The sequence below is a fragment of the Pinus tabuliformis genome, chromosome J, assembly GCF_031772625.1.
Source record: "Pinus tabuliformis cultivar Carrire ecotype Pingquan chromosome J, CPIR1, whole genome shotgun sequence".
In the NCBI taxonomy this organism is placed as follows: domain Eukaryota; kingdom Viridiplantae; phylum Streptophyta; class Pinopsida; order Pinales; family Pinaceae; genus Pinus; species Pinus tabuliformis.
This window is the reverse complement of record NC_142295.1, coordinates 251,528,322-251,664,871: the sequence shown is the minus strand read 5'-3', so window position 1 is coordinate 251,664,871 and position 136,550 is coordinate 251,528,322. Positions and strand designations below refer to the sequence as shown.

The 136,550-nt window shown below is 38.5% G+C and overlaps 1 protein-coding gene across 1 annotated transcript; it reads left to right on the top strand.

Annotated features, from left to right (window-relative positions):
• Positions 1–15,453: 15,453 nt before the first annotated feature.
• Positions 15,454–106,507, top strand: LOC149226718 (valine--tRNA ligase, mitochondrial 1-like). Its single transcript, XM_089380280.1, has 12 exons — positions 15,454–15,914; positions 31,192–31,291; positions 31,437–31,739; positions 31,970–32,140; positions 42,198–42,388; positions 42,513–42,915; positions 58,766–59,017; positions 59,109–59,618; positions 59,784–59,887; positions 60,003–60,102; positions 105,928–106,073; positions 106,155–106,507. Exons 1-12 carry the CDS (start codon positions 15,454–15,456, stop codon positions 106,321–106,323), a joined length of 2,910 nt encoding a protein of 969 aa, XP_089236406.1. The 3' UTR covers positions 106,324–106,507.
• The last annotated feature ends 30,043 nt before the right edge of the window (positions 106,508–136,550 follow it).

The window sequence follows — 136,550 nt, the reverse complement described above, 5'->3', positions numbered from 1 at the left end:
TATGGAAGCGGGGATGTGAAAGCATCATTTCCCAAAAATCTAGGAAGCAAGGCGTCTCGGAAGTGTCTACTATATATATGTATTTTATATTTATATTAAAAAAATTGTACATAAAAATTAATTATCCCTGTAATTATTAGTTAAATTAAGGCAAGGAGATCATGCCCATTCACCAAGAGGCACCCGAGGCAGTATTTAAGCCAGGGGCCTCCCATAATTGTATCATCATCTTATTCATTAATAATATATACACATCATTTTCTGTTAAATGTTGGGTTTCTCTACTGCATGTGGTATAAGAGTTGTTGATTCTCCTTCAAATTCTCCATTAGTCCCTTTTTCATTCTGCCTCCTTCACTCATTCGACCCCCCCTTCAAGTCCAACACAGACAGTCATGCCGTGTCACTTAATCTGTTGTGCCCCCCGCACTCATCTTCCACAGTCGTGCTCCATCGCCCTCAACGTCCGCCGCCCATCTCTGCGTTTGTGTCCCACGCCGCCTATAGCCCCCGCACTCAACTTCCACTGTTATGCTCCACTGCACTCGACAAAAGTATGAAATATCGAAAACCCCAATGAATTAGAAATATAATATTTACAAATCTACAATAATATTTAGATCAAGCAGATCTACAGATTTAAACAAATTTTGCACAAATTTAGAAATAAATTTGAAATTTTAAAGAGGCACAAGCCTAAGAACAACCTTGCAAATAAAATATTTTATAAGATAACTTAAGAAATAAAAAAACAGTGGGCTCTTTAGATTATGTAAACTGAGAGTCAGTTGGTCCAGCTGAGGACTTCCCTAAATACTCAAATCCTGAATGATAACTTCTACACACTTAGATCTGCTTGTTCGATTAATATAAATTCAAAAAATGGTCATAAAATTATCAAGAAATAGATATACTTGCTACTATCAAATCAAAATGATATTTAAAAAACCCAGAGATCTGTGTAAGATACCTGTACACAGATTAATTCTCAAAGGCTATTAACCAAAAAATGCAAATAAAAACAACAGAGTATTAAGAACAATATTACCACATAAATTTGAACGAGGAACACCATGGTCTAAAACCCCAAAGTCTTTGCGTTTTATTAACCAGAAAAAGTTACAAGAGCTTTCTTGGAGCAAGTACACGATTCAGAAATCAGATCCAAATAATAGAGAGAGGCCTCTAATTTATAGAAAAATTCTCCGACAGCTAGATTGCTTGATCCTTGCGAAAACAATCTCAACTGTTGATGAAGATCAAATGATCTTTTAATCATTACCATTGAAATAAAGTTACATTTTGAGGAAATTCGAATTTCACTTTTTAATTAACTCAAAAATGATTATTTTGAGTTAATTGCCGCACAAAGTTGACTTTGAATTAACTACTATGGCACAAGGGTTCAAAATATCTTGAAATTTTCAATATTCCCTTGGTCGGGGCCTCCAAAAATTAAAAACTTTAAAACCCACGAATTTTAAATGTTGGAGAATTTAAATTTTCCTAGGACCTAAATTGATTAAATTTCTGCCTTTAGCATTTTAATTTATTTTACCTAGAAATTTTAATTAATTGAATCATGAGGGGATTATTAATTTTTTCAACCCTCTAGTATTTAGCCATGGTGTCTAACTACGAGGAACCATGCATTAAATAATTATTACATGAAATATTACATTTCTAATCCAAGAAGGGGGAACACCCGTTCGTTATAGACTCTCAACATTTACCTATTTTTGTGACACAAAATATGATCTAGTAGACTAAGTGACTTGTAATAAAATAATCTAACCAAATAGTTAGAATTATTCCCAAATCACTTTTACAGAGACTCGATAAATAACACTAAGACTCATTTAAAATCCTGATGACAAAATCTACCCTAGGTTTGGGGTGAGACTGGAGGGAAAAACTTTGCCGATCATCCGTGTTTAGAAACACACATGAATCAGTGAGACTAAAAACCTCCTAGGATAGAAATCATCATTAGAAAAATAGTTTTACCTACGTTGTTACATACATTTGTCTTACTAGGATCATTTACATTACAAAATGTAGAATGGGTTTACAAAACTCCAATGTACATATAACTGACAATGATGAATCTGTGGATCATATGAGTGCTCGGACATGATGGAAATCCATATGCGAAAAATTGTACATCTATGGGGTAGTTGACATGTAGTGGTCAACAATGAGCGATAGAGATGCCAAATTTAAGGGTATTTTTGGAAGGAATTTTTCAAACATATAGCAACTTACCTCAACATGAGTTCAACTTACCATCCTCAAACAGATGACCAAACAGAGGTTGTCAATAAATGTTTAGAAGCTTACTTACGTTGTTACGCCATAGACAAACAAAATAAGTGTGTTCAATGGTTACATCTCGCTGAATGGTGGTACAATTCAACTTACCACACACATGTCAACAAAAATGACTCCATTTCAAGCTCTGTACGGTTATGAACCTCCGAAATGGAAGGAATTTGCTATCATCGAGATGAAGCTTCCAGCTATTAAAAACCAGTTAGAGGAAACCCAAAAAATCGTCCAAACTCTAAAAGAAAATCTAAATAATGCAAGGAATCGTATGAAGTAGCAAGCTGATCGAAATAGAACCGAGAGAGAATTTGAAGTTGGAGAATGGGTCTTTGTTAAACTCCAACCTTATAAGTAGTTGTCCTTAAAACAAAAAGGAAAAATCAAATTGGCACCAAAGTTTTATGGATTGTACCAGATCAACAAAAAGATCAGCCAAGTAGCATACAATTTAAGCCTTCTCGATAAAAGTCGTGTTTGCAACATTTTCCATGTATCCTGCCTTAAAAAATCACTTGGTCAACATCAATCAGCGCAAACAACACTTCCGACTTTAGATGACGAAGGAAGGGTTATTCTAGAACCAGAAGGTATCATCTCCATTAGGGAAAAGAAACTGCGATCACGAGTAATCAAAGAATACCTGATCAAGTGGAAGGACTTACCGGAAGAAGAAGCTTCTTAGGAGACATAAGTGTTTCGTCAATAACACCCATCATTACGTATGCTTTGAGGACAAAACATCTTTTCACCAAGCATTATTAGTTAAATTAAGGCAAAGGGCATGATCTTTGATCATGCCCATTCACCAAGAGGCACCCGAGGCAGTATTTAAGCCAGGGGCCTCCCACAATTGTATCATCATCTTATTCATTAATAATATATACATATCATTTTATGTTAAATGCAGGGTTTCTCTGCTGTAAAAAACATCCCAAATACGAAATTAGTTGTAGAAGACATGGAAACATGCATATTTTTACATAAATCAAGATAGATATGACATCCATGATTCCATTGTACCTCAATGATTAATTATTCGAGCATCAACCATCTAGATTCTAGCAATTACAAACATACACAAGTTTTTAAGAGTATTATAAAACATAAAACATTTAGAAGATAAAAATTAAATCATCAAACATTCAAATAACTTTTCTAACAAGTGAGCAACTGTCAACATTAGTCATGTCCAAAATTCAAATAATAATGTTTACAAAATAGGCCACTTGGCCACCACCAAGACTCAAGTACACATTGAACTAGGAAGAGTAAGACAAAAAAGTTCAAATTCACAACAAGCCTACAAGCCTAATCTATGAAAAAATTAGTAATTTGTGAATATATCTACTAATCTCTCCTCCTTCCACCATGAACAATACGTGGCGATGGGCCTCCACGTGGTGGCAATGAAGAAGATGGTGGCTGTGGAAGTTGTGGCACTGAAACTGATGAAGATGAAGCCCCTGTTGTTGGTGTTGAAGCATGGAACCTGGGAACCAAGGGACTAGATGGGGGTGGCATCTCAACTCGATCATCATCATCCTGGATAAGAGCATCCTCTAATTGCTCTAATCGCAACACTTCATCCTCCAAATTGGGTTCCTCTGGATTTTTGTCCCAAACCTTAAGGTCTTTATTAGTCTTTGCATCATCATAGTAATGGGACAACAATCACAAGTTGTAGTGAACATAAACCACGCTCTTTGCTTGGTCTAAATTAACCTATTCCTTTTAACACCGTGGATGAAAGAATAAAAGCTCCAACACCTCTCTGCAGAAGAAGTGTTTACCACCTGTGATAGCACCCACAATGCCAAAGTCTGTAGAAGTGGAGTAGCACCTCCATGCATGTTCCACCACTCAAGAGAAGAAAAAGTCTATCGATCTCTAATTGCATGCATGCTTCGAAATGGACCAATGCTAAGCGTATAGTTGCTCAACTGTTTTCGTACCATGGCAGCCTCTCATCAAGGACTAATTTATCCAATGCTCTCGTATAAGCCTCTAGAATCTCTGGATCTAGGTGTGCTTTTCTCTTGCTCCCCCCCCATGTGCTAGTGTTGAAGGCCATGATGGATGATAATATTTAGGTGTTAGAACATATGCTAAGGCATGCAATGGAATGCTTAGCATATCCCATCATTTTTCCACCTCTGAACAACTATAATTGTACAAGGTGATATCTATAGGCTCAACAATGTCTTTAATCTACCCCAACATGCTATCTGTTTGCTCATACACCTCCCCAATTATTGGCCGATCTAAATATGCAAAGTTGATCATGTAATAAAGTTGTTTGGTGAATTACAAAACATATTTAATCTGTGACCAAAAGAACATGACAAGAATAGTGTCCTTGGCTACATTAGCACCGTCTCTATCAGTGTTAATTTCCTCCCATGACTCAAAGGTCACCATATTAGTTAAAGCCTGCCTCACCTTCGCTAGCCGCCTAAAGGTGATGTAATAACTTGCAAATCTTGTTTTTGCAAGTTTAAGCAACTGCAACTTGGAGTAAGTGCCATAAAAGTATTTTACCCTTGTATGCCTTTACCCTTGTATGCCTTCTGATAAATTTAACGAGTTGTTTCCCTCTCTTGTAAAGCTCATTAGTCCATCCACATTCTTTATGCTTCACAATATCATGCATCAAAAGGTTCAATGTGTGCACCAAGCACTTAGTCCAAACAATGTGTGGATGAGTATGCTCAATAACTTTTCCTGCTGCCTTACAATTTGTTGCATTATCAGTGATCACTTAAACCACATTATTAGGACCAGCTTCTTTGATTGATTGCAATAGGAGATCTGCAATGTTTTGGGAAGTTGCATTGACAGAAGAGGAGTCATGACATGTAATAAATATTGCACCACTAGCAGAAACACCAAGAACATTTATCAAATGTTGGTTTCTAATATTTGTCCACCCATCTGATACAATGGATACCCCACAATCCACTCACTCATTTGTAAAACGTGTCAAAGTTCTTTGAACCTTTGCTTTTTCTCTTTCTAATAACACTGTTCTAGCTTTCTCATAGTTGGGGATCTTGTATCCTTTTGGGGCCTCATTGATGGCCTTAACCATATCATGCCAATAGGGAGAGGGAAACACATTGAATGGTACACCGCAAACACAAAGAAATTGGACTATTTTTCCATCCACATCATCCCTCCCAACAACATTAAGGAAATCCCCTATTCTTCTACCTCCAAAGGTTGCAGAATTACCATGAGGAGATGAGCTACCAAATCTAGAGGTTGCACTTGATTCAGATTGAGTTTCTTGTTTCTTGCTTTTTTGTTGTGAAACCTCCTCTATTTGGATGTATTTTCTTCTTTGTTCAGTTGAAATATTTGGGCGAATTTGTATCCCACAAGACCCTTTTTCTCATCACTTTCCATCACCCCACAAAGATGCCTCCTCATATGGGTGTATGAACCACTATATGGTTTTCCTCCATGACAACCATGAGGGCACAAAAACTTGTAGCTTCCACCACCTTTTCCTCCTTCAAGTTTGGTCACATAGTTCCACAAGGGTGTCAATGCAACTTTCCCCTCTATTGTTTCAATGTTCTCTTCAGGTTCATCCCCTTCCTCCGCATCATACATTGGGTCACTTATATGGGGACCACTATCCTCTTGTTCTTCTTCCCTTCTATTCCTACTACCCCCTTGCCATCATGAAAACCAAAAGTGGAATGATGCATAGAAGCCAAAAGAACACCATCTTGGAATATGAATATAGGTGGTGGACAACTTGCAATTAAATGAGTAAGAAAAAAAATGGGAAAGAGTAGGAGAGGGAGGAGAAAGAATACAAAAAACAATGACAGAAAAATGAAGGAGTTTGGGGTTTGCACTTATTATCTCTTTAGAACCCTTCTTTACTCCTCCAAGCTCCTCCTCCTTCATTGCTCCTAGCTCCTCCTCCTTCACTCCTCCAAGCTCTCCTCAAGTCTCTCTTCTCCTCTTTTCTCCAAGCTCTCCATAAATACAAGAGTGAGGAAATGAGAGGAGAAATAGAGTTTTATTCCCTTCATTCTTTTCCCTAATCTAAGTTAAACCCACCCCTAACCACAATTAAAAAAACAAGAAGAGTTTTGTGGGTTTTGTAGGCGGCCCACAAAAGCAGTCAGGATTTGCTTAGAGTCGGCCCCGATCCTCGCGGCGAATCCACCAAGTGATCTGGTCCTGGAACCATGTCTCAGGCGTACGGAAATGCGTACTGGGCTGGATAGTTCCCACAGACCAGGAATCATTTTTTCCGGCCCGATCCGTGTTTTCGAATTTCCGAGACGCAGTTCTAGGGTGGGATCACGCATGGATCCGTACATTTCACGAATCCAAGTTTTGATCCGGGGGGGGGGTTGCTCTTTGTCCAACACTAGTTATTATTATTTATATTTATATTTTATTCATAACATTGCCTTCCTCTTCAAAAAGCTTTGTCCTCAAAGCTTACTGATGAAAAGGCTTGATCTCTTTTTTTGTTTTGAATGTCTTTTCGTCTCGAAATTGTCATCTTCATTGATGCAAGATGATATGATCCTTTGAGTGATAAATAAAATTGCCGCACTGAGGAGGGATCTGACTATCCTAAATTAATCTTCTGTGAAACTTGGCAGTTACTTGACAACTGGGACAATTTGTTATTGTTAGTTTAGATTGTGTCGACATCATCATTCTTCATATCAGGAGTTTGTTGTTTCTGTTTTGAGTGATACAAATACGCAGACTAATTGAGATGTCTACTCTTGTGGTTCAAATGTCGATAAAGAGTACTGGTGATTTGATTTTCTCTTATCACGTGTTTGGCAATTTCCTAATTTACTCTAGGTGTCGATGTTGAGTTGGTTACAGAAACGTCACTTGGAATTTCCATCATTTGAACTACAACATCTGAATATGTTTTTCCTTCAACTGGTTTATCCTCTTTTTGAGTTGTGGTATTGACTGGATTGGTATTCGTTCCCTTATCTTCAGTTTGGATAGTTACATTTGACGACTTTGATACATCTTTCGTTTTTTCAATGATTGCTTATCATTTTTTAGTTTCTTAATTTGAGTGAGTAATTTCTCGCTATGGTCCTTAAGGCGAGTAATTTCTTCGTTTTTGTCAGTGGCGATTTTGTCAACTTCCCTTTGCATATTTTCAATTTTGTATCGCATTTTACTTTCTTGAAGAATTACTTTTGATATTTCTTGCATATCTTTTGGCATCACTGAATCTGGCTTCAAAGTAATATCCTGTAGCGTTATTTTTTTTCTTTTTGCGGGAGAATGTCAAAAACTTCTTTTTCGTATTTAGGATAAAGGACCCTAGAGTTTCCATCCAGGGTGAGTCCAAAACAATGTCACTATCGCCAAAAAATAAAGTTTTCATGGTGAATTGCGAGATAAAGGTATAATCCCAAATCCTTAGTTGTAGATTGCTTATGTCGTATGATGTGTTGTTATTATTTATATTTACATTATTTATATCTATATTTTATTCATAACAATTACTTATTAAACATAGTCCACGGTGAAGAGCATAAATGCTACCCATTTTTCGTCGCTGTCATTATCAATGACCATGTGTTCCCGTGGTTAAGCTCTTCTTGTCATTCTTCCTTTTTAGTTTGATTCAAATATGTTTAGTTTCTGTTTGATATAGGTCTCATAATCAGCGGTTTCTTTTGTCCCTATTTGGGATATCATGTATGTCGCAGTGTGGAAAAAGTCTACAAAAAATCGGGATTAGATCCTAAAATTGCGATTTTTTCAACAAAATGATTTAATCCTCCGATTTTTTGTAGACTTTTTCAAAAACAAAAAAATCGTGATTTATTCGTTATATGCTCGATTTTATTGGGAGTCGACCGAAAAAGTCGGCCATCTCTGCTGAATGTGGGATATGACAGTGGTGTTTCAGGGCTATCATATAGTGATTTGATAAGCAAAATTACTATGAGTTGCCACTACTGTTAAAGTTGTTATACAATGAATTTGACGAGGCAAATTTGCTGTGAGGAGGTTGAACAATAAGGGTTTTGGACAACTAGTATTCAGTGTCTTGGAAGGGCCAAAGCATTGTGAGTCGATGATATACTTTGATGCTGATTGTACTGTGATTTGGTGGTCAAATCCACTTGAGAAGTAGATCTGGTTAGGGCCGAGTATATTGTGTATTTTGGAGTCTCAAATACTCAGTGAGCAATTGATGGCAAATGAAGCAAAGGATCTGCCAGGTGTCAAGGACAAAAAATGCAGAAAGGTTTGATCTAGATGGGCTACTTCAACAAGTAAGCTATATGTTTGTTCTTGTCTATTTCTCATTGGTTAGATTGCAAATCTGATGTTGCAGACTACAAGCCCTAATGGACCGTGGATACTCTAGATGTTAAAAAAAAATGAATATTTTTGTGTTTGCCGACTTTTTGCCGACTTTTTCAAAAAACTCCTGACTTTAACGAGTTTTTCAACCTTTGGACCCTTGCTGATTTAATCTCGACTTCGACTTTTTCCACATTGGTATGTCGTAACTTGTCAATCCACAAAATGACAAATTGTGAATACATAATGGTTTTTGCAACATTTTCTAACGTGTAGGTGAGTGTAATAATCCCACATTAACAACAATTTTGAGACAAGGGCAGTTTTCATATACACACCAAAAGCTTTGCCAATCCATAAGCTGGCTTTGGGGTGAAAGTATTTTGGTTGTTGTGATAGCGCCTTCGCTTTCTTTGGTATTAACATCACTTGGAGATGCTTGTGTTCTTTGTTGGTCCTCTTCCTTGTAGTGGTCCTCAGCACTATGCCAGTTAAACCTCACATAACAGCCAAGTACGAATTTATTATGAATATAGGTTATATAAAAATAATGTAAATATAAATAATAATGATAATGATAATAAATATTAATTAAATAATGATTAGTATAGAAGAGGACCGTCTCGAAGGACATGACCATTCATGAAAGAGTACCTGCCTAGGTATATAATCTGGAAGAGACAATAATTTTTTTACTTCTTACCTTTTTATACAAAAGTAATATGTATACAAGCCACATACGAATTCAAATCAACAACCATCACTCATAAGTGATTACTCATAAACTATTTCCAAAATTTTATTCCATAAACCATTAGATGGACCCTTCCCAATACCCACAACAAGAGTGCCGGAGAGCTCTTGGCTCATCTCCAAAACTATACATTCAAGTGATCCCAATGCTCTTTGATATCATGGCAAGCCATTTCATTGTCTATTTATATTCATTCATTAATATGTAGTTCCAATTACTAAAACTTAACTTTTGAGGTTATTGAAACCAATTACTTGTCATTAATAAATAAGCAACAGAACTCAAGCATACCCATGAAAGCAACAGCTTCACAAATCTAGAAGAGGAATCTAACATTCTGAAGTGTCAAGAAAACAATCCATCTGCTACTATGATGTATCGCGATCTTAATGCAACATCAAGTTCACCAAGAGATTCCATATCTTAACCATCTTACACATTCAGTATTTCAAACTGATTTCATTACATAAACACATTCAAGTAATTCAAAACAATGCCATGAGAACACTCAGATAAGAAGTATACAAATCCTTCTTTTATTCATACAATCCTTTGTCTATATCAAGAAGCATTTCCAGCTTGAGATTAAACTTCAGCTCTACCTTTTATTTCAAAACATAGCCAAACAAGATGAATTTAGGATCTTTACCTAAAACCATATCTGTTTGTAACAAGAAACATGCTCTTTATTTCATGCCAACAAGGCTAAAATATAAAGGAAAGTCTCACATTGAGTATGGTAGTGAAGAGCATATATAATGGTTATACAAAGGGGAATCAACAATGGAAGCTTATAAAAATATCTGTCTATTAATTCTAGTTCATACATAACTTTGGACACTTGGCAAATAGGCTCAGAACATCAAGCTTTTGGGAGACAACTTTTGTCAAACACTTGGTCTGCAAGTCTTTATGAAAACATGTTGCATGCATGGTGTTACTCCTCATATTGTATTAAGCTCCACTTTGTGAATTTCATCATATTGATGGTAATTTGTTGCTGGTTCCTTTATTCTAATTGTAATGAACAGGGTTTGTATACTCAACGGAATATTTAAAATATCTGGAATTTGGTATATCCATTATAGGATAAGAATATTTATATGAGAATGTTGAATGTACAAGAGATAATGATATGTGATGTTTACAAATGGGGGCCTGCTTATATACTAGGTAAAGTGCCTCTTCACGAATAGTCATGTCCTTTAGGAGATGTCTTTTCAATATGCTAATTATTTATTAATTATTAATTATTATTATGTTCATAACATTGCCTTTCCCTTTACAAAAGATTTGCCCTCAAAGCTTATTGATGGCAATGCTTGATATCTTTTTATGTTTCGTAATGTCTTCTTGTCTTACTCAATTCTTAGGACTGACATCTTTGATGATACAAGACAATATGAACTTTTAAGTGTGGTACAAAATTGTCATACTATGAAATGATCTAACCATCTTAAATTAATCCTCTATGGAATCTTGCGATGAGTGGAGACTCGGGATGAATTGTTATCATAAGATTGGATTATGATAACATCAATATTCTTGAGAACATAAGTCCCTTGTTCCTGGTCTGAGTGATATGGATATGCGAACTAGTTGAGATGTTTGCTTTTATGATTTGGGTGTTGATAAGGAGTTCTTGTAATTTGATTTCCCCTTAACCGTTTGTGGTGATTTCTTAATTTACTTGAGGTATCTGATTTCCTTCACGTTCAAAAGTCGCTTGGTTAATTCATTAGATCTTCACTTGAAATTTCCGTTGTTTGAAGTTTGCATTGCAACATTTAAGTATGTCTTCCCTTCAATTTGATTGGGATCTTTCTGAATCATGATACTATCTGAATCAATGTTTGTTCCTGTAAACGAGAAATTTCTTTGTTTTTATTGGAGTTGACCTCTTCAATTTTTTTTTTTCCTTCTTTGATATTGTTTTTTTATTCTCTTGAAGCATCAGTTTCGAAATATCTTTAAAATCCTTTGATGAAGGTATTATTGATTATGACTTCATTGTCATGTCTTGGAATTTTTTCATCTTCTCCTTATAGAGAAACATCAATTTTTTTTCTCCTTGTTTAACATGAACATAGATTGAGAATTATGTCAATCTCTTTGTTAAACATCGTTATGATGGTAAATTGAGATATACATTCATAATGATCAACTGTTACTTGTAAATCATTAATTTCATACTCTTTCTTAACAAAGGTATCTTCTCTTTCACCTATATTTGGCTCTGGAATTGATCGCTGATTCGCCAAATTAATATCGATGTAATTTTCTTTGTTGCTTGCACTGGTAATGATATTAATCTCTTTCCCTTGAATACTCCCTTTGAATGTGAATAATCTATGATCTGTGATTGGAAGATTGTTATATAAAAATCTTCCTTTGTTTCCAAATTATAATCCATTTTTTTCTTCTTCAGTGATTGACTCCATTTTGCGTTTGCTGCGATGTTTCAGGGGCTCCACAAGGGACAACAACAATCTATTTTTTTACCCTTTATATATATGTATATATATTTATTATTTATTTTTTAATATATATATATATTTAATCATAATCATTTTTCTTTATAAATTTTATTATTATTATTATTTTTTAATTTTCTTTTTTTTCCTATATATATACATATGTATTTAATATATATAGATATATATAATATAATTATATTTTAACTTTTAACCCAAAGGCTTGACAACAAAATGGGAAACCTCCAAACAAACTTTTTGTGGCTAAAGACCTCAATCGCAATGACAACAAACTTGATGAGGGGTTGATGGCCAAAGGTCGGGATTGAAGAACGAGGCTTTGATACTAATGTAACAAACATGGTTCGTATACTCAACAGAATATTTAGAATATCTGGAATATAGGAATATCCAATGTAGGATAAGATATTTATATAAGAATGTTGAATTCACAAGAGGTATGTTATATGATGTTTACAAATGAGGGCCATACTTATATACCAGGCTATGTGCTCCTTCACAAATAGTCATGTCTTTTAGGACATGTCTCTTCAATTTGCTAATTTTTATTTTATTTTTTAAACAAAATAGGTTGGGGTTTTCTCTATTAATTCAAACTGGTTTGAAAGCCAAAACCTTTTACATTTGCTACAAAATCATCATCCATTTTCCAAAAATGACCAAAAAAGTTTGGAGTGTTTTACCTTCTGTTTGCATACTGCTAATTTGATTTGGCAGAGCTTATATTGCCTCCAAAAGACTCCCAAACCATAAACATACTTACATAACCTAGTTTAAAACTAAAAAGGACCGTCCTTCAATTTTCACCCCAGGGGAAACACTAACTTTAGGACAGTCAATTCTTAGCTAGGAGGAAGGAGAAGCCAAATCCACAGAAGCTTACAAAGCTATCGATGCCCGATGGACCGGAGTTGCACTTTGTTGCTATTGAGAAATGGCAACAAGAAATTCCAGTTTAATTTGTCCTTGAATTAAACTGAGAATTAAAATCGAATTCTATTCTCATAGCAACTTGTAAATAGTTAATTAAGTTTAATTAACTTAATTAGCAGAGGAATTTTGAGTTGGAAGTCTTTTTCTAGTCATGTATATGTTCTCCCTAAGTTTCAGAGGTCCAGTATGAGTTTAAATTGAGTTGGAAATTAGATCACTTAGTTTACTGAGTTAAGTTCAGTTAAATTAGTTCCAAACTGTTTGTGGAACTAATAGAGAGTTAACAGTCAGTTGGTGCACTAGTGCATCCACAAGTTTCACTTTAGTTAACTGAAGATTCCCTCATCAGAAACTCATGCATGTCGATTCTGAGAGAGACCTAGTTGAGACTAGAGTGCAGGGATAGTGTACTATCAGTGGTATTATTTACTAGAGTGTAAATATCATGCATGCATCAGAGATTGATCCTATGTTTGGATTGCGCAGATTTGGAAGCATGAATTCCCTTTAAGTACACGCTATTCATCCTAGGAATTACGCAAGAGATTAGGAGCTTGGCAGACAGTGGAAATTGGCTAAGTGTTGGCTAAGAGCGGGCTTGTGAGGCAGAGAGTTGATATACTTGTGTGGAATTGTTCTTGTGAGAACAAGCTTTGTATCTTCACTCATATTTCTAATATATGCAGTACAAATAGCAAGGTTTTGACCAGTGGCTTTCCCCAGATACATCTTGTGTTATGTGCCATTGATTTATCTTCTTGTTCATATTGTTTTTCATTGATCTATTGGCTTCCGTTGATTGAAAGTAGCAGTAGATTCTTGTCATGTTCTTTAGTACATTGCATGAGTTTGTGAATCTACATGAAAATCTACAGTTGCACAAGGACCTTTGTGAACAATTCCTTTTCCACACTACTTGTCCCTCCTTCAAACAAAGATACCAGTTTGTCAAGCTTAAGACTCAAGGAATCATATGCCACTTGAATTCTATCTATCTTATTCTGCAACATGCCTATTTTCTGATGCAAGAGAACAAATTGGGCTTGTTATTCAACCTTTCCCATCTCCCCTTGCCTGGTTAATAGGGTTATGATGTACTCCATCAAAGCCATCAGATAGTCCAACTGCTGATTAATTTCATCCTTATCTGCACTGACTGGACGCTCCATTTGGTTATTCACACCGTAAACTACCCTCTTTGTAGAACTTTTGGGCAAACAAACACAGATTCCTGATGAAACAGGAATGCACTAGCCCTCCTTATAATCTTGCAGGCCTGCCACCACCAGGTTGTCACTTCTTGCAACTTCTTTAATGCAACCATCATACTCATACATTCTCTGACTCCAACACTTAGCCATAAAATTAATGCCTTTGCAACTTAAATCCTTCGCCATTAAAACCGAGATCCGCGAGTGTGTTTGCTGCACCTCAAAAATAAGGATACTAATTCCTTGCCCCCACCCGGATTTGTTAAATGGGAAATTTGTGTTGATGAAAACATTGATGTCTTCCCCTTGCATCTCTTCTTGTTTGGGCACTTTGTACATAATGACCATACTTATGGCATGTAAAGTACTTAACTTTTCTCATGTCTTTCCTTTTTTGTCCCTGTGAAGATGCTCCTCTACCCTACTTCTGCTTGGCTTTTCCCTTACCCTTCTTTGCTTGCCCAACAATAGAAAAATTCTCCTCACCTCTACCTCTAAATTTTGCACTAGATTTTTTATTCTCCCAAATCTCCTTTTGGGTGAAGTTGTCCAACAGCTTGGTCCAATCAGGAAGCTTGTCTCTAGTAAGGATACTTGTTACAAAGCTAACCCATTACTTGGTACAACCACTTAGGGCTATCTTAATGTTATGAATTAAAAATTCATAAACTAAACTTATATATATATATAATAACAAATAAAACATAAATAATTAATTAATAAATTATTAAGTAAATTAAGTTAATAACACTTTAATTAATATTGAAGAGACATTGGTTCCAAAGGACATGTCTTTTTTTTGGCATGGCCAGTCAACTCCTATATAAGGAGAACCACCATAGCCATGTATTCATCCAATTCATTCAATTAATAAAATATTACAATTGATTATGTTTAATAGCAATGTCTATGAGCACTAATAGTGTGAGCGACCAGGTTCTTGTAACAGTGGTATCGCCATCTCCATCATTAGTTCGCGTTCGAGGTTCACCACCTTCCATTAACCGTTCCACTACTGAGCCACTTGCATTCCCCCAACCACCAAGACTTCCGCTGACACCTGTGTCCAGCCACGTCCACTTTCTGTTAACTGTCCACCCTCGTGTCGGATGTTCTGCACAGTATCGTGGTATCCCAACCCTTCTCCGACCGTCTCACCCTTGAATAATTCCGTTTTAGCCGCTGATTGGTTCCGTCCCTTCCCTGTTGGCCAGTGGTCACATGCTTGCTGCCCTTCGAGATGTAAAGGCGTGCTGTCGGGATATTCCATTTATAAGTTGACTTACGATTTTGTCAATTGGGTCATACGATTTAATATATATATATATATTAATTTAAATAAATAAATTTATATAATTATTTTAAAAAATTAAAATTAAAAATTGGGTCTACTAGGAAGAAAAAGAACAAAATGGGGAGTAACAATGACGATGTAAAAAAAATCCAAGAAGAACTCAATAAGATAAATAAGTGCCTTGATAATGTCGAGAAGACAATTAGTAAACAAGACAAAATGGTTGATGATATCACAGAATTAAAAAGCATGATGAGCCAGTTTATGGGAAAGGACAATCCACCCTTAGCCACACAAAGTCCCAAAACTCCGGAAGACGGAAATTCTCCAAATCATGATTTCCTGATACACGAGAAGTTGCGAATACCGCAACTACACTTCGAAGGAAGTCAGTACTATATGAAGTTCCCCGAAAGAGACCACCTTAAAATTAAAAGAGAATTACCAAAATACGATGGTAAGGACCATAAAGGTACCGTTGTATGGGTAAATAAGATGGACACCATTTTTGGAGCAAATCCACCAATAGGTGAACAAGAGAAGGTCATGACCGCATCCAACTACCTAGAAGCAGAAGCGTATGATTGGTTCCTGTGGTGGTCTACTAAATGTGCAACTCGCTTGTTCAATTGGCAAAATTTTAAAAATGCCCTGCTAAAAAGGTTTCATGATGAAGAAGAGGATGATGTATACGAGAGATTCATTCACCTCAAACAAAAAGGATCGATGAGTGAATACACCCACGAATGGGAAGTATTAGCGGTAAGGCAAAGGGGATTCTTAGATGAAGAGCTATTAAAAATGTATTGTTGTGGCCTTAAGGATTACATTCAGGAAGAATTAAAATTATATAAACCCCAAACCATTGAAGAGGCCAGACATGCAACCATAATTATTGAACGGAAATATAAACTCCATAAAGCACCATATGCCAGTAATGAAAAATCAAACAACTACTCCAAGGGGAAGTCAAGTAAACCATCTTCAGAGAGCATTGGTAAGTATGTTCCACCACCAATGCACAATGGAGGAAAACAACAATCTAGTGTTGAAAGGAAAAGGGATGGCAAGTGCTGCAAATGCAGAGATAAGTATTCCCTAGGGCACAAATGCACGACGCAAAAACTTTACAACTGCGAAGCCGAACAAGAAGAAGAATCTTCAGAAGATAGCTCTGACGAAGAAAACAATGAAGAAAATGACAACCCTAATCCAGATTTAGAAGAAGATATGTTGCGAATTTCTCTGGCAGCCATCACAGGGATAGCTCAGCCATAGACACTAAAGCTTAAAGGCCATATCAAGAAACAAAACATTATCGTTCTAATAGACTTAGGAAGTACGCACAACTTTGTAGATGTCAATGTTGCAAAAAGACTGAACATTTTTGCTTACCCTGTAGCAGATTTAAAAGTTATGGTGGCAAATGGAAAACAAATAGATGGAGTAGGAAAGTGCCATAAAGTCAAAATGCAACTGAACAAATATGAAATGGAGTCCAACTTTTATATAGTCTCCCTAGGAGGAGTAGATGTCGTTTTAGGAATGCAATGGTTGCAAACACTAGGCACGTATTTGACAAATCACCAAAAGCAGTTCATTAAATTCAAAACAGATGGAAGTATAAGTTGTTTGGGTTCCAAACTCCACCTACTCAAGTCATCTCTGCTCAACAGATGAAAAAACTTATTCGCAAAGGAGCCCCCACATTTGTTGCACAATGTTAGCAGTTGGAGTTATTATCAATAGAAGGGATTCACCAACCATTAGAAATTTCATCCCTAATCCAGAAGTATGAGAAGGTTTTTCAAGATCTGCCAATGAAATTACCCCCTGAAAGGAAAATTGAACACATCATTGAAGTCAAACCAGACTCGACACCAGTAAATGTAAAACCGTATTGTTACCCCCATCATCATAAAACAGAAATAGAACGATTGATACAAGACCTGTTAAAACATGGAATCATTACGAAAAGTAGAAGTCCATACGCTGCACCCATAGTATTGGTCAGAAAGAAAGATGGATCCTTCCGATTGTGTATAGATTACAGAGGACTAAACAAAATTACTATTAAACATAAGTTTTCAATCCCATTCATTGACGAGATGCTAGATGAGCTCCATGGCGCAAAATATTTCTCAAAATTAGATTTGAGATCAGGTTACTACCAAATTCGGGTAAGATTAGAGGACGTCGAAAAGACAACATTCAGAACTCACGAGGGGCACTATGAGTTTAAAGTTATGCCATTTGGATTAACAAATGCGCTAGCCACCATGAATGAACTTTTTCCACCCATACTTGCGGAAATTTGTATTGGTTTTTTTCAATGATGTTCTCGTTTACAGTAAGACATGGAAGGAGCACCTCAAGCATTTGGAGGAAGTACTATCTGTATTAGAAAAGAATCAATTCTATGCTAAGTTATCAAAATGTACCTTTGGGCAAAAAGAAGTTGAATACCTAGGACATGTTATATCCAGGGAGGGAGTCAAAGTGGACCCCAACAAAATCAAAGCAATCAAAGAATGGCCAAAACCCAAGAACGTATCCAAGCTAAGAGGATTTCTAGGTCTAACTGGGTATTACAGAAGATTTATAAAAAACTATGCACACTTGACACACCCCTGACCAACTTGTTAAAAAAGAACACTTTTCAGTGGAATAACCAAGTAGATGAATGCTTCGAGAATCTAAAAGAAGTAATGTCAACCACACTGGTACTAGCAACGCCAGACTTCTCCAAACCGTTTGTAGTAGAATGTGATGCTTCAGGATTCAGAATTGGGGCCATATTAATGCAAGACAACCACCCTATAACATTCGAGAGAAAGAAACTTAACAAACGGGAGAGTTTGAAATCAACTTACCAAAAGGAGATGCTTGCCATCATACATGCCTTAACGAAATGGCGACAGTACTTGCTTGGAAGTAAATTCTCAATCTGAACCGACCACAATAGTCTCCAATTCCTACTTCAACAAAAGACATTGTCAACAAAACAACAAAAGTGGATGGAGAAGCTATCAGCTTTCGACCTAGAAATATTGCACAAGAAAGGGAAGGAAAATGTTGTAGCTGATGCACTCTCACGTAAGGATGATGACAACACAACATGCGCTGCCATGGTAGTCGTTCCTGAATGGTTAGACAAAATACGAGCTGAATATGCCAAGGATGAGGATTGTGATTCTATGATTGAAAATATCAATCAATATACCAATTTTGAATGGAAGAATGACATAATATGGTACAAAGGTAGAATTTACCTAACACCAACATCCAAATTTAAGATGAAAATTCTAAAAGAATCTCACAGTTCTCCTGCAGTCGGACATGTAGGATTCTTCAAAACTTACTACAACATTCGACAATCATTCTATTGGAAGGGTATGAGCAAGGAAATCCAAAAATATGTTGCGGAATGTGATGTTTGTCAAAGGAATAAGAGTGAAAATATCCCAACCCTTGGTTTACTACACCCACTACACATTCCAAATCAGAAATGGGAGGAGATTTCGATGGACTTCATTGAAGGACTACTTGTATCTGACGGTAAGGACAAGATATTTGTCGTAGTCAACAGACTCACTAAATATGCCCATTTTATGGCTATCAAAAAAATTGACACAACTAAGCAAATTGCGGATATGTTTTGTAAAAATGTATACAAACTACATGGGTTTTCCAAGGTCATAGTAAGTGATAGAGACACAAAGTTTAAAGGCAATTTTTGGAAGGATTTCTACCACCAAGCAGGAATATCGCTCAACATGAGTTCGGCTTATCACCCCTAGACAGATGGTCAAACTGAAGTCGTAAATAAATGCTTGGAAACATATCTTTGTTGCTTCGTCACCGACAAACAAAACAAATGGACCTAGTGACTACACTTGGCAGAATGGTGGTATAATACCACCTACCATACTTCAACTAAAATGACGCCTTTCGAGGCCTTATATGGTTATGAGCCGCCCAGGTGGAAGGACTTTGCACTACTCGATTCTAAGGTTCCAACAATAAAAGACCACTTAGAAGAAAGCCAAAAAGTCATTAACTTATTAAAAGAAAATCTAACCGTGGCACGTAATAGAATGAAACAACAAGCCGACCAACGTCGCACTGAAAGAGAGTTCGAAGAAGGAGATTGGGTCTTTGTTAGGCTCCAACCTTATAAGCAATTGTCATTAAAACAACAAGGGAAAAATAAGTTGTCACCTAAATATTATGTCCCATGTCAAATAATCAAAAAAATAAGTAGCGTGGCTTATGGACTGAAGTTACCAAACAATTTTCGAAACAATAACACCTTCCCTATGTCAAGTCTAAAAAAAGTACTAGGGCAAAATCAAATAGCTCAAATAGAGATACCGGAGACCGATGAAGGTATACTCGCTACCAGAGAGAAGGTATTGCAGTCCAAGACAATTAAGGAATATCTCATCAAATGGAAGAAACTACCGGAGGAAGACTCATCTTGGGAGTCAGAACATTTTCTTCAACAACACCCAACCTTACCTATGCTTTGAGGACAAAGCATGTTTAAGGAAGAGGCAATGTTATGAATTAAAAATTCATAAACTATATATATATAACATAAATTATTAAGTAAATTAAGTTAATAACACTTAATTAATATTGAAGAGACATTGGTTCCAAAGGACATGTCTTTTTATTTTGGCATGGCCAGTCAACTCCTATATAAGGAGAACTGCCATAGCCATGTATTCATCCAATTTATTCAATTAATAAGATATTATAACTGATTTTGTTTAATAGCAATGTCTATGAGCACTGATAGAGTGAGCGACCAGGTTCCTATAACACTTAACAAGTTGCATATCATCCACAACTTCCCCAACAACTGATAGTTCATTACAAACCTGCTGAATTCTTGTGAAGAATGAGGCTATAGTTTAGCACCATCTTTTTGTTTTGGTTGTCACTTTGGTGTAACTTTATTAAGGCTGTCAACATTTGATGAGTTGCTTGGTTCCTTGTGATGTGAGGGATTATGTGATCCTTCACAGTATCTGATATGATTTCTCTAGCCTTCATATCTTTCATATTTTGTTCAGTTGCTTGTTTAGGAGCCGAAGGAACTTGGATCTCTTTATTAACAAATTCCCATAGGCTATTGCCCATCAAAACTAGTGTGATCCTCTACTTCCATGGACTGAAGTTTGCAACCCCTTCCAACTTGTCTTCAAATCTCAGAGTTGATGATGCCATCTTTACCATATCAATTTCAGCCACAAAACCTTTGATAGAAAAATTCTGCTGTAAAAAAGGTGTTGATGTTGAAACCATTGTCCACAGTCCAATGACAAGAGAAGGAATTTATTTCATACCTTAGATCAATTGAAGGAAGTCTGGTCTTGGACAGGTTGTCACTGTACTCAATTTCAAGGTCTGCTTAAAGTATCTTCAACAAGTATCAAAATGTCCACCAATCTGGGCTTTAACCTTCTACAGAACTGATATTGAGGTATGCTACATAGACAACTTCAAGGTCTATTTCAAAGTGATGTCTTTGACTTGCCTTAACAAGTAAATTAATTTGCCACAAAGTGTTCTTCAGACAAGCTTGAAACAATTCAAGGAATGATCTCAAGATTATCTTCAAAATGTAGCTTTAGATTTGCCTCAGAAGAAGGGCTGAGATGGCTTCAGACTTGTCCTAGGTACAGTCCCTTAATAACTCGGTTTGATGTTTTAAAATTTAAACTGTTGTCCAATAAGCTTTCGAGATAGCCTTAAGAATAACCAAAACTATGCCTCAGGAAGTGCGAGAAAGTCACAGAACATAGTCTTCAGGATTCGGGTCTGTCTTAGGTTTGGTTCAACCTCAGAGATATTCGGACCTACAACAAAAGGGCTGCCTCAGAAAGATTCTGACCAGTGCAACAGAGCGTCAGAAAAATTCGGACCAGAGCTTCATAAAGATGCGGACCAGGCAATAAAGCCGCAGAAAGATTTGGACCAAAGCCTCAGAAAGATTCGAACCAGTGCAACAGAGCCTCAGAGAGATTCAGACTAGTGCAGCAGAGCCTTAGACCAGGCCGAATTTATGCCTTAGTAAAGTATCAAAACTGATCCTTGTTTACTCCTTAAACAGTCTTCAAATGGAAGCACAAAATTCTGCCAGCAGTGCCTCAAACAAGGATTAGAACAGGCTGAAGAAATCTTACCAAATGTAAAGTGGAATCTGCTTCAAAATATAACCGATACTCCAAGCTTCAGATACCTCGGCCTACTTCAGATATGCTTTTTAGGGTTCAGCTGCAGAAAAGAAGATCTTGTGACTCATTCGATGTCTGTTTAGATGCCATGACCACCATATTTGTACATCTTTGGAGGGGGCCCAATATTGGGACCAACCTGTACCAGAAATACAAACTTTCATCAAAAGGCACGACCTTTTGTAGGAGCTGACTTCAGAAATTTTGCGGTGAGGCAGACATGAAAGAGGAGGCTTAGAACATTCTAAAAAATCAGATTTTTGACTTTCGTAGATTCTCCTTTCAAGGCTTGACTTTGATAATGGATATAGGACAATTTGAATTTCAATTTGACCTCCTTCCAGGGGCAGAAATAAAATATTAAAGACATGAATATAATGGGGCATGATCTGGTGCAAAACACATCCATTTGGGGCATCAAATTTCAACTTTAAATATCTCTTCAACCAGGAGCATGCCCAAGGCGTGCCACCTATTAAACTAAATGGTTTGACGAGGGCTAATAATCTAAAAGGTCCTTGCATCCACATTCACTGATTTGTGCACGCAAATCACCAAACAAACGCTGGCCCATTCACCCTTTGACATCAATGACAAATTCTTCCAACAACTCTTACTCTGGTACCGTGTTATTTTTCAAGTTCCAGTTTCAGATTTAATGTCTCATGCTGTTATTTTACCCAATAAATGAATTTTTTTGCAGTACATAAAATCTGAAAACTACAAACAAAAAATTCTTTGGCACTTTAACTTAACAATTTGCAGCGGAATGTAAAAAGAAAAATTACTCAGAAAAATTACGACAATTATTTTAACCCTCCAATCTCTCTTCATTAAATTTTCTCAGAGAAATTATGGGCTCCCTTACCAAGGAAAATGGCCCTTTGAAAATATACGTAAAATATAGCTAATGGAATTTGGCAAAATTGGCCCCAAGAAATTTGTCCTGCACTTTGCTGACTGTCTTTGACAAGTTTGGCCCTCCCGAAGTTGCTTGGTCCCTCCACTAGTGTGGTCAAAACCGTCTCGGCCTCCCCACACTTACGGGACCACTCCACAAACTCAGCCTCTCAAATCTCGTGGCACATCTCGGCCTCATCCTCAAGTGAGTCTCGGCCCTCCTCTTGTGCACTCCACCAACAAAATTGTGCTCTCTCGAAATCCTAGCTGCACACTTCTCTGATTTTTTAAGCCTGTGAATTGTTGAAATTTGGTACCGGAGGACAGGTGGTTCCCTTAGGCTTTGATCTTTGGCCTAGGGAAAAGTGTCCAAAAGAATTTAATTTTTCTCCTAAAGTGATTTTATAATTTTATAAAGTTAAATCTAATTTAAAAGTGACTTTAAGTGATAAAGTTACTAAGTCTAATTTTAAAGTGACTTTTATAAAGTCAATGAAAAATTAGAAAGGAAAAATGACTTTGGAAATAAATGACTAAGTGGGTCTTTATTAAAGTGGGGTGAATTAAAAAATAAAAAGTGAGATTTAAATGAGCATTTAATCTCAGCCTTAGATTTCAATCTATTTCAGCCATTGGATTTAGGTATCACCCAAAAGTCACTTGGATCACCCAAAAGTCACTTGGGGTTAGATTAAAGGAGGAAAAGAAGGAAAAGGTCATTCATTCTTTCATGAGCAGATTGAGAAAAGGAGAGCAAGAGAGCAAGGGAGATTTCTGGACAGTGACCTGCGGAGTTTCAGCAGAGCGGAGTTTCAGTAGCGGAGTTTCAGCAAGTCTGTGCAGCGGAGTTTCAGCAGGGCGGAGTTTCAGCAAGGCTGAGTTTCAGCAAGTCTATACAACGGAGTTTCACCAGGGCGGAGTTTCAGCAAGACGAAGTTTCAACAAGGCTGAGTTTCAGTAAGGCTGAGATAAGTTGTAAAAGTTTGCTTGCTGATTTTTGCTAAATATTTCTCTTACTGTAAAAAGGCATTTTCCAGAAATAAAGAAGAGCTCTCAAACTGGTTTTCCCAAGAGTTGTAGGGGGTTTTTCCAGGGTCACATTGACCAAAAATCTCAGTGTTTAAATGTGTTTTAATGGCTGTTTATTACTGCTGATTTTTATCTCTGCAATTTCCAACATTCTGTAAAATTTCCAGAATTTGTGTTTTCAGCGAATTTTTTTTCCAGCTTGTTAAATGTATGGTTATGGGAAAGGGCATTTAACTATATGGAAGAAATAATGAAAAACTTAAAACCGGGGTGGGAAATGAGAAATTTCTACATGGTATCAGAGGTTGAGTGCTGAAGGACAGTTTGGGACAACAAAAGGAAAAATTATAGTTGCTGATTTTTCACTCAGAAAATTCCAGCAAGCTGATTTTTTCCATAAACAGCAATTTTATCTTTACTACAGCAGTGCTATTTTTCAATTTTAGGACAACAGGATGTCATTGGGATTGAGGGTGGAGGATAGGCTGGATGGGCATACAAATGACAACGTTTGGAAGGAGAGAATGCAGAGTATCTTTGAGGAGGCAGAAGTTTGGGATATCATGATGCATACCACACAGAACCCTGTTGTTGTGCCTACTGATGCTACTCAGTTGACAACTTATAATAAAAAGAACAACAAGGTAAGAGGCTGATTCTAAACGGAATCAAAGACCATTGCATTCCTCATGTGAGAGGAAAGAGCAATGCCCATGAGATGTGGACAGCATTGTCCAATTTCTACCAGAGTACCAATGAGAATCGGAAGATGGTCCTGAAGGAGAAGCTGAAGAACATTAAGATGGGTAATGATAGTGCAGCTGGATATCTCAGAAAGATTACTAATGTGAGAGATGAGTTGGCAGCGATTGGAGAGGCCATTCCACCCACTGAGTTGGTGCGGATTGCAGTGAATGGCCTCCCCCGTTCATGGTTGAACTTTGCTGATGGGGTTTGTGCACGTGAGACCCTTCCCACATGGGAGAGGTTTTGGGATGATTGCATTCAGACAGAGATCAGGAAAGGTCAGCTTGGGGCAGCCAAGCCAGTTGAGCAGGATGATGATGTAGCACTGGTGGCAGGAGGCAAGAAAGGCAAAGGGAAGAAGCAGGCTTCCACAAGTAGTGGTGGGGTCAAAGGCAAAGGTAAAGGTAAACAGGGGAATACACAAAAGGACTATTCCAAGGTGAAGTGTTAGAATTGTCAAAAGATGGGACACTATGCAGTTGTGTGTCCGAAGAAGAAGAAGAAGAAGGGGAAGAACCAGGACGTGGCAACTTCAGCAGAGATTGAGGACTTTGTTGGTCGTTTTGACCGGGAGTTTGCGTTCACTACATGTGAGTCCTCTAGTGCAGGATCACCTGTCACACAGGTTCAGAGGGAGCATGATTTTCCCTCGATTAGCGGAGCATCTTCAGGTATCTGGTATGTGGACAGTGGGGCTTCACGTCACATGACAGGAGTTCGTGAGTACTTCTCAGAGCTTTCAGAGAGTGGCACTGATATAAAGGTAGTACTTGGTGATGACAGAGTTGTTAGAGCAGTCGGGGTGGGGACACTGACATTTCAGAGGGAGTCCAAACCTCCCTTGAAAGTGTCAGATGTTCTTTATGTGCTAGGGATGAGGAAGAACCTCATATCCGTCTCAGCTTTGGAGGACAGAGGATATGAGGTACTGTTCAGGGGAGGACAGGTGTTGATGTATCCCAGGGGCACTCCAGCTGATTCAGCTAGAGTGATAGGTGTACGCCATGCAAAGGTGTACAAGTTTGCATTCCAGCCCCTTTTGGCATTGAGCAGTAGTACCGACAGCAGAGCTAGCAGTTCTGAGCTGTGTGAGATTTGGCACTGCAGGATGGGACATATGTATCATGGAGCCTTGAGAACATTGCGGGAGATCACTACAGGTGTGCCAGATTTCAATACTAATCACTTTGATACTTGCAGAGGTTGTGCGATGGGCAAGTTTGCCAAATCCCCTTTTCCCAGCAGTGACAGCAGAGCGACTGGGATACTTGATTTGATTCATTCCGATGTGAGCGGTCGAATGTCTCATGTTTCCTTGAGTGGATATGAGTACTATGTTTTATTCATTGATGATCACTCCAGGAGGACCTGGATTTATTTTTTGAAGACCAAGAGTGAGGTCTTCAAGCGGTTTCAGGAGTTCAGAGCTCTTGTGGAGACACAGACAGGTCGAAAGATCAAGTCCCTGAGGTCGGACAATGGAGGAGAGTACACCCTTGGAGAGTTTGTTGACTATTGTGCGGAGGCAGGCATTAGGAGGGAGTTCACTGTTCCATACAACCCTCAGCAGAACGGGGTTGCAGAGAGGAAGAACAAATCCATCATAGGGGCTGCCAAAGCCATGTTACATGATCAGGGGTTGCCATTGTTCTTGTGGGCAGAGGCCTGCAACACAGCTGTTTACTTGCAGAACAGGAGTCCGCATCGTGCCTTGGGGCACATGATTCCGGAGGAGGCTTTCTCTGGGAAGAATCCTGATATTGGTCATCTTCATATATTTGGATGCATTACATACTCCTATATACCCAAGGAGAAGAGGACCAAACTAGAGCTCACCGCAGAGAAGGGTATCTTTGTGGGCTACAGTGAGACCTCAAAGGCCTTTCGGATTTACATTCCTGCAGAAAGGAGAGTTGTTGTCAGACGGGATGTGAAGTTCGAGGAGGACAGGGCCTTTAGGAGGTCACAAGAGTTAGAGTATCTGGATCAGCCAGACCCTCAGCAGCAGTTGAGTCAGTTGCAGGGATCCAGTGGGCAGGGATCAGGAGGATTAGGAGGTACATCTATGAGGATGTCAGGTTCGTCAGTGAGCAGTGGCTCACCGAGCCAGAGGGGTGGTGCTTCGGGCAGCATGCAGAGCAGTTCACTAGGGAGTCCACTGATGGACAGTTCACACGGTACTTCAGCTTCTACAGGTTCAGGTGCAGGCAGGAGGACAACAGACAGACAGTCACGAGTTCAGGCTCCTGATTATGATGAGGAGGAGTTTCATTCTCCGGTGGGAGAAGTGCGCTCAGGGAAGAGGAAGCCCAAGTGGCTTCAGGACACCTTGAGAGATGCCTCATCTGTTACTGAGCCGAAGAGGCCGGTCAGAGAGAGTAGACCACCTGAGAGGTTTTGTAGCTATATGGCGACGGTTACCAGCATCCTTGACTCTGAGCCTTCTAGCTATGAGGAGGCAACTAGCCAGCAGGTCTGGAGAGAGGCCATGCAAGAGGAGTATTTTTCTATCATGAAGAATGATGTTTGGGAGGTGGTGCCGAGGCCTGAGGGCAAATCCGTGGTTACTTCCAGATGGCTTTACAAGGTAAAGCATGCTGCAGATGGCAGCATTGAGAAATTCAAAGCAAGGTTTGTGGCTAGAGGGTTCTCCCAAGTAGAGGGAGTTGATTATGAGGAGACCTTCGCTCCCATGGCTCGATATACTTCGATCTGCTCCATTATATCGATAGCAGCAGAGATGGGTTGGAAGATCCACCAGATGGATGTGAAGACTGCATTTATCAATGGCTTCATACAGGAGGAGGTGTACATTGAGCAGCCACATGGCTTTGAGGTGCATGGGAAGGAGTCCCATGTGTGCAGACTGAAGAAGGCCCTTTATGACCTGAAGCAAGCTCCCAGAGCTTGGTACTCCAGGATAGATACATATTTGCAGGGGATGGGTTTCACAAAGAGTGAGGCAGATCCGAACCTTTATTTTATTGTGATTGGTGAGGAGCCTCTAATTTTGGTGCTGTATGTGGATGACTTGGTCATTACAAGTGCAGAGAGACTCATAGAGCACTGTAAGAGAGATCTTGCGACGAAGTTTGAGATGAAGGACATCGGCTTGATGCATTACTTTTTGGGCTTGGAGGTGTGGCAGGAGGAGGGGCATTTCTTCCTGGGGTAGGGGAAGTATATTGTGGACATCCTTAGCATATTCCACATGGAGGATTGTAGACCCATGTCGACACCGATGATCACCAACTGGAAGAAGCTTCATGCTTCGGATTCCGAGTTGGTGGATCCCACATTGTACAGGCAACTGATTGGTTCCTTGATGTATTTGGTCAACACTAGACCAGATATCTATTTTGCAGTCAACACGATGAGTCAGTTTATGTGTGAGCCTAGGAAGGTTCACTGGGTGGCTGCAAAACACATTTTGCGGTACTTGCAGGGGACAGTGGATTATGGTCTGGACTACAGGCAGGGAGATGGAGTGAGATTGGCAGGATACACTGATTCTGATTGGGCAGGTTGTGCTTCTGATAGGAAGAGCACTTCAGGGTGCTGTTGTGGGTTGGGTTCAACAGTAGTGTCATGGTTTAGCCGGAAGCAGCAGTCAGTAGCACTGAGTTCAACGGAAGCAGAGTATATGGCAGCCAATCTAGCTAGTTGTGAGGCTATCTGGCTTCGCAAGATGTTGTTTGGCTTATTTGGTCAGCGGTTGAGACCTTCAGTGATTTACTGTGATAATCAGGGTTGCATTAAACTCACGGAGAATCCAGTATCTCATGACAGGTCAAAGCATATCGAGATCAGATATCATTTCATCAGAGTTTATGTTCAGAAGGGAGCTATGAAGCTTGAGTATATTTCCACTGATGAGCAGGTTGTAGATATTCTTACCAAAACCTTACCACGGGGAAAGCATGTCTATTTCAGAGACAAGATGGGTGTGGTGAGGAACACCTTCCTCGGTAAGAGGGAGTGTTGAAATTTGGTACCGGAGGACAGGTGGTTCCCTTAGGCTTTGATCTTTGGTCTAGGGAAAAGTGTCCAAAAGAATTTAATTTTTCTCCTAAAGTGACTTTATAATTTTATAAAGTTAAATCTAATTTAAAAGTGACTTTAAGTGATAAAGTTACTAAGTCTAATTTTAAAGTGACTTTTATAAAGTCAATGAAAAATTAGAAAGGAAAAGTGACTTTGGAAATAAATGACTAAGTGGGTCTTTATTAAAGTGGGGTGAATTAAAAAATAAAAAGTGAGATTTAAATGAGCATTTAATCTCAGCCTTAGATCTCAATCTATTTCAGCCATTGGATTTAGGGATCACCCAAAAGTCACTTGGATCACCCAAAAGTCACTTGGGGTTAGATTAAAGGAGGAAAAGGAGGAAAAGGTCATTCATTCTTTCATGAGCAGATTGAGAGAAGGAGAGCAAGAGAGCAAGGGAGATTTCTGGACAGTGAGCTGCGGAGTTTCAGCAGAGCGGAGTTTCAACAGAGCGGAGTTTTAGCGGCGGAGTTTCAGCAGAGCGGAGTTTCAGCAGCGGAGTTTCAGCAGGGCAGAGTTTCAGCAAGTTTGTACAACGGAGTTTCAGCAGGGCGGAGTTTCAGCAAGGCTGAGTTCCAGCAAGTCTATACAACGGAGTTTTAGCAGGGCGGAGTTTCAGCAAGGCGGAGTTTTAGCAAGGCTGAGTTTCAGCAAGGCTGAGATAAGTTGTAAAAGTTTGCTTGCTGATTTTTGCTGAATATTTCTCTTACTGTAAAAAGGCATTTTCCATAAATAAAGAAGAGCTCTCAAACTGGTTTTCCCCAAGAGTTGTAGGGGGTTTTTCCAGGGTCACATTGACCAAAAATTTCAGTGCTTAAACGTGTTTTAATGGCTGTTTATTACTGCTGATTTTTATTTCTGCAATTTCCAGCATTTTGTAAAATTTCCAGAATTTGTGTTTTCAACAAATTTATTTTTCCAGCTTGTTAAATGTATGGTTATGGGAAAGGGCATTTAACTATATGGGAGAAATAAGGAGAAACTGAAAAACCGGGGTGGGAAATGAGAAATTTCTACATGAATCTCTCACTCATCAAATCTGTTGCACTATGACTCATGCAAATTCTTCAAAAAATCTATCTTTGCATTTCTCTTGTTGTGTCTTCATCCTTCCCCTTAGGCTGCTTTTGTAATTCTCCATAGGCCAAATCCCTAATCTCCAAAGTGATTGAGGGCTAGAATTAAATCCTAGCTTTCTTTGATCAACAATGGAGATTAGATATGAGTCACTTAAATAATTAATTATTTATCCTTAGAAAAAACATTAGCCCAACGTCTACATTAATCAAATAATTAATCAATGCACTTGTCATAACTTCTAATTTATAACTTAGGAAGGAAACCATATTAGTTGCTCTTGTTGAGCAACCACCGAAAGGAGACTTCTTCTCCTGCATGCAAAGACACCAGCCTATGCAGAAGACCTTTTGAAGCTATAAAAATCAACATGTTGTGGGTAAGGCTTGAATCATGGTGGAGGCATCATTAACACCTCACTGTCACCAATTGAGAGCGACCCATCATTGATTAAAAGGATAGCATCATTCTTATTAACATTATCGAGTTCTCTAGAGCCATCCTGCTTTTTATGCTGTTGGGATATATCAGTGGTTGTAAATATTGCCCTGTTAGTTCATCCTTGTGCTCAAGTCAGAGTTCTACTGTCCGAAGATCAGCTGACCCAATCAAAAAAATAAAATAAAATATGGCATTAAAATGAACATGATCTGGATGAGTTTTAAAGTTGGACTCAGTATGGGTACAGTTTCAGGCACCTTGAAGGAAAATGTGGAAATCAAATATTATGGGTAGAGTTTCAGGTCCAATCTCAGCTTTTAAACGGAAAGATTTATGGTGTATTGGATGATGATTGTGAAAAAACTTAAAGAGTTCATACTTTATTGTTGATATGATCTCAACCCTCGAAAGACGATGTGAAGCTCTTGAACAGCTTAAACTCTAACAAGAGAGCTTGAACAATACATTTGTTTTGGTGCATTTCACAAGATGGAAGTGCCCTTCCACTTTTGAAGAAATACATAGCCTGCCAACCCAGTTCTCGAAAGTAATTTAAATAATTTGCATTAGAGGACACTGTTGCTTGATATTTTGTGGGAACCAAGTATCACTTGTAGCCAATTGGACAGTATTTTTACGAGTTATTAATATATATTTGATAATGTTGTGAGGAGTTTGCTATAATAATATCTAGTAAATGAAATATATAAAAAAGTAAATGATAGAAGTTATAAAATTGGGTAGTTTACTAAATTGAATGACAAACAGTATTTAAGGTTTGTTGAGAACATATTGTTCATCTAGAAAATTGTAACGTGTTGATCTCACTGAAGGGCATGGAAGGCCTTTGGTGGATTTGGTTGCACCCGTTAGCAGGTTTAGCCTTCTTTTTTGCTAAGAATTGTACCCATGGAATGCTTTGCTCATGGTACAGAATACATTGTTTGTCTACTTTGATGACGGGGTCTGCTAGATCAATTTACTCATCTTATTTTTATTCTGCATGTTATCTAGAACATGTTAGTATCTTTTAAATTCCTGATTTCCATGCAAAATTTTTATGATGCCCTCAGGATTCAAGCTGCAATTTTTTTGGCCGTATGGCACATTGTTTGCTGTATATTCCAGATTTGATGGTTAACTTAATGTTCATCTTGAATAACTCACAAACAATATTCAATACATACTGAGGGAATTAGTTCTTAGCAATGTTTCCTTTTGTGCTCAAGCTTGTTGATTGTTTTTCTTGTATTGCACATCTTCCTTATAGAGGTGGCTCCAGAAATTATGATGTGTTTTGTTAGGTATTCCCTCGTTGATGCACCAATAGCTCAGTCACTAGCTGTTATTTTGGTTCTTCTTTTGTCAGTTGCAATAACTTATACGGTCTGATAGAATTTTCATTTCTCAGGGATCATCGACTTGTGAATTGGGATTGTATTCTAAGAACGGCCATTTCAGATATTGAAGTATGGCGACTTAAAAATACCTTTTTGTGCTATTGTAATTTTTTCTTTTCTTTTCTCATGTAGTTTCTAGGAATATTTCAAACCATCATGCGAGTTATCTTTACACCATTTTAGCTATTTGACATTCTTTTTTCATGTTGTGCAGGTAGACTATATTGATATCAAAGGGCGAACACTACTAAAAGTGCCTGGGTATAAATCCCCAGTGGAATTTGGTGTTCTAACATCTTTTGCTTATCCTTTAGATGAGGATTTGGGGGAGATTGTTGTGGCAACAACAAGGCCTGAAACAATGTTAGGGGACACTGCAATTGCAGTTCACCCTGCAGATCAGAGGTATATGCATTTGCACAATAAATTTGCCATTCACCCTTTCAACAGAAGAAAACTTCCTATCATCTGTGATGCAGAGCTTGTTGATCCAAACTTTGGAACTGGTGCTGTTAAGGTAATGAAATATGATTGATTTTCTTACTAAATTGGATGGTCACACCTCGAGGGAAAATTCCTGTCTGTCTTCCTGTGGGATTTTTCTTTTTTTCCAGTAGTTGCTTGAGGCATAAATTTGATTTCTCCAATGAAAATTTCCGTGTTAGTTTTTGTTCTGTTTAGATGGGCAAGGGCATGCAATTGAGAGGCTGAATTATAACTTTATATTGCCTTCGATATCTTTTGCAGATTACTCCAGCTCATGATCCAAATGATTTTCTTGTGGGGAAGCGCCACAATTTAGAATTCATTAATATATTTAGCGATGACGGTATGATCAATAGCAATGGGGGGAAGGAATTTGAAGGATTGAAGCGCTTTGATGCTCGTGTTACTGTGATTGAAGCTTTGAAAAGCAAGGTCAGTTTCATAATTCCTTGTCAGAATAAATGTATAGATTGCAAATTATAAAGCCACTGTAGCCCTCTCATTTGCAATTTCACTATCATATGTTAATAATTGAGTGCATACATTGAAAATGATGTACAAGTATTGCTGCTCTAATTTCTTTAGCATATCAGAAAAATGAGATAAACTAGCTACTAGAGGCATCTGTGAAATTATTTATGGACTGCAGGGTTTATTTTATTTTATTTTACTTTTATCTGGGTTAATCTTCTTATCTTAGACAGTCACTTTGCATGAATCTGGCTGTATGGTTTTCCGAGTTCGACTCTTTTCATTCACTCTAAATTCATGCACCATATAACTTACATGAAGCTCACTAAATTTTTTCTCATAGTATGAATAGTTTTTTGTTGATAGGCACTACTGTCCTAATGACTTGGACATTGGAAATGGATTTGCAGATGTTCTTTTGATGAGGATGTTCAGGAATGTGCTTAAAAGTAGAAAATGCATATCTAAAAAAGGAAACCCCTGTTTTGTGTTGTGTATATATACTTCAGGAAATATCCACAATTACTGCCAATGATGGTCAAAGTTCAGAACGTCCGTCGTCTTCCTTAACTTCTTTGTTTCTTGTATGCTTATGTTCCAATCATGACCTCTAGTTGTTTCAACTTTATCATACTTAGCACTCCCATTGAACTATTTGTTGGACATCAAGGAAATGGATTTGCGGATGTTGTTTTGATGAAGATGTTTAAGAATGTGCTTGAAAATAGAAAATACACGTCTAAAAAAGAAAACACCTGTTTTTACATGGTGTGTATATACTTCAGGAAAGACCCACATTATTTCCACCAATGATGGTCAAATTTTAGAATGTCTTATCTTCTTTGTTTCTTGTGTGCTAATGTTCCAATCATGACCTGTAGTTGTTTCAGCTTTTATCCTACTTAGCACTCCAGTTCATTGGACATTAATAAAATCATATTATCTTATCTTTATGCAAAAGGTTTTATAATGAAAGGTGATCTTGTTAATGATTGATTTGTTTTTAGAGTAATTTTGTTCCAACATATTTCAGAAGAAAATGTAAGCGGTACTGATACTGTAATGAACAAAGTTCGTATACACAGCGGAATAATCCAGAAGAACTGAAATATGTAAGTATCCATCGTAGGACAAGTAGTAATTGACAAATTGTATATAAGAATTGTTGAATGTATAAAAGATGTGTGAAATGATTACAATGAGGGCACACTTCTATACCAAGGCAGGTGCCCTTTCATAAATGGTGATGTCTCTAAGACATGCCTCTTCATTACTAACTAACTAACTATTAGTTAATTAATTATTAATTATTATTATTATATTTTATATTTGCATTTATTATTTTTATATGAATTATATTCATAACATTGTCCTTTTCTTCAAAAAGCTTTGTCCTCAAAGCTTACTAATGAAAACCCTTGATCTCTTTTTCAGGTCGTCGCGAAACTGTCATCTTCGTTGTTGCAAGACGATACGATCCTTGGAGCGATAAATAAAATTGTCGAATCGAAAATGGATTTGACCATCCTAGATTAATGATTAATCCTCTGTGAAATCTTCGAGTCACTGAAAATTTGCAATGAATTGTTACCATCGGACTGGATTTTGCAAACTAAAGTATTCTTTGGAACATAAATATGTTGTTTTTGTTCCAAGTGATACTGGTATGTAGATTGATTGGAAAGTCCGCTCTTGTGATTCAGATGTCAACAAGGAGTTCTTCTGGTTGGACTTTCCCTTATCATGTTAGTGGCAGTTCCCTGATTTCCTTCAGGTGTTGTTGTTGTTGAGTTGGCATCATCATTTGGAATGTCCATCATTTGCATTGCAACTTCTGAATATGTTTTAACTTCTTTTGGTTTCTCATCCTCTTAAGTTGTGATATTAATTGGATCGATATTTATTCCTTTATCTTCAACTTGGACTGAAACGACTGGAGACTTCAATGCTTCTTCTTGAAGTTGTTCAAACTTGATATTTAGTGACTTTTTGTCACTTTTTAGTTTCTTTATTTGCGTAAGAAGGGCTTGGTTATGATTCTTTAAGCATAGAAGCTCTTCGTTTTGTGAATCGTTGAATTTATCTTTGGTATCCTTCTCTTTATCTTTTATACTTTTGATTTGTTCTAATAATTTTTAATTAAGGTTCTTTAAGTGTAAATTTTCCTCCTCTTTTCTTGATGTTTGTTGAGTTTCTTTTCAGGAATATCCTTTTTTTGTTCTAACTAGTGTTTCTTAGCTTTACATTTTCTTGCTTGTGTAAGTAGATTCTGATTATGCTCCTTCAAACATGAATTCTCTTTATTTTTGTTGGATATGACTTCTTCAAGCTCTTTCTGCTTCGTTGTTACTGTTTCTGGATTCTCTTGAAACATTAGTTTTGAAATATCCTTAAGATATTTTACTGAAGGCATTATTAGTTTTGATTTCGTTGTCATGTCTTGGAACGTGACCATCTTCTTCTTGTAAGGGAATATCAATATTTTTTTTTTTTTGGTGTTTAGAATGAACGTATCTAATTCCTTGAACCAAGGTTGACCGAGAATTATGTCAACCTTTTTGCCAAGCATAGTTACGACATGGAATTGAGATATGTACTCATAATGATCAGTTGTCACTTGTAAATCATTAATTTCATATTTTTTTTCCGCTAAAAAGGCATTCTCGTTCGCCTAACCACGTGTGCTAACCAAAACTGTCACAACAACGAAGTCAAACATTATTACAACAGTGTTTTTGGAGGGATGTTGGGTCAAAAATGTTGACTAGACTTGGATCAGTTTGATGGGCAACTTGAGGAGGCCTTAGGAGTTGTTTGGAGGAGCCCACGTGGATTGTTGGGAGGCCTACCAAGCAACCAAGGTGACAACAGGCACATCAGATTGGAAGGCAAGAGGACAATAGCAAGAAGTGTTGCAGATGTTCCCTTGGTTGATGAGTTGATGGTGTCCTAGGAGAGGACAGGTTGTTGATGGCAGATGCCCAGGTTTGTGCAATAGCTCCTCTATTGCAAAACAAAGGGCAGATTGGTGGAGTCTGTGGGTAGCCATGTGTAAGGGTCTCGTAAGTGTGGGGATGCCCTAACTAGGTGTAGATGCTACAATGTGGACTTGGTCTCTCGTGGACTATTGGAGGGCAGCGTGAGAGAAGACCAAGTGTGGATGAGATTGGGCACTTATGGTCTGCTGGAGGACAGCGTGATAGTGTCCAAGTTGGAGCCCCATGAGCAACACGTTGATGGACAAAGTTAGTTGCGAGAGAAGTAGTTGTTGAGCTCAAGGTTTGGCGAACTAGAGGAGTAGTTGTGGAGTTCGAGACTTGTGTGTGGAGAAGGACATCTACAGTAGAAGATGGCATTCCTCCTAGCCTGTGTTCATTGTGGGAGATGGACATCTTGCAGTAATAGGTGGTAGCCCTTCGTGCCCTATGTTGGTCTTACATCGGTGCAGCACAGGAAGACCGTAGTGGGCGGAAGTCCTTGAGTAGCTGAGGAGCAACATTGGGTAGATTGAGAGTTGTTCACAAGTGGAGCTGTGAACAACTCGATAGGAGTCTCGATGTGTTGTGGCCTTGATGGACGAAGGCACAACTAGAGAGCAGATTGGACAACCAAGATTCAGTGGCCAGATGGACTTGGAGCATTGATAGAGGCAGGAGCTGCATATCGGTAGTCAGAGGACAGGCAGGTACAAGGTACGATTGAGAGGAGCTGAGAGAGCATGCGACAGCCAAATGGTCAGAGTATCTTGTTGAGGGTAGATTGGTCGTCGATGCACTGGCACCAAGCCCCAGTTTTGTATCTTGTACTAGTGGATGTATGAGGGCCATTATCCTTGGTACGGGCGCCCTAGACTATTGTATTATATGTTGTTTAATATAATGAAGTTGGGTTGAAAACTGTAAAAAGTTGTCTATATTCTGTGCATGTGATTTACTGCTATTTATATTCCGTTGTATAAAGTAGTATCATTTAGATTCTTGGTTTGGTAGTGTCAGAGATTTTAAGATTCTATCCTAGACCCAAGGTCGTGGAAATTTAACAGTACATCCATCAAATGGTAGGTGGTATGTGAAATAGTGATGGGATGGAGTGGGGCATTAGGAGAAGGCTCCAAGCCACATGCCACAACACAAGGGTGTCTCAAATAAGAGAAGCCCACACTTGGGTATATGAATGTAGGAGGGAGCAATCGTGGTTCATGAGTTACCCTGACCATTGTTTTTCCACCCTTCTTCATATGCCTTTTGCCTTTTATAGATTTTTCTTTTGTAACTGCTCGGGGATCCAGGGGATGAGAGCATGATATGTAAGATATAACAATGAATACCCCCTTAAGGTGGGGCAGTTCATCGCCCACCAAGGATTGGGACAATCATGGGTTCCTTAATGATGTAAGGGGCCCATATGAGGTTCCTTAGGAACCAGGGTGATGATCTTGAAGCTAGGGGTAGAGCTCATGTTTGGTTTTTGCTCACGTGCTAAATTTGTATGTCCTAACCATCTTTTGCATATTATGGTACATTTCTTGTTAAATGCACAATAGATAAAAATATATGTACATTTCCAAGTGGACACTTCATAGTGGCATGCCTTTTCATAATGTCCTTCAGAACGTACTAATGTCTCCAAGTTCAAGAAGAAGGTTAACCAAGGACCCTATTGGGTGGTTTCAGCCTCTAAGGGGGTGATATGCCCATGGTACATCCATCAAATGGCAAGTGGTATGTGAAATAACGATGGAATGGGGTGGGGCATTAGGAGAAGGTTCCAAGCCACATGCCACGGTACAAGTGTATCTCAAATAAGAGAAGCGAACACTTGGGTATATGAATGTAGGAGGGAGCAATCGTGGTACATGAGTTACTCCGGCCATTGTTTTTCCACCTTTCTTCATATGTCTTTTTCCTTTTATAGATTTTTCTTTTGTGACTGCTCGGGGCTCCAGGGGATGAGAGCATGATATGTAAGATATAACAGTGAATACCCCCCTAATAGGGGGAGCAATCGTCGTACATGAGTTACTCCAGCCATTGTTTTTCCACCTTTCTTCATATGCCTTTTTCCTTTTATAGATTTTTCTTTTGTAACTGCTTGGGGCTCCAAGGGATGAGAGCATGATATGTGAGATATTACAGTGAATACCCCCCTAAAGGTGGGGCAGTTCATCGCCCACCAGGGGTTGGGACAATCATGGGTTCCTTAATGATGTAAGGAGTCCATATGAGGGGCCCTAGGAACCAAGGTGATGATCATGATGCTAGGGGTAGAGCTCATGTTTGGTTGTTAAGCTTTTTTGTCTTGGGGGTTGGCTGGTCTAGCCGAAGACTTCCCCTCACGCCAAGATTTGAATCCCTGAAGTCTCTACACACTTAAGATCAAGTTATTAGATCAATAGGGGCTAGATAAACACCATAACCCTCAAGATCTAGAGATACCTGCTAGATCAATCAAGTTAGAATGCTTTTCTAAACCCAGTAACTAATGCAAAATACCTGTGCAAATATTTATTCCAATCAAATGGATAAAGAAATAATAACTTATAAAATATTATTCAATAAAGAATTACGAACATGATCCAAAATATTACCACAAGAAGCAGAAGAGGAACACCACCATGTATAAACCCCAAAGTCTTTTGCTTTATGGACCAAAAAAAAATATTACAACCAGTAGAGCTTGACTCAGGGATTTTTTTACAGGATTTTTCCTGTATTGAGAAGCAAATGGCTTCTAATTTATAGATAAATCCTCCAAATGGAAAATAACGACTAGTTGGCTTGATCTTCGTCAAAATAATCTTAACCGTTGATAAATGTTTGGTCATATTTTAATCTCCACCGTTGAAAATCTTTATTTTTGAGAAATTTTCGAATTTTTCATTTAACCCATCTTCTATTAGTTCAAAAATAATTATTTTGGGCTAATTTTCTCAAAAAAGTTGACTTTGACTTAACCACCAAAGCCTAAGGGTCCAATTTTTCTTGAAATTTCAAATATTCCCTTGGTGTAAGACCCCAAAAATTAATTTCTTTAAAACCCACGAGTTTTTCCTCTTGGATAGTTTAATCTCTCTAGGATTTTAATTTTGGCTTTAATTAATTAAATTTTTGGCTTAGGATTTTAATTTATTTTTGCTAGAAAATTTAATTAATAGACATTTGAGGGGATTAATAATTTTGACATGGTGTCTAAATATGAGGGACCATGCACTAACATTTTTTTTACATAAGATAATTACATTTCAACCTTCAAAGGGGGAACACCTGTTTGTTATAGACCCTCAATTTATTACCCAATTCTGCGACTCAATATGATCTAGTAGACCAAGTGATTTGTAATAAAATAATTTAGTCAATTAGCTTAAATTATTCCCAAATCACTTTTACAAAAAACTCGACTAAAACACTAGGACTCACCTAAGATCTTGACAATAAATTCCACCATAGCTTTGGGGTGAGGCTGGACGGAAAATTTTTGTCGATCATCTGTGTTTAGAAACAAAAATGAATTAGTGAGACGAAAAACCTCCTAGGATGAAACACATTGCCAAAATAGTAGGGTTACCTAGGTTGTTACATACACACATGGTCCTACTAGCATCATTTACATTATACTTGCAGAATTGGGGTTTACAACTCTGATAAAATGATGAATGATGATGATGAATCCTGGATATCTGATTGCTCGAACATGATGGAATTCCTTTGCAAAAATATGTACTGCTATAGGGTAGGTGACACGGAGTGGTCAACAGTGACCAAAATCAACACATGGTTATGAACACCAAAATTCAAGTAAAGCAAAGCTTCAATTGTTACCTGCCAGGTAAATCTACTCAGCAACACCACCTCATCCCAACAATACTATTTTTCTTTGATATTCCACATAACTCACATGTGTCTGCTCTGGCCACAATTCCTTTGTGTGCATCATCTGACTGCCTTGGTCATATCTGTCTGCCCTATGTGTGCTTTCCTAGTCACGGTCCTGCAGTGCCATGACCCTGCCAATGAATTTTCTGCCTCTCCTCACGTTTTCAGTTATATCAGCCAGTGTTCATGTTTTCTAGAGACATCAAATAACCTCCTTTTCGACTCCTGTGCCACCCACAAAATGTCACCAGAATTTTTCTCTTATGTTACATTCCAAAACATTAGAAACTGCAATCTCTAAACTAACCAGACTTTCAGCTGAAACTGTCACACCACTCCAGACTTTTTATTGTACTGATGCATACTGAGGGATTAAAACTGGCATATCTCTGCTCAAAATTTTATTTCTGAACTGCTGCCTCAGTTTCTGTGGCTCAACAATAGAACTTATTCAACCTATTCTGCCTGGGAAATGCCACCACTGGACTACTTGTGAGTTTCTGCCTACATGTGTAGTCTAGCCTCCCTATACAGAATGCTGCGATATGATAATCTGCAGGGGGAGCCACCACTCAGATCCACACCTACAATTTTCTATTAGCTGTTTTGATGTCCCAAACTGTCAACTGCAACTGCAGGTATTTTTCTGCTGTTCTTATTTATCTGCAAAACGTTGACTGCAGATAAATGACATAACATGCATTTCTGTATATTGATCTGCCGTATCATCTATATCGTAGAAATTTTGTTGAATTAGCATTGTTTCACCATGGCACATGCTAATTTCTTTAAAAATTGCTGAGACTCTGAAAGACGATGAATGCACCTCATTATCTAAGTGCTGCTGTCTGATAAATCATAAATGACACAATGTGCATTTCCATATATTCATTTTCTGCTTGCTGTCAGATTTGAGTTTTTTGCCAGTTGGAACCAATGTCTACCTGTCCACACAGCTACACATTCGTTGATTTGAAGAACAGTGTCCGATGAATATATCTGATTGGAGGCCTTATGTCTGTTGGTTACTCAGAGTACCTGTCTATCTGTGGGATTCTGATTACCAGCCACCTAGCTACCTTCCTGCTCAGATTTATAGCCTCTGCCATCTACACTTGTTTCTCCTGGTGCCACCCAAGGTCAGAGTTGGGCTGTCAACCGTCCAAAACTTTTATTAATTTCCGTTCTGATTTACTTCTGTGAGTTCCAATGTAGGGTCTTGAAATTGCCATCCAAATATATATATACAGACTCCAGAATACTGGATTTAAATGCAGTGGATGCCTCCTTTGTCTTTGTGCCTTTGCTCTTCTGCCGTTGCCTTTGATTTCCCATATATGTATTCAATCAAAGCATTTCCCATCAACCTTAGAACAAGGCTTCAATATCATACAAGATTTTAGAACTGCACATGCACATGAAAATAAACAGAAGATATGGGGAGGAAGCTATAAATTCTATATATTATTAATGATGCTATGGCAATACGCTGCAGGGTTAACCTGAGGTAGGCTAGTCATGTACCCAAATACATAAACGGCTGTCACCTATCTCTTCATACATTACATCATATATTAAGACCTAACTGAGTCCTAACATCAATTATCCTTAATGTCATTCCATAGTGTTTACATGTTATTACGAACATGGTCATCTTAAATACATAAGATATTAACGTTGGAGCTGGCTGTTTGCTCCAATAATAACAAAGTGCATGGGAGATTTTCAAACAGATTTCACCTTTCAAAATGATGTCACTGACCCATAACAGAGAAAAACATCAGTTTTTGCAATTTGGAACCCTATAAAACATGCCGCAATTCCTTCCATCTTGAGTAAGCCCATTATCATCCAATCTTTTTTGTAGTATCACAATCCATGTGTAAAATGATTAGCATACAAATTTTGAACTCTAGGACTTTGTCCAGTCTCCCTAGCATAAGACAATACGGTGAGAGTCCTTGACCTTGAAGTATCATCTATATCATGGAAATTTTGTTGAATTAGCATGTTTTCACCATGGTACATGCTAATTTCTTTAAAAATTGCTGAGACTCTGAAAGACAATGAGTGCGCCTCATTATCTAAAGTGCTAAGATGTGATAGTGAGAATGAAATTATGGTTATGTTTGATGATCACAGTCAACATGACCAAAAATTGTGTCATGTAAAATGAAAAACTAATACTTTAATAGTTTAGTAGATGACAATTGATGACTTTCTAGCTATAAACAACTGTGTAGGGCCGAGAATTGATGCAGGGGCTTATGACAATCAATATAGAGTATTTTGGAATAATATCTTCTTTTATATTGTCCTAGATCCTACTCTAATGTTTATGGATGTTGAAATATAATAAGATATTTAGCAGTGTTTATGTGGTAATTAAAAAGTGTGTATGTGGCACTTGAAGTTGTCATAGTAATATTAATAATGAGATTCACTTATGAGAGTACCAAATGAGACGAGGATGGATAAAAGTGTCACGCTCATAGTGTAATGTTTATTTTATGTCATAGATATGTTTGGGAAATGAAGTTGGGTAGTGTTTGCATTATGTAAATGTCATGGAATATTTCTCACATGAAATAAAAGGGAGATGTTTCACACATGCCAAAGATGTGTCTAAATTGCCACAATGTTGTCGACGAATATCAAGAGCTGTCACTTATATAGGACAACGTTGTTAAAATATCATAGGAAGTTACTTGAGTGGTCATGAATATCGGTTAGCATAGTTACAGAGTGGCAGTTAGCTTCCAAGATATTTTAAAATATTATAGGTTTCAGACTATCCCGATTCCCACCATTGTTGAGCCATTGGAAGTAAATCCTTCCTTTAACTGTTTCCTTGATCAGTAATTTATCAGAATGTTCTGTTAATAATATTGAAATCTTGCCATTTCTCAATTGCGAAGATTAAAGTAACATAGTTGAGTGTTACAAAATTCTTGCTCTTTTATGCCTTCAGAAAATATTTTGTTTTCACAACACAGTAATTCATGCATTTCATGTGTGAAATACTCCCTGTTAAGACGGGCTTGGAAATATTGATCTTACAGAGTAGCAGAAAAATTGATCTCTTGAATCCTGACTAATTTTTTTTGAAACTGCTGGCATTGATGTTTTATTTGTTGTATGTACAGGGCCTTTACAGAGGTGCTGAAAACAATGAGATGCGCCTGGGCACATGTTCTCGAAGTGATGATATTGTAGAACCAATGGTAAAGCCACAATGGTTCGTCAACTGTTCTGATATGGGAAGAGAAGCCTGTGAAGCTGTGGAAGATGGTAGACTTGAGATTATTCCAAAGCAGTTTGAAGCTGATTGGTTCAGGTGTTCTTCCTGATTTTTCTTACTTGAACTGTCTGTTTAAAAATTAAATGTCATCATGAACATGTGCCGTTTAGTAGTTGGATGGATGCATTAGGTTCCTTTTTGAATGGTCTATATTTTGCAGATGGATGAGGAACATTCGAGATTGGTGTATATCAAGGCAACTATGGTGGGGTCATCGTGTTCCAGCATGGTATGTCACATTGGAGGATGATGACCTTAAAGAGTTTGGGGTATATGTTGATCACTGGGTAGTTGGAAGAAATGAGGTAGAAGCTCTTACTGAAGCAGGCACCAAATTTCCTGGCAAGAAATATCACATTGAACAAGATCCAGATGTGCTAGACACATGGTTCTCTTCTGGTCTCTTTCCTTTTTCAGTAATGTGTTGGCCTGAAGATACCATCGATATGAAGACTTTTTATCCAACATCCCTGCTTGAAACAGGACATGATATTATTTTCTTCTGGGTAGCACGCATGGTAATGCTAGGAATGAAACTTACAGGAGAAGTTCCTTTTAAGCAGGTAAGTTAAAGAAATAAAATGTGGTTTTATTTAATTGAATTCATGAAATGCACTAGGAATCATTAGAAGCTCTTTTGTTGATGCCAATTGGAAAAATTCTATGTATTAAAGACCTCAGGATTTGCTTATACTCCTTAGGAATCAGTGCTGTGCACCACATTTGGCAGAGGAGGAAGATAGAGTTAAGTCTAACAGGTTTCATATGGTGGGTTAATTTTTGTTTTTCCATTGACCAGTTATTGTCCATAGATTTCAAAGTAAGCTGCTCAATTCCTTTTCCTTCTAATCCTCTTTCCTCTGCATCTTACACTAGTTTTTTTTGGTTTTAGTTATGTCATTTGACTGATTGTGTCTATCCTCCTCACAAACATGGAATAGTGGCTGCACTGTTGCATTGCCCCAGTTTCTGCTTGGAAAGAGATGAAGCATGAATAGTGTTTATCTAGCAGAGTTTCTAAGAGACAATTGTAGGATGGATATGTACTCATTAGGGCTTCTCTGACTTCATCAGTAGCATCATTGTGGTCAAACAAGGATGCACCGTCTTTCCTAGATTGTTTGGGATATAGATGGATGAGCTCGAGAAGTTTCCTAGTGAGAATGCTTAAAACATGTCTTGATTGCCATACGTTGTAGACGACGTATCTTTTTTTTTTTCCTTCCTTGAGGGCCTTTAGAGGCAATTGGACACTCTAGCCACAAAATCTCCTAGAAATGTCTAGAGGGATTTCATTTTTCCCTCCACAGAAGCAATGGAGGTTAATGCAAGCTTTATGTATTTTAGACACAGTACAATTGTTCTACATTTAGGCCTTTTTGGTTGGAATCCGACGATACAATTTTTGGTGATATTGCAATTTTTCGTTGTTTAAATTGTGCTTTTGAATGCATATATGGATTTAGTGCCCTGAAAAACCTTGAGACACTTGGATTGTGCAGACTACACAGCTCAAATCTGTAATTTGTTAGGATATTCCGACACATAGGAAATAGTTAAGTATAACTTGGTCTAGTGTAGAGTTAGGTAAAGCGTGTTTCTTTACTATGCACTTTTGTAACTTACAATCCGACGGTCATGATATGTTCTAGACATGAAGTGATCCGAGGGTTCATTCTCTCCTCGGTATTTCCGATACTTGATCCGTGGCTTAACACCCGAATGATCCATGATCTCTATTTAAAGAGCATTGAGGGTCATTTGTAGGGTGATCGTTCATGAGAGAAGCTTATGTAAATTTTCTTTCCTTTATTAATAAATTGCCTGAAGTGACCGCGTTGGCTCAGGTCGTGCACTGTTTCCCTCTTTGAGAGTTTTAACCACGTCAAGAATACTGGTGTATTGATTGTGATCTATTAACCACGTCAAGGAACTTACCTTGTAAATTCGTACATGGTATCAGAGCTATTTGAGGGTCGCATTCGTTGGTGATCCAAATCGGAATCCAGTACAACTGCATCCGACTGTCATTTCCTAGATCTACTGTTTCTAACTACTTTCGGGCCAAGGGGACTGCTCTATTGTGTTAGGAGCATCTGTTCCAGTGAGGAAACCCTTTCGTTTCACGCAAAAAGGTTTCCGGTAGCCCTAGATACGTCATTTTTAAGATCTAGAGCTATACAGTATTTATTTGTAGTTTTAGTTATTTATCTCTCTGTTTATTTCGGTTTATTTATCTCTTTGTTTTTTATTACCGGATCTATACCTTTCATTTCTGTGTATGCTCTTTGCTCTGCGACTGTGCGATTTGGGCAAATCAAAAAGGAAGGATTTTTCTCATGCGTATGATCTTTTTCGCCGCGCCTTAGTGTGAGCTCAGAAAATCAGAAACATTGAGGAAAATATTTAGTTTCTGGTGAAAACTAACTTCAAGCTATAAGGCTTGGTTTTTTTTTTTGCATGTCTGTGTTGGGTTGTGTGGTTTTTTGTTTTGTAGGCAAGAAGAGATTTTTCAAGTAAGCACGCACCCCAAAGCTTCAGTGACTAAAAAAAAAAAGAACCCCTTCCTCTTTTCCAAAAATTACTAACCTTTTAAATTAGCTCACTTGGTCCAAAGTTGCTTTATTGGAATAGAGGTCTTCTGTTCAAGTCTTTCTTTTTGTTGAGTTACTTTTTCAAAAAACACATGTAACTTATGTTTTAAAGTTACTTTATGTAAAAGTGTTCTCACCCATTATAAAAAGTCAGTTACTTATAATTCTAAAGTCTCTTTATCTTTTATTTAAGTTACAATTTAGTGAGTAGCTCATAAAATACCATTGTAAAAGTGACTTTCATTTATTTATAAAAGTGGGTCACATAAAATCTTTTTTTTAAGTGAGCTAATTAGATCAAGTTTGGAGGGGGGGGGGGATTTTTTTTTTAATATAACATTATCATTCACTTCCGCACATTCACACACTTCGTTGGCATCTTCAACAACTTTTCTTCAAAAAGCCATAACTTCTTCATCCGGAAGCCGTTTTTTTTTAATCAGCCTAATTTTTCGAGATCTTTCCATTGGAACATTTATTTTCAACATCTACAGCTTCAGTTTCTGTTAAAATGGAAAGTCCATGCCAAGTTATTCTTGACAACACCAACTATTTCGAATGGTGGTCCTACATTGTGGATTTACTTAGAAGTAAAGGTCTTTACAGAATAGCCTCTGGCCAAGAAACCAAACCTAAAAATGAAGATAAGGCAGCCAAATGAGAAAATAGGCAAGATCAAGCACGTGGGTTGATAGGGATGTCTATTTCTCCAGACCTTAGATTCCATATCGCAGAACTTGATACCCCTAATGAAGCAATGAAACAACTCACTAAATTTTTTGGAATTAAAAATGAGATTAGAGCCCATCAACTCGAAAATGAGTTGCTTACATTGGACCCCAATAATTTTTCTTCCATTGAAGATTTTTTGTCCAAGTTCAAGACCCTTAAACTTCTCTTGGAAGGTGTTAAGGTTAAGAAAGAAGATGGTAGCCTTGTCTATTCCATTCTTACTAAGTTGGGACTAGCCTACTCTGTGTTTGTTTCCACCTTCCATTCTACTAGAGAAGCATTTATTTCTCAAGGACAAGACTACAAGTCCCCCTCTTTTGATGCCTTTTGTGATTCTTTAATAAAAGAATAAGAAAAACTCTTATATCTTGGTCTTCTTAATCTTGGAAACTCTTCTAAGAAAGCCTTATCCGCCCAACAACAACCAAATTCAAAGAATCCTAAGAAGCAGTATCCTAAAAAGAATGGTCTTAAACCAAACAAGGGTACTAAGAAATTTCATTCTCAAAATGAAAAATCATTTCAACCAAATGATAAGGCAAATAAAAACAAAGGGAAGAAGACTGATAGACATTGCTGCTTTTGTAATCGAGATGGCCACTTAGAATCCAAATGCTTTAAGAAGATGGAAGCCTTGGAAGCAGCAATGAAGAAGCATAACATCCATTTGGAGCACTCTTCAACTTCAACTTCATCTTCAGGAATAACACTTTCTGCATGTGGTTGTCAAGCACCTCGGTCTGGTTATGCACTAAATGTATCTTCTTCTTCTCATTCTCATGAGTGGCTCATTGATTCTGGAGCGTCTTATCACATGGCCAAAAACAAAGCCATGTTTTCTTCTTTAAATGATTGTAACACCAAAAATATATTTGTTGGTGATGATAGATCTCGTAGTGTTGTAGGGCCTGGAACTGTTCATCTAGACAATGGTCAATTTAATGATGTATTATGTGTTCTAACCTTATCTTGCAACCTTCTATCTGTATATCAGATAACTCATTCAGGTGAAGGTAAAATCGTTGAATTTTCACCTCACGATGTTGTAACTAAGGACCTAAGAGATCCTAGACAGATTTTAGCTACTGGCATCGTTGATGATTCTACAAGGTTGTATAAGTTTAACAACTTTGGGTCATCAAATCTTCCCTCGATATTTGTTGATCATAATGATGAAGTGAGCAAACATTGGCATAAGCGATTTGGTCACTTAAACTATCGCTCCCTTCAGAATCTATGTAAAGAAAATATGGTGACAGGTGTTGCAATGGTATCTTGCAGAGATGGTGTTTGTTTCGGATGTACTCGGAAAAAATCATTGGGGTAGTTTTGAAAAATGTGCCTCTTGGCACGCCTCAGCCCCTTTACAACTTGTGCATAGTGATTTATGTGGTCCACTTCCAGTTGTTTTATTCTCTGGCTACAAGTATTTCTTAACTTTCATTGATGATTTCTCCAGACACACTTGGGTATACTTCTTAAAACTCAAGAGTGAAGTATTTAACATGTTCTTGGCCTTTAAGACCTTCATTGAAAAAGAATCTGGACATCAAATTCTTAAGCTAAGATCTGATAATGGCGAAGAATATGTTAACAAAAAATTCACCAACTTTTGCACTGAGCATGGAATTCAAATGCAACATACTGTTCCATATACTCCACAACAAAATGGTGTAGCTGAAAGGAAGAATCACACCTTAAAGGAAATGGCTAATTGTATGCTTCAATCTAAAGGACTTAGTCTTAATTTTTGGGCAGAAGCAATTAACTGTGCAAATTACATAGTAAATCACACTCCTATTAAGGTTTTAAAGAATATCACTCCAGAAGAAGCATGGAGCTCAATTAAATCAAATGTAATTCACTTTCGTGTTTTTGGAAGTGAAGCATGGGCCCATATTCCAGATGAGAAACATAAAGCTTTAGAACCTAAGAGTGAAAAATGTATTTTTGTTGGATATTTTGAAGATGTCAAAGGATATAGACTTATTCCACTTAAGTCCAAAAATGTTATCATTAGAAGAGATGTAAAGTTTGCTAAAAATATATCAGCCTATGAGCCTAGTTCGGTGGATGTGCCACCTCTCTCTATCCCTTCTACTTCTGAAAATATTTCTTCTTTAGATAATGACAGCGAGGATGACAATCCTCCCCCAACTTCTCAGGATCCTCCTTCAGCTCCTCAGCTTCCAAAATGGGTCCATGCTACTTGGGATGCAGTAGGTGCTCTTGCCGGTGATCCTACAGACCAACGACATACACGTTCTCAGTTCGATAGAGTCTCTTCTTTACTAGCTCAAGCTTCAGTGAATTATGATCCTGACACCTTTGCAGAAGCTTCAGGCCATCTAGATTGGGACGCAACTATGAATGAAGAATATCGTTCATTATTGGTAAATGATACATGCGATCTTGTTCCTCTTCCAAAGGGACGAAAACTTGTTAGATGCAAATGGGTTTACAGAACCAAGTATGGACTAGATGGAAAAGTTGATAAACATAAAGCTCGTCTTGTTGCTAGGGGTTTTTCACAAGTTGAAGGCATTGATTATACTGAAACCTTCTCCCCTGTTGCCAAAATGAACTCTATCTGCCTTGTTCTTTCCCTTGCTGCCTCTTTCAAATGGGAAGTCCACTAGATGGATGTTAAATCTGCCTTCTTGCATGGGGACTTGCATGAGGAAATCTATATGGAACAACCTACTGGCTTTATACAAACAGACTCCAGCCTTGTATGTCGGCTTAAGAAATCCCTTTGTGATCTCAAGCAAGCCCTCGGGCTTGGTATGCAAAAATGGATAGCTTTCTTTTAGATTCTAACAATACCGTCAACACCAAGAAAGTGGGCAAGTCTCTTATCATTCTTGTTCTTTATGTTGATGATCTTATCCTTACTGGTAGTGATCCCAACCTTATAAACCATGTGAAGTCCAGCCTTAAAAAGAAGTTTGAAATGACAGACTTAGGACACTTGCATTATTTTCTTGGTCTTCAAGTCTTGCAATCCAAGGAAGGTATTTCCCTTTCCCAGTGATTTTAGTCACTTGTACTTCCCCTGAAGTTGATGCTACCTTATACCGTCAACTTGTAGGAAAACTTTTGTATCTAACCCATACTCATCTTGACCTTTCCTTTGCTGTTGGCCTTATTGCTCGGTTTATGCAAAACCCACATGAAAGTCATTGGAAAGCAGCTAAAAGAATACTTTGTTATGTTCGAGGTACAGATTAGTTTGGGATTGATTATAGTGCAGAAGCATCTCCTCTATTGGTTGGTTTCACTGATTCCGATTGGGCTGGTGACCTTGATGATAGGAAGTCTACTGCCAGTTATGTCTTCACTCTTGGTTCTGGACCTATTACATGGGCTTGCAAGAAACAAAGTGCCATCTCTCTTTCTTCAGTAGAAGCAGAGTATCGTGGCGCTGTAGAAGCTAGTAAGGAAGCCCTATGGCTTCATCAGATCCTGTCAGAGTTCGGTTTTCAGCAGCAACATCCGACTACACTTTGGTGTGATAATCAAAGTGCCATTCAACTATGCAAAGATTCAGTCCAACGTCAGTGCAACAAACACATTGAACTACACATGCACTAGCTCATTCATGACCATGTTCTTAAAGTGCAATATTGTTCAACAGATGATCAAGTTGCAAACATCTTTACAAAAGCTCTCATAGAGGCGAAGTTTACTAAACTTCGAGTTATGGTTGGAGTTCAGGAAGTTGTCACTAAGGGGGGATAGGCTCTAATGCCTCCTTCCTTCTCCTATTGTGTCATATTTGTACATCTTTCAATCCTATCCCAAATTGTTCTTGGGGGGGATGTTAGGATATGCAGACACATAGGAAATAATTAAGTATAACTTGGTCTAGTGTAGAGTTAGGTAAAGTGTGTTTCTTTACTATGTACTTTTGTAATGTACAATCCGACAGTCATGATATGTTCTAGACATGAAGTGATCCGATGGTTCATTCTCTCCTTGGTATTACCGACACTTGATCTGTGGCTTAACACCCGATTGGTCCATGATCTCTATTTAAAGAGCATGGAGGGTCATTTGTAGGGTGACCGTTCATGAGAGAAGCTTATGTAAATTTTCTTTCTATTATTAATAAATTGCCTGAAGTGGCCGCATTGGCTCAGGCTGTGGACTGTTTCCCTCTTTGAGGGTTTTAATCACGTCAACAATACTGGTGTATTGATCTGTGATCTGTTTGTGAGCGGTGTCCTTTGGTGTTCTATTTGAGGAACTTAGCCTGTAAATTCCTACATAATTCAAACAAATCTCTCCCGGATTTGGGGAAAAATTGACCGGAAAATATGCTTGGAAAAACACCAAAACATAAAACAGTGAGACTATGACATATGTTAGGGTCATGTTCACGTGACCTCATTTCACCATGAAACCCTTTTTCCAAACCTGTCTTTGTAAAGGGAATGCTTACTTGGCCTTGCTTGAGTGCCAGTGTTTCCAGTTGCATTTTTAGGACATCCTTAGAGAGATGTACCTTTTTGATACTATCATCAAACTCACTATTCTATATGGAGTTGATGTTTGGATTGATTTTGTGCTCTATAAATTGGGCATTGTTGAGATGGTGTAGTTTTTTATTATACAACACACAATCCATTGCAAACAGATGGTCCCCTAGGCCATTGTTCAAGGTGGGTTTGGGGCCCATGCTCTAGGCCTGGAAAACATTTGAAGACTTGTTTTCTTCCTTCACAAGGTTATTACTTCGTGGGACTTGACTTCTAGCCTGTACAACTATCCTATCTTGCTTTCTTCTCTGAGGAGATTGACTTTTTTTGGGTGTAGACAGCTCGTTCTTAGAGGCCACTGCATTTCTCTAGTTACCCTTTGGATGCCTGTAGCATAAAAACTATGCTAAAGCACGAAAGACTGATAGCTTGTAAACTTGAATGTTAAAATACATAGAAGGTATTTAAAAATAATAATTTATTATTATATAAAAATGTATAAGATGATTTTGAATATACAATGAGGCTCTGCTTTTATACCTCAGCAGGTGACCTTTCGTGAATGGGCATGTCTTTTAGACATGCCTTTTCACTTAATTTAATGACTAATTAACCTAAATAATATTTAATTATTTAATATTTATATTTATTTTATTTAGCTAATTGTTATGAATTATATTCATAACATAGCCTCTCCCTTCGGAAGCTTTGTCCTCAAAGCTTTAATACTGGGGTTTTCTTCACTTAGTTGTTGTCGATGTATACAACTTGGTCATTGATTCGTCAGGTAGCTTATCAGTACTATTTCCTTGGATTTTTTTTTGCAAGTATATATCCTTGATTGTTAATTGAATTCTCGTTATAGTGGCCAAAGCAATTTATTCATTGTAGCTGTAGATGCCCTTCACTCAACAAAGTTCAAAGATGTATACAATTAATGATAAACAGGGTTCTCAAACGAGCATTTATCGCCATCAGGCTTTAACGAGCAATGTAACAAACATCTCCATCACAAATTACTCCACCGAGTTTACTGCTTTCGTCAATCGCAACATCTGTGTCTTCTTCAGAACCTTCGTCAATCGCAGCATCTGCACCTTCTCTAGAGGGTTTATCAGTGGCATCTTCGTCTTCTTCATCTTCTCCATAATTGTCATCAGTGGTATATTGATCTTTGTCGAGGGTATCCTTTGGTTCTCCATGTTCTTCGAATTCCTTCTTCAGCGTTTCAAGACGCGCTTCAGTAAAGGGATAGGCCTTGGATCGGCAATCGAGTATGGCATCTGTGGAATTTGACACCTCCTTCCCATCTGGATCAACCACAATGAAGGATGGAATGTCATCTCGGCCGTAAAGTTTGTCTACACTGTCCCTTGTTTTATCTCCAAATGGAAGAGCCAACCATGGCATGGTTCTGTGGTATTTTTCAAAAGCCTTTTGATTTCGGTCCCAAGACAGGAAAACAATCTCTAATTCTTCCCCTCTTTCCTTCAGTTTGTTGTATACGTTTACAAGCTTGAGAGTGAAACTTCTGCAGGGATGACACCAATAAGAAGAGAAATACAAACCAACTGTCTTACCCACAATCTTAGATACCAGGACCTGGGCACCTCCATTCTTGATGACGAAGTTGCGCTTATCAGACACCAAGATTGAACCCAGAGTCTTTGCTTCTCTTTTGGCTTTCTTTTCGGCCTCAAGCGCATCTAGTCGCTCTTTATTAAATGGGTAAGCTCGGCCACCATATTGTCGTATAACGTCCATTGGACTCATCTCAAGTGTTTTCCTGTGTATATACCGAGACCGCATAAACCGACGACAACCCTTCATGTTGACCTTCGAGCAGGGGCCACGTCGTTTGACAGCGGGGATGACACATTTTTGAATAGTGTGGTGTCCACACAGTAAATTGCCAACTAGAACGCCTGTCCACCCATTCTGATACCATTTGCCGAGGCAAACATGGACAATGGCAGACAGAGGGATGGAATACGAAATGGACAGAAATAGGAATGCGGAATGGCCAACAGAAAGGTTGCAGCAGACGGCAGGGGGGCAACATTGTCGGTGTGGTCGGGCAGGGTCTGTCCAAAATAATCAAATAGCAGCATCAATATATCATTTATCCACCAGTCCTCACAGCTTTCCACAAAAATCTCTTCGTTTAGCTGATATTTTGTTTCAAAAAGGCCCATCAGCACCCTCATAGAAATAGCCTCAACGCAGTTGTTTACAATAAGCATTTCTTCAGCTAGAGGATGAAGATTTTTACAGTTCAGAGCACTTCAATCGCGTCTTCTTGGTTTTTCAGTGTTACTTGGTTGAAATAAAACTCGCTTTGCTTGCAAATATTACCTCTGCAATACTCTTCCGTCATCTCTAAAAACTCCGCATTACATCTTAGAGCAGCAATGTTGAATGGATTCATGAGAATCGAGGAGCCATAGCAGTAAGCTACTATCATTTCTAATTGCCCAGTATGCATATCTTGTATCTTCCAAGATCCTAAATCTGGTTGACCATTTTTCTTATCGCCCACAAACACCAAATATATTATTCCCTTCCCCCATTCTAACACATGCCTCAGCTTGAATGCGACATGAGGAAGCATGTGAGGAAAATCCCAGGAAGTAAGCAGCTGATTAATCTGCCTCTTGGTATTTGCATCTAACAATTCCGTGCCAACAAAATGTTGCAGCTGGAAGAACTCACATAGTGTAGCGGCAATGGCAGCAAATTGGTAAAAGCCTCTAGAAACTTTCGTGCTTGTTCCACCTTCAAATCCACGGGGCCGCTTTCTTCTGCCTTTCTCTTCCTAGTTGAGAACTCCATTTCTTGGTCTGAATTCAAATTCCTCTCTTCTCTACTGAGCACTTTCACTATATCCTCTTGTATAAATTCTATATCTCCAAAAACTTGTTTTTTCTCAGGAGCCACCAATGGTAGATTTTTATCAACATCTTTTTTCAACAAGTATAAATCTAATATCCTTTCATTGTCAATATCTACAACAACTTGCTCTTTCTCCGGAGTCACAAATGGTAGTTTTTCATTAACAACTTCTTCTTCATTGTTATGATATTGTACATCTCCTTGTTTCTCAAGATAGTCCTTATCTTGATCTTGTTCAGCTTCATCAAAATCAACATTTTGATCGAATTCTTCTTCTTTTTCTTCTTCCACATTTCCCTTTCGACATGCTTTAACTTCTGCAATTGATTTTTTTAAATGCCGAAATGCTTCTTGAATTTCACTAAAATGTTCATTGTATTCAGGACGTCAATGTAATGACACATTGTGTGACGAACAACGTTCAAAGGCCCGCATGATTGTATTGTGTGCCGTGGCTTTTGATACCACTGTAGCATAAAAACTATGCTGAAGCATGAAAGACTGATAGCTTGTAAACTTGAATGTTAAAATACACAGAAGGTATTTAAAAATAATAATTTATTATTATATAAAAATGTATAAGATGATTTTGAATATACAATGAGGCTCTGCTTTTATACCTCAGTAGGTGACCTTTCATGAATGGGCATGTCTTTTAGACATGCCTTTTCACTTAATTTAATGACTAATTAACCTGAATAATATTTAATTATTTAATATTTATATTTATTTTATTTAGCTAATTGTTATGAATTATATTCATAACATAGCCTCTCCCTTCAGAAGCTTTGTCCTCAAAGCTTTAATACTGGGGTTTTCTTCACTTAGTCTCTGTCGATGTATACAATTTGGTCATTGATTCGTCAGGTAGCTTATCTTAGTCTCTGTCGATGTATACAATTTGGTCATTGATTCGTCAGGTAGCTTATCCGTACTATTTCCTTGGATTTTTTTCACAAGTACATATCCTTGATTGTCAATTGAATTCTCGTTATAGTGGCCAAAGCAATTTATTCATTGTAGCTGTAGATGCCCTTCACTCAACAAAGTTCAAAGATGTATACAATTAATGATAAACAGGGTTCTCAAATGAGCATTTATCGCCATTAGGCTTTAACGAGCAATGTAACAAACATCTCCATCACAAATTACTCCACTGAGTTTACTGCTCTCGTCAATCGCAGCATTTGTGTCTTCTTCAGAACCTTCGTCAATCACAGCATTCGCACCTTCTTCAGAGGGTTTATCAGTGGCATCTTCGTCTTCTTCGTCTTCTCTATAACTGTCATCAGTGGTATATTGATCTTCGTCAAGGGTATCCTTTGGTTTTCCATGTTCTTCGAATTCCTTCTTCAGCGTTTCAAGACGTGCTTCAGTAAAGGGATAGGCCTTGGATCCGCAGTCGAGTATGGCATTTGTGGAATTTGACACCTCCTTCTCATCTGGATCAACCACAATGAAGGATGGAATGTCATCTCGGCCGTAAAGTCTGTCTACACTGTCCCTTGTTTTATCTCCAAATGGAAGAGCCAACCATTGCATGGTTCTGTGGTATTTTTCAAAAGCCTTTTGATTTCGGTCCCTAGACAAGAAAACAATCTCTAATCCTTCCCCTCTTTCCTTCAGTTTGTTGTATACGTTTACAAGCTTGAGAGTGAAACATCTGCAGGGACGACACCAATTAGAAGAGAAATACAAACCAACTGTCTTACCCACAATCTCTGATACCAGGACCTGGGCAACTCCATTCTTGATGACGAAGTTGCGCTTGTCAGACACCAAGATCGAACCCAGAGTCTTTGCTTCTCTTTTGGCTTTCTTTTCGGCCTCAAGCGCATCTAGTCGTTCTTTATTAAATGGGTAAGCTCGGCCACCATATTGTCGTATAACGTCCATTGGACTCATCTCAAGTGTTTCCTTTTGTATATACCGAGACCGCATAAACCGACGACAACCCTTCATGTTGACCTTAGAGCAGGGGCCACGTCGTTTGACAGTGGGGACGAGACATTTTTGAATAGTGTGGTGTCTGCACAGTAAATTTCCAACTAGAACGCCTGTCCACCCATTCTGATACCATTTGCCGAGGCAAACATGGACAATGGTAGACAGAGGGATGGAATACGAAATGGACAGAAATAGGAATGCAGAACAACGAACAGAAAAGGTTGCAACAGACGGCAGGGGGGCAACATTGTCGGTGTGGTCGGGCAGGGTCTTTTGTCCAAAATGATCAAACAACAACGTCAATAGATCATTTATCCACCAGTCCTCACAACTTTCCACAAAAATCTCTTCGTTTAGCTGATATTTTGTTTCAAAAAGGCCCATCAGTACCCTCATAGAAATAGTCTCAACGCAACTGTTTACAATAAGCATTTCTTCAGCCATAGGATGAAGATTTTTACAGTTTCAGAGCACTTCAATCGCGTCTTCCTGGTTTTTCAGTGTTACTTGGTTGAATTAAATCTCGCTTTGCTTGCAAAGATTACCTCTGCAATACTCTTCCGTCATCTCTAAAAACTCCGCAGTGCATCTTAGAGCAGCAATGTTGAATGGATTTATGAGAATCGAGGAGCCGTAGCAGTAAGCTGTTATCATTTCTAATCGCCCAGTATACATATCTTATATCTTCCAAGATCCTAAATCAGGTTGATCATTTTTCTTATCTTCCTCAAACACCAAATATATTATTCCCTTCCCCCATTCTAACACATGCCTCAGCTTGAATGTGACATGAGGAAGCGTGTGAGGAAAATCCCAGGAAGTAAGCAGCTGATTAATCTGCCTCTTGGTATTTACATCTAACAATTCCGTGCCAACAAAATGTTACGGTTGGAAGGGAATCGAACTCACAAAGTGTAGCGGCAATGGCAGCATTGGTAGCAAATTGGTAAAAGCCTCTAGAATCTTCCGTGCTTGTTCCACCTTCAAGTCCACGGGGCCGTTTTCTTCTGCCTTTCTCTTCCTAGATGAGAACTCCATTTCTTGGTCTAAATTCAAATTCCTCTCTTCTCTACTGAGCACTTTCACTATATCCTCTTGTATAAATTCTATATCTCCAAAAACTTGTTTTTTCTCAAGAGCCACCAACGACAGATTTTTATCAACATCTTTTTTCAACAAGTATAAATCTAATATCCTTTCATTGTCGATATCTACAACAACCTGCTCTTTCTCCGGAGTCACAAATGGTAGTTTTTCATTAACGACTTCTTCTTCATTATTATGATATTGTATATCTCCTTGTTTCTCAAGATAGTCCTTATCTTGATCTTGTTCAGCTTCATCAAAATCAACATTTTGATCGAATTTTTCTTCTTTTTCTTCTTCCACATTTCCCTTTCGACATGCTTTAACTTCTGCAATTGATTTTTTTAAATGCTGAAATGCTTCTTGAATTTCACTAAAATGTTCACTGTATTCAGGACTTGAATGTAATAACACATTGTGTGACGAACAATGTGCCATGGCTTTGATACCACTGTAGCATAAAAACTATGCTGAAGCACAAAACTCTGATAGCTTGTAAACTTGAATGTTAAAATACACAGAAGGTATTTAAAAATAATGATTTATTATTATATAAAAATGTATAAAATGATTTTGAATATACAATGAGGCTTTGCTTTTATACCTCAGCAGGTGACCTTTCGTGAATGGGCATGTCTTTTAGACATGCCTTTTCACTTAATTTAATGACTAATTAACCTGAATAATAATTAATTATTTAATATTTATATTTATTTTATTTAGCTAATTGTTACGAATTATATTCATAACAATGCCCTAGTCATCTCCTCCCTACCTAAGGAGAGATCAACAATGTAGTTAGGGATGAAATCTAACGAGCATACATTCAGAGCACCTGGGTCCTTTCCACTTTTGGCCCCAAGATGGTATTTTGCTATTAGCACTTCATGTAAATAAAGGATGGTCTCATTGTTTTTTCATGGCCCTTGTATCCCCCTTGACTAGTTGCAGGTTTGCTCTCACCATCTCTAGATCAAGGTAGACCATCGCATCCCATGGTTCAAGTTTATTTGTCAACTTTGCCATATCTAGGAGATCAAGTTCAAAGAGCACCTTGTTTTTATGTGTCCCGTACACTAAAATTTGGAGGAGGATAAACTGCTTCTTTCAGGCAGTTCCCTTCTGATTTTCTTTTTCTACCCTAACTAGAGATGCCTTACATTATACATCCAAGAGGCAATGGTTCACAAATGAGAGATTTTGTGTGACCACTGCACACTGAATAGTGTTAGGCTTCTCACTTCTCTTTCAGCCTACCTCCACTGCCAGAGGCAGATATAGATGGACTCTTCACTCAATCCTATTGGTGGCAGAAAATTGAGACAATGAACGTCCATCCACTGGATTGATGTACATCCTACCTATTATTTTGTATCATGCCATGGTCTTTTATATGTGTGTCACAGCAGCACATCAGCAGCACTACTGCTTGTTTTTCTCTTTCTTTATGTTATTCTCAACATTTTCTAGGAGCTGCGCTTGCACTCCCTTATTGTATTCATACTGAGTGTACTCTTCATCAGTCCCATTGGCCTACATTTTTGGTCATTTGTTGGACATTAATAAAAATATCTTATATTATTATATCAAAGCTAGACCAGCACCATACAGAGTACTACTGAGGAGGTCCGCTCATGTAACAATTTTTTTATTTGTTCTTTCCGTACTTTTGGGAGGATGCCATGATGCTTTGCATTGGTCCCTCACAAGGATAGATGGAGACACGTATACTTTTTGTTCCTCTTCGTCATCTACCTCTATTTCTACTTATGATATTGATATCAGCTAGGGCATAATGCTTCTTAGTGTTCTCTTCCTCTCTGGTACCTAGATCCTGCTGTTCTCCTTTTTATTATTAGCCGTACCTTTTCTTTTGTGTCAGCCTTTTTACCGTCTAGGAGTTTTCTATACGGCCCCATAGTCTATGGACGGTTGGTTGTACACTAGTCCCTTTGACCTTTTCCTTGGTCATTAATAAAATTATCTTCTCCTCTCTGAAACAAGATAATAGATTACATTGGAAGGTACCTCCTTTTTACCCAGTTTGATATTTAGAGGTGCAGATTCTTTTATCTATGAGATGTAGAGGTTGGATGTGACTTCTTTGCATTGGATGCTAAAAATCATAGTTGGGAAACTTTTTTGTTGCATAACTTGTTGCTTCAATGCATTATGTTGAGTTGAAACTTTCAATTAGCTAATCTCTAAGATATTACACTTAATATCAGAAGCATGAGTCTTGAATGAATCCATATTTTTTATAGACTTTATTTATTTTGATTGAAGTCTTTCACAACTTACAATATATTGCTCTAAATTACGTTGATGTTTTCAATGACTCATAACGATCTTTAACGTCCTTTTACATATGTGTTCCCTTGTCTGTTAAAAAATGATTTTATGATGTTTTACATAAATTTGTCTTGCATTGCCCCTGTAACCTTAAATTGGAATTTCAATTTCAATATCTTCTATCTCTTCTATCAATATTATAATTTCTCTGCTGTTAAATTATACTCCATGTTGTAGCTTTACAACTATGATGACTTTTTGAAGATACCATATGTAGGAGCATATATTCTAGAAAATTTTGAGGTTCTTTGAAAATATCATATTGTGGATTTATAGATTCACATTTGGCTTTCTTCCTGAAATTAAACTCATAAAGTTATTTGATACAGGTTTATTTGCATCCAATGGTACGTGATGCACATGGTCGTAAAATGTCCAAGTCATTAGGCAATGTGATTGATCCTTTGGAAGTCATAAATGGTATAATATTGGAGGATCTGCATAAAAGGCTGGAGCAGGGTAATTTAGATAGAAATGAACTTGACATTGCAAAAGCAGGACAAAAGCAAGACTTTCCAAATGGCATAGCAGAGTGTGGGACAGATGCCCTCCGTTTTTCTCTTGTGGCCTACACTGCTCAGGTATTTTGGTGCCAGTCTTGAATTGTAATAGGTTATATTATAGTATTATTAGTTGGAGCTTAGCCGTGTATGTTTTGAAATTATTGTGCAGTCAGATAAAATAAATTTGGATATCCAGCGGGTAGTTGGTTATCGGCATTGGTGTAATAAACTATGGAATGCTATCCGCTTTGCTATGCTCAACTTGGGAACAGATTTTTTGCCTTCTGAGAATTTGGATGTGAAATCTCTGCCATGTGGTTGCAAGTGGATACTTTCTGTTCTAAATAAAGCTATCTCAAAGACTGTCACAAGCATGGAAGTATATGATTTCTCCAGTGCAACCAATGCAGTTTACTCGTGGTGGCAATATCAATTATGTGATGTTTTTATTGAGATAATTAAGCCAGTCATGTCGGCAGATGATAATAATTCAACATCAGCATCAGTAAAACTCATTACAAGGGATACATTATGGATATGCCTGGATAATGGATTGCGGTTATTGCATCCGTTCATGCCCTTTGTTACTGAAGAGTTATGGCAACGCTTACCCCAAAGACTAGGGGATACCTCAAGGAAAGAATCAATTATGATTTCTGATTATCCTACAGTCGTCGAGGTTTGCAATGCAAATCTTTTAATGTTTGTATTAGTTTGAAGGAATCTCTTATATTTCAATATTTTTTTAGCAACTTTGTTCAAGTTTGCCTTTTTAACATATTTGTAGAAATGTTATAGACATTAAATAGTTGTAGATCTTCTTGATGTTTCTTGTGTATTGCAGGAGTGGACAGATGATGAAATTGAATCACAGATGGTTCTTATTGAATCATCAGTAAGGTCAATAAGATCTCTTCGAATGGCTTATTTATTACTTCCAAAGCAAAGGTATGCAGAGGAATTTTACAATCATGTCCACATTATAATATTCTTTTTTTATATTTGCCATTAAGATGAGCTTTATTTTGGAATATTTTGGTCTAAGAGGACATTCTCATGCCAGGCCAGAGGCTTTCCTTCTATGCAAAACAGATGAAGTGGCCACAGTAGTCGAAAAGGGTGCTACAGAGATTTGCACGCTTGCTTCCTTAGCATCACTGAAGGTACAGCTACACTGAAACTTGTATTTTTTATTCAATGTCCTGTTGAGCTTGTCAAATTCCATAATTATTATTTGTTAGGTCGGGGTTAATGATTAACTTACTAATAAAACATTTATGTGGGTAATTGACATTGTTTTTGCTTTTCACTTAGTGGTTATTGATTATTATAAAGCTTGTTAAAATTTATGCATGCATCTACTCAGAGAAAATTTATGCATTTTGATTGATATTCATTTCAATGGATTAATCCATATATATTTTAATTCCTTTATGTTTTACTTCAGTGAGGGAAAATTTGTGTAAGAAAGCTGAGGTTTTCTGAAGCCAGAAACTTAGCCTGATTTTATGATTTTTATCCCTAACATTTTCCTGAATTTCCAAAGTAAAACCCCAACAATGATTTCAGGGAAGGAAGATGGAAGGAGGTGGGAAATGGGTATGATGGAAATAGGAGAAGAAATGCGGAGAAGGAATATGAATTGACAGAAATATAGGAGGGGATGGAAAATACTGCAGAATGTAAAGGTAATGAAATAGAAGCTCATGTCTACAGCAGTTGAATGAAGATAATGATGTTCAATGGAAAAGAACCAGATTCCAATACAAGTGGAGAAGGAAGCATAAATTCTATAATGTCAATAATACTTGTTAATATTTATGATTGAGAGAAAGAAGAGGATATCTATGAAAATGGAGATGATAAGTGTGGGTAGGTTATGTTGCTCTTCCTCAACTTGGGTCTAAGTGACCAACCTAGGGTGTATGGATGTGTTAACCTTCTACTGTAAATGCTACGCATTATTTACAGCATTGTTATACAAAGGGCTCATGATGGAAAATATAGCAGAGGAAATCCAGGGAAGAAATATGAATTGACAGAAATATAGGAGGGGATGGAAAATACTGCAGAATGTAAAGGAAATAAAATAGAAGCTCATATCTACAGCAGTCGAAGGAAGATAATAATGTTTAATGGAAAAGAACCGGATTCCAATACAAATGGCAGAGAAACATAAATTCTATATTGTCAGTAATAATTGTTAATATTTATGATTGAGAGAAAGAAGAGGATATATATGAAAATGGATGGTAAGTCTGGGTAGGTTATTTTGCTTTACCCCAAAATGGGGCTAAGTGACCAACTTAGGGTGTATGGGTGTGTTAACTTTCCACTGTTGATTTATATTTTTGGGAGCCATTTGTAATGTGAATAATAATGCTGTAAATAAGGCTTAACATTCACATTGCAGAGGGATGCATCCCTGATTTTTGGGAAAGGAATCATTACAGTTATGGCATTTATCCTAGGTTGGCATGGGGATGCTTGTGGGATGTCGCTTGTCAAATGGTGATATCCTTGAAAATGTCAAGGTGTTCCCTGGTCCCCATAATATGATTTTTTATTAATTTCTTGTATGGACTAAAATCTAAGCCTCATGGTATAAATATGATATTTGTTACCGATATGACAATTTATTAGAAAAGTTGTATAGACACAGATACATGATTGACAATCAATATATATATATATATATATATTCACAGGTTCAATGGTATATATTCCATATGAGGAATATACATATACTGTCAACTTCCGTCATGTCACACGCAGGAATTGAACCTAGGTGGGGAGGATTGCATTCCTTCCTCCAACCACCCAGGATAACCCCAATTGACATCTATATATATATATTAATTTTTTTAGAAGAAAGACTCATTATATTTTATTAAGAAATATACGTGTTGCTGTCCATGGGGAATTTAAAGGAGAACCTCAGATTGATACAAACTTGAGACATGGAATCATTGTTGATTTTATAGCATGCAAGAGGAGAAGTTCTTTTTAGGTGGTTGTTCGAGAGGAGCAATTAATATGATTTCTTTCCTAAGTTTAACTTAGGAAACACACATTAATTAATTTAATCAATTAATGTTGGGTAATTGAGCAAATTCCTAAGGATAAATAAGTTAGTTATTTAAGTGACTTAGATCTATTCTCAACCATTAATCTATGTGGGTTAGGATTTAATCTTTAGCTGTTTATTACTTTGGAGATTGAGAGTTAGGGATTATGCTCAATTTGAAATTATAAAAGAAGCCTAAAGGAGAGGATGAAGACACAATTGTTTTGGAGAGATTCCGGTAGATTTGAATGAGCCTATTGCAAGTTTGTGATAGGCTGAAGAAATCAGAAAGTGAGCAGCAAGGGACAACAAGGGTTTTCTGGAAGGGAAATTGATGGAGGTCGAATTTTTAGGGGAGCGAGGCCAAGATCTTTGAGAAGAAGGCCAGGTTTTCTGTTTAGGCCGAATTTGTGGAGCAAGGCCGAGTTTCCAGCCATGGGCTTGTGGAGCAAGGGTGGCCATTTTTCCCAGTGCATAGGCCGTACAGGTGGGGGCCATAATTCACAAGTGGAAGCTGGGATTTGCCATGGCTGTGTTTATTCCAGGAGGGCCGAATTTCTCTTGGGCTGAAAATGCAGTGGGATTTTTCTAGGTTCTATTATTGTTTTTTCTTTTTGTGTAATTTTTAGGGCCATTTTCCTTGTGAGGGGAACCCTAATTTTTCTAGAGAAAATTTAATTAAGGATAAATTTTGGGGCAAATTAACTGTGTTTTTAGTGGTTGTTTTATGATTGATTTTCTAAATATTTATGCTGCAACATTATTGAGTTAAAAGTACTAGAGTATTTTTGTTTTGGAGTTTTCAGAATCTATTCACAACATAAATTTAATTTGTTTTTTTTGTTGGCTCATCCCACGAGTATTTGAACCTTAAATCTCATTTTTTTATAGAACACTTCATATCATGATGATTGCCAATTGAGCTGCACCCCATGGGCAACAAAAAATTAATTCTTTGAGTTGAATATTTTCTGGGCATAAAATAGCTGTAGGAAAAAAAAATTTGAAATTGGTACTTGGAAATAAACATGGTATCAGAGTACTTGAAACTCTAAAAAAGGGAAGATTAGTAGCACAAGGGTTATAATAGCAGATTTTTAGTCTCAGCAGAAGGGTTTTGTGGCTAAATGTTTGATTTGAGAAAAATTAAAAAATGACCTCTACCGGGTTGAGATTTGAAGACCAGATGGAAGGGGCATCTAATTTCAGTCCATGGAAGGAGAGAATTTCACTAATTCTCATGGAAAATTGCCTATGAGAATTTGCTGATACTGATATACAACCTCCTTCGAATGCTACAACACAGGCCACTCACAATTTCAAGGATGTGAAAGTTAGATACATCATTTTGGACACTGTGAAGGATCATGTGATCCCTCACATATCAAGAAAGAACAATGCTTGTGAGATGTGGACGACTTTGGCAAAGCTGTAACAGAGTGTTGAGAGAGAAATTGAAAAACACCAAGATGAATAGATCAGACACAGTGGCATCATACCTCTCTGGGATTTAGCAAGTTCGAGATGAGCTTGCAATTGTTGAGGAAGCTGTGTCAGAGGATGAGCTTGTTAAGATAGCCTTGAGTGGGTTTTCCAAACAATTGGCTACCTTTGTGATAGGGATCCTAGCACGAGATAAGCTTCTGGATTGGAATAGACTATGGGAAAATTTCACTCAAAAGGAGATTTGTGAGGAGTCATTGTCTAGTGGCTACCTTTTTGACAAGGATCCTAGCATGAGATAAGCTTCTAGATTGGAATAGACTATGGGAAAATTTCTCTCAAAAGGAGATTTGTGAGAAGTCATTGTCTAGTGGCTACCTTTGTGACAGGGGTCCTGTTAGAAAATCAGGATGGCAGAAATATTTTCTTATATTTGTTAATTACTTGTGATGTTCTTGACTTCTTATTAGGTTTTTTTTATATCTTATTTCTTTTAGTTCATCAAGCAATTACCAAAGCAAAGGCACATAAAACAATGGACACCAGATATAGGCACTATGGCAGGGCAAAACCCCCCTCAAGGGATGTGGAGGATACATAAATTATATTTGACTCAATACTAAACCTTTTATCAAAAGCCCAAGAAGGGTCTCTTTAAAAGTACAATGACTCTTTTGACTCAGAATAAATCCTAGAAGCCCTCAATGGGGACTTTGACCTAAAACATGGTGACCCAAGCATGAAACCCATGCTTTAATAAGTCACAATAATAATAATAAAAATTCTTTTCTTTATTCTTTTGACAAGGACATTACAAGATGACTCAAATACATTTAATGAAGACTGAGCCTAGTTACATTTTCCAATAGATCCTAGCATGAGATAAGCTTCTTGATTGGAATAGACTGTGGGAAAATTTCACTCAGAAGGAAATTTGTGAGGAGTCATTGTCTAGTGGATAACGTAAGGGTGGGGATGAGGAGAACCTTGTTCTTGTTGGGCAACCAAATAAGGGCAAGGCAAAGGCCAAGCAGAACTCAAGTGGAGGAGCTACTTCATAGGATGATAAGAAGAAGGACATGAACAAAGTTAAGTGCTTTACTTGTCACATATATGGAGGCTGTGCAGGTCAATGTCTGAACAAGAAGAAGGGCAAGGGAATGAGTTAGTTGATGGAACAGAAAACTGGTACGCAGTAGTGTAATTAAATGTAGTCTTGTGTAAGTAGTAAATGTATTATTGATAAATATGAATTGGTGGTTACAATTCTTCGTGGCGGTGTGCCTATATAGGCATTGATTGACCATGAAGATAGGTCACATCTTTTGACCAATGTCCCTTCATAATTAATGGGACATTAATTAATTTAATTAATTAATTATTATTATTAATATTTGTTATTTAATGTTTATTTATTAATTGATGTTTATGAATATTTTATTCATAACATTGCCACCCCCTTTAGAGATGCTTTGTCCTCAAAGCACAACCAGAAGGGTTTCCTCTAGTTGAACATTGTTGCTATGGAATGGCATCCTTTCATTGACTGGTGCAATCTTCACGAGTAATTGTACCTTCCTTGGAGTTGGGAGTGTTAACACCATTTAATTTATAATGTCGTCCTTGCCAGTTAAACTCCATGAATTGTTCTTCAAGGTTTGTAGTATAGCTCCCTAGTTGTATTAACCATTTTGCACCTAGAACTACATCCATTTCTTTGAGTGGTAGGGAAAATAGATCTGTTTGTAGCTCCAATTCTTGTATTTGGATTGAAACTTTATGACATTCTCCTATTTCCTTGAATTTTTTCCCAGTAGCGACAAACATGGTCAGGTCCTTGATTGGGCATATACAAAGATCAAGTTGTTTAGCAAGATCGATGTTTATACAATTATGAGTACTACCAGAATCTATAAGTATATTGACATTTCTGCCTTTTATGAGTCCCTTGAGCTTTAGGGTTTTAGGACATCGTGTCCTCCTCATGTTTGTTAATGGCGTAGTAAGCTTAATGTTAATTCTTGGAGATTGGCTCTTCTTTCGAAGATGTGGTGGAACGTATTTTGTGTTGAAGGAAATGTAACTAGGCTAGGTGTAAAGTTTTGTAGATGTTCTATGCTAAGAGCAATTTCACTTTTCTCACAGCAATCATACAAGTAGATAAGCAAAATGCAGATAGAACATATAAGCAGATCTTATAGAAGACAAATCAGAAACAAGAAAAATGTATGTGTTTGTTTCAGCGGTCAACAGGATGCTTCAACCAGCAAAGTCTCCTTTGGTCAGCCAGCCCAGCATGTGTCACAACAACCCTCCAACCAGTAGATGAGTCAACCCAAGTCAGTTCTACAAAAATCAACACTGTCCTGAAAAGTCAACGCAGGGGCAGCAAGCTAAAAGTCAACGCAGCAACAAAACGGTCAACCCTTTGACCTCGATTTTTGTGCCAGGTAGTATGGCCTTCAAAAATCGAACCTCCCACAAGTTTAGGGGCAGCAAGCTAAAAGTCAACGCTGGTCAAACTTCTGCGAAACCCTAGCAGCAGAAATATCCTCTTCGTCCTTCCCACGTGTGGCTGAAATTCGTCCTCCAGGTAGCTCGTACTTTTTAGGATGAGAGAGGAAGATGTGAGTTGTTTTTGTGATCAAATTCTCTCCAACTTTTCCTGTATATATATATCCATCAATGAGGGTGTGTGACACATCTGTTGGGCATGTGAGCCTACATTACAAAACTGGCTGACCTTTGCACATATAATTTATTAAGAATAATAAATTCAAAATATAAGTTCTGCTCATCGGATTAAGACTATTTTTATATGGATTTTACACCTCTCAGAAAGAGGAATCCAACAAAAATATTAGCCTCTTAATCTGAGCATCAGAACATGGAGTTTGGACTTAGTTGTCCAAATTTAACACTCCCTCTCAACTAGGGAGAACTCCATCTATTAGTGCAATTAACATCGTGAGTCATCCCGCCGAAACTTGCTTTGCTGGCTTCTTTATTTCAGAACAGAAGTGGGTCAGTCACAAAGACATCATTCCCTGACTGACATAATCAGTCCAGAGGTCCCAGACCTCACAAATCTTGATCCCAGATCAAGTGGTTGGACCATGCCATCCTAGATAGAGAGTACGGCAATCTCTGATGCGTCCATCAGTCTTTGCTAATAGTCTCTAGCTTTTCCACACCTCATTGGCCAAATGAGAGGTACTTCCCATGAGCCCTGAACTCAATGGGTAGGATGCATACGGGGCACAGATTAAATGAGTGGCGAACCAGCTCAATAATCACAAGGGTGGGGCAGAAGCATTATGAGTGCTTATAGCTCCGAGAAGCTATCCCCAAAGCCCCCCAGAGCTCCCAGAGCTCATTGTCCAACAGGACCCACATCATAGGGTCTTTCCACGACACCAAGACTCTCACGAAAGGTTAGGAACTTGACCTTCCCCAGGGGCTTAGTGAGAATATCCGCGACCTGCTCATCAGTTCCTATATGATCGAGCCTTATGGCGCCTCGCTGTACCATATCCCGGATAAAGTGGTACCTGATATCAATATGCTTGGATCGGTCGTGGAACACAGGATTCTCAGTCATACGAATCCCACTCTGATTATCACAGAGTATTACAGTGGTATCTAGCACATGTTGGAACAGCTCACTAAAGAGCTTCCTCAACCAAACTGCTTCACAACAGGCCATACTAGCAGCAATGTATTCGGCCTCCGCGGTGCTCAAAGCCACCGACTTCTGCTTCCTGCTCATCCATGAGATCGAAGCAGAACCAAGATTGAAACAGCGTCCAGATGTGCTCTTACGATCCACCACACTGCCAGCCCAATCGGCATCAGTATATCCCCGGAGTATCACACTCCCGGCAGTGTATCTCAGCCCATGGTTTATCGTGCCCCGAAGATATCTCAAAAGATTCTTGGCACCAACCCAGTGAAAATGATGAGGCTCAACCATCTGTTGACTCAAAGTATTCACTGCAAAACATATGTCCGGACGGGTGTTCACTAAGAACATCAAAGCTCCTATGAGTTGACGATACTCAGTAGGATTGGCCAAGATAGGCCCTGCAGCGCTGCCACTCAACTTCTTAAAGTTGAGTTCCATTGGTGTCGACACGGACTTACAGTCCACCATCCCAAATCTTTCCAGAAGCTTCACAATATACTTTCCTTGAGAAAGGAAAATCTCTCCAGGTCTCTGCCAGACCTCCAGGCCTAGGAAATAGTGCATCAGTCCTAGGTCTTTCATCTCGAACTCAGCAGCAAGCTCCCTCTTACATTGATGAATGAGAGGGTCATCACCTGTCAGGAAGAGGTCGTCCACATACAGCACTAGAATGAGAGGCTTTCCTTCCTCAACCTTAAAGTAAAGGTTTGGATCAGCATTGCTTCGAGTGAAGCCCAGCTTCATCAAGTAACTATCCATCCTCTCATACCAAGCTCTGGGTGCTTGCTTTAACCCATAGAGGGCTTTCTTCAACCTGCAGACATAAGTGTCTCGATCTTGAACTTCAAATCCCAGAGGTTGTTCTACATACACCTCTTCCTTTATTGCACCATGCAGAAAAGCAGTCTTGACATCCATCTGATGAAGACTCCATCCTTGCATAGCAGCAAGGGCTATGATGGATCGGATGGTGGTATATCGAGCCACAGGTGCAAATATATCGTCATAGTCAATTCCTTCCTTTTGAGAGAAGCCACGGGCAACAAATCTTGCCTTAAACTTTTCAGCACTCCCATCAGATCCATGTTTAATCTTGTAGAGCCATTTAGCGGTGACAACAGATTTGTCCTTCGGTCTCGGGACCACATCCCAGACATCATTCTTCATAATAGCCTCATATTCTTCATGCATAGCATCCTTCCAGACTTGATGCTTGATGGCTTCTTCAAAAGATCCAGGTTCAGATTGTATAATAGTACTCATGGCAGCTAGATACCCTTGGTATCTACACGGCTTCTTGCTTTCTCGGAATGTTCCCCTTGGGGCAGCATGACCCTCAGCATCTTCGAGGGTGTCCCTGAGCCATGATGGCCTCTTTCCTAGAGAAGGGGAAGGATCAATAGGGTCCATTGGTTCTTCAACATCAGGCATAGTCTCATCCTGGGGTTCTTCCAGATTTCCAGGTCTTTCTTCATGGTTTTCTTCAGATCTAGGAAGATCTACTACTTTCTTCAGGGAAGCATCTTCGTCAAAAGTGACATCATGGCTTATCTCTACTTCCCTTTGACCAGGTACATAGACTCTATATGCCTTAGAAGTCTCACTGTAGCCCACAAACATTCCTTTCTTCCCAGTAGCGTCCAACTTACTTCTCTTTTCTTTCGGCACATAAAAATAGACAGGACATCCAAAAATTCTAAAATGTGAGACATCAGGTTTCTTACCAGAGAAAACCTCTTCGGGAGTTTTGGAGTCCAAAGCGGAATGAGGGCATCGGTTTTGAATGTACACAACAGTATTTGCAGCTTCTCCCCACAGAAACTTTGGAAGACCCTGGTCACATAGCATGGCACGGGCAGCTTCCACAATAGTCCTATTCTTGCGTTCAGCAACACCATTCTGCTCAGGAGTATATGCAGTGGTAGTCTCCCTCTTAATGCCAGCTTCTCTGCAAAAGTCTTTGAACTCATTTGACTCATATTCAGTGCCATTGTCAGTCCTCAAAATCTTGATCTTCTTTCCGGTCATATTTTCCATCAAGGCTTTGAAGGTACGGAACCACATGAAAGCCTCATCCTTCTTCTTCAAGAAGTATATCCAGGTTTTGCGAGAGAAGTCATCAGTAAATGTCATATAGTAAGAACATCCCCCCAGGGATGTTACAGGCAACATACCGGAAAGATCAGAATGGACCAGTTGAAATATCTCAGATGTCTTTGTGACACTTGAGGGGAAAGGTCCCCTTGTATGTTTTCCTTCAGCACAGCCCTTACATACACCTTTATGATTATTTCCAAAATCAGGCATCCCTGTCACCACCTTCCTTGCTTCGGGAAGAGCCTTGTAATGAAGGTGTCCAAATCTTCGGTGCCATAGTTCGGTTTGACGGATAGTATCACAAGTCATAGCTCCCAACGGACTCCCTCCAACCTGGTAGAGTGTACCAACTCTAAAACCAATTGAGATAGCTTCCTTGAAGCTCTTCTTCCACATGAGTACCTTTCCATTAGAGAAAGTTACATTGAATCCTTTGTCTTCCATGGCAGATACAGACACAAGGTTCTTCTTCAATTTGGGTACATAGAGTACATCTTGTAGATGGAGGACTTGTCCTTGAGACAAGTGGAGGGTCACAGTCCCGGTCCCTTTCACAGGATAAGTGGCATTATCCCCAAGGGTAATTTCTAGATTAGTATCCCTTTCAACCATGTCAGAAAGTGCTTCCTTGAATCCGGTGATGTGTCTTGAGGCACCACTATCGATTAGCCAGACATCCATAGTGTCGGGCGGAGATGCAGCTGAGAGAGCAGATATTAGAATATACTCATTTCTTTTATCAACAACATTAGACTCCTCATACCTGGTATTTCTGGTCCTTTTAGAAGGTGGATGGTTTCCTTCAAAGTGAGCCTTCCTCTTTCCTTTGGATTTGTCATTTCTTTGATTCCCATTCCTTCGGTTGTTGTTGTTGTCGTCACTATCGGGAGAATTCTTCTGGAAGGGGCATTCTCTAGCATAGTGTCCAGTCCTATGGCAGGTGAAACATTTACCCTTCTTCTTTTGAGTCTTAGTCCTTCCTTTGTCCTTGGAACCACCAGAGTTCTTCTTTCGGGAATGAGCAACATAGGCAGCATTTCTTTCATTATCAAATTCCTTCATCCTTGTTTCTTCTTGCATACATCTAGACAGAAGCTCATCAAAGTTGGGGATGGTATTATTGTTGAGAATGGTAGTTGTGAATACTTGCCATTCATATGGAAGTCCTCCAAGTGCGGTGAGAACCATCTCACGATCAGCTATTGTCTCCCCAATAGCTAGCAGACTGTTCCTGGTTTCGGTCAACTTCATAAAGAAAGTTTGAATAGACTCGTCTCGGCCCTTCTTCATATTCTTCAACTTGTTCTTGAGGAATAGCACTTGGTTCACATTGTTTACTCGGAACATAAGTATCAGTTTGTCATACATCTCCTTGGATGTGCCTAGTTCAGATATGTAGGCAACCAGACTCTTATTTATGGATTCCCTGATCAGCAGTTTTGCTCTGATTTCTCCCTTCTTATACTTGTGTTTAACAGCAGCAGAGGCATTTGATGGAGGTTCTTGAATCTTCCCTGTCACATGATCTAGGAGATCATGATCTTCTAATTTGAGATCTAATAACATCTTCCAGGCATGGAAGTCATCACTTCCAGTCAGCTTGTCATTCTCCCTGAATTCAAGCTTAGAGGAATCCATTTCCTTCGATGATGATTGCTATAGATAGAGTTTGTCTTCACCTCAGCTCTGATACCATGTAAAGTTTTGTAGATGTTCTATGCTAAGAGCAATTTCACTTTTCTCACAGCAATCATACAAGTAGATAAGCAAAATGCAGATAGAACATATAAGCAGATCTTATAGAAGACAAATCAGAAACAAGAAAAATGTATGTTTTTGTTTCGGCGGTCAACAGGATGCTTCAACCAGCAAAGTCTCCTTTGGTCAGCCAGCCCAGCATGTGTCACAACAACCCTCCAACCAGTAGATGAGTCAACCCAAGTCAGTTCTACAAAAGTCAACGCTGTCCTGAAAAGTCAACGCAGGGGCAGCAAGCTAAAAGTCAACGCAGCAGCAAAACGGTCAACCCTTTGACCTCGATTTTTGTGCCAGGTAGTATGGCCTTCAAAAATCGAACCTCCCATAAGTTTTCAGCTTGTTTGGGCCAAGCGTTGACCAAAGTCAACGCTGGTCAAACTTCTGCGAAACCCTAGCAGCAAAAACCCTAGCAGCAGAAATATCCTCTTCGTCCTTCCCACGTGTGGCTGAAATTCGTCCTCCAGGTAGCTCGTACTTTTTAGGATGAGAGAGGAAGATGTGAGTTGTTTTTGTGATCAAATTCTCTCCAACTTTTCCTGTATATATATATCCATCAATGAGGGTGTGTGACACATCTGTTGGGCATGTGAGCCTACATTACAAAACTGGCTGACCTTTGCACATATAATTTATTAAGAATAATAAATTCAAAATATAAGTTCTGCTCATCGGATTAAGACTATTTTTATATGGATTTTACACCTCTCAGAAAAGAGGAATCCAACAAAAATATTAGCCTCTTAATCTGAGCATCAGAACATGGAGTTTGGACCTAGTTGTCCAAATTTAACACTAGGTCTTCATAAATGTAATTTTGATATTTGTACTTATTTAAGAAAAGAGAAATTATTTTGATATTATTTGTCAATGAGTTTCTTTCTCATTGAAAACATGTCAAGTACATTTTGAAGTGCTTCTAGAGAGTCAAAGTCAAAATGTAATTATGATGAGACCCTTTGATGGCATGTTACATCATGTATGTCAATATACAAGGTCATGGGAACATCTCCAAGCAAAGTCAAATCCTCTCCTAGCATCAATGAAGTCTCCAAGCAGCAAAATGATGAATAAAAGTTGAATTATAGTGCAAACTGTAAGTCGGCCTAATGGACAGTCATGTCGGCTTGAAGAGGAGGGACAAACCTCTATTTATAGAGGTTGTCCACTCCTCAAAAGCACAATGAACTATCTCTGAAATCTGCAAGAAAAAGAAGACTAAGAAGGACGAAGAAAAGACAAGATAAAAGGTCTAACAAGGCAGCAAAGAGAAGAGGAAGAACAACGAAGATTGAGACGCTGTTTCTAGGGTTTATATAGTCACATGTGCGAAGGAATAAAGGGCAGTTTACGGCTACATCAACAGTAATATTACAGGATATATTTTCTATTGTTTGGGCTAGTAACTAGGTCTACAAAGGCCTCCTACTTTAGCATCGAAGGAAGACTCTCAAGCGAAGGAAAGAAGGGCATGTGAACCTGGTGATCCTCCCCCATGTGCGAAGAAGGGCTGCAGTGCTGTCACACTCAGCCTACTACCATACATCAAGGAGAACTTAGATGACCTAGAGAAGGAGTGAAAGTGAATATCCTTAGGTGAAGGATATCACTAAGTAGAAGTATCTCTCCTAGAAGACCTACTTACTATAGAAGGAAGAACGAAGTGCCAGAAGGAGCAGCAGAGTGCTGGAAGACAAAGTTCCATGTGCCGAAATTTATAGTGTAAAAAGAGGAAGGATTTTACTTGTGCTTGGAGGATCCTATAGTCAAGGGTCTAGGGTTTGGCAGTTGTTCAAATATGAAGCTTCAATAAGAGAAAACTTACAAAGCGTTTTCCTCTCAAGAGTGGAGAGGTTTTTTCCTTGGCAGAGAGCCAAACTTTGTGTTCTTGTTATTTTGTTTTTGTTAATTTTGGTATGTTCTATGCTTAAGAGCAATTTACTTCAAATTTTCTTATTAGCTGATGGAGGAGCATTCACCCAAGGGAAATCATTGTAAATAGTAGACATAGGGGGTCATGTATTTTTAGGAAATAGTTTTCCTAAGTCAAAGTTAATGTAATTTAGGATTTTTAGTGATTTAGTTAGATAAGAGAGAATATGGACCATCAAGCTGAATAAAGGGACTTTTATGTTTTAAAACAGAGAAAAATATGGAATGGATAAGTCTTTAGAAGACTTAATTAAATGTAATTTTCCATATGTATTCTGTAAGCGAGCTTTAGGGCTTTAGTTGAGTGATTTAAGGAAAGGATTGATCTAATCCCTTCAGTGATCCGATCCAATGTATTTTATAAATAGTGAACTTGCACATTCAATTAAGGAGGGGACAAATAGAATATATGTAAGCCTACGGGCAGAGTCAAAAGAGAAGAGGCCATGAATAGTAGAAATCAGGCCTGTGTGAGAGACCGAGAGTCTCAAATGTAATCAATTACATTTTATGTTTATATACAGAGGAGGAATTTGATTCTGAGTGTGTCATATGCATGAATCGAGTGAATAATTGATTACTATGTCAACTTGTAGGTTCTGTAACAGGTTGCAGGCAGAGTTTAGAGGACATGCAGAAGAGAAATTGAGTACTGTTCAACAAAACAACAAAGGAAAATTGGGCCAAAACAGAACCCAAGTGGAAGCAGAAGGCGGAGTTGAAGAGCTCTGCAAGGACAGAGATCAAAGAAGAGTGAGGAGTTTAAGCTTAGAAGGAAGAGTGAGCTGCGAATGGGCAGAAGGCCGAAACCTTTAAAGAAGCCAAACCACAGAAGAACTGATGACTTAGCGTAAAAACTAAGTAAAGGGACGAACAGAGAAGCGTGAAGTGTTAGTGCTCAGCAGCTTGGATTTGGGTGATCAACGGCTACGATTAAAATCGCAATCGCATTTCGGAGGTGCCAAGGGACGACAACAACTGAAATAGCGAACTCCGACGAGCGATGCAGCGATATTACCGATAGATCGATCGACGATCGCACAATCGGAGGTTTAGAGCAGAAGAAGCCAATAGTGGTTGTAGAAGCGATATCCGATAGCAATAATTGGAGTATCGGAGCTCAGACCTATCAGAGTTTGGAGGAGCAGAAAGGTGATAGACTAAGAGGCGGACCCGACGCGTTTATAAATGGGGGTTAAATGTAATTAAAATCCGATATATACGTTCGGCGGTGTTTTTCTTTGTAAACAGGAATATGAAGAATTAAGCGCCGATAGTGTATTTCCCGGTTTTGAAGGGAAATCACATATTGGGAAGAGGAAGGCATATATGTATGCATGGCCAAGGAAAGAATGCTAAGGCCGATTACGACGAGGTTAAACCTCGGGAGTTGTGACAAGACTGTACGGTAGGCGGAGAAGGTATGTTAAAGTTAATTCCTTTGTAATGCTTTATAAAGTAGAAGAGCGCCGATAGAAGGTTATATACGTTAAAACATATATAATGATGTGTTAAGGGGGTTCTAATCTCCGATAAGAAGGATCTATGGGAAAGACTTCAATCCAAGTCATAACCAAAGGTTTGAGGGTTCATATAATCCCGATAGAGGTTTCAAGCGGGGTGATTAAGTTCTGATAACAAAGGAACTGCTAATAAAGGGGCCTTGACCATTTATGGTTTGAAGATTTGACGCCATTGTAGAGTAAAATGCCTGGGACAATTGTGTTGTGCAGATTCTTGCATGCTGTGGGTATGTGCGGGTTTAGCCTGCACCATTAGTGGTATCAGAGCAAATTTGTAACCAGAGCATAATTGAAATCAGAGTGGGAAAAGATTTCAGTGAAAGGGAGTTTGCACACAGGAAAAGGTAATGTGTTGAATGATAAAGACTATAGTGGGAGATTGCAGCAGTTCCAGCAAAGGCTTGGAGTAGGTAGGAACAGAGGATTCCTTGAAGAAAGCAAGATTGCTTAATACAAGTTCTGAAGGAAAGAGGACTTAGAGAGTAAACTGAGGAAAATCCATTCAAAGCGTAGAAGAATGGGTGAAACAAGATCATGCTGAGATCTGAAGGTGAGGTAATATGTTATGTTTTAAATTAAGAATGTGTGTTTTTATACTAATACACAGGTGACAGCAAGAGAAGTTGTGAGAAGAGAACATATGTGTTCTTAACGATAGAGTAAGGAAAATACTCTACAGGAAAAGTATTCAACAAGAGATTGGACAGAGAGGACAACTGAAGTGTTCTCAAGAGAAAGTGAGAGATTGTAGAAGCCTAGAAGGAGCAAAGGTGTTGCTCAAGAAGAGGTTCCAGACAAAGGACCTGTTATGTTCCTATACCAATAGGTGTCATAATTTTTGAATGGATGAGGTTAAAACTGTAATATGTACATACCTTTGCTTTCTGCAAATGTTTTCCATATACTAAAAAAAATAAATGTAAAGAGGGTATGTCCCAAAAGAAAAATCAAGGGACAAAAAGAATGAAAAAGGTCAAAAAAGATGAAAAAATGAACCCCAAGAAAGAAAAGGACCAATGAAAGTGTGCAAGTCCAAATGCCACTACTATTTACTTTTGTACAATAATGATTGTGTGCAACTTGTTATTTAGGCCACAATCCATGGTAACCAAATAGTTTAATCTTGGTTATTCCATGTGTTGAATTTCATGGTTATAGATAGAGAATAAAATTTGACCAAACTGTTTAATCTTGGCAGATAAGTAGATAGCAGTGAAACAGGAATCGCCGATTCTGGCGATTAATCGCGAGTATGAATCGGCTCGGCGGCAAAAAGTTCCGACTTGAAACACCGCAGCGCCACAGAGCAGCATTCGAAGCCGCAGAGCCTACCACGTATGAAGTATTGATATGGTTGTGAGGCCTGAAAGTTTCTTGAGCGAAAAATAGGCATGCGTGCACAGTGGATCGCAGACTGCGCTCCATTCACTGAAGAGAATGTTGAGCAGAGGCAGAGAGGGAGGGTCTTCCCTGATGCTCTGCAATATCACCGAGGGACAACTACAATCGCAGACGCACTGTTAGAGCAACTTTCCTGACCTCCAGGATGCCAATTAAGGCGAACATTATTGACGGAAATTGATTTCACCGTTTATTTTCATTTTCGTTTCACTTCCGTCAGCAACGGTCGGGAGATTTTTCTTTTACCGAGTTGTGGATATTGATAACGGGGATGGTTATTATTGTAAATTGATAACAAGAACTTTTCTGCACTGACTATACCAAAGGCCTTGTATAGCAGGAACCTGGGCCCATGTATGGAGAAACACAGGTGAACTTACAGAGCCGAACAGAGAAGAACCATGGTATCACAAAAAACATCGAAAACGAGTCAAACGATGGAGTTTAGGGTTTTTACTACCCTGTGGAATATCGCGGTATGGTAAAATGTAGGACAAAAACAAAACCAACACGATATACAATAAAGACGACAACCGACAGTGAAATGAGAGTATACGATGCATATGCCCACCGACAGAGCTCACTGCTACATCGGGCTTTGTAGCCCTGATGTGGCGGCTGTGCTCAAAGCATTGCTTTGGAAAAATAAGAACTTAGAGTGAACTATAGAAACTATGTATATGGTTTTAAATTATAAATATTTTTCTTTAATTTTTGATATTATATTTTATTTTTAATTGTAAAATCGATTTTTATTATATTTACCATTTTTTATATATTTAAATTGATCAAAAACTTGATTGAATTTTGAAAAAGGAAAAACTTAGGCAGGTAACATCATAGTTATTAAAATATAGATATATATATATATATATATATATCTATATTTTAATAACTATGATGTTACCTGCCTAAGTTTTTCCTTTTTCAATCCAATGTTACCAGACTCGGAATCGGATCATGTGTGGACTCATAACACATATGAGATACTTATTTATTCATGATATTTTGGACATCTATTGATATTATGCATTGTTTGGACATACCTTTACCCAATATTAACGAAAAATGGTTTTTTTAATTCAATATATGTGTATATTTTTATTTAATGAATTCAACGATTTTTTGCCGATTTTTTCCCGATCCGATTAAAACTCTTCGCTCTTTTGCCTCGCCGATTTATTGCCGATTCCGAGTCTGGTAACATTGGTAGATAGGTAGAGGAAATAAAAGGAGCTCAATAGTTTAATCTGAGCCCTTGGATGTAATAAGGATAGACTTAGATAGATTTCTATTGTAAGAGAAAAGAAAAATGTTTTGATAAGGGTTTGCCAGCTTAAGTGCACCCTAATAAAGGGTAAAAAAAATGGTAGGATGAGTAGATGGGTAAGTAGTTGGATTGTTGCAAAATTATGGTGATTGATTGGATAAAATCATATCATTTACTTTCATCATCAAGTTGCTAAGAATATGGATGATAAATGAACAATTACAAAGTCAAGTGATTAATTTCCCCATTCATTTTACCTTTAAGTTTACTAATTTCCCATAAGTAAAGGAAAAAGTACCTAAAACCTTAAGTTAAAGGGGCTCAGAGCATTTCTCTGACTTCTGGAGGGACCGGACCCTCGGCCCAATAACTTATAGGATCCAAGTACTGAAACCCCCTTACCAACATTCACTCCCTCCATAATTCATTCATTTCACCTAAAAATCCCTTTTCCTAAGGTGAAATCACCATTTACCTAGGGAAAGTAATTATCCCCATGCAAAACCCCTTTTTCACAAAAAACCCACAAAATACATTTAGCCTAAGTTATAATGTGTAGGTGCAAATATGTAAATAAATGTTAAACACATTATACTTAGTGCAAAAACCCACTTTTCCGCTTTCATTTCATATTAACTTTAATTTTTATTATATTTATTTAACTCCCGAAAAGAAAACCCCCTTTCCCGTATGTTTTATTAAAATCCCATATGTTAATATCCCGCCCCGATGGTTTGAAATATAAACCTTATTAGTAAATTAATTAAATGGATTAATTAGTCGATCAACGACTAATTAAGAGCCATAACCCTCTGCCAAACAAAAAAGGGTTAATTAAATCAAATCGCCCCAACGTCATTAAGCCTCCCTAATCCGCAATTAATATCCCGTCGGGCCCCTCCATTAACTCCCCGATCAAATCACACCCCCGACCACCGTGCGATCTGACCCCTTTAGATCTAACAGCTGATGCTCATATCGGGCTGCCTCCGAAGGCTGACCTTTACCCGCCTGATGTGAGCAGTTTCACTGTTCACTCTGCCGCTACGTGGCGCTCAATGAATGGCATCGGGCGGCTTCCCCCCAAAACCGCTTATCCCGAAAAGCAGTGCGATGGATTCTGCTTACCGCCTCTGCTACATGCAAAAATGTCACATCCCCCGATTGGCAACAACTGTCGTTTTCCCAATGTACCTGCCAATATCATTGACTTTACACATAAAACCAAAAAACTTATTTTTTTGTTTTTTATCGTGAAAAGAGCATTCTGACTTCCATGCAAAGCACAAAGTATGTTCAACTGTCAACCTACTACCAACCGTCAACTTTCCACAGCTGCTGAACTCCAAACCACCTTGCAGACCCGTGCGTTTCCTACAAACAGTGCACTAGCACCATGACTCCGTTCAAATAGCCGAAACCAAGTATTTACTCCATTTCAGTGTTACTTGGGAGTGGGAGCGACATTTTCAAAAGCTCCCGGTTTGGGAGCGAATGCCGGAGCGATTTTTATATAATATATATATTTTTTATATTTTGATACATATATGTCAACAAAAACATGTAGAATGATGAATTAGATATAAGAAACATAAAAAAACAGATTAATCATTGAACCATATAACATCAATCATCTAGAAGTTATAATCTTCATCAACCATGTCCACAAGTTAGAAACATACATATTACAACATATTGAGTCTCGTGAATCATGATTCATCAATCTTAAAGTTTCAACTTCAAGCTTTCAAAATTGAAAATTCAATATATAACATTTATCATCATTGATCACCAAAGTTGTACTTGTAAGCTAAGTTTAACCATTATAAGAAATAATATCTAACTGTTAACATGAAATGAAATGAAACAACTTTCATGAAGCATCATATTCAGAATTCAGAATCATTACCAATGAGTTATAATTGCCAACTTGAAACTTCAAACTTTCATTGTCACAGTCATATATTGTTTACAAAAAATATCATTATGATATGAAAGAGTCAAGAGTCGAGACTCAACAGTTATGAAAACTAATAGAAACTAGAAAAGACAAGTAAATTGTAAATCTATTATCTACTACTGCATGTGGCCCTTGCCATGAGAGTCTAATGTATGAGCAGGTCGTGGTGGTCTTCTGGGAATCTCCCGCACAGGCCGACGACCAGAACTAGAAGGCACATGCCCTCTGCGTGAGGGTGTAGTTGGAGGTGGCGACAGCAAAGGAACAAGACTCGAAACTCTAACATTGCTACTGGATGGTGGAGGTGGCATGGTTGTTGCTTCATCTTCCTCCCTTATAAGTTCCTCTTCCAGTTCTTCAAGATATATAGTGCCATCCTCCAAATTGTCATCGTCTGGGTGGTTGTCTCAAATTTTATATGTTGGATCCTCATAAGCCCGATTACAGTAATGACTCAACAACCTCAAGTTGTAGTGCACATAAACCAAGCTTTATGCCCGGTTTTCATTGAGTCTATTTCTTTTCACATTATGTATGAAGTTGTAGGTGCTCCAACACCTCTTCGCAGAAGAAGTATTTACAACCTATGAGAGAACTTTTTTTGCCAATTTTGGCAAAAGTCCATGGCCGCCATATGATTCCCACCATGTGAGAGCATCAAATCTGTCTCTGTCTTCCATTGCATGGAAGGTACCAAACAAACTAGTGTTACTGAAGTATCTGCCTATTTCAAGGCGCACACTAGCACATTCCTCCCTGTCAGGTATCAACTTTTCTAATGCTTCCAAATATCCTTTAGATACCTCTTCATCTATATGGGGTTTGGTCCTAACCCCACCCCCTAGTGCAGGTTGGCCCAACCAAGATGTAGAGTAGTATTTTGGTGTAAGGATATATGCCAAGCAATGTAGTGGAAGATTAAGTTTATCCCACCATACACACACACAATCGTGAATCAGTTTGTACAAGTTGGGATCATTGTTATGAACAATATCTTTTATTTGCCCCAACATGGTATCCATCTGCTCATACACCTCGCCAATCACTGGTTTATCTGTATCTGCAAACCGAATCATGTGATAAATGGGCTTGGTGAAATCCAATACTTGCCTCACATGTGCCCAAAACATACCATCAAGAGCGGCCTCCTCCACCAGTTCAAAACCTTGCCTGTCAGCTGCATTTGTAGCCCTTTCCTTTAATAACTTCTAGTGTGGACTTGATACCATGCTAGCCAATGACTCTCTTACCTTCAAAAGGTCCCTGAAGGTGAGGTAATAGCTACCAAATCTAGTCCTCACAATCTTCAACAACTCCAATCTTGAGTCACTGCGGAAAAGGCCATGGGTATTGCTATGATTTGTAATAAATTTTATCATTTGTTTGCCTTTCTTGTACAAATTGCCAATCCATTTGTAATGTTCGTTTTTGTTCTTAACAATATCATGCATCAAAAGGTTCAATGTGTGAACCAAACACCCAAACCAAAATATGTTGGGGTATTTATCTTCAATAATTGCTCCCACTGCCTTACAATTAGGAATTATCAGTGATGACTTGGATGACATTGTATGGCCCAATATGGTCAATTGTTTCAAGTAATGCTTATGTAATGTTGATGCCGGTCTTGAACTTGTTTGAGTAATCATATGCTGAAAGAAAGATGGCACCACTAACATACACAACAAGAACACTTATCAACGGCTTGCCTTTTACATTTGTCCATCCATCAGATACAATGGACACCCCATGGTCAGTCCAAGAACTTGTCATTCTATTCAAAGAATGTGATACTTTTGCTTTTTCATGATCAAGTCTAACGGTTCTTGCCTTGTCATACCCAGGGCTCTTGTATCCTTTAGAGGCATCATTTATGGCAGAAACCATTTCGTGCCAATAAGGTGAGCGAAGAACATTGAATGGTATCCCACATGCATAGAGAAACCTGTAAACTTTTGAATCCACATCATTCCTACACCCTTCATCAAGGAAATCTGATATGGTTCTACGCCTTAAACCTGGTGACCCTGTGCCTCCATATCCATTGCCTTGGGAGGATGCTGAAGGATTTCTTTGTGCATGTGATTGTGTCTGTGAGCTTGGTTCAAAGAAACCCTTTGATTTTTTAGATTTGTATTGGGCTTCCTCCTCTTCCCTAATGTATTTGGCTCTATCTGCTGTTGACACACCTGTACAAATTTTGATTCCTATTTGTTTATCTCCATCCCATGGCATTTTCCCGCAGAGGTGTTTTCTGGCATGGGTGTATGAACCTGTGTAATTATTGTTGCAATGGGGGCAATGAAATTTAGTGGTTCCACCCCCTTTCCTTGCTTCAGGCCTGTTAACATATTTCCACAATGGGGTTTGGTCTTGTTTAGTTTTTTGAGCTGAATCATGTTCACTCTCCTCCAGCTCCTCCTCACCGAGGTTTTCATCAAATCCACTTTGTCCCCCTTCTTCATTTTCAACCCTCCTTTTTCTACTCTCCAACAACATAATAACCAAAAAAGGAATCAAGAAGAAGAAAATGCCAAGAAATATAACCATGATGTTTGAAATTTGTAGTTTGGAATCTACAAAATTTAATAAAATGGAATGGGAAACCGAAATAGAGAAAAAATTATTTATTTATTTAGAAGTTAGGAATAATTTAATAAACATTAAAAAAAATGCTTAACATTCTATTCAACATTGTAGAGCGGCGAACCTACCTCAAATGCGTCCAATCTCCCCTTGCTCCTTGCTCCTTGCTCTTTCCTCACTCTCTCCTTGCTCCTTGCTCTCTCCTTGGCACCTTGCTCTCTCTCAGTCTCACTCTCTCCTTGCTCCTTAGTCCTCACTCTCACACTCTCAATCTCCCTCTCTCAAATGAGCCTCTCACTCAACTCTCACAGTCACAATGAAGCCCTTTTGCCCCTCCCTCCCCCAATTTATAAAAAAAATCGATTTTTTTACTGGCGTTTTTTTTTTATCAGTCGACTTCGCTCCTGCCCACCGTTCGCGTCGCTCCGGGAGCGAATTTTATAACTCGGGAGCGGTCGGAAACGTTTGCTCCCTGACCGCTCTCGGGTTATAAAATTTGCTCCCGGAGCGACGCTCCCTAAGCCGCTCCCGAAATTGGCAGGGAGCGCAAATTTTTTACTAGGAGCGCGCTCCCGACCAGCTCCCGAGTCGCTCTTGCCCGGAGCGCGGATTGGGAGCGAGATTGGCTCGGGGGGGGGGGCGATCCCCTGCAACAATGCCCCATTTCCACTGAGAAACCCTGTTTTCTTGCCGAACTTGAGCCAAATTTCTTTAAACACTAAGTAATTTAGTGAATTAAGCTACCTGGTAGTCCGGAAATACTTTCTAATAGACCAATTTTTCCCAATTTCCTTGAACCCTTTGCCCCCGTCCTTGAATCCACAAGAACCAAGGATGGATGCCCCAATTGCATTAAATGTTATGCCCATTACGACTCCTCACAGGGATTTAGACCACCTTCCACTTGCAGACAAAGATTTCCAGATTAAAGACATCTCTGTCTCCAAATCCCCTCTGAAACTTTTCTGCAAATACAAAAACCAATACTTGAATCACGTAGACACCATTGGACTTTGGGAATCAGGCTTACCTAAGTACCCGTTCCTTAGAGTGCATATATTCCCAGAGATTGTACATTACTGCCACATGAACTATGATCCCATCCAAATGGCAGTAAGAACCCCTGACCGATCTGTTCTGTTTACCATTACTGCCGAATCTATTAATGAAATGCTACAGTAACAACCAAGCCCTGAACTGACTCCTCTTTCCATTGGAGATATGCTGAACAGATACCCTACCCTTTCTTCAATCAGACTTGCTAGATTGTTCCAGACCTTCATTAGAGAAGAACAGTATACCCCAAAGGACCCTCCTCCTTATCTATGGACAATATTCTCCAACCTTGGCCGAGACATCATAGACATGATATCTAGTGTGCTAGGCTGCACCACTAGTGAATTTGTTGATGAGATCATAATATCCATCATGTCAATCTACTCTCTTGGCCAACCACCAACCATCATATTTGACTATGCAAAGTTTATTGCTGACAGAATGCATGATCAATTCATGAGGTTGGAAAATGAAAGAGTTTTCAAGTATTCTTTAGTTTTATATCATTTATTCTTGTATTACCAAGCTGATAGATTTCCAATTGCCCTCCAAAAGCTTGATACTAGAGGCAACCCCAGATCAGTGATCTTCTGGACTTCATTGATCCATCAATTTGATTCTCAATACTCTTATACAGATTTCATAGACCTCTTTGTTTACCCTGTGACAACCATGCTACTAGGAAGCCCTCCACCCAGAATCAGTGCAGACATCAGGAGGGTCCTACAGTTGTCAAAGCAATACAAAGTAGGGGATTGGTACTTGTACCAAAACCATATTGAAATCAGGATTTATGGATGTGAATTGCCACCTTACAAATTGCCAAAGTACCTCCCCATGAGATTATTTGCTCTGGAGTACTACAGACAAATGATCAATTCAGATGAGGTGCACTTTGTGAAAGCCAAGAAGAAAGCCCAACTTAGAATAAAGGATCAGCTGGGCCCATTTATTTGTAATAGTAGGGAAGCAAGAAAGGAGGCAGATGAAATCCTCCAAAGGTTGAAACTGAAACAGAGTTTCATGTGGACCTATGACCCCTTAAGCTTCATTTGTAATAGGAGACAAAAGAATAAACTATCTCCCTACATCCACCACAGGATCCCTGAAATAGAACAATATGCTAATCAATCTGAATGGGTGGAAGGCACTTTGATAGATCGAGATAGCACAGAGGTTGCTGTTGATAATGTTTTGATAGATTTAGACAGAAGACTTGATGAGGATTCCTTTGTACAGGTGCCAAGAGAGTCTCAATCTCAGAGGCAATCCCAGGGACAGTGGGCAGACAACAGAGGCAGGACCATCAGTGCAACCAGAGTCTTCAGAACAAGTAGAGCCATTAAAGCAACTAGAGCTTTCAGAACAGCCAGAAGAATCTGAATAGCTTGAAATTTCAGAGGAACTTGCTCAACCTGGAAAAATCATGAGCAATCCTCCTGTTTTGCAGATTCCTCTAAATGAGGAGAGGAACCTCAAAAGGGACAGAGATGAGGCCACTCCTTCCAGCAGGCTTGTTGCCCAAACCTATGCTAAGAGGCAGAGGTTAAATCCATATGCAAAGCAAGAATACACTGAGGAAACAACAAGGACTTCAGAAGCAGAGAGAACAGAAAGTAGGCACACCATTCCTTCAGGAGGGACACAAGAACCTTCCACCTCTCAAACTCAAATGTTGGAAAGGCAACAGAGTGTGGAAGTATCCTCCTTCAGGGCTCCCACTGGATAGAGCCAAGACATCAAAGAAAAATACAAGGAAATCAAGGCAAGGAATGAGAGGTTAAAGGTGCAAAGCTATGCACATTATCTGAAGATGGCTCCAACAAACCAAACAAGGCTAATGTTAGCCTTTGATATAAAAGAAGGTAAGATGCAGATGAGTTTTCTCAAGCCAACCATACAACAACCTAAATCAATGGCAGACTACCTAAAAACAAATTTTGAAGTATTGGCCAAGGATATCCATCCTATTGACCAAATCGAGTTGCATAAACAAACTGGTGAAATGGTCTATTCCACTTTGACCAACAAAGCAATTGCAGCCCACCAACTCCAGAATTCACTGAATAATATATCAGCACAATTCCAGTTGGAGAAGGCCTCCTCTCAAGCCAAAGACACCAGAATAAAGTCCTTAGAGGACTTGGTCATAGAACTGGGACATGATCCCAAGGATGTGAAAGCAGCAGAGAAGCTGATAAAAAAGAAAAATGATGACATAGTTGCACTGAAGAAGTAGCTCAAGATTCCTCCTCTTCATCATCCTCAAACAGCTGAAGTGTTGGAAACATAGAAGGAGGAAGAACTTATGGACCTAGTCCTTAAGTTGAATGACCAATTGAAAGAAACTGAAAAAGAATTGGATAATTTGATACAGTCCAAGCAGAGTGAGCTGGCCACCACTCCTCAGACTGTAATACCTACAGTTTCCACAGCAGTGCCCTCCACCTTGGCATCTGCCTTGGCACCTACACTTCCACCAGTTACAGCATTGCTAGTTACAGGTACTTCAATAGGTACAAGTACATCAACCAGCACAGAGACACCAACTGAGAAAACTGCAGAATTGATCAAGGCCATGGAGGAAATGAGCATCCAGGCCACTGAGCTCAAGAAACTCAGAGAACAAGTGACAAGTTTAGAAACCAATTGCAAACTTGCACAAATACAGCAGAAAGAAGAAACTCAGAGGAACCTAAGGATGGCAGAAAGGATAAAAGCCCTTGAGAAGGACTTAACACTACAAGAGCCATTAGGAGATATGAAAGAAATTCTTTGGGCCAACATCATTGATTCCATCAATGATGTTTGGCCTTTTGTTGAATCAATGATGTTTGGCCTTCTGTTTAGATTATTTTTGAGCAAACAGAATTAGTCAAAATGGCTACAGAGGCAATCCACAAGACAGTGGAAGAATTGGGAAATAAACCTGAAGAATCCAATCAGTTAATCACCTTTTTGAACAACAAAAACAGATATCAGCTTGATGAATTGGAGATAGAAGACAAAACAACAACAATTATAGAGATGAAAAAGGTTCTCACCAAAAGGAACCTAATGCTCAACTTGGAGAAAAGATGTCAGAGCATCTAGACAGAGATTGATAACTTTATGTTGAAGTATGGCATCTTAAGGAAAAAAGGACTCCCCAGTCCTATGGTGATCCATGATAAGTTGATGACCCAGGAAGATTACATTGACAAGTTAGACAAGCTGGCTAAAAGCCAAGCTAGTACTTCAGGGGTGAAATCTTTGCCCACTGGAAAGGTGCTTTATGATGGCCTTGAGAATCTGTTCTACATAGAACATGAAGTCAAGCACTTGTTCACAAGCAAACCGAATTTTGCCAAATACACAGAAGCTGATGAAATTTACAGGAAAATGATAAGGATGAAATTACCTAACAATGAATGGTGGACAAATTTGACTGATTTACTATAAGTTACTGTAGTAAATCTATATGGTAAAACATAACTGCCAGGTAAAACAGGTAAGACAGGATCAAAGCAGCACAGGTAAAGAGTATCAGTAGGTAGAAGATAAAAGTGATTCCAGCACATAACTACAAAGCAAACTGAAAGAGCCAAATCCGAGTTACAATAGCCAGCATAGTCACAATAAAAGGGACAGCTAGAAGACAGTTCTCCATCTGTCTCTATCTTTGTGTTGAAGATATTTTTTGTTTCCTAGAATAATTCTCATATGGTTATGAGATATTTTGTATCAATTTTTGTATAAATACTTCACAAATTGAAGTAATTAGGTGTGGATTAAAATACATTTTTGTAGACATTATTTTTGAGCCAAGGAGCTATTGTACTCAAGACTGGATTGGTTTTGCTGGAAATGAAATAAAGCTGAGGACATTTCACCGGATTCTTGTGCACAGTTGGAACAAATAAGTATCATCTTCTCAAGTTTAAATATCATTTTCTCTTTATGTTATGAAATATTCACTTGTGTTTCCTATAAAATCTTAAAAGCAAACAAGGAATGATATCATCAGAATTAGCTTAAGTGCTCGCTGTTTTAATTGTTTGTTTTCTTTATGTTTTCTACTAAATTGCCTTGGTCTGGGAATTCTTAGTTGCTCCGTTACTTTCGTAGTTTACCCCCCCCAATTGGTCCATAGTAAAGGATTCTTCATTGCCCTTTGCTACTGGTCATCTTTCCTTTCTTCATCTTAATCCTGGTTAAGGATTCTTCATTGCCCTTGGCCTTGGTTAGGACTTTCATTCATTTAAACCTGTAGATTTGCTTTTGCTGTGCTAGCCTGCCCTGTGGACTCTTACCTCAATGATAGATCATATCCAGTTAAGCTTTTCTTGATTGACTCCATAGCCCAATGGCCTAAATACTTGCTCTGCCCATCTGTCTTCTTAATTCCACCACCCAATCAAAACAAAACAATCTTGAACACTAAGAACTAGCCTGAAATCTTATTCAAACAAAGTTAAATTATAAAGAGAGAGCCCTCTCTGGACTTAGGTTGGCTAGAACCTAAGTCTAAAAGATTAGGTTTGTGGTTACCTTGGACTATTCCTTCTTTGATAACTTCTAAGGAAAAAATATGAGTGATAACAAGACCTATGCTTAGTGAGGTAGGATTACAACGAGGAGGACTAGCTGTTGTAGAGGCTTGTTGCAAAGGAGCTCATGAAGAGAGAGGAGAAGAAGATGACTACTGATAGTTATAGTAGAGGTTCAGAGAGAAGCCACAATAGAAGATATGAGAAGAAGGATGCCAAGGCAAATGGCATGAGAATGAGTCAAGAAGAAATTGACAAAGAGGTTGCTGAATTAAAAAAACAACTCAATGCATTAAGGATAATGCTTGAGGAAAACCAGAGATTAGGTTGGGTCTTGAGGAAGAAGCCAGTAAAATGGCAAGAAATATAGAGAAGGCTACAACAAATGCAAGTAAAGTGGTTGAAGGAAAAACTCAAGGAAGTTGAGTTAGAAATGGAAGAATCCATTTATGAACTAGAACAAGGAGAATCTCTGGGAGAAAGTGAAGATGAAGACTTGAAGACTGGAACCTCAAGTGAGGCCAAGGGGTTTAATGATTTTAAATTTGACAATTTGTGTATGTTTACAGGTAAAACATCTAAGGACAATTTGCTGATATTGTCATGAAGAAGAAAGAAGACCAACATAATCTAAATTTTGTTTTGGAAAAAGATGAGATAGATAGATCTCATATGCAGTTGATGAAAGATGTCAAGGAACCAAGTGAAGAGCCTGAAGAGATTGAAGAGGAGACTATCAAAGAATTTATGAACCATATGATGGATTTAGAACAGCAAGGAGATATCATCGCTGAACCATCAAGTGAGACCATACGGTCTTGTATTTTTAGAACTGATAGTTTGTGTATGATGGCAGATATTGCAGGAGAAAAGCAGCATTTTGAAGATATCTTCAGAAGAGATGAAGATCTAGAAGCAAAAGGTGACAAAGAAAACTTCTCAGAGGAAGAAGAATTTCATTGCATATAGAAAAAAAAAGTATATGGATGAGTCTATAGACGCTGTCATGGAGATGAGGAATCAAAATCTTATTATGATGAAGAGTGAAGAAATATTGTCTCAGAAAGGTAATCAAATAAGTTTGATTAATGTTATTGATGAAATGCAGGAGAATGTTAATGCAGATGGTGAGACAAGGATAGCTCTTGGAGAAGAGTTACAGAGGGACAACAAGACAAAGTGTACTGAAGAAGAAGAAACTATGTTAGCTGAAAACATAGTAAAAGATCATCAATTCACCATGATGATAGCTACAGTGGAAATAGCCATGAAAGCTGTTGAGACAGTCAGTGAAGAAGAAGAACATCTACTGAAAGATGTTAAGGAAGAAGTCTATGCAAAAGACTTAACAAAGGGGGAAAGAACACTAACAAAAGAGTGTTTTGTAGAGGATGAGCAATCTGTTGAAGTTGTCAGAAGTATGGAGAAGTATCTTTTAGAAGATAAAAACTCTGAAATAAAGGAGGATGAAGAATGTCTCTTAAATAAGAGAAGCAATGATTTATTGTAGCAGAAAGAACTTAACAATGCATGGATGTGTGAAGATGTGACAACATAAGAACAAGTTCTTGTGGAAGAAGGAAATGAAGTTCAGTGTAAAGAGTTGATATGTGAAGCAATAGTTGAGACTGTTGAACCTTATGATTCCCAAACTAATAATTTGTGTGTAAATCCAGGAAACATAAGTGATGATGAAATACTAGCAAAGTGTCACAGAGAAATTGCATTGCTGGAATATTTGCTGGAGAATTCAGAGTATGACAGTATGATTGCAGAAAAAAGAGTTCACTACAGTGGACGAGGGCAGGAAGACATCATTAGGACAGTCTCAGGAATTCTTTTGAGAGTTCAAATCAGCATACTGATGTGCTGACAGAGGAGGAAGAAACAGTGCAGCAAACTGAAGTGTTGCCAATGGAAAATAAGGCACAACAACCTTGTATTTTTAATTTTAACAAGTGTTTTGAGTGTGTAGGTTTTGTTGCAGGTGCTGGAGGAGATTTGGCACAAGTGAACAGCCAAATAAAGGTGAAAGAAGAGAATTCTATGGAAGAACTCAATCCATGGAATAGAGAAGTTAATTTGCTGGAAAAAGTGCTGAACAATCATGATCCAATCATGAAAGAGGGTAAGGATAATAAGGAGGCAACAAACAAACCAAAAGTTGGAGCAAGTAAAAGAGAAGACGACAACAACAACCCGAAACAAAAAGAAAGAGACAGAAGTAAGAAACAGAGTATGGACTAGTCCAAAGATGTACTGGAAACAAAAATTGAAGAAATGTGGCAGCTGATGATGAAGTAGACCAAATGGGGAAAAATGGTAGCAACAACAAACAAGATCAATTAGAAGTTGAACCTGATTTGATAAGAAGAAGAAAATAGAGCAAAAGACAGCAAAAGTGCAGCGACAACAAGGGAACAAAGCATGTGGACAGTTACAGAACAAAGTGTGGGATCGAGGAAGACAAAGATCAGAAGACACAGGATCAAGGGATCATGAATACTTTCTACTTTGGCAGTCTAATGCTGGAGCATTCACCCAAGGGAAATCATTGTAAATAGTAGACATAGGGGGTCATGTATTTTTAGGAAATAGTTTTCTTAAGTCTCAAGTTAATGTAATTTAGGCTTTTGGTGGTTTAATTAGATAAGAGAGGATGTGGACCATCGAGCTGAATAAAGGGACTTTTCTGTTTTAAAACAGAGAAAAAGATGGAATGGATAAGTCTCTAGAAGACTTAATTAAATGTAGTCTGCCATATGTATTCTGTAAGCGAGCTTTAGGGCTTTAGTTGAGTGATTTAAGGAAAGGATTGATCTGATCCCTTCAGTGATCCGATCCAATGTATTTTATAAATAGTGAACCCGCGCGTTCAATTAAGAAGGAGGGGACAGATAGAATATATGTAAGCCTACGGGCAGAGTCAAAAGAGAATAGGCCACGAATAGTAGAAATCAGGCCTGTGTGAGAGACCGAGAGTCTCAAATGTAATCAATTATATTTTATGTTTATATACAACGGAGCAATTCGATTCTGAGTGTGTCATATGCATGAATCGAGTGAATAATTGATTACTATGTCAACTCGTAGGTTCTGTAACAGGTTGCAGGCAGAGTTCAGAGGACACGCAGAAGAGAAATTGAGTATTGTTCAACAGAACAATGAAGGAAAATTGGGCCAAAATAGAACCCAAGTGGAAGCAGAAGGCGGAGTTGAAGAGCTCTGCAAGGACAGAGATCAAAGAAGAGTGAGGAGTTTAAGCTTAGAAGGAAGAGTAAGCTGCGAATGGGCAGAAAGCCGAAACTTTTAAAGAAGCCAAACCACAGACAAACTAATGACTTAGCGTAAAAACTAAGTAAAGGGACGAACATAGAAGCGTGAAGTGTTAGTGCTCAACAACCGTTGGATTTGGGTGATCAACGACTACGATTAAAATCGCAATTGCATTTCAAAGGTGCCAAGGAACAACGACAACCGAAATAGTGAACTCCGACAAGCGATGCAGCGATATTGCTGATAGATCGATCGACAATCGCACAATCGGAGGTTTAGAGCAGAAGAAGCCAGGCGCGGTTGGAGAAGCGATATCCGATAGCGATAATCGGAGTATCGGAGCTCAGACCTATCGGAGTTCGGAGGAGCGGAAAGGTGATAGACTAAGAGGCGGACTCAACGCGTTTATAAACGGGGGTTCAATGTAATTAAAATCCGATATATACATTCGACAGTATTTTCCTTTGTAAACATGAATATGAAGAATTAAGTGCTGATAGTGTATTTCCCGGTTTTGAAGGGAAATTGCATATCGGGAAGAGGAAGGCATATATGTATGCATGGCCAAAGGGAGAATGCTAAGGCCGATTGCGATGAGGTTAAACCTCGGGAACCGTGACAACACTGTACGGTAGGCGGAGAAGGTATGTTAAAGTTAATTCCTTTGTAATGCTTTATAAAGTGGAAGAGCGCCGATAGAAGGTTATATACGTTAAAACGTATATAACGATGTGTTAAGGGGGTTCTAATTTCCGATAAGAAGGATCTGTGGGAAAGACTTTAGTCCAAGTCATAACCAAAGGTTTGAGGGTTCATATAATCCCGATAGAGGTTTCAGGCGGGGTGATTAAGTTCTGATAACAAAGGAACTGCTTATAAAGGGGCCTTAACCATTTATGGTCTGAAGATTTGACTCCATTGTAGAGTAAAATGCCTGGGACAGTTGTGTTGTGCAGATTCTTGCATACTGTGGGTATGTGTGGGTTTAGCCTGCACCATTAGCCCAATATCAATTTCTAAATTAGCAATCGCATCAGCATGATAGTAAAATCCAGATAGAACATAAACATAAATAGTAGAAGACAAGCCAAGACAAGAGGACACAAGTTGTGGCACCAGCCAGGGACAAACCCCAATGCGGGGAAACCCTTAATAAATTCTTCTTATATTGTTCAATAATTCAGCATAGAGAGAGAGATAGTACAAATATACAGTTTTGTAATTTTATGATGAAGTCTCCAAGATGCAAAACGATGAATAAAAGTTGAATTATAGTGCAAACTGTAAGTTGGCCTAATGGATAGTCATGTCGGCTTGAAGAGAAGGGACAAACCTCTATTTATAGAGGCTATCCACTCCTCAAAAGCACAACGAACTATCTCTGAAATCCGAAAGAAAAAGAAGACTAAGAAGGACGAAGAGAAGACAAGATAAAAGGTATAACAAGGTAGCGAAGAGAAGAGGAAGAACAACGAAGATTGAGAGGCTATTTCTAGGGTTTATATAGTCACACGTGCGGAGGAATAAGGGACAGTCTGCGACTACATCAACAGTGATATTATAGTGATATATTTTCTATTGTTTGGGCTAGTAACTAGGCCTACAAAGGCCTCCTACTCCAGCGTGGAAGGAAAACTATCAAGCGAAGGAAAGAAGGGCATGTGAACCTAGTGATCCTCCCCCATGTGCGAAGACTAGGGCTGCAGTGTTGTCACACTCAGCCTACTGCCATACATCAAGGAGAACTCAGATGACCTAGAGAAGGAGTGAAGATCCTTAGGTGAAAGATGTCACTAAGTAGAAGTATCTCTCCTAGAAGACCTACTTACTATATAAGGAAGAACGAAGTGCCAAAAGGAGGAGCAGAGTGCCGGAAGACAAAGTTCCATGTGCTGAAATTTATAGTGTAGAAAGAGGAACGATTTGACTTGTGCTTGGAGGATCCTATAGTCAAAGGTCTAGGGTTTGGCAGTTGTTCAAATAAGAAGCTTCAATAAGAGAAAACTTACAAAGGGTTTTCCTCTTAAGAGTGGAGAGGTTTTGTCCCTAGCAGAGAGCCAAACTTTGTGTTCTTTTTATTTTGTTTTTGCTAATTTTGGTATGTTCTATGCTTAAGAGCAATTTACTTCAAATTTTCTTATTAGCCCAATATCAATTTCCATATTAGCAATCACATCAGCATGATAGTAAAATGCAGATAGAACATAAACATAAACAGTAGAAGACAAGCCAAGACAAGAGGACACCATATGTGGCACCAGCTAGGGACAAACCCCAATGTGGGGAAACCCTTGATCAGTTCTTCTTATATTCTTCAATAATTCAGCAGAGAGAGATAGTACAAATATACAATTTTGTAATTTTATGACAGCAACAGCAAAACCCTAACCAACAAAGTCAAAGCTGGTCAAACAGGTCAGTTTTGACCTCTAATCAGCTTGGTCAATATCCCAGTCAACTCAGCCTCCAACAACAAGAATAGGTAGCCCAAAACAGTCCAAAAATCTAGTCAAACTTCAGTCAGCGTCTGGTCAAACTTGCGGTCAGCTCTTTGACAGTCAACACTGGTCAAAACAACCGTTCAAAAATGTTGCCTGCCTAGGAGAGGCAGCCTAACACAATCTGCAAAAGGGAGGAGTCAATGCTTGGCCAAGACTGTCCAAAAGACACCCTGCAACTTCAGTCAACCTAGGTCAACGCAGCCCTAAACAGAAAGAAAAATTTCCTCCTAGCACGTGTGAGAGATGCTGCTCCTTTATGCGTACCCAATCAAGTGTGGAGCGAGAGAAGGATGTGGGATGAGATGAGTGAAATAATGCCACGAGGTCTCCTCCTTTTATATGCAACGTTGAGGATAAGCTGGGGGTGAAAATGACTGTTTTTTCTTGTTGGCCGACCTTTGACAAATTGTCAAGAAATACAAATAAATTCATATCTCCATGAATACATGTCAGAATTGGATGATCGTTAGATCAATCCTACACCTCTCGGAGAGAGGAATTCAAGAAAAATATCAGCTGCCATAAATGAGGTGACCCATATGGAGTTTGGCTCTAGTTGCCAATTTTAACACTCCCTCTCAACTAGGGAGAACTCCACCTGCTAATCTATTTGTCTGTCGGTACTATCTCTGCCATCAATGCATTGCTTTGCACTGCTATGCTCTGCTTTGCTGAACTATGAAGAAGAAGAAGTGATCGAGAATGTATCATATCATTCTCTACTGACCCGAAGTTAGTCCCAGATAAAAGAGAGTGTCTCATACCACTCTTACTGACCCGAAGTTAGTCCCAGATAAAAGAGAGTGTCTCATACCACTCTTACTGACCCGAAGTTAGTTCCAATAAAGAGAGTGTGTCATACCACTCTTATTAATCCGAAATCAGTTTCAAATAAAGAGTGTCTCATACCACTCTTACTTACGTGAAGTCAGTTCCACTTGATCCCAGATTAATATCATCCTAGCATACGAAGTATGGTAGTACACGATGCGTCCATCGGTAGTACTATGGTCCCTATCCTGATTTCCCTACTCATTGGCCAGATGAGAGGTACTTCCGATGAGTCCTAGAATGCATGGGTAGGATGTCTCAGTAGGAGAAGGATGAACCACTCATCTTGCCTACATGTCGCCACGGGTATCACAGGGGAAGGTTGAACCACTCATCCTGTACATAGCAAACCACTAGGGGAAGGCTGAACCACTCACCTTATGGTTGCTCATCACTCCAAGAAGTACCCCAAGCCCCCCGAAGCTTGCAGAGCTCAAAGTACATATCATACAGGACCCTCATAAGAGGGTCTCTCCACGACTCCTAGTCGTTCTCAGAAAGTCAAGAATTTAACCTTTCCCAGGGGCTTCGTCAGAATGTCGGCGACTTGCTCATCAGTCCCAATATGATGGAGCCTTATTGCTCCTTGTTGTACCATATCCCGGATAAGGTGGTACCTGATATCGATGTGCTTGGAGCGATCATGAAATATAGGATTCTCTGATAAATGAATCCCACTTTGGTTATCGCAGAGGATCACGGTAGTATCCAATGTATGTCCAAACAGCGCACTAAAGAGCTTTCTCAACCAGGCGACTTCATAGGAGGGCATACTCGCAGCAATGTATTCGGCCTCAGCGGTGCTTAAAGCAACCGACTTCTGCTTCCTGCTCATCCAGGATATCGAAGTAGAACCCAAAGAGAAACAACACCCAGAAGTGCTCTTGCGATCCACCACACTGCCTGCCCAATCAACATCAGAATAACCATGTAGCCTCACATCTCCGACAGTGTATCTCAGTCCATGAGTGATTGTGCCCCGAAGATATCTCAAAAGATTTTTGGCACCAATCCAATGTGAGTGACGAGGCTCAACCATATATTGGCTCAATGTGTTGACTGCAAAACATACATCCAGACAGGAGTTCACCAAGAACATCAGTGCTCATATGAGTTGATGCTACTTAGAAGCATTTCCCAATTCTGGTCCGATAACACTACCGCATAACATTTTGAAGTTAAGCTCCATCGAGTTAGTCACAGGCTTGTAGTTCACCATCCCAAATCTTTCGAATATCTTGACCACGTATTTTCCCCGAGAGAGGAAAATTTCTCCTGGCTTTTGCAAGACCTCCAACCCTAAGAAGTAGTGCATCAGTCCTAGGTCCTTTATCTCAAATTCGGAAGCCAACTCCCTCTTACATTTGTGAATGAGAGGGTCTGCACCAGTCAGAAAGATGTCATCCACATAAAGCACCAATATGATCTGTGTCTTTTTGTTGTACAAAACTCCGATCTTTCTTCTGTACAGTCCGAGGTATTGTGTACCTCTGTTCCCTGCCTAGTCCGAGAGACCAACACGCTGTATAGTCCGAGTTTTATAGTCTGAATAATAAACGAGCCACAGTCAACTAAAATCACAACAATCCGAGCTAAAACCTGAGCTTTTGTCCGAAGTATCAAGGAGTTTCCACAGCTGGTCTGAGGTATTAATCTTTAAGTGCACCGAGATGTATCACTTCTGTTCACCGTCCAAATCAGGCTTGAAGATATTACCTGCTCTGGTTTCGTGCCTCCTTTTCTTCAAAGTTTATGTTCTTCCTTAGTTCACGAGTTGTGAACTTATCCCTTTTTGTACTGTACTTGATGACTGAGTAAGTGTTGGAAGAATGAAATTAGATGCCTAATATATGGTGTTTTTCAATGCTAAACAAAGAGACATGACCCTTCAAGCAGGCCGACATGAGTAGGCTAGGATATAGGTGGACTTACCGACAGAAAGTTAATTTTAACTTGAAAAATTAATAACTTTCAAACCGCTTGGAGATTTGTGCTGAATAATAGCTCGTTGGAAAGCTAAAATTATGCTCTTCAAGATGGTGTAGGTCTCATGGTGAGGTTCTGCCTCTAAGGTGGAGAAAAATAATTTTATGCGTACCCAATCAAGTGTGGAGCGAGAGAAGGATGTGGGATGAGATGAGTGAAATAATGCCACGAGGTCTCCTCCTTTTATATGCAACGTTGAGGATAAGGTAGGGGTGAAAATCACTGTTTTTTCTTGTTGGCCGACCTTTGACAAATTGTCAAGAAATACAAATAAATTCATATCTCCATGAATACATGTCAGAATTGGATGATCGTTAGATCAATCCTACACCTCTCGGAGAGAGGAATTCAAGAAAAATATCAGCGGCCATAAATGAGGTGACCCATATGGAGTTTGGCTCTAGTTGCCAATTTTAACACTCCCTCTCAACTAGGGAGAACTCCACCTGCTAATCTATTTGTCTGTCGGTACTATCTCTGCCATCAATGCATTGCTTTGCACTGCTATGCTCTGCTTTGCTGAACTATGAAGAAGAAGAAATGATCGAGAATGTATCATATCATTCTCTACTGACCCGAAGTTAGTCCCAGATAAAAGAGAGTGTCTCATACCACTCTTACTGACCCGAAGTTAGTTCCAATAAAGAGAGTGTGTCATACCACTCTTACTAATCCGAAATCAGTTTCAAATAAAGAGTGTCTCATACCACTCTTACTTACATGAAGTCGGTTCCAATTGATCCCAGATTAATATCATCATAGCATACGAAGTATGGTAGTACACGATGCGTCCATCGGTAGTACTATGGTCCCTATCCTGATTTCCCTACTCATTGGCCAGATGAGAGGTACTTCCGATGAGTCCTAGAATGCATGGGTAGGATGTCTCAGCAGGAGAAGGATGAACCACTCATCCTGTACATAGCAAACCACTAGGGGAAGGCTGAACCACTCACCTTATGGTTGCTCATCACTCCAAGAAGTACCCCAAGCCCCCCGAAGCTTGCAGAGCTCAAAGTACATATCATACAGGACCCTCATAAGAGGGTCTCTCCACGACTCCTAGTCGTTCTCAGAAAGTCAAGAATTTGACCTTTCCCACGGGCTTCGTCAGAATGTCGGCGACTTGCTCATCAGTCCCAATATGATGGAGCCTTATTGCTCCTTGTTGTACCATATCCCAGATAAGGTGGTACCTGATATCGATGTGCTTGGAGCGATCATGAAATATAGGATTCTCTGATAAATGAATCCCACTTTGGTTATCGCAGAGGATCACGGTAGTATCCAATGTATGTCCAAACAGCGCACTAAAGAGCTTCCTCAACCAGACGACTTCATAGGAGGGCATACTCGCAGCAATGTATTCGGCCTCAGCGGTGCTTAAAGCAACCGACTTCTGCTTCCTGCTCATCCAGGATATCGAAGTAGAACCCAAAGAGAAACAACACCCATAAGTGCTCTTGCGATCCACCACACTGCCTGCCCAATCAGCATCAGAATAACCATGTAGCCTCACATCTCCGACAGTGTATCTCAGTCCATGAGTGATTGTGCCCCGAAGATATCTCAGAAGATTTTTGGCACCAATCCAATGTGAGTGACGAGGCTCAACCATATATTGGCTCAATGTGTTGACTGCAAAACATACATCCAGACAGGAGTTCACCTAGAACATCAGTGCTCATATGAGTTGATGCTACTCAGAAGCATTTCCAAATTCTGGTCCGATAACACTACCGCATAACATTTTGAAGTTAAGCTCCATCGATTTAGTCACAGGCTTGTAGTTCACCATCCCAAATCTTTCGAATATCTTGACCACGTATTTTCCCCGAGAGATGAAAATTTCTCCTGGCTTTTGCAAGACCTCCAACCCTAAGAAGTAGTGCATCAGTCCTAGGTCCTTTATCTCAAATTCGGAAGCCAACTCCCTCTTACATTTGTGAATGAGAGGGTCTGCACCAGTCAGAAAGATGTCATCCACATAAAGCACCAGTATGATCTGTGTCTTTTTGTTGTACAAAACTCCGATCTTTCTTCTGTACAGTCCGAGGTATTGTGTACCTCTGTTCCCTGCCTAGTCCGAGAGACCAACACGCTGTATAGTCCGAATAATAAACGAGCCACAGTCAACTAAAATCACAACAATCCGAGCTAAAACCTGAGCTTTTGTCCGAAGTATCAAGGAGTTTCCACAGCTGGTCTGAGGTATTAATCTTTAAGTGCACCGAAGTATCAAGGAGTTTCCACAGCTGGTCTGAGGTATTAATCTTTAAGTGCACCGAGATGTATCACTTCTGTTCACCGTCCAAATCAGGCTTTAAAGATATTCCCTGCTCTGTTTTCGTGCCTCCTTTTCTTCAAAGTTTATGTTCTTCCTTAGTTCACGAGTTGTGAACTTATCCCTTTCTGTACTGTACTTAATGACTGAGTAAGTGTTGGAAGAATGAAATTAGATGCCTAATATATAGTGTTTTTCAATGCTAAACAAAGAGACATGACCCTTCAAGCAAGCCGACATGAGTAGGCTAGGATATAGGTGGACTTACCGACAGAAAGTTAATTTTAACTTGAAAAATTAATAACTTTCAAACCGCTTGGAGATTTGTGCTGAATAATAGCTCGTTGGAAAGCTAAAATTATGCTCTTCAAGATGGTGTAGGTCTCATGGTGAGGTTCTGCCTCTAAGGTGGAGAAAAATAATTTTATGCGTACCCAATCAAGTGTGGAGCGAGAGAAGGATGTGGGATGAGATGAGTGAAATAATGCCACGAGGTCTCCTCCTTTTATATGCAACGTTGAGGATAAGCTGGGGGTGAAAATGACTATTTTTTCTTGTTGGCCGACCTTTGACAAATTGTCAAGAAATACAAATAAATTCATATCTCCATGAATACATGTCAGAATTGGATGATCGTTAGATCAATCCTACACCTCTCGGAGAGAGGAATTCAAGAAAAATATCAGCTGCCATAAATGAGGTGACCCATATGGAGTTTGGCTCTAGTTGCCAATTTTAACACTCCCTCTCAACTAGGGAGAACTCCACCTGCTAATCTATTTGTCTGTCGGTACTATCTCTGCCATCAATGCATTGCTTTGCACTGCTATGCTCTGCTTTGCTGAACTATGAAGAAGAAGAAGTGATCGAGAATGTATCATATCATTCTCTACTGACCCGAAGTTAGTCCCAGATAAAAGAGAGTGTCTCATACCACTCTTACTGACCCGAAGTTAGTTCCAATAAAGAGAGTGTGTCATACCACTCTTACTAATCCGAAATCAGTTTCAAATAAAGAGTGTCTCATACCACTCTTACTTATGTGAAGTCGGTTCCAATTGATCCCAGATTAATATCATCCTAGCATACGAAGTATGGTAGTACACGATGCGTCCATCGGTAGTATTATGGTCCCTATCCTGATTTCCCTACTCATTGGCCAGATGAGAGGTACTTCCGATGAGTCCTAGAATGCATGGGTAGGATGTCTCAGCAGGAGAAGGATGAACCACTCATCTTGCCTACATGTCGCCACGGGTATCACAGGGGAAGGTTGAACCACTCACCCTGTACATAGCAAACCACTAGGGGAAGGTTGAACCACTCACCCTATGGTTGCTCATCACTCCAAGAAGTACCCCAAGCCCCCCGAAGCTCCCAGAGCTCAATGTACATATCATACAGGACCCTCATAAGAGGGTCTCTCCACGACTCCTAGTCGTTCTCAGAAAGTCAAGAATTTGACCTTTCCCAGGGGCTTCGTCAGAATGTCGGCGACTTGCTCATCAGTCCCAATATGATGGAGCCTTATTGCTCCTTGTTGTACCATATCCCGGATAAAGTGGTACCTGATATCGATGTGCTTGGAGCGATCATGAAATATAGGATTCTCTGATAAATGAATCCCACTTTGGTTATCGCAGAGGATCACGGTAGTATCCAACGTATGTCCAAACAGCTCACTAAAGAGCTTCCTCAACCAGACAACTTCATAGGAGGCCATACTCGCAGCAATGTATTCGGCCTCAGCGGTGCTCAAAGCAACCGACTTCTGCTTCCTGCTCATCCAGGATATCGAAGTAGAACCCAAAGAGAAACAACACCCAGAAGTGCTCTTGCGATCCACCACACTGCCTGCCCAATCAGCATCAGAATAACCATGCAGCCTCACATCTCCGACAGTGTATCTTAGTCCATGAGTGATTGTGCCCCGAAGATATCTCAGAAGATTCTTGGCACCAATCCAATGTGAGTGATGAGGCTCAACCATATATTGGCTCAATGTGTTGACTGCAAAACATACATCCAGACAGGAGTTCACCAAGAACATCAGTGCTCATATGAGTTGATGCTACTCAGAAGCATTTCCCAATTGTAGTCCGATAACACTACCGCATAACATTTTGAAGTTAAGCTCCATCGAGTTAGTCACAGGCTTGTAGTTCACCATCCCAAATCTTTCGAATATCTTGACCACGTATTTTCCCCGAGAGAGGAAAATTTCTCCTGGCTTTTGCAAGACCTCCAACCCTAAGAAGTAGTGCATCAGTCCTAGGTCCTTTATCTCAAATTCGGAAGCCAACTCCCTCTTACATTTGTGAATGAGAGGGTCTGCACCAGTATGATCTGTGTCTTTTTGTTGTACAAAACTCCGATCTTTCTTCTATACAGTCCGAGGTATTGTGTACCTCTGTTCCCTGCCTAGTCCGAGAGACCAACACGCTGTATAGTCCGAGTTTTATAATCTGAATAATAAACGAGCCACAGTCAACTAAAATCACAACAATCCGAGCTAAAACCTGAGCTTTTGTCCGAAGTATCAAGGAGTTCCACAGTTGGTCTGAGGTATTAATCTTTAAGTGCACCGAGATGTATCACTTCTGTTCACCGTCCAAATCAGGCTTGAAGATATTACCTGCTCTGGTTTCGTGCCTCCTTTTCTTCAAAGTTTATGTTCTTCCTTAGTTCACGAGTTGTGAACTTATCCCTTTCTGTACTGTACTTGATGACTGAGTAAGTGTTGGAAGAATGAAATTAGATGCCTAATATATAGTGTTTTTCAATGCTAAACAAAGAGACATGACCCTTCAAGCAAGCCGACATGAGTAGGCTAGGATATAGGTGGACTTACCGACAGAAAGTTAATTTTAACTTGAAAAATTAATAACTTTCAAACCGCTTGGAGATTTGGGCTGAATAATAGCTCGTTGGAAAGCTAAAATTATGCTCTTCAAGATGGTGTAGGTCTCATGGTGAGGTTCTGCCTCTAAGGTGGAGAAAATTAATTTTCTTTGTGACTATCCTTAAATTTTTGTGCATAAAATATTTGGAACAATATGAGGGATGTTTTGGGACAACGTGGCTTCTCCATTGTTTTGCACCAATAATGTCATCATGATAGTATCCAGCATCATGAAGGTATAACATCATGTATTCAATGATAGTGTAGTAATATGTGACAGTGCAACCTTCATTAATTTGTCAAAGACACCAAAGTAGTCTTCAGTATGTCAAAGTGCGGTCATTCTTGAGTATGACATCATCAAAAGTATGGCTTCATCAAGTATAATCCTTCACATCACGAGGTTGTATATTGACACTTAGGATCTAGGTCATCAATCAAGGCACATGATTGACACTTGGCAACATCATAGTTAATTCAAGTATTTCATAGGGCTTCCTTCATTAGTGGTTTGATTTCTTCATGACTTGACATCTTCATAGATGTTATCCTAGTCAACCAACCACCAAGAGTCATGGCATCATCATCTAGAACCAGGCATCTCAAGAATATTGACATCTCAGTCAATGCCATATTGACATCAATGACAACCTTGATTAACAAAGTTAATTATCCCATAGACTCCATCACCTATAAGGTCAAGGCATTGGCTTTGCTCATTTTGTTGATCACAACTCAAATTTAACTTCATAGCACATTTTTCTTCACTCAAACTTTATTTCGGCCTCTTAAGGAAAAGTCGCTAGTTAGGGTTAGGGCATGAATTTAACCTAAGGTAGAGAGCGCTACCTTGTGGAGGGATTCAAAACTTGGATGTGAGGTATTTGTCTCAAAATTAACCTTTTCTTGTGGCTAATTTCCCCATTTTAGGGTTGATGCGATTTGTCATAAGTAAATTGGGCCTTAGAAAAGCCTTATTTTTCCCTGGGCTTCAACTTGAGGCTTATTGAAGGCTCATTGTGCCATAAATTTAATGTATAAATCTATTGTATGCCTTTTCTTGGCCTTGTGATATCCTAGATAAGCCTGCTAGCCTTACTTAATCTCTACCCTAAGTCACATTGTGTCCTAATTGGGCCTTTGGATGATCCGTAAACTGTCGTGGATATTCCATTGGACAGTGCGTCACAACAAATCTGATAATATTATATTAAAAATCTGAAATTCTACACTATTACACTTTTATTAAATTTCTAGATTTGTAGATTTTTACTGTAATTTTTAAGACACAAGATATGCTCTGGGAAACCCTTTCAGCGTTCAAGAGAAAAACCCAGCTGGAAGGTAAGGCCGCTCAACTCCCTTTCTCTGTCTGGAAATATGGCTGCAAGTACAAAGAAGTATGGCCTGTGGCCTATGGGTTGCTACAGTGCTTAAATCCTCTCTATGTGCTCTACCTCCTATCCCTCTTGGCTATTTTTGCTCAACTATGGAACAAATGCACTCGAAAGAAATGGGATGCCTCTTCCTCCTAGTGGCCCCGTTATAACACAACGCGATAGCCTACTAATGGTTAAGTTTGACTACCTCAACTCTTAACCAAAATACAATATAGACTCTTCTAGAGTCTTCTACATCACAATCACGTGGCTAGCCCCTTTTCCATGAATAATAGGGGCTGACGTGACATCTTGTCAAACCATTGTTGTGAAAACAGGAAGGTTAACTTTTGAGTCGCATGACTTTTGCATACAGAGTTCGATTGACGTGCTTCTTTGTCGTTGGAAAGATCCTTGTGTAGAATAACAAGAAAAGGTGCAACGCTAAAGTGACAATTTTACCCTTAAAAAGCGTCGTTTGATCAAAACGCTCCTCGAAGGTTTCATACTTCGTTTTGCCAAACTAGGTCCCATTGGTAAAAACGGTCCCATGAGTTAATTCATCCACTTTTCCCACTCTAAATGCATCGAGATGGATGACAAACAATATAATGATCGAATCTAGATCATTGGATGATGCACATTGCTCTAATTATGATAGATGGGCTTCCTTACCCTATTTTTTCACCTTTCCCCTTGGACTAGATATATCCTTTAAGGTGACCTAGTATAGGGAAGCCTTCCTTGCGGTGAAAGTCCACTTAAGAGTAGGAGGTAGTGGCTATCGTGACGACGAGCCACACCTCACATTGTTATCCCTTGGTCTAGTTCTTGTCTTGTAAGCTACCTTGACAAGACTTGCTAGATTTTGATGAAACAGGGGCCTAGGGTTGAATATTAGGCTTCGACACTCATAAACTAATGTTTTCATGCAAAATTAAGGGGGTATGCCCACAAGCAACCCTTATGGGGAAACACATCCCACACATTGGGGAAACGTTACCCCCTACGTCTCCCCTAGTTTCCCCAAAAGGGGGACATGGGGAAACATTTCCCTAGGTGTCCTCCAATTCCGGGTGCGTGGAAAATGTGGGGTGCGTACACCCTACCTTGGAGGATGTGCCCTTCTGGAACATTGTTTACAAGATGCACAGGGGAAGATTGAGTTTCTATAGCTGAAATCTCAGCTCCAGTGAGATGAACTACAACAGAAGAGTCATCATTCTCAACTAGTTCTTGTTTAGAAAAATTCTCTTGTTGAGTTAGAGAGACTCCCACCAACAACCTGCACTTGATCTGTTTGTTGATGCCACGTTAAGAGCAGATTCAATTGAAGATGCAGAGGTATTGCTTGCACTTCCCAAACCCATAATCAGACTTTGGGAAAAAGTCATCAACAACAAGCACATAAGTGGTCATGAATATGAAAAAGAAGTGTCCTTTCACATTCCGGACTACTATAAATCTCAGTGTTGGGTATCTTCAAGAAAGCTCATCTTTGCTTGCTCCTCTTCCACAATATCTTCAGATTGTGAAATGCCAACATTGTGATCGGGTTGGCCATGTGAAAGATCAATGTTTTTTTCTTTACCCTTGTGAGCATTGCGGAGAACATACTCATTATTTAGACATATGTTCCATAGGCAAAGATTCACCTTGGATGGATCGCTTCTTGCCAATGGTCTTCAACAACCATGAAGATATATAGGTTATACCATTCACTTGGTTTCACCAACCCTCCTACACTCTATAAATCCTCAATAAACAGACTACAAAATTACAATGATTATTTGCTAGTGTTGGGCTGCCAATTTGTTGCTGGGAAGTCATTTTGGTAGTGAAAACTCATAACCACATTGGATTTGCAGCGTGTTTTCATTGCATTCGACTGTCAACTATCATTGATATGTAGCATTAGTCACGTATGTATTATAAATGTTTTTAAATGGTTATTATACACATTAAAAATGGTTATTATACCTTGCTGTCCCCTGACTCTTTGTTTTGAGGTGGTTGTGGTGGGTAGACATACTGGGTACACATCCCCACTTACCCACACTGATGTACCGGAAACTTGGTGTAGCATAGCTAGAAAGTGAAGGGATCAAATAAAGAAACATGGCCTAAGCTGAGATGATGCTGTCACAAGGGGAAGGGGGATTTAGCCATGCTTATAATCTGAAACAAGTGTGGAGAGGTCAATGCAATGTACTTGATGAATGCTATCCTTGGGAGGCCTGGATTAATATGGCCTTGGGGAGAAATCTAGGTTGACATCAATACGCTCCCAGTGGTGGTTGGAGTGGAGGATGAAGATATAGTCGTCCAACCATCCAGTGCTGAAGAATTAGTAAAGAAATTAGTGATGCATTCCTGAGTAGATGGTGGATCTCCCCAGTAGTTTTGACCTTTCTAGGCGCTTATTGGCATGCTTTGGAGCTGGATGGTTCTAGTGCTGTCTGAGTATATGCGGTGCACTTTACTCCCTTACTGTCAAGGACCAGATGAAAGGAAGTGGCAATCTGGTTAGTCGTCCAACCATCCAGTGCTGAAGAATTAGTAAAGGAAAGAAATTAGTGATGCATTTCTGAGTAGGTGGTGGATCTCCCCAGTAGTTTTGACCTTTCTAGGTGCTTATTGGCATGCTTTGGAGCTGGATGGTTCTAGTGCTGTCCGAGTATATGCAGTGCACTTTACTCCCTTACTGTCAGGGACCAGATGAAAGGAAGTGGCAATCTGGTTATTTGTTGCAGAAGAGCTGTGGAGTAGATGGAATCTCTGAGAAAATGCCTCCGATGTACAAGCAAGTCACTGTTGATAAAGATCTGCTTGAGGCCCTGATGATGCAATGAGAGCTTCCTCTAATATCATAATAGTCAGGACATCTACAAAGGGTTTGAGAGGATCTACCAAATAAAAGAAGATGCTATTGATGAGGCAGTGAAGGTATTTATCTTAGGATTTCTTTGTCTTTGGCCCATGCTTCAAATTAGAAAACTCCTGTAGCAGAGGTGCTGTGAAGTAGAGGCCATCTGAGAGGAAATGCCTCTCTAATATACAAGGCAAGTCACTGTTGATTAAGGTATTTGAAGAATGTCGATAAAGATCTGCCCCTGAAGAGGCACTGGAGACTCCCTTTAATATCATAATAGATAGTACATCTAGATAAGACATATTCACGCCTTTGCCTCACGAGCATCACTACCTTTCTTCGTTCCGCTTGATGTGTATGGCGTCGAGAGGATCTATCAAATAAATTAAGAGGCTATTGATGAGGTGGCAGAGTTGTGGATCTAGGAATTTTTGTTGCACTTCAACTTTTATTTAGGGCTTCATGAATTTTAAAATTTTGCTTTTTTCAATTATTAAAGATGCCGATCTTTACTGTCTCCTGAGACCAATTAGGTCAGACAAATAAAGGGAATCTGACTAAATGGGGTATTTCATGGTTTCTTATTTCCACATAATGTTACACTGCTGTCTATGAGCAACTTATTCATGCATTTGAAATCTATATTTTTGTAGGTACTCCGGGAGGGTGATGTGCCTCCTGTTGGCTGCGCAGTAAATATTGTGAATGAGCATCTATCTGTATACTTATTACTCCGAGGCATTGTAGATGCACAGCTTGAACTTTCAAAACTGGAAAAAAAGAAAGAAGAACTTATCCGGTAGGCTATGATTTTTATAATTTTACACAGTAAGTCTTTGCTGTTTGTGTCTTCATCTGATGGAGTTTTTTGTGGAACCAGGCAACAGGAAGCAGTGACAAAGAAAATGAACATTCCCGGATATAGAGACAAAGTACCGGCCAATATACAAGAAGAAAATCTTTCTAAGTTGAATAAACTTATGGCTGAATTGAGCATCGTCGAAGAGGCAAATGAGAATTTTGAAAAACTTTTGGCAGATAGCAGCTAAAACAATGAGTTGAATTGCAGTATCTTGTCACTACTGATTTTCAAGTATTGATAGATCATAATTTGTGCCCATTAAATTCCATTCTTGGTATGGCACTCAATATATTTATTATTTCTGCTTTCAAACGCCGTCCTCAAGTAGAAATTTAAATGAAATCTATATCGGCCTTACTGACAATTCTCAATTTTTGTTGTAAGGCGAATGATCCTTCAGTCACTCTAGCTCCTAAATCACATTTTTCTAAAAGTAGAGAATTTTTTGATGCAAGAATAAAAGGAGTTGTCTATAACGCGACTTTTTGAAAGCCTTTCCGGCAGATTTTTCCGGTCGAAATCCGGCAAGAATTATTGGAATCGCAAGTTTGATAGCTAGTTTCTCCACAATGAAAGCGTCCCAGGGGTTTTTCAGGGCGCTGAATCCAAATATGCAGTTAAAAAACCATTTTAACCGCAAGAAATCAAGATTTGACCTCAATTTCTTCGCCGGATTCCGTCACCGGAATCTTCAAAAAGTCGCATTATAGACAACTCCAGAATAAAATATATATGTTGCATTATGTAAACAGATTTTCGCAAAAAAAATGAAATTTCACATGTTGTAGTGGTTTCTCTAGTTTCATAACAGTTTTATGTGATTGTATTGGGTTTATATGCTGACGTGCTTAAAGTAAGTCTACTGCCAAGGCATCAACATATTTCCGTGATAGCTTTCCGATATTGTAGACAGGTAGTCTACTGTGGAACATTTAAATTCAGTGAGACGCGTACAATGTATTTTAGATATCTGGAAAAGCAGCCCGAGTCTTGCCTAGCCGTGATGTTTTTGTATACCAGATTGATTGGTTTGACTTGCGAACATTCGTACACTACATCGGAACAAGTACTCTTGTAAACACAGAACAAGTGCAATGCTTGTCTCAATGAACTTTCCAATGGTTATCCTCTTTATTAATGAATGGGTTATATGGATGTAACTGAGGGTAACCTTTTGGATCAGTTGTATAGCAGCTCTGTAATTAAATGTGACCACTACTGCAATATAAATGGAAAGTAATTTTTTTAGCGACAAAGAAGTAAAAATAATTGGGCGGTTGGGGCGGAATGTTCCTACCAGATGTAGGAAAAAGACCTTCAAAAAAGATCAGAAACATGTTGATTTGTATTAAAAAAAATGATAGAGATACATAAGAGGGAAAAAACACTTTTATTAATGAATTGGTTGAATGGATACAAGTGATGGTAACTTTTTGGGTCACTCATTTTGTGCAGCACCTCTGTAATCAAATGTGGCCATTATTGTAATATAAATAGAAAATGAACCATTGTAATAACAAATAAGAAAAAATAAAATAAAATAAAAAAATCAGACACTTGCACATCTATGGGTGGATTGTTCCTGCTAATCTAAGTAATGGAAGATGACTTCTAAAATAGCTTGATATATATTTGAAAACTTGATAAAAATATGTAAGAGACAAAAACCCATATTTATATCAATAGAGGGAAAAATAACTAATAAAGCCTTAATTAAAGATTTAAATTATTAAATACATCATTAGATCTTTCTTATACTTAAAAAGGTATTTTTTTACAAATATAACGTTATTGCAAAATCATCGACTTACAAGGAAAACCACTCATTTATATAAATTTTAATACATAATAAGATATTAGATATATAGCATCTCTAGCTCCATGATAAAATCCTTTGCCCAAATTCGAAGGCTTTACCAAAATTTAAATGGACTCTCACGTTGCTTCCTCCTCATCTAGACCCTTCCACCATATCTTATACTGCAATTTTCCATTTGTTAAGGTTTCACACCTATTCCTTCAACATATCTTCCTCATCTGGTAGTGGAATCTCTCTGTCTTAGTGTGGCTTCATAAACCTTCTTCTTTGAGTAAGAGACATAGAAGATGTCATGAAATTTTAATTTGTTCAAGTTGTCAAATCTGTATGCCATTTGTTTTTATATTGCACACAATAGGTATGCGCTGTAGAATTACTTGTGGAGTCCTTGCTGCTTCTTGTAATCAATAAAAATTAATGTGCTGAAAATATCTAAAAAAAGTGATAAATAATTGAAATCCATATAAGATACAAATATAAATTGTATGGGATGTACGAGTTGATATGATGAGTTTTTTGTGATATAATTTATTTCTATTGAGTAGTCACAAAGGCGAAATATTTTATCCCCTAGGTTGTCTTAATTAATTTAATTAGCATATATAATAATAATGATAATCTATTTTTTAAGTCAAAAAGGAACTTAGCTCAAGTGGCATGGTTCACGACTTGTGTCCCAAGTAGCTTTGGTTCAAGTCTCCAAAGACATATTGGCCCTTGTGGCATTTATGAAATATTGGTTCTACCAGGTAGAATAGTGGAAGCAGTTTCTATGAAGTTATTGATTATGCCTATTGGAATGTACTTATAACCATTAAAAGATAATGATAATCTATTTTTAAGGTCAGGGCCAAGCCAGATACCAAATTGGTGTATGAGATCGCCTTGTTTGTGGGTCAAAAGACCTGCCTTTCCAGAACAATTTGATTGCTAAAGTCTATGGAGGTGTACATACTCTACGCCCTCTAGATTTAAACACATGCTTTTAACCATTATATTCATTACATTGTCTTTCCCTTCAAGAATGCTTTCTCTTCAAAGTGTTTTATACAAAAAAAAAAAATGTCTTCATTCTACCTAGCAATGTGTTTCTCATAATTCTCTATTCTTGAAGTTATGATGGTTAAAAAAAATTGACAATTGTTGTATTGTGTCAAGATACCTATTTTAAATATCTATTGTGATTGCTAGTAAATTTTTTGTTGATATTGTTGTTAGTTAGTGCAATACATTGACTATTATAATTAGAATAAAGATAAGACATCCTTGTATTTTGTGTTCTGTTTTTCGAACATTTGTTTTTTCATACCTTTTGTGTTTTATTGATTGATAACATTTCAATATCATTTTATTTTTTTAATGTTGATTGGACTTGTATTAGTTCATCTTTGTTTGTTTGTTTTTTTTCATCGGTTTTGGATTTTCGTATCTTAAAACTTTGATCCAGGTGGATATTGGTGGCCACCCGCCAAATCCACTTGGACCACCACCATTGTTTCTTTTAGTTTTTCAGTTTCCTTAATTGTAGCACAGTTTAGTATTTTTAGCAGTTTTTCGTGTCCTAAACTTTCGGAGCCGTTTTGAGACCCTAAACTTTTGGAGGAGGTTAACTACATATCACATATTCCGACATGTGTTCACCAAGTACATGAGTGAACCCACAAGCTGCTTGTAAACAGTAGCTTCCACTACCCCTTAAACAGTGGCTTCCACTACCCCTGAAGTAGCACCCCCCTTCCTCTAGTTACCAACTAGAGGAGTCTCCATGGGTTCACTACTCTCCATGCGGAATCTCCTGAGTATCACGTTGGCATACTTGCCCTGAGATACAAACAACTCCCCATCTCCCTGCGATACCTCCATGCCAAGAAAGTAATGCATGAGCTCCATGTCCTTCATCTCAAACTCTCTTGCAAGGTCTTCGTTGCAAGATTTGATGAGCTTCTCATCACCTGTTAGTATAAGATCATCTACATAAAATATAATGATCAACGACTTACCTTCCACCACTATGTGATAGAGGTTCGCATTCGCTTCATACTTTTTGTGAAGCCCAACCCAGTGAAGAAGCTATCTATTGTGGTGTACCAAGCACGAGGTGCTTACTTCAACCCATACAATTCTCTCTAGAGTCGGCACACATGCGACTCATGGTCCAAGGTTTCAAAACCTTCAGGCTGCTCTATGTACACCTCTTCCTCAATCATGCCATTGAGGATGGTAGTCTTCGCATCCATATGATGGGTCTTCCAACCCATTTGTGCTGATAATGCCCAAATAGATCTAATTGATGAATACCTTGTAACGAGAGCAAAGGTATCATCATAGTCAATCCCCTCTACTCATGAAAAGTCATGGGCCACAAATCTGGCCTTATGCTTCTCCACACTACCATCTGCAGCTTGCTTTACGTTGTAAAGCAACTGGGAACTCACAACTGACTTGTCCTCCGGTCTCGGGACCACATCCCAAACATTGTTTCGAACTATGGATTCATACTCCTCCACCATCGCATCAAACCAAACCGGTTGCTACACTGCTTCCTGAAAGGAAGATGGCTTTGTCACAACACATGCACCCATAAGTGCCATGTATCCAATGTACCTCTCTGATGACCTCCTCTGTCTGCGCTGAGAAGAGGGTGCTCCCACATTCTCCCATGCATCATCCAACAATATGCCAGCCTCTCTAGTGTGCTTTCTTCCCTCTCTGGAAGACTCTGCCTAAGTGGATGTCTCCACTCTCTGAACCTCTGCATGTGGCTGCTCCACATCAATCTGAGGCCCCTCAACCTTAGGAGATAAAAGCTCCTCATCCGCATGCAACTCAAGCTCCCTCTCAAGGGATACTCGCATGGCCTTATTTGCCACATCATTTGTGGATTATGTAAATTTAATATAGGAGAAATGTAATGTAAAGTGGAAGTCCAAGAGTCATCCATGTAATACCAAAGGTCAGGTAGGATGTTCAAAGGTCATTGAGAAGTCAAACAATCATGAGGGTAGTACAAGAGTCATAAGGGAGGTGAATGGTCACCCCATTTGTTATATATACACCCTTATTTCTCATGTAAAGGACTTTTCACCTTAGCTCCTCCTACTAGGCATTGGAGAGGAAGATAGTTGTTTTGGAGGAGCAAGTGAATGCTCTAATGCTCCACTATTGGGGCTAGTCCTGCTCATTTCCTTGATGTATCTTGGAACTTTTACTTAATTTAGAAGCTCATTGAGCCAACATGTTTTCATGCATATTTCGTGAATATTGTAAGACTATTCTTTGAATGTTTTCTATGTATGTTGTTTTCATCTGTTCTAAGGAAATTGAACTATTTTGGTGGCTTTGGTACTTATCTTGTTGACGGTGTGTGTTATTTTCTTTAACAATTCTTGCTCCCTTATGAACTAGTTCACTATTTGATCAATGATTCATTCATATCTATATACTTGTGCGTCTTTTCTAGATTAGTATTATTGCTTGTCTTTAAAGGGCCCATGTTTCTCTTACTTTTTGATAGAAGGACCTTGATACTTTCTTCAGTTGAACATTTTACAAGGCATAATCACTTGTTGATCTAAGAGTACCTATGTATTACTCTCTTGTGTTGAAATTTGTAGCTAGGGAAAATCTACAAGGATACAAGGCAGCTAGGATGATACTCCGGATGAGGCTCCTACTCCAAACAATGTGATTCTAATTAGGACTTCACATTGAGGATGCCCCTTAGTTGACGGATTTCCAGCGTCGTCAACAAAATGGCACTAGAAGGAGGGCCATATGAAAAGTTGTGCCCGTTGAGTTTGTTTTGAATCTCTTATCTGAAATGGCTCATCCTCAAATCATACTCTTAGGGTGTTTTTCTAACCTATCCCCTAATGAACTTTCAATCCTTGATGAGCCTCTTCTTGACTTGTCTTAATTCAAGTTTGATGGTGAGGGAAATATATCCATTGTCGAGCATGCATTTCATTTCCTTAAGTTCTGTGAATACTACGAAATTGACTGTGAAGATGTGACTTGTATTTTTTTATGCCTCACCCTTGAAGGTACTAGTACCCTTCCATTCATTCTCTTAAGCACCTCATCAAGGAGCTTCATTTATTATTTAATAGGTATGATTACTAAGATGTTTATAAAATTATTAATCAACTAAGAATGAAGCCTAATGAATCAATTGAGGATTTCTATGATCGATTCCTTCACCTCTGTTATGAATTTCCTGAAGAAGACATGGATTGGGATTTATTTAAACAAAAGTTTGAGCGTTTGGTTCATATCTCTCTGTGTATAAAATCTGAACCTCTTGATGTTTCTACTTCCCCGACTCTTGTAAATCATGAGACGCCTCTAATTTCAAAGGAGGAACCTATTACTCCTTTTGTTCCTTGTCCTCCTCCTTTTCCAGTACCAATCAGGGTGCATCTATGCGTTAACATTGAAGCTGGAAAATATGTGAATCAGATCACCGATCCATCTCTTCAACTTTCACCCACCTCTCAGGATTCAGATCCAATGGAGGAAAACTTGGAATGGTTAATGGAGCCTAGGGTGAAGACTAATCCTTTCATTCCTCAAGATGACATTAACTCTCTTAACCTTAATATTGAATCTGGTTCCATTGTAAATTTTACTTCTTCAAGGGACATCTGCCATCCTCTATCATCTACATACCATGACTCATTGTACCATGATCCACTTGATCAATCTGCTCCACCAACTAGCTCTTCACACTCTCTTGATTTTCAAGTTGTTGGTTCAAATTGCGATCAAGAATAAGGTAGTCACATTGCACAGGTAGAGGAGCAAAAAAGTGACGCTTCTTTTGATCTTTATTCTCTTTTTCAAAGCCCCCCATGTTATTACATTCTTGGATGACTTGCAATCTATGAATCTCGGTAGTGAATCAAATGAAATCAATTTGTTCAGATCCATAGTCTTAGGCAACAATCATTCGGATGATGATGGCTCTGTCAATGTATGTGATGATGAATACCCAAGTGCACATACTGATATTCCAATTCCTCCAGAGGATTTTGATTTGACAGAATTAGATCTAAAATATGATCCTTCCGAAGAAAATGTTATTATCAAAACTTCTTCTTCATCCCACTATCATGTGTGCTCTCCTATTTGTGATGCATCTACATGCGATGAAGATACTCCATGCTCTTCAAGTTCTTCATCGAATGAGTTCACTTCTCAATTGACACAAGGTAGTGAGGTTGTCCATGATGAAAGAGAAAATAATCATATCATTGAGTATCCTTTCCATCCCATATCATCTCTTGTTTTTCATGAAGACAACTCTTCAAATCAACTTGCTCATGAAATTTCTCTGATTCATACATCTCTAGATTTACAATCAGAAGAATCTTTTGACTTGAGTAATCTAGTTGTTGAAGTTGTAAAATCTGATCAAATCAGTGACAGAGATGGCTTCCATTCGGTTAGTAGTGGTCTCATTGAAATCAATGAAAGTAGTTATCCTCACACCATGCACGATCTGATTCAATCTTCAAAATGTGATTTTACAATCCTTGAAAGTTTTGGGACTTGTCAGGAATTCAAGGCACTTCAACTTTCGTTGATGGTTATGTCAGGATCTCGCAATTATGGTAAGATCCCCGAACTAAATCAGATTTGGCTTTCCTCACAAAATTTTTCTCTCTGCATTGTTCCACTTGATGTAAATTCATTCTTGAAATAAATTTGGGCTAATATAATCTTTCGAAATTTCAGGATTTGATTTCTGATTGGATTCAAGATTCTATTTCAGTTGATTCATCTCCATGCAAGGATCTTGTTCCTAACTCGGGTTTGGAATGTGTATCTCTCACAAAAGCATGGAACTGCGAAGTTGATATTTCAAATACTATATTTGGTTGAACGAGTCATGTCTATTAGATGCATTTCAGAATAGTCAACGATCAGTTTTTCTTAGGAATGTTATACTGCTAATATTTTTCTTCATCGCACCTCAAATCCTATTGAGTACTAATGAATGCATGAGTTATTTCGAAAATTAAGTTCTTCTTCACTCAGTGTATTATTCCGACTGGTTTCATGTGTTTGCTATACTGGAATTCTTTTTTACTTCCTTCAATGATTACGATGTCAGTGTAGTGGGTAACGAATCACAAATAAATGTTTGTTACATCCATCATGCAAGGAAGATGATTCTATCATTCAAAGCACTTTCAAATCTGTTCAAATTGATCTATCTTTGTTATCTTATAACCAAGAATCCCATACCACAATCGACCCATATGATCATAATATTAACTGTCATTTGTTTTATCATTTTCCCACCAATATATCCAATGACAGTTGTATCACATTGATTAATCTACTGGTTTATCTCACTATTCGGATACATGTCAAGAAGTTGAGGCACTTCAGCTTGAAATGATAGTTATGTCAAGTCCTCATTGCCTTGACATGTCGGTTGAATATGATCATATATGTGTTCCCTCGCAATATTCTCATCCTGACACTGTGCTTCTATTTGAAAATTCATCTTTTTAAGGATTTTGGGGTTTTCAAGAGGATTGTTTTGAATTTCACGATCTATTCTATGATTGCCCAGAAGCATCTTACTTAGCAAGCCCTTTTGGTAATAACAAGTTTCAGTCTTTTCTCATGCTTGCTAAAAGGATGGCACAAATGAAGGTGCATTCACAAGACGCTTCGACATTTATTTTCTTATAATTTTCAACGAAAAGGTAAGATCACAATTTGGGTAGAAGTAGTGACCATGGCACATCTTTCTGCTAACAGTAAAAACCTTCAATTTTTTGTGCACATTATTCAAGCTCTTATCTTTTCTATTGCGCATTGTTTTATATCAGTTTTAATCAATCGTATATGTGTGTATGCAGGTTGGGAACAATTACAATGGCTTCACTAGAAATTTCATTACACTTGACCCTAACCTTCTAGTTGTTTAAGTTAGGAATAGGACTAGTTGCATTCTAGTTTCCCCTCTCTCGCACTCATCCTGCACTTGTTCTCCTTAGTCTTTCTATGTTTTCTTACCTTTTTCTTGCATCGTGTTTTGGTTTAGCCTCCTTTTGCTTATGCTTTGGTTTTCTTTCTTGTTGTGTCATGTCTTTTATTTTATGTTCTGTTGATGAGACTTTCCATGAAGGGTGTCCCACTTGGGCTCAAAAAACAATGTGGCAAAATAGAAAAGGGCTTTGTGACACTACAACATTTGGCTAACCTTCAGTCCTTGTTCTCCATCTTAGTTACACATTTTGGTCGATGATTATTAATTTTTGGTATGTTCTATTCTTAAGAGAAATTTACTTAAATTTTATTGTTAGCCCAATATCAATATCTGGTTTAGAAATCACATCAGCATGATAGTAAAATGCAGATAGAACATAAACATAAACAGTAGAAGATAAGCTAAGACAAGAGAACACAAATATGTGGCACCAGCCAGGGACAAATCCGAATGTGGGGAAACCCTTGATCAATTATTCTTATGTTCTTCAATAGTTTAGCAAAGAGAGAGATAGTACAAATATACAAAATTGATATTTTAAGACAGTAGCAGTAAGGCCTTGACCAGAGAAGTCAATGCTAGTCAAACAGGATAGAAATATTCCTCTAAGTGGCTTGGTCAAATCCAGCCAACATCAGACTTCAACAATAAGCTCAATGCACCCAAAAACTACATAGCTGGTTCTGCTCCTAGGAAGATCCTTCAACTCCACGGAAGATCATCCATATGGCACCAATAGGATGCTCATTAAACTGAACCAAACATGGTCAAACCTTGACCCAATACATCTCCCAAAACGTTGTTGTCCTCTTGTTGCACTTGTTGTCACTGCTTCATGAGTTAGGGCATCAACGTTCAACCCTTATCCTCCACGTATTCAATAAAGCAGGCCTTCTAAGGCTGTGGTGTACTAAGGAGAGACTCCACCACTACCACGTTGTCCAAGTCTGGTAGAACAGACTTTGTTGTTGGCTATGGCCTAGCCTAGCCCCCAACAACCTCCAATTAGCAACGTTGATTCCTAATCATCCTTGGCCCACACAACCTTACAATCTTGGACCTTGAACAACAATTCGACTTCCAGTCTTACCCTAAGACAACCTCCCTAAACAAATCCGCACGCTGATCTCTTTCTCACTGTCCAAGTCCTCTTATGTTCAGTTCACTAGCCCAGCAACTCGGTTCTAGAGAGAACCTTATACAGACATGTTTTGACCTTTTATTGCTGCAACTAGGGATTTCTCTTTACTGCGGCTAGGTCTCCTTCTCTTTTTTGTGGCTAAGGCTCCTCTGTTGTGGTTACAGCTCCTTTTCTTGTTGTGGCTAAGAGCTCCTTCTTGCTTCGGCTTAGGGCTCCTCTTGACTGCGGATAGGGCACATCTGATCTTTCTTTCCACCACGTCCTCCTTGTGAGAAGACAAACCCAAACAAATGGAGAGAGAGATCATGATATGATGTGCTCCTCAAATGACTTGATGTCTCCTCTATTCAAATGCAACGTTGGGGTTGAGTTGGGGGTAAAAGTGCTTGTTTAGCTTGATGGTCGACCTTGAAAAATTGTCAATAATATAAATAAATCCATATCTCCATAAATACATGTCGGAATCAGATGATCTTTAGATCAATACTACACCTCTTGGAGAGAGGAATCCAAGAAAAATATTAGTTGCCATAAATAAGGTGACCCATATGGATTTTGGCCCTAGTTTCCAATTTTAACACTCCCTCTCAACTAGGGAGAACTCCATCTGCTAATCTATCTGCGATTCGGTACTATCTCTGCCAACAATGCACTGCTCTGCATTGCTCTGCTCTGCTGAACTATGAAGAAGAAGAAGTGATTGAGAATGTATCATACCGTTCTCTACTGACCCGAAGTCAGTCCCATATAAAGAGAGTGTCTCATACTACTCTTACTGACCCGAAGTCAATCCCAGATAAAAGAGAGTGTCTCATACCCCTCTTACTGACCCGAAGTCAGTTCCAATTGATACCAGATCAATATCGATCATCATAGCATAGGGAGTATAGTAGTACACGATGCGTCCATCAATATTACTATGGTCCCTATCCACATTTCCCTACTCATTGGCCAAAAGAGAGGTACTTCCCATGAGTCCCAGACTGCATGGGTAGGATGTCTCAGCAGGAGAAGAATGAACCACTCATCCTGCCTACATGTCACCATGGGGTATCCGAGGGGAAGGCTGAACCACTCACCCTGTACACAAAAAATCACTAGGGGAAGGTTGGATCACTCACCCTATGATTGTGTCTCAGCAGGAGAAGGATGAACCACTCATCATGCCTATATAGCAAACCACTAGGGGAAGGTTGAACCACTCACCCTATGGTTGCTCATCGCTCCAAGAAGTACCCCAAGCCCCACGGAGCTCTCAGACCTCAATAGCCATATCATACAAGACCCTCAGGAGAGGGTCTCTCCACAACTCCTAATCGTTCTTGAAAAGTTAAGAATTTGACCTTTCCCAGTGGCTTCGTTAGAATATTGGTGACCTGTTCATCAGTCCCAATGTGATGGAGCATTATTGCTCCTCGTTGTACCATATCCCGAATAAAGTGGTACCTTATGTCTATTGCTTGGATCGATCATGAAATACGAGATTCTCTGAAAATCGAATCCCACTCTGGTTGTCGCAGAGGATCACGGTGGTATCCAGCACATGTCCAAATAGCTCACTGAAGAGCCTCCTCAACCAACAACTTCATAAGAGGCCATACTCGCAGTTATGTATTCGGCCTCAACAGTGCTCAAAGAAACCGACTTCTACTTCTTGCTCATCCAGGATATCGAAGCAGAACCCAAACAGAAATAGCACCCAGAAATTCTCTTTCGATCCACCACACTTCCTGCCCAGATAGCATTAGAATAACCATGCAGCCTCACATCTCCGACAGTGTATCTAATTTCATGAGTGATTGTGCCCTGAAGATATCTCAGAATATTCTTGGCACCAATCCAATGTGAGTGATGAGGCTCAACCATATATTGGCTCAACGTGTTAATTGCAAAAAAAAATATCTGGACTGGATTTCACCAAGAACATTAGTGCTCCTATGAGTTGACGATACTCAGAAGTGTTTCCCAAATCAGGTCCGGCAGCACTACTACATAAATTCTTAAAGTTAAGCTCCATCGAGGTAGTCATGGGCTTGCATTCCACCATCCCATTCCAATATCTTCACAACATATTTTCCTTGAGATAGGAAAATTTCTCTTAGATTTTGCAAGATCTCTAACCCTAGGAAGTAGTGCATCAGTCCTAGTTCCTTCATCTCAAATTCAGAATCCAACTTCCTCTTACGTTTGTGAATGAGAGGGTTTGCACTTGTCAGAAAGAGGTTGTCCTCATAAAGTACTAGTATAAGAGGCTTATCATCCATAACCTTAAGGTGAAGATTTGGATCGGCTTCACTCCTCAGCTTCATCAAATAGCTATCAATCCAATCATACCAAGCCCAGGTGCTTGCTTCAAACCATAGAGAGATTTCTTCAACCTGGATACATGAGATTCCCAATCATGAACCTCAAACCCCTTTGGTTGTTCCACATATGTGGTATTGCTATTACTTCAGGGGAATGGTCCCCTTATAAGTTTTCCTTCGGCACATACACCTTCATGCTCTACTTTGAACTCAGGTGTCCCTGTCACCATCTGTCTCACATCCGGTAGGGCCTTTTAATGAAGATGGGCAAACCTCCAATGCCATAGTTCAGATTGTAGAGATGTGTCACAATATATGGCCACCAATGGTCTTCCTGCAACTTGATAAAAAGTGCCAACCCTGAACCCAAGAGTAAAATCATCTTTAAAATTTCTTTTCCAAACACATACCTTTCCATCGATGAATTCCACCTTGTAACCTTTGTCTTCCATTTTCGAAATGGACACCAAGTTCTTCTTGAGATCGTGTACATAAAGAAATTCGTGTAAATGAATCTTGTTACCCTGACTCAATTGAAGAGTAACATTCCCTACACCCTTTGCGAGATAGGTGGCATCGTCTCCAAGAATAATCTCCAAGTTTGTTTCCTTCTCTAACAGATTAAAGAGAGCTTCCTTGTATCCGATGAAGTGCCTTGAAGCACCACTATCAATAAGCCAATTCCCCAAAGTGTCCGGAGGAGAGGTAGTGGAGAGGGCCAATATTAGATAATACTCCATTTGCTTATTGTTAAAAAAAATTGATTCTTCATACCTAGAGTTCCTTGCTTTCTTGGAGGGTTGACCATTTCTTTGATGTCCTACATTCCTTTTTCTTTTGCCATTGTACATATCATTCCTTTGATCATTGTTGTTTAATTTTCCCCTGGAATGATTGTGATCATCGTCATGTGATGTGTCCCTTCTATTTGGACACTCCCTTGCATAGTGGCCAAACTTATTGCAAGCAAAGCATCTGCCTTTCCTTCCTCCCTTAGATCCAGGCTTTCCATGGAAATGACCTTTAGTCCCTGCATTGTTTCTCCTTTTGGCATGAGCAAAGAATGCAGTAGGGTTGCCTTTATTAAAAGGAATTTCTTGCTCCACCATTCTTGTTTCTTCTTGAATGCATCTTGACATCAATTCTTCAAACCCTGGAATTCGATCATTATTGAGAATAGTGGTTCTAAATATATACCACTCGGGTGGGAGCCCTCCAAGGGTAGTGATAGTCAGTTCCCTGTCAGATATGATTTCTCCAATCGCAAGAAGATCATTCTTGATCTCGGTGATTCTTAAGTAGGATTGAATATCCTCGTCTTTACCCTTCTTAATATCCTTCAGCTTATTTTTGAGAAATAAAATTTGATTTGCATCACTAACCTTGAACATGCTTACCAATCTATCATAGATCTCCTTGGAGGTGTTCAAATCGGAGATGTAGGCCACCAGACGCTTGTCAATGGAATCTCTGATAATCTTCTTCGCTTTGATTTCAGCCTTGTTTTACTTTCTCTTTCTAGCATCTAGTGCATTTGATGGAGGCTTGGGGATTTTACCCTTCACATAATCCAACACTTTTTGTTCTTCCAATGTCATATCAAGAGACATCTTCCATTCGTGATAGTCAGACTTTTCACGAAGCTTGTCTTCAGTCGAGAAGTGGGATGAGGAACCCATTGAGCCTTTTTTCCTTGTCTTCGGTGATTTCTCTTTCACTCTTGCTTGGGCTTTGTCTTCACCTCCGCTCTAAAACCATGTTAATTTTCGGTATGTTCTATGCTTAAGAGAAATTTACTTCAATTTTCTTGTTAGCCCAATATCAATATCCAGTTTAGTAATCACATCAACATGACAGTAAAATGTAGATAGAACATAAACATAAACATTAGAAGACAAGCCAAGACAAGAGGACACAAGATGTGGCACCAGCCACGGGCAAAGCCCAATGTGGGGAAACCCTTGATCAATTCTTCTTATATTCTTCAATAGCACACCAAAGAGAGAGATAGTACAAATATAAAAAACTGATATTTTAAGATAGCAGCAGTAAGGCCTTGATCAGAGAAGTCAATGTTGGTCAAATAGGATAGAAATCTTCCTCTAAGTGGCTTGGTCAAACCCAGCCAACATAGGCATTCAACAGTAAGCTCTATGCACCCAAAAACTACACAGGTGGTTCTGCTCCTAGGAAGATCCTTCAACTCCATGGAAGATCATCCATATGGCACCAATAGAATGTTCATTAAATTGAACCAAACATGGTCAAACCTTGACCTAATACATCTCCCAAAACGTTGTTGTCCTCTTGTTGCACTTGTTGTCACTGCTTCATGAGTTAGGGTATCAACCTTCAACCCTCATCCTCCACGCAGTCAATAAAGTAGGCCTTCTAAGGTTGCGGTGTACCAAGGAGAGACTCCACCACTACCACATTGTCCAAGTCTGGTAAAACAGCGTTTGTTGTTGGCTATGGCTTGCGGCCTAGCCCAACAGCAATTTAGGCCTACGGTCCTCAAACAAACAGCCCCCAACAACCTCCAATTATAAACGTCAATTCCTAATCATCCTTGGCCCACAGATCCCTACAATCTTGGACCTTGAATAGCAACTCGACTTCCAGTCTTACCCTAAGACAGCCTCCCTAAACAATCTGCAAGTTGATCTCTTTCTTATTGTCCAAGTACTCTTATGTTCAATTCACTAGCCCAAAAACTTGGTTCTAGACAGAACCTTATACATACATGTTTTGACCTTCTATTGTTGCGACTAGGGCTTGCTCTTTGTTGCGGGTAGGGCTCCTTCTCTTTTTTGTTGCTAAGGCTCCTCTGTTGCGGTTACGGCTCCTTCTCTTGCTGTGGTTTAGAGCTCCTTCGTGTTGTGGCTTAAGGCTCCTCTTGACTGCGGCTAGGGAACATATTATCTTTCTTTCCACCACGTCCTCTTTGTGAGAAGTCAAACCCAAACAAGTGGAGAGAGAGATCATGACATGATGTGCTCCTCAAATGACTTGAGGCCTCCTCTATTTAAATGCAACATTGGGGTTGAGATGTCGGTAAAAGTGCTTGTTTAGCTTGTTGGTCGACCTTGACAAATTGTCAATAATATAAATAAATTCCTATATCCATAAATACATGTCGGAATCAGATGATATTTAGATCAATCCTACACCTCTTGGGGAGAGGAATCCAAGAAAAATATCAGCTACCATAAATAAGGTGACCCATATGGAGTTTGGCCCTAGTTTCCAATTTTAACAATGATGTTCTGATAGAAAATATGATCCTTACGTAAGGAAAGATTTGTGCCAAACCATGATATCTGTGTCTATTCTGGAAACCTTATGCCTACACCCGATTCTTTATGTTTCAGTGTTTTCCATGCTTATCTGATCAAGTAGAGAAGGACAAGGGGAAAATCTAAACAAATATCAGAGGTTTATATATGATTCTCTTAAGGAATAACCTCTTTTGCTCTCAATAAGTCAGGATCCCTCTTCCACCCATGAAATAAATAGGTGTCAACGCACAGTCCTATATAAAATAAATAATTAAAGGGTGAAAGAAGAGAAAGGCTTCCTGCACAGGGAGGTGAAGCAAGAACTCCGTCAGGGTACTGTCCAGGCTTGCTGGCATCTGAGCAATGTTTGTGTTCTTGTAGTTACTCCATTGGAGTATTGTCTAGGCCTTTTGGCAGTGGAGCAACAACAGAGATGAAAAACTATGCTCTGAAAATCTAAAGCTCGTGAATTACATTACTCTTCTCTTATTTCGAAACATTTTGATATGGTTGGATTTATCATTGTGTTCAACCGAGGAAGGAAAAAGGGGATTATGTTTATACATGGGGTAAGTGGGGAAACCAGAGTGACCTGAACGACAAATAAATACACCCTGAACTAGACCCTCCACAAAATATTTGACCAAGGAAGAGAAGCTCGAGTTCTACCAGTGTGTCGCCTTGTCGCTGCGACAAACACCCTCCAAAATTTGGTCTACGCTTAAATTTTTTAGCTTACTGCAGATCTCGTGATCATTCGTTCTGTAGTCACTTCTTGGTCAATTGATGCTCAGTTAAGTCTTTGAGTTCCCTTTTGGATTATAAGCGTTGAAGTCAGCTTCTCACACATGCCCAGTCTGTAATGAATTCATGAGCACATTCCTTCACGCAAGCTTGAACTGGCCTAGAAAATTCCATCAAGACAGTGTATGTGCAATGTTCAATTCATGTTGACAATCAGTGCGCATTTTCATGGACATTCTCTCACTTCTAGCTACGTTTGTACTTCTATTTCAGTGATTTTTTCAAACTGTCTCTTTTGCACACCTCTGCTTTCGCGAGTGTCATTTTCATGTTTTCGTTGTCACTTTTTCTTGCATTCACTTTAATTAGTTTCATTTTCATGTTATATTCACTATGGCATGTGTCTCTTTCATCTTTGTTCACATATCACAATTGTCGTTCACACTTCTCTTTTCATATAGCAAATCTCATATTTTGGCATGGGAAGTGTGATTATCGTGTAAAGTGGAGTTTTGGTTTGTTTCAGGGGCTAATATATGTGTTAATGATTTGTTCTTATCATGTAAACATGCATCGCACTCATTTCTAGAGTTTCAAATATTTTCACACAAGTGTCTCCATTGTCGTCACATAGTGTATCTTTAGTGTCACACTTGGAGTAAGTTATCACAATGTTGTCGCATTGAAGAAAGTATGTTATTCATGTGTTATGAGTGTTCCATATTGTCTCAACAAGTGAACTAAGTGTGCGATCATGTTCAAGTATTGATTTTGTTCAACTTCATCTCATTGATCCAACACTTAGTCAAAACTTGGAAATCTCCCCGACCAGGCCACTCAAACTCATCTAGCCCTCCTGAACTGCGCACAACGTAGTCTCAGTCCTCAAGTAGCAATTTTGCCTCTTGGCACTGCGTAATGCACATTTTTTTCCTCCCAGAACTATGCATTACGCAATCTCAATACTCAAGCCCAGCCCCTGAGCTACAAAACTGCACAATCTTTGTCTCCAACCCAGCTTGAACTGTGCATTGCATAGTCTCAGTCCTCAAGCCTCAGCCTTGAGATCCTAAATCATGCAAATACATAATCACCTGGCCTCGTGTCCTTCAACAAATGCGTAGTGTACAAACTCAGTGCTCAAGCCTCAATCTTGAACCCTTGAACACCTCAACTACATAATTTCCCAGCTTGTTCTCCTTACAGAATTGCACATTGGGAAACCTCAAGCCTCAAGCCCCATCCTTGAGCTCTTAAACACCTCAATTATGGAATCCTTTAACCTTGGCCATCCTGAATTGTGCATTGTGTAGTCTCAAGCTTCAATCCTGGACCTTGACCTCTAGAACTGTGCAATCTCTAAGACAAGCACTCAATCAATCACCCAGTTCCAGTCCTAACAAGTGATTTCATGAAGCATGCTAAATTATGAGTTTTCAAGCTGATGTCAGCATGCCATGAGTGGTTTTAGTTGCAGGTACTCTATTTATCATGACAAGATGATGATGGATGAAAACGAGAAGGAGACCATGCTAGAAGACACCTATGGAGCTAAAGAGATAAGATGATCAACAGGACGAAGGAACATCATATTACAATAGAAGACCAATGGTCAGAACCGCATGAAGAATCCATACCGATTCACAACCCTTTTGAGGGTGGATATGAAGAACGAACATATCTTTCATGAAGACGAAGTATTGGATACATATTTTATTGAAGACAAACAACAAGACTGGCAGCTTGGCACTACCACATCATCATGCAGCCCATGTCATCAGTGTCATGTCATGTATGGTCATGAGTCATTATTTGCCATATAATTTGTGGATTATGTAAATTCAATATTGGAGAAATTTAATGTAAAGTGGAAGTCCAAGAGTCATCCATGTAATACGAAAAGTCATGTAGGAAGTTGAAAGGTCATTGAGAAGTCAAACAGTCATGAGGGTAGTCCAAGAGTCACAAGGGAGGTGAATGGTCACCCCATTTGTTATATATACACCCTCATTGCTCATGTAAAGGACTTTTCACCTTGGCTCCTCCTACTAGGCATTGGAGAGGAAGATAGTTGTTTTGGAGGAGCAAGTGACTGCTTTAATGCTCCACTATTGGGGCTAGTGGTACTCACTATCTTGATGTATCTTGGAACTTTTACATAATTCAGAAGCTCGTTGAACCAACACATTTTCATGCATATGTCATAAATATTGTAAGACTATTCTTTGAATGTCTCCAATGTATGTTTTTTCATATGTTCTAAGGAAATTGAACTATTTCGGTGGCTTTGGTACTTATCTTGTTGAAGATGTGTTGTATTTGCTTTAACAATCATTACTTCCTTGCAAAATATTTCTTTGGTTGATGAATGATTCATTCATATGCAATGTGTGTGTGCCTTTTCTAAATTAGTACTATTACTTGTCTTTAAAGGGCCCACTTTTCTCTTCCCTTTTGGTAGAAGGACCTTGATACTTTCTGCAGCTGAAGCACACTCACTTGTTGATCCGAAAATCCCTGTGCATTGCTCTCTTGTGCTAAACTTTGTAGCCAAGGCAAATCTACAAGGATACATGGCAGTTGGGCCAATACTCCGGATGGGGGTCCTACTCTAAATGGTGCAAGGTCTAATTGGAACTTCACATCGGGGAGACCCCTTTGGTTGGTGGATTTCCAGCATTGTCAACACCTCCATAATACCAATTTGGCCCTCCATATGGTCAGGCCCACCTACTGAACAAACGTGACCCTTTATAGTGACAATCAACTATATGTTGGCGTGAATCCTCCACCAAAACCGAAGAAGTTCGTTTATGTTCTGAAGTGATATGTGAGTTTCAGTGGCAAGGATATGTGATTTTTTGTGGTAGGATAAGTGAGTTTCTTTAAAGGCATAGATGTGATAAAAGGATGTAAAAGGAATGCAAGTTGTTAGTGATAAGAGACTTGAAAAGAGTGTGAATTCCTAAAGAGATATACAAGCTTTTGTGATGACAAGCAAACTTCAGAAGGACTATTATAATTGTGTTATTCAATCTATGGATGCTCATGAAGTTTGTGGACTACAATCTATAAGGAGGACAAATTTCTTTGCGAATACAAGGCATCTAAAGGGAAGATTAGTGAAATATCAAGCATAAAACATGACAATGAATGGAGGGATGACTTAATGCTCTTATGGAGGAAGTTGTCTTGGTCATGGTCTTGGAAATATCATTTTATCTGACTCTATAAGAAGAGGATTGGTCAAGTTTTCCCCAAACGTGGGTTTTTCCCTGACATGGAGCCTATATCTTTTGCTTATTTTATCTTCTAATCTTCATGCCTATATTTTGGTAATTGCTTGATGAAGAAAAAGAACACAAAGAATTTAATAAGAAGCCAACAAAAATCAAAAGTAATTCTCAAGTAAGGAAAATCAATCTTCATCTACAATTTCCTTGATTTTCCAACACTATTTGGATTCAATCAAAAGTATTATTAGATACCAAAGAGATTTACTTGAGCTAGCAGAAAACTTGGTAAGTATCAATACAGTGAAAATATATGCAACCAGAATATGCCACATGGGAACTGGTAATGATTCTATAGCAATTTCCTCACCTTTAGCCTTAGTATAATGCTTCTTTTGAAGGGGAGGAGGGGGGGAGAGGCAGGGTGCCATGTTAGGGTCCTACTCTGACCCTCTTACTTAGGATACTTTTTTGATGCACAAGGTCACTTTCCTTTGTGGCATCAAACATCCTAATTTTTCAAGTCCACTTTGACTATTCAATCCATGAAACCTAGGTTGTATTTGAATTTTATAACTACTTGTAAATTAGATTAATTAAACAATTGTTTCAGTTAAACCAGGAAATGAAAATACTTTGGAACCAAATATTTATCACTTCATAGTTTAAATATTTGAGTTTGATGCAATAGGGGTCTTTTGTCTCTTCAATATTTGAGTCTCCTATCATTGGTGGGTATGTGTGATCTAGAGACCTTGTGAGTGATTATTTGTATGGGATAATGTCCAAGAATAGTGGTTATTGATTAAAAAAACCTTGCATTGACTCATTTTGAATGTCTTTGTTGTGATTTTAATTTAATAACAATGTGTGGAATGTTGGTTAGTATTTAATGCATTTGTAGATTTGTTGTATGGTGTGAATGCTTTCATTGTGTGATTTTAGTTATAGTTCCCTCTTGTACAATACACGGTGAAAATCTTAAGCCCTAAAAACTAATCTTACTAAAAATAAGAACTTTAATCTCAAAAGACAACTCTTATAGTGAATAAGGACTTTAAACCCCCAAGAAATTGAAAATTGAGAAGAAGAAAAAACAATTATTTTATGTTCTTTAGATTTCTTGAAAGGGAAAGCATGTGGTTGAATTGGATAAAATTATGTAATACACTTGAAATTAAAAACAGAAAGTTATGGATAAAAAGAAAAAAAAAAAAATTGGATAGCCTCACACTCTTTCAATACAAAGATTATAGCAATTTTTTGCCTTGATTCCACTGGAAGGAATTTTTCATCAGAGACTTGATCATTATTTTGGTCAAAAATAGAAATTAGCTTTCCATTAAAAACTTAACTTTTGGCCAAAATGGATAGTGGAATTTGAAACAACATACTTGCATGGTTTCTCTAGGCTTCAAAGTTAAAAAGAGTGAACCCTACCACATTTTACAAATTTGTTTCCCGCATTGATATTGTTAAATTTGAACCCTCCCAAATTTTACAAATATTTTGCCCACCTTGATATCATTAGATTCGTCCCCACGGAGGGTGATCATGGACAAATGACAATGGGAAACTAAGTGATGAGATGGCAAAGGGTGGTAGAGGTATGTGCCACCTCCCACTTGGCATTGATATTTACTAGACCCTCATGCACATGAGAGAAGGAAAAAGGAAGTATCAAGCATCGTTTGGCAGACTAAGTTGATAGCCTCCCCATCACTGCACCATCTTTGCAAATAAGGTATGTTTTTCCACATCGCTTTCATCGCAAAGCAAGGGGTCTAAACTAGGGGATATGGAACTCTTTGGAAGTCCATTGTAAGGAGTTCTCATGGGTTCTAGTCAATTGGAGTTCTATGTATTTCTTTTGGAAGGACTTTTGGCTTCAAAACTTCTTTAATTATTTGGGATTGTATCCTACTCATGCTATGCTCTGGTGTATTTCTTTGGCTGATGAAGTCTTTAATTTATAGGTAGGTGTTACTTCCTTAAGGGGGAGGTCTTGCTCTGGCCAAAATTAAGGTTGGTGCCTCAATTATATGGATAGTAAGATTAGGTTGCAAAGTCTTTGGAGGAATTAGCAGTAATCCTCTATGGAAAAAAAATGGCTTCAAGATTGTGATAGCGCATACTCCAACTCATTGACAATGCTCTGGGTCACAAGTCTATTCTCGGTGTCATTACCTTCAACAAAAGGGACTTAGTTTTATTATTGTTTCTTTTCCTTTGTGTTGTTTTCTCTTTGTTTTATAGGATTAGTCGTCTGTATTTGTAGCTATTTACTACTATGAATTTTCTAATCATTAGAGAAATTTTGAGGTAAAAAACGAGTCTCAAAACAAAAAAGTACAACAAAAAACAACTTTATAGGAACCAATAGGATTCAATGTGATGATGTCAACAATGGAGGATGATTCACCAATTTTGGAGTAAAAAGGTAAAAAGATAAAAATAAATAAGTAAAAATTTAAAAATTAAAATAAAATTTAAAAACTACCTTTTCAACTCATATTTTCAATTTACCTCCCTACAATCACGTTTTTTCATGTATTTCATTTTTTTCATGTAGTAAAGTCCATCGAAAGTATGCAACATGGGTACTCCTTAGATACAAAATTAAATTCCTCATCCAGTGAGTGCTCCCGCTCAAAATTTGGGTAAAAGCATAGGGAGATAAGTTGAAAATACGAGTTGAAAAAATAGTTTTTTTCTTTTTTTTTCCCTCCAAAACTTGATGAGGTAATCTAATCTTATTTTATTATTTCCACTATCACTTTATAATATTCCTTAGGAGGCCCATTTTAGACCTAAAAATTTCTTTGATGCCTTTTAACTCCCCATTTTTAGAAACCCATCAACTTTTATCTTCTCTTGTTTCCTTTGGTCTTGATCTAGTGAGAGGCTTGTTTAGGTTTGGCTTTGGTAGGTGGTATTCAACCCTTGGCCTGCATCCTTTGGTTTCATTTCATCCTCGATCACTTGTCTTCTTCCTCTCTCCCCTTTTAAATCCTTTCATCCTTGATTCTTATCAAGTTATATGGTGGACAACCTATACCCTTATTCATCCATCTTATCTAGTTGTGTACTTTTCGTTTGTACCAATGTTAACATGGTTCTCCCATCTTGCTCAAGGAATTGCAATGGGATAAGAGGCCATCATCATGCCTCCAAATTCTCGAGCCTACTTCTTTTCGGGGTGCTTAGCCACTATCTATGTGCAATTCATTCCACCTAAAATTTGGCAAGAGATATAGGATGTAGAAAGGAAGTTAATTATTGATATTGAGGTGGAGGAGGAGGTTGGAGGCTAGGTTATTGATAGAATAAACACAAGGACCTAGCAGACAAGATATATGCTTATTATTGATATTTATTAGTAATTAAAAACCATCATGGACAAAGTTTTGGTCAATCACTCTGAAACTCAATAGGTGATCTTTTTGTGCATCAAAAAGATGCAGAAACAAAAAAGAAAATTCGTCAACGGGGTTCCTATCCTGGGCAAAAATATTTCAAGCTTGGAGTTTTTACCTTTGAAGAGGAGGATGAATTCCCTTATACTATTCAGGCAAATTCTCCATCCAAATAAATGCATTTTTTTTCATTTTTTTCCATATATAGCTCTAGCAATAGGAACACAATCCTAGATGAAGTTGGTACTATTTCTTCTAGTAAAATATCAAATAGGCACATACTTAATTATCTCACTAGTTTTCTCATCAAGTTTAGATTGTACTTAATTATCTCACTAGTTTTCACATCAAGTTTAAATTGTTTATTTGGACGAAGGCTTTACTGTTATGCTACCAGTTTAGTTTCTCGAACAGCAAACCAGTATACACATCTAACTCTATATATATTTTGATTGTGAAATAATATAAATACCACTTACTTTAAAAAAAAATATTACCAAATTTTATAAATTTATTAGATATTGTTAAATTTAATGTTAAATCTATTTATATCTTATATATTTTTTCTTGGATTTTCTAAAAAACCATATATAATAAAAAATAAAAATAAAAATAAAAAAATAAAAAAAAAAACAACTAACTTTAATTTTGTTACAAATTAACAAAAATGAAAATTCAATACCTCCATCTTGAAAAAAAACCAACACCTCGAAAAATACGCAATGGAAATTTTGTAATAATCCAAAGGCACAACTTGGGCTCGAAAGGGTATTTTTAGAGTTTTTTTTGTTTTTAATATTCAATTGGAATGCGAGGAAAAAGTAGTTGCAATATTTTTTTGTTAATTCAAATTATAAAATTTAAAAATATAATTTTTTCATTCAATAAAAAACAAAAATATAGTAATGGAAATTTTGTAATAATCCAAAGGCACAACTTGGGCTCGAAAGGGTATTTTTAGAGTTTCTTTTTTTTTTATTTTTTTTAATATTCAGTTGGAATGCGAGGAAAAAGTAGTTGCAATATTTTTTTTTTGTTAATTCAAATTATAAAATTTAAAAATATAACTTTTTCATTCAATAAAAAACAAAAATATAGTAAACACTAGCATACTCAATGTAGATTCTCGTACATGGGTTGTAGGTATGGGAAACACTCATATCAAGCAAATTCAGTACACGCAATTATTAAATATATATTGGCCATTGAAATGATAATAGGAAAGGTGTTGGTAGAAAGAAATGAATTATACGACGATATTTTTCTCCACAATAACACATTATAACAAGGATGCATTGCATTCGGCATGCCTGCCATATAAATAATAGCTCCCTGGTTTCTTAAGTCTGTAAAAATATTCAATATATTGAATACTTCTATTCGTTTACCCAAAACCACTTCCAAAAAGCTTATAAAAAAATTGAATATATTGAATATCTCTATTCGTTTACCCAAAACCACTTAAAAAAGCTTATGGAAAATATTTGCTTGGTACCAACTGCCTATTTGTCCCTATGAGTTCTGGGTTATTTAGTTCCTGCCATGCCATTTTTTAGTGGATTTTTCATCATATTGTTGGTAATGATGCAAATAACAAGCCATTGAAACCTTTCGTCACTGCCTTATACACTCAGGTATATCTTATATAATATGTGCACAGAATGAAATGTACAGGGGGCTGCGAGAAAGTGGACAAAGAGACCAAGCTCGACGGTGGAGACTGTACCGAATTCGAATTGGGCGAATTATTCACCGTATCGAACCGAATTGGCAAATTTGCAAAAAAAAAATCTCAGTACGGTCGAACTTGGTAATTGTACTGTCGAACTTGGTAACTATGATGTAAACTTTGGTCGAACTTCGTAACTATGAAGTAAACTTTTGAAGCGGGCCGCTGATAAAAAAAGATTATGTCCACACTTAAAACTGTTGTTTTTTTTATTAACAACATGATATATTAACCACCAGTTGCTTGAAATCTTAAATTCAATGATAGCGCGCTGTCTGCCTGTGCTGCTGATAAGGAATTCGCAAACAAGGTAGGTCTTGTCGATCAACAAAATTTAAACGATAATAGGATCTTCAATTCATTAGTAAAGATGATACAAACATTGAAACGGTATTAGTGACAAGGTGGTTTAAAAAAAACGCACTTACCAAAGAGATCTGGCCTTTACCAAAGAAAATCTGTAGGCAACATTCCTTGGTAGTAATAATAATAGTTTGCCATTGTGACTGCAATAGTAGTTAGTTTTTTTGCCATAGTGCCTGCAATAAAAGTTAGTTTTCTGCCATAGTGCCTGCAATAATAGTGAGTGTATTGTTAACATAGTTCCAACTGATCCTAACCCTATCTTAAAAAATTTAAGAAAACTTTCCAGAGTATAGAAAATAAACATAATAAGCAATGAAAAATCTGGAGTCATGTGGTAGTATTCTACATTGTTTGCAAAGGCCTGTCACATGACAATGACATCAGAAGAAACTCATAGCTTCTGCCATTGTTCCTGCAATGATAGTTAGTTGATGATAAACTATATTGTTAGTTCTGCGATCAGAAGAAGCTCACTGGCATTACAATAATAGATTCTACCATTGATCCTGCAATAATAGTTAGTTGATGATGAATAAAATAGTTCTAACGGATTCTAAAGAATTTTCCAACTTAGAGAAAATAAACATAAGCAGTTGTGAACCATGACTGATGCAATAGAATTTCTGCATTGTTTGCAGAGGACTGTCACAGAATATTTATACAGTTTACGTTGTAATTAAGAATCTTTACGCGAGAATGAACTCGCTACAATTAAGTTGATATTAGAACACATTCATATAGCTTACCGGATAATAAAAAACAAGTTCAAATAAAAACTAAGTCTCTGCAATATCTTTTCACTCCAAAACAAATCATTTAAAAATAGAACGAACATCTATTTTTCCAACTTATTAAGAATAAACATTTAAAAACTGAGGTGCATTCCCTCACACTTCTATTTAAGAATAAACTTAATAAAGGAAAAATATTTTCAAAAAACTGAGGTGCATTCCTCACACCTCTATTTAGCAAATATTATTTAAAAATAAAATAAATCACAAGATACAATAGACTTATCATGCTCTTCGTGGAAAAATATTTAGGAAAAACATGAAAAAATCACCCTCATAGGATGAGAAACATAACAGCAACAAGATTGTGTTCACATTCTCTACAATGCTAGACCCTTTCCCTTCTTTCTGTCCTCTGCGGCTGAGGACAAACTGTCGAGCTCTTGTGAGATGGACTTGATTGCATGGAGAATCATCTTCTTCACTTCTAACTTGTCTTATTTCGCCCTGTGATTCTTGGGCAGCAAGCAAAACTCTTCAGTCAACTAAATACATTGCTCTAAATTTTCAGGCGATACAAAATCCATGGCAACTTTAATACATGACTTGAGGTTCCGAACTTGATGAGGACACCCAGCTGGAATGAAGACTGCCTCGTAAAGATTTTGTTCGAATGTCCATGCCTCTACTCCATATTCTTCTTTCAGTTTCCCCTTATGATACTCATTCAGGTAAATAGTCTGATCATGAATTGGATGAGTAACCTGTGTAAGATGCTTATTTTCAAGGTGCCTGAATTCCCCCTTGTGTTTCACCAAATAATCTTGTAACTTGGGTATATCCTCTCTCCGAAAAATATCCCAAAGAGCACCTCCAAATTCAGAGTCTTTGTTTTCAATCCTCCCTGAACTCTCTGGCAGCCCATCACTTATTCTGTATTTTTCTCTCAATTTATCTATCGCTTTTTTGTTTGGAATCTGTGAATTTGACTTCGGTTGTATGCGTTATAATATTGACAGCATCGGCCACATCCAAGTGCAGCTTAGTGACTGAATCCCCTCTAATATGCTCTTCCTTGGTGCCATAGGCTATGTAAGTTTTGGGACCCAAATCAGGTTTCAAGGAGTGCTTTGGAAGCTTTGTGGCAAGATTTAGAATCCCATATTTAGGATGGGTGTACTCCTTGAAAGGTAAGGCGCTAATAAATTTCGCACAATGTCTTGGTAGACGCTCTTCGAATGAATTTTCTGGAGGCCAATCCTTTGGTAGACGCTCTTCAAATGAATTCCTGGAGACGAATCGTTCAACTTATACAACTGGGGCCAACCATCACGGCGGCATATTCCCCTTACATAATATGCAAAAAATTGATGAATATTGATCTCAGTCCACTTCCCATCCATAAAATCAAGGACTTCCACTTCTAGCTCCTTTGGAAGGGCTTTTCTGGTATGCTTTGAATTCTTGGCTCTGGTATCCTTTGAATTCTTGGCTCTAGTAATCCTAAAAGCCCGCCACAAGACCATTGGATCCCAACTCAGTCCAATATTATCTAAAATATTTCTGACAATCACAGGCTCACCTCTTCTCCAATGTTTCTGAAAATGTTCAAGAGTCTCACTCTCGACATCTTGAACAGTTGCACAATACAAATAGTTGTCGTTGCCATCCTGCCTGTTAGCAGCTTTTCTTAGCTTTATCAGAATGCTCAAAATCAGGCTTGAAGCACAGAGAACATGGTTGTGAATCTCTTGATGCCATTGGAAACTCACAATCCCTAGAAACTCTTTATGTTATTTTCTCTATGTTTGCAACTTAATTTTGCCCAAATCTGGTGCACTTTACTTCTAACAATTTCTTTGCACAACGAAGACATGGGATTGAATGATTAGCATTAACTTTAAATTTAGACAATGATAGTACAGAATCAAACTAACTTGTCATTTTAGAATTCTCATCAACTATCCTCTTTGTTGAATCACCTCTAGGCCATTGCTCTTCCCTAAGCTCACAGTAGCAAGAAAGACAAAGATTATACTCACAATCAATTTTGGCCTCCCCCTCCAGTCCCAGCGTTTGCTCACCATGAATTTTGGTAACGAAATGTTCATTCCATGGTCACTAGGAGAAGAATGCGGAGCTCTGAATCTGGCGAGTTTACCTTGGATGGATATGGTGGCAGGTGTAAGTGGCGGTGTGACACGTGTATTTTTGGGAGGGTGGCAGGTGTATTTTTGGAGCTCCTGGCAGTATGGCATGTGTATTTTTGGGCCGGGGCGGGGGCCGGGGCGGTAGAATGGCAGGTGTATTTTTGAGGGAGGGAGGCGGCAGGGTGGCAGGTGTATTTTTGCAGGTACGTGTATTTTCTCTTGCCCCGCTCCACCATAGGTGACCGAAACTTTGGGTAAAATTAATGCAAGCGATTGCAGAGTTTGGATAAAATCAACCAACCGAATCGAAAAAGAGTAAGTCTGACTTCAATCTGAATAGCCAATAAAAAAACTTGGGAAAATTAATTAAATAATTTGAATTATCAGTTTTTGCTTAAGACTTTGGTTAAAGCACTAATGGCATTTGATATTTAAAAAGTCAAACAAAATTAATTCAAATTCAACGCGGTATCGATCGTTGTATACCTGCTACTGTTGGCAGGTGTATAATAATGAAATAGAAAAATGGGCAACAAAATTTCAATATTTGCTGAGATATTGGCAAACCTGAGATTTCAGGACAATGAAAAGGATGATCAACTCTCTTATCTTATCTAGTTGGACTCCACATTAGATAAATATGCTTCTGGTTTTTGTAATTTTGTTTCTAGATTATGAGTGCAGACTCAATAGACTTGCACATAGCTTTTACAAGGTTTTAATTTCAAGTGTCTTACTTAGTGTTTGAGTCTGTTATTTAGTTAAATATTTCTTGGTTTTTGTAATTTTGTTTCTAGATTATGAGTGCAGACTCAATAGACTTGCACATAGCTTTTACAAGGTTTTAATTTCAAGTGTCTTACTTAGTGTTAGACTCTGTTATTTAGTTAAATATTTCTTTGTTATTGGATCAGTTTTTAAGAGTTCAGAAATGTTATTTTATTTTTGGATCGCTTTCTCTAGTGGCAGACTATAAATACGGACCATATAACTTTTTGAATTATTACAATTTAGTTTTATTTAAAAAAAATATGTAAATTCTCGTACTATACTTTTTGTTATAAAAAAACTATTATTGAAAATTTTAATATCCACCAATATTGTTGATTATCCACCCTTGCGTTTTTTTACGTATAAAATGTCACAAAAATGCAAATTGATTTATTAAATGCGGATAAACGAATTTCACAAAAATGCACAAATGATTACAAATTAATATCATACGTAGATATAAATTATGATCATCAAAGTTTAACGAGTGTTTAACCATGTCAAAAACAAACAAAATAGTGTATTAAAAAAAATCGTGAAGAGTCCATTTACGCTAATAGAACATTAATTTTCACCACCATAATAAAAATGGATGAAAATGAACAACAAATGGTCATTCCAATAGTAACAATCATAGGCACACATGTTTAATGGAAATGTTAGATGGCTATCAACATAGTTACCGATCAAACGAGAAAATTATCTACTACTTATTTTTTTGAGGTAGTAAAAAATCACTCGATTTTAAAAAATAGTGATTTAGAACACACTTTTTTTAGCATGTTTTTGGAGCTTTAAATTTTTTTGTGTATCTAATATGAACAATTTCTTTAAATGTTAGTGATTTTCATGTTGATTTTGAAAAGTGTTGATGCAGTATTAACACATTTTTTTAGAAGATTTATTTTTGACACTTTAAATTTTTTATGTATCAAGTGTGAACATTTTTTTTGTTAGTGATTTTCATCTTGATTTTGAAAAGTGTTGATGCAGCATCAACACATTTTTTAGAAGGTTTATTTTTGACACTTTAAAATTTTTTATATATCAAGTGCGAACATTTTTTTATTAGTGATTTTCATCTTGATTTTGAAAAATGTTGATGAGCATCAACCTTTTTGTTTAGAGGGCTTATTTTTTACACTTCAAATTTTCTAATATATTAAGTGTGGTTAATTTTTTTTAATGTTGATGATTTTCATGTTGATAATAAAACATTAAAATTAAAATTAAAAAACAAGACCAAAAAAAACCAAATATAAAAAATATATTTAAAAAACAAAACAAAACAAAAAATACCAAACCTATAAAAAATAAATTAATTAATTAACTTGTAATAAAAAAATTTGAAAAAAAAAATAATAAAATAAAAAATAAGTAAATGAATTTTTTTCAAAAATATATATATAATTTAAATAAATAAAAAAATCATCTTCCACCCCACCGTCACCCTCACTCCCCCTCTTCCCCCTTCCTCCCCCACACCCGATCCTCCCCACTCAAACCTCCCCACCTGCCTGGGCTAAGGGCCGAGTGGGGAGGGGAAGGGAGGCGGAGGAGAAAAGGAGTGGGCGGGGATGGAGACGGGTGGAGATGGGAGAGGGGGGAGCGAGGAGGTGGGCAAGGAGCGACGGAGAGAAGGGGACGAGGGCGTGGGCAGGGAGCGAGGGAGGGGTCGAGTCGAGTGCAGCGGGTAGGGGAGCGCAAGGGTTGTGTGGGGCAAG

Excerpts from the sequence above, each read along its gene's own strand:
- LOC149226718 (XM_089380280.1), top strand. The coding sequence starts at position 15,454 with ATGGGGAGTAACAATGACGATGTAAAAAAAATCCAAGAAGAACTCAAT. Across the intron at positions 59,619-59,783 it reads ATTATCCTACAGTCGTCGAG|GAGTGGACAGATGATGAAAT; the intron begins GTTTGCAATGCA and ends TGTGTATTGCAG. Across the intron at positions 106,074-106,154 it reads AAGAAAGAAGAACTTATCCG|GCAACAGGAAGCAGTGACAA; the intron begins GTAGGCTATGAT and ends TTGTGGAACCAG.